Below are 144179 nucleotides of genomic sequence, written 5' to 3' on the forward strand. Positions count from 1 at the left end.
ACAATATTTTTTTGTTTAGTACAGGTATATAATTTTAGTCTCTCCTTTAGTGTACACATTCGAAAAAGTTTGTTACATTTACAATATTTTAGTTGTTATAACCTTGCGCCTCTGATAAATAATAAATTTTATGAGAATTTTTTTTAAGAATTTTGGTAACATTTAAGGTGAGCTTCTAACTTAACTATCTGGAGTTAGTAATTATAACGGCTATTTTCTGTTGTATGTTATTTTATTTCTATACTATATTAAAAATAAAAAAGGTTACTTCCATCTCCTTGCTTTTAGTCGACTTCAATTCTACAACCTAAAGTTACTCTTAAAGCAAATGTTTTAAACATTTTTTATATTTTGGTAATTTTCCTTTTGATTGTAAGATTCTTAAAAATACTTATAAAACTTTATCATAGTTTCTATTGGTTGAGCTAACTGTTTAAAATATCAAACTTGGCTTCTCACATAAACAACTTACAAGCCTATTAATATTACAATCTACAGTTTTTTACTTCAAATTACAATGTTCAAACAACTTGACATTGACCAAAAATCTAATATAATCTAATATATATTGATGCATATTTGTATAGTTTATTGAAAGACCAAAAAAGCGCTCAAAATATTTGATCCTAGGACCTGGTGCACAAAAAAACCCTTTCGGTTATAGAGTCGCACACCACGGATACCTTTTAAAGTTTTGTCCAGGACTATAGCCCTATAAATAACCTAAATTGTTAAACAATCGAATCTTTTATAAATACTCAATTTTCCATAAGTTTTTGATTATCTTGTTGTTAAATATAAACAGCAGTAGTTAAGCTTTGTGATATTATTTGTTTAAAATTAAAATCAAGCAGATACCGGACTTAAACTTTTTTAAGATTGAATTAAAAGTTTGAATATTTAAAAGAAAACTGTTAGTATTATACAAACTGACTAATGTGTTTGTTGTACTATGTCAAAAAAAGTAAAACAAATGAGTAAGCTTTGTTTTTCATTGATTGTAAATTTAAACTTTATCTAAACACATATATAAAAGTTTATATTTGAACAATATGTCTATTGGTGATTATGATAAAAAACTATACTTTTTGATTTCACCAAATATCGCTGAAAAATAAGTAAGTTGACATGAAGAATAACTAATAAATCCAAATGTAATCAATACCCTTAAATCTAACTTTTACTAGAATAAATAAAGTAGAATAAACATATTATTTAAGAACTTTCAATTTGATTTATTTATAGAAATTTTTTTTGGGTTCGCAAGTTAAATATGAAAAGTTTAGTACAGTAACCTCTCGCTTATTTACGCACATTGTGTCCACAGAAAAAGTGCGTAAAGATATGAGAGATCGTAAAGAAACGAGAGGTACCAAATATACTTACTAAAATGGCTGTTTTTTAATATTGCTTCTAGTTAAAAGCAGACTGGGCATTTTCCCACTTTTCACAATTTGTTTACTTTATTTATATTAATGAAAACAACAGATAAAACTATTCATATATTAAAAAAAAGGATTTGAATTTCTATAAAATAATAATACGAGTAGAAATAGTTTTACTATTTTAATAATGAGTAGAAATATTCTATTCTACTTAGCAAACTCAATTTATAACTAAGCATTTCTTTACAATATAAAATGGTGTTTTTTAATATATAATGCAAGACTGCTGTATTATTTCTTTATGTTTTAAACTCTCATTATTTCATTATACTTTCATTATTAAAAACAGTCATGTTTATTTCAGAATTTTGATTTAATCTCTTTTTGTTTACAAAATTTCTGATATACTGAGGTATAACTAAATGTTTATCAATTAGTCAAGGAACATAAATTTACAAAGTCTAAAGATATAGAGAGGTGTGTTAGCATTCAAAAACATATTTTAATTTAAAAATATACTTTAAACCTAATTTGTGCAATATTAAAAAAAATTAAAATTTTTATTTTCTGAATTTTATAGAATTCTGAAATGCGTAACTAAACGAGAGTGCGTAACGTCACGAGTGCGTAAAGATCCGAGAGGTTACTGTACACCAAATATAAGTATTTACAACAAAAAGTTTTTAACTTCTAAGTTAATAACAAAGTTTTTAAACTTTGGATAACAGATGATGTATAAGTTTATTTTTTAATCCTAAATAAATTAATTTCATGAGTTATCAGTAAGAAATTTAGCTGATAAAACATGTTAAAATATTTTCAAATAACAATAAGTCAGGTACACTTTAAGAGCAATATGTTATACTAAAGTGAAAATAACTCATTAATTTTAAGTTAAAACTACTAGATCTAATTGAATTTTTAAGTTAATATTTGGATTAATTTACAAAGAAAAACGTTTAAATTAAAAGTAAAAGTTTATATTTTTGAATATAGGTTATGATAAAAGTTAAAAGTTTAGTAAAGTTAGTTAGAGATTTCGAGGGTAAAAAAATAGTTGATGCTAACAACGTAACTAAAACTATTTGAAAATATGTAGCATTTTTTTGACATATAAAAAACCAAATCGTTATTTTTTGTGAAAATGCGCTAATCTAATATTTTTATTGGGATTTCAAAAGCATGCATCTAATGTTCTGAAATCTTCTAAATTCAACTTTAAGTATTTTTTAGTATTACCTCGAGTAGCCTGTAGAGTTAGAGTCTGTTCTAATCATTTAGTTTGCGGATACCTTTACAAGACACTCGGTCATTGGCGCTGAAATTATACATATAAGATAAAAATGTTTGTTTACTATAGTAACCTGTCCACTGTTTAAGCACAACAAAGATAACATTTGTAGGCATTTTTATTTTAGAACTAACAAGGTACAAAATTATAAAAGAAAACTTATAAGACTAAGTTAAAGTAAATGATAAAATCACAAACTAAAAACCGTAGTTGAAAACTCAAAATAGTTATAAAAAGTGATACAGGATGACAAAAATCATTTACACATTGCTAATAGTTTACACGTTATCAACACTTATACAGCCGTTGCACAAAAACAAATGCTGAATCAGTTCGCGTTGACCTCACTGCACCTCGCTCTCCCTGTTAAACAATTTTGCGGTCTTCTTTTGTAGAACAGAACGCAAGTTTCACCTTCCTCGCTGCAATCAGCTTCGTCGCAGCAACCCTCGTCTCTGATCGTGCGCCAGACGCCTGCGTTGTCGCGACGCATCTTGCATTCGGAGTTGTAACGGCTCCTGCACACCGCGTACAAATCGTACTTGCCGACATTGCGCCCGACTTTTCTATTGCCCCGTGTTAAGTAGCTGTACGTGTCCAGACCTTTATCTGGGTATTCGATTTTATCGTTTGCATCTAGATGACGAACAAAGATGACTAACACCGGCGGTGCTCTTTTGATCTTTCTGCGTTCGTTAAATTTTTCTGCCAACATCCTGTTCAAGCTGTAACGTGGTTCACCGCTTTCCACAAGGCTATAAGATGTTGGCTTAAGATTTATGAAATACCGTAAACTAGCTGCCGTTCTATCACCTTCACATCGAACACAGAAGACTTTCAATCTATAAACTAACTGGAACATTTTATCGATCTCACAAGGACCCGCGTGAAACAAATTGAAACGTATAGTGTAGAGCGCATGCACAAAACACCTTTCGCAATCTCGGTCCCTCTCATTCGCAAACATCTCTTCGGTTCTTGCTACCACTTGTTGAAGCCTCGTTGGTTCCATGTCGGTCTCTCGACCCGACCAAAACCGATCCAACAAATCGGTGAAGCGTTGAGCAAACGTCGAGCCACCCGTGCGAGCGTGACCATTCAAACTTTCTCCATACACATCAGCTATTAAGCAGTCCATCAGCTCGACCGTTTTGAACAGGCACTGCAAAACGCAGCTCGTGAAACTCGCGCTCCGATATTCCGGCCTGGCGGGGTTTCTATTTCCCGGCTGATTCCCCCATTGGCTAAATCTCTTTGGACTCCCCCTTTCAGTGAACCGATCAAGAGCATCTATAAACTCTTGGGTTTCCGTTTGTTGCCGCACTCTACTTTCTACTCCTGCGTCGACATAGTTTCCTAATTCTTCTATACTCCTGCAAGTAGAAAGTGAAAATATAAAGTTCTTTTTAACTTTTACAAAATGACTACTTCAATTAAAACCTGATTAAATAATACGAAGTTTTAATTAAACAACTTGAGCAATAAAAAGAATGTAAAAACCTTTGAAGCTTTCTTGAATAGATGCAATTTTAAATTAAATCAACAAATTATATTTTACTACAGCTTTTTGTAGAGAAAGTTTAAAAATTTAAAATAAATATTTATAGCAGAGAACATTTTGTTACAACAGTTTTAGAGTTCAGATTGAAAAAGTTAATTACCTTTATAATCACGAAAACATTTTGCTTATCATAAAGAAGGAATTCTTTAATTTTTTTTTGTATCAACTAGTGTAATTTAAAATAAGGTTTCTATTTTAACAACTAGGTTACTTAAACAAAAACTGTAAAAAGAATTAAAAACTACTGAATACTATTTAGATAATAGACGTTGTACTTTCATTATAACAAACAACCACCATTATAACCTAAAATAAATCCTCATAACTCAAACTTTTCATTAATAATAAGACAACTACAGAAGAAACTTAGATAACATCTAAAAATTATTGAAATGTTCTAACCTTATATAAAACTCCTGGTTCACGTTTGTATTTTCAGGGTTGGGTACTTCGAAGTAATATCGGATTTCGTCGTTACTCCTTCTTTTTCTGCAATAAGCGCGCATCTTTTCAGGTAGAATATCTTCAGCGAACTGCATCAATTTCTGAGAGAGTGTAGAGAGCGTTAAAAGTTGGTCAATATATTTTTTAGTACAGGGTTTGTATATATTCTAAATGAAACAGTACGAGTAATATACAAATAGAAAACTTTACACACATTCTTCAAAAGTCTATAAATAAATACTAGTTTATTAATTAATTTTATCAAATAAACAAAGCAATAAACAAATAAACGTATTTACCGCCGTGTTCCTAGTCAGAGGCCTTGCCATATTCAATTAGGTGTTTAGACTTTTAAGTAGAAGCTGATGAAACATTTGTAGGAATTCATTATATATATATAATTTATATTAAAAGTATATGAAGTTTTTCTAAGTTTAAGTTTTAACAGATGAAAGGTGAAAAGTTTTGCTTTTTACAACTAATAAATGATGTAAAAAAAGACTATTTCAACCAAATTGTTTATAAAACTTGCTTTTTTAAAATATCATACTAACTAACTAACAGAACAGTAGCTGTTCGAGATATAGTAGTCTAATTTAAATTAAGTTCACTGTAACTACATTAGTTAGCTTGATTATAATAGTTAAAAGACATGTATAAAACAACACTTTAATAAGCTTGTTTAATGTAATAGTAAAGTTCTTATTTGTAAACTACAACTTGTCCTTTAAAAACCCTAACTTAATAACTTGTACTAATTCATAACATATCCTCATTAGTTCTAAAAAGCTAAACAAGAAAAACTTAAATAACACTGTGTTAATATTTTAAAGCCTAACTTTACAAATTAAATATAAAGAATAGTAAAAAGTAGACTTTGTAAAAAATATAATTAACATCAAATACAAAATGCTTGCTTCACAATAATTTTTTTTTTCTCAATTTTTGCCAGGTTTTAAGTCAACAACAGCGTTGAAAAAAAAAAAGTAACCTGTCCACTATACTATAATAAACATTTCCTAAACAAAGATTTTTAAGTACAGGAATAATAAAAAAGTAAACTATACGTTTCTGTTTATGTATACTACAGTGGATTTTTTAGTAGATAGTTTTAATAATTTTTTTATATTAAAAAATTGGTACTACTATTTTACTATAAATGCCAAAAAACTTTTCAATTTTTTCAAGTAAGTTTATTTTACATAGAAACACGAAAACTGATCTAATATCTAAAAGTTTAAACGTCTAAAAAAATTATAGTATATATAAAATTGATAACAAGGTTGTTAATTGATAGTTTTTTGTTATTCAGCGCAAACAGTTAGTATACAGCTGTTTAACACTAACGACTTAATTTTAAAAATTTATTTCTAAAAATGGTTTGACTGTATAAATCTTTTTCAAAACAGTCTTAAATATCTTTTTATTTTTATTTGTAACAAGCTCTGGATTTTCTAAAGCATGGCAGCACTTTATGATAAATTTTAGCAAAAATTATAAATAATGTATTTATAGATAGCAACACCTAATATATAAGCAAATAATGTACACAAGTTTTACATGATTTTTAAAATTTACACCATTTTTTACATTTTTAGTAGAGCTGTTCCCATTTTATGTACAGCAAAACGCCGTTATATAAATAAAGTTCTTGCGTGAAACACTTTACTTTTTGATTTCTTAACAAACTTAAACATTTTAATACCTTATAACGTCATCTCAGACTTATAAAAAAAAGTAGTATTTAGTTTATTTAACTGAACATATTTTAGTATTCTACTTTTTTTTGACAACAACAAAACAAACATTGGTTTTAGTTTTAAACTTCTTTGAAATTATTTTTGTGTCTACTTACTTTAATAGTTTTAATATTTCTTTATAGATTTCATTTATTTTTCTTTAACGACAAGTTTTTTTTTTCTAAAATTATGAAAAAAGTGTACATTTTTTATTCATGATAAAATGTGATCGTTTGATGGTTAAGCTTTTTGTTTTTTTTTTTTTTGTTCAAGTAAAGATATTTTATGTATAACCTAAAACCAGTCTTTTTTAAAACAATACAGATAACTTTATGTGAATAATCCTTACAAATAGTCTTTTAATCTAATATCTATTTTTACTAGTGTCTTATTACTACTTATTTTATTACACTTTTGGTTAAAGTTTTATTCTTATGTTGATTATTACAACTATTATAAAGTAACTACGGCACACGAAAAACAATTTTTTCTATACAGTGCGGCCCGCAACTAGCTTTATTTAGGCAAATGGGATGGCGACTTATAAAAAGTTATTAATACCTTTTTTTTAACTATGTTTTAATTTTCTTTTAGCTTATTTTTTCTTAATGCTAACAATTTGAAAATAAAGTTGCCAGAATTGAGTTATGGTGTAAGTCTATCGGTTGTAAATGCTTTAGTTTCTAAAAATTAAATCTTACAGCTGTTAGTCTGACAAATTTAAGTCAAAAAATAAGTGTTTTAAACCCCTTTTTTTTTGTGTAGTATGGCCAGTGAGCAACTTTTTCTATAAAAATTTGCCCGCGACTTATAAAAATATGCACACAATTAGATTATATTAGAGTTGATTTCAACGAAAACTGATAAAAAGATAATTTCTTTTGATAATTATATGTGAAAAAAAAAGTTACAACTTGAAAAAGTCTGGTTAAAAATAAGTAACAGGATTTCATTACATCGTGTGAGAGTTGATATTATACCGTTATAATTATTACAAATCAAATAGTAAAAAAATATAGGACAATTATTAAACTTCTACAACTATAATTTTAATTCAAAAATTATTAAACTAAAAAATTAGTTTAAACAGTTTGGTTTTTTTTTAATATTTCAATTAAGCTTATAATATTTCGCTAAAAACCATTTGTTTAGAAGTTTTTTAATATTTAATAATTATGTGCGAGTTGTTATAAGCATCTGTAGTAGTTTTAAACTGTCGTTTATGCATATTAACTTTAAATTATAATTTTACTTAATGAAGTAGTTTCAATTTCGTAAAACTTTATTTTGCTCTTGAAGTGTATCTGACTTAATGTTATTTAAAAAATATTTTAACAACATACTTTATTAGCTAAACTTATTGCTTAGAGCTCATAAAATGAATTTTTTAAATTGCTCATTTGTTATCCAAAGTTTTAAATTAAAGTTATAAACTTGGAAATTCACAACTTAAAGTACATTGAGGTTTAGTAAAACCTAGTAATTATTAAAAATACCGAACAAGTTTTTCAATAGATAAAATTAATTCGTTGTTCTTTTACCAAAGCACACTTACCTACTTTAAAATAACTTATTTTGTAGTTTTTTTTTTTAATTGTTACCCATACTAACAAAACAGTAAACTGAATTATGTTATTAAAACATAAACTTTAGTTTTAGGTTAAATAATATTGGTAATAAAAATATACAAAACCGCGGTGTTAAAATCGTTCAACTTTAAGCTTTTTTAATATATTTAGAAATATATAATAAATAGTCTAATTAAGGTTGCCACAACATGTTTTTTTAAATAATGTTGTAAAAACTTTTTATTTAAAAAATGAATAAGCAAAGGCTTCTAGTATAGATTTTTTGGGTAAGAAACTAACTTAGTTTAATCATTTTGAAGTTAGTAAATTGTTTGGTCGTATTTAAAATTCACTATTTCGGTATAAGTTTTATAACTTTTAAAAATTTAGTTTAGTTTATACTAGTAAATATTTTTAATACGAATTATTTGTTTATATAAACGCTTAAAAAGGTAAAGAATTGCTCCTAGTAAATGTTTATAGATAATAAAAACTACATACAACTAATTTGTAATACGATTATAGTGTTTTGTTCTTTTGTATACTCAAAGCTAAATGACAGCTTATAAATTTAATTATTTCATCAAAAAGTTTATTTCAAAATATACTAGTAAACCTTTTTTATCTACAATAGTGTTGATATAAAATATTTAAAAATGTTTAAAATAAAAATAACTATAAAGAAAAATAAATGTAATTACTTATTTTAATATTTTAGATTAAAATTGCTAATAACCTTAAAACAGTTTTATTTTCTGTAAGCAAATTGTTAGATTAGAAGGAAATAATATTTTTTGTTTATTTTCTCTCTAATCTTTTGTTTTGCAAAAGTATATTTTAGAAACAGCTAATAAACTCTGATTTTTTGTATAAAGAAATTTTATTACTCAGTTTTAATATCATATATTGTCATAAACAATTAATTTTGTGTTTATAATTTTTATATTCAACTATCGCACAAAGAAAATTAACAAAGTATTTATAAATTACTTGAACAGAAAGTGCTTAAAATAGCATAACTACTTTACTTTCATTTAGTTAAGTATAAGTAAGTTCGAGAGTATTAGTTACATTCTTAAAGTGGTTATATTAAATTAGTTGTTTTAAACTTTACTTAATTTTTTTTTGCATAATTAAGGGGTCGGCAATGTTCGGCCCGCGAGGTACTTTTCAGTTAAAAGCATAATTTTTAAAAACAATAAAAATAAAATTTAATGTAGAAACTTTAATTCGAATCGTTATTTATTAATTACTGTTTACTAGAATTTTATTAGTGCATATTTTACCATATTTTAATTTTGAAGTAGTAGTTTTGGGTCGATTACTATAAATTTTTTAAAAACTGCGCCCTAAAAAGGATCTTTTTATACATAGTGCGGACCGCGATCAACTTTAACAAAGAAAATTTACCCGCGACTTATAAAAAGCTGCCGACCCCTGGAGTAGGTACTGTATTTACTTAAACTTTTGTTTTACAGTTTGCATACAATAACGCATTTATACCAACCATGCCTGTCGATAAAAACTACATCTTCAAAGACCCTTACGTCATAGTCAACAAGCTCAAAAGTTTCATAAATGCCAAAGAAGAATGCAAAAGCATCAACTCGCAACTGGCAACAACTTTCACCGTCAGAGGGGGTCAGATAGCTGACAAAATCCTCGATCATCGGTCGCCTTTCCAGTACTACAGAGTTGGGTTGCAGTTCACTAACGGCAATGGAGTCTGGATAAACGACAGCCCGTATAACGAAAAAAAGAACGGTAAATTGAAGGCGCTGACCGGTAGATCGGGGTACAAGGATGTTGTAATTTCAAGAAACGATAGTTATTTGTATTTGGCGTCTCCTAAGAAAGATTACGGTTTCATTTGCGAGAAGTTTCCTCGACCGACCTTTTTAAATGGTAATGTAACACAAAGTACTTATTATAATACTGCATTTAAGCCTACTTTTTTTTATAACAAAACAAATGTAGATGAAGTTTATAAGAGCTCTGTCGTCATTTTGACATGGGTTTTAATAGGTCTTATACTGCTTATAGCAGTAGTAATTTGGACAATTTGTGCGGTAAAGATTTACAAAAGTAAAAAAAGAAACCAAGCAAAAGAAATATCTACAATCGACGCAAGTGAAGAATTCAAGGCTTGTTCTGTTTACAATGTTGCGTACGCTTCAATCGACCAAGTCAGAAATGAGCTTCATGACGTCACACAACACACTTACGAGACTGTTTACGACGTAAGAAATTCTAATGCTCGTGATTTAAATGTCAGTCAGGGTGATGCAAGAAACGTAAAAATTCGCAGTCTAAGTGCCAGTGACGCAAGGAGTTCTAATATTTGCAGCATTCGATATTCGAACATTAGCGTACCTGTAGTTGAGGAGGGCAGCCCTACAGAGGATGCTTGGAACAGAAACAGGCACAGCTCGTTCATGAAGCCGAAGAAGAAGAGTGTAAAGAAAAATGTGGAGGAGAAAAAAGCATTAGAAGACATGTATGCAAAAGTCAATAAGCAAAGGAAGTGATGAAAAATAAAACATGTTTAATAATTTTTTGTTACGTTTTTTAATGACAAAATGTTTTAACATTATTACCAGCATAAACAAAACTTTATACAAGTTTTTTAATATTGCCAAACCTTATTGTTTTGTATGATAAAAGATTTGGTTTACTGACACACTTGGGTTATTTTTACGTATTTGAAAGAAATTTATTTTATAGAATAAGCACATAACCTTTTTTTATAAATTTTAATTTTTTACTGCAATGTTTACTTTGTTAGACAAGCAAAAAGTATATCTATATCAAACTTGTCCTATTAAACTTTGTTTCTACGCAAGCTATATACAAAAATTAATAAATATGTCTTTAATTTTTTGATATTTTTAATACCAAATGTTCTTTAAACTTTAACCCAAGAAATATTTTGTGACAACACCAAAACTTAAACTTCATGAGATAGATTTGTGAATTATTGTCATATGTTTTTGTATACACTATACAGTTTGATTTTATTTACATTACGTGTAATACCTTATTAAATGAAGGAGAATATTTTTTTAATTTACAGTCTAACATGAAAAAATATGTATTGAATAAATTTTTTTCTTTATAATTGTCAAATAGCAATGTTTCTTATACATTTTTTACTATGTCTAAAAAAATAAAATAACAATTAGGAATTTTGTTTTTAAAATTTTTACAGTAGCTGTTTTTGATAAATATTAATTTCTCTGGAGTACTTATTTAAATTTAGTAATTAATAAATTAGCTTACAATCGGTTTAATTTTTAATTCGTTTCAAATAACAAAAAATTAAAGTTTTTATGAGCAAAAGATCGTTTTGTATCAAGATAAACATAACTTCTTGACTAACTCATTTAAAAAAAACTTGTACTGCGTTTATTAAGTACGTACTGTTACGACATCATAATGTTATTTTAAATCAACTTAGTTGAAATACAGCAGTGTTAAAGTGTGCATTACACTTTTGTGATAATTTATACCTAAAGTGTGTTGTAAATAAAAATTTTAAAAACTGAAATAAAATTACAAGAAAATTTGTTAATCTTTTTTAGGGGTAGCACAAACTTCAGAAATGGTTTGAAATAATTAGCATTATACTCGCATTTAAGTTAAGTTAGTTATAAATATTTATTATACATTCATTAAAAAAAGAGAAATAAATAAATAAAATTTAATTTATTTTTATCAAATCTAACACATATAATTAAATAAGTATTTTAAACTATGAATAAATTTTAATAAAAACTATTTTTAACAAATAGATGTGTTATATAAACTAATATAAAATTAGTTGTTAGTTTATTGAAAAATTTAAGTTTGGTTTATTGAAATTTTCGAAGGACTTTCTTCAATTTGAATTTGTACTAGGACCATACTAGTATAAGAAGCAATATTTAATGTTATAAAAATAAAATTATTTAAACTTTAAACATAGTTTTAACATATTTTTTACGTTATTTTTTGTATGTATTTTAATCAAAAACAGAGCAAAAATGAAATACAAACTCTCATTAATATATATACATATATCTATTTGAATATATAAAAAACAATAGGTTAATACGACAGTTTCGTTTAGGAGATATATAACCACATATAGTCATTAGTAAAGCTAAAGCTTATTAATAGTGTTTAACAAAAATTTAAAATAAGAAAATTCTATATTTATTATGATGTAGTAATAATGAAGGTTTTTTTGTACAGTAAGTTAAGTTTGAAAAAATACGCTGATCTTGTTAGTTTTAGAATTTATGCATTTTGAAAAGTTTGGAAAGGTTGTGTTAGAGTTTATTTTTAACTTATATATGTATATAATTTACCAGTAGTTTTTATTATAATATAAAACTAACTATGTTACAGAAGGGGATGTTGGAGTTTTTAAATACCATTTTAGAGAGATTTTGTTTGAAAATGACTAATGAAAAATCGAAACGTCAACGTCACAAGTATGTAATAAACTATATTACTATAAATCTACAATGTGTATCTCTCTAAAATGGTATTTGATAACTATATTACACTTATAAGATATCGTTGTTAATGATATAAGTACAAATAAAATAAATTATAGAATCAATATGCCTAAAACCCAGACTAAACTCAATTCTTAATGTTTAAAATTATTAAATAACTTTAAAAAAAGGTCACTTTTAGTTTTAGTATAAGTAACAAATATGTTTATTAATTAATACCTCCAGTTTGCACTTTTTAAATAATGTAAAGTAGAAAACCGATAATTCAACAATAAACTTTGATTTAAGTATTATTAAAGTAAACACCAATTAAATAACATTACAATTAAGGAACAGATTAGGGGTAGGCAAAGCACGACCTACCAAATTTGAAAAACTTTTGTAGAATGCGGTCCGCTAAAAGTAAAACTGCAGCACGCAGGCATGTTAGTCTGACCTGCTTAGTCAAACTTTGACACTTCACTAGGTAATTTGAATTGAAAATGAATAAAAAAACAAATAAAAAAGGTCATAGGTACAACTCTTGGGCATTTAAAAGTTACATTAGATTATACTGTATAAAAATGTTCACATAGAATTAATTTTTTATCGAAATAAATTGAATAATTGGAAAATTTTTATGAAGTAAATGAAATTTGAATGTTTATGCCTGCCTAGCACTATTTTTTAACATCAGACTAAAAGTTTTACCCAGAGGGCAGTGCCTTACCCTAAATTTGTCCGATTTCGAGTTTTCATGTAACCCTGCAGCTGGTAGGTTATTAAATGTTAGCTACACGTATATAATATATTAGGTTTCTTATGCTTCCAAAAGTTTAATGACTTATATACTGTACTTTATTTTGCAGTTAAGAAAATGTTTAGAACTTTTTAGATGATAATAAAAGTAGTTTTATTACTTTTAGATTTCAAAATTAGTCATTATTATCTAGTTTTATTGGCAATTAAGCGTAAAGCAGACCTGATAAAACTTAAAAAGTAGTGTTTGAACATCGAATAGCGTAAGCTTCATTTCATCTCTAACCTTGCATGTGGTCAGCAATTCATATTATTTAAAATTCAAAACAACTAATAGTTTAAATAAAAAGTATTTTACAAAAGTATTGGTATGTTTTATGAAGTTTAACTTGACTTACATTAAACAAATATCTTATTTTAATAATAGATATGCAGATTTTGAACAAATACTTTAAAACTGCGCCCTGATAATGTAGGTGTCCTAATAATGACTTTAAAAACTCTTTGAGTTGAACATTGCAAGATCAAAACCCAGTGGTCGAAGCTATATATCTTTAATTCAAATACTATTTTTTAATAAGAAAGTGCACTTATGGGACAACAGTTCCAGTTAGAAATCAGAACCTTGTTTTTTCATATATATAACCACCATTTTCACAGTTTTAAGAGTTTTAACTAACCTACAAGATGCATTTTACAGAATTTAAAATATCTAAATAATTTCCGAGATATAGCTGGTTGAAGTTGGAGCCAGCAATAGGTTTCTTATGGGAGGAGCAAACTAAAACTGCAAAAAACTAGAAATCATTAAAAATCTATCTCCTTCTATGTCTTTTGAGATAAATACCTAAAACTTTCAGGAAATGTTCCTTAGAATATTTAGAAAATTCTGTTCTTTGAAAATTTAAAAAAATTAAAAAATGAAAATTTTATGACAAAAAAAACAAAAAGAAAACTGTTTTTTTTGTTTATTTTTTTTAAAGAATTTTGATTTTTTATAAATTCTTTTTCTCAATATCAAAAGAAACATTTCATGAAAGTTTGATGCATTTATCTCAAAACATGTAGGAAGAGATAAATTTCTAGTTATTTCTAGTTATTTTAGTTAAATTTTTGTCCCAAAACTACTAATACTTTTATTTTTTTAAGTATCACTAATTTCCCCTGATTACCTTTCTATTTCTACATATATAAAGTGTTTTTGATTGTCACTTTACTATTGTACCTAAACAGCTACTTAGTAGCGAAACCTCTCTAGTACCAATAAAAGTTTGTTCTGAACGTATTATCATTTTATATTACATTACTCAATATTTGTATATATTAGATTTCAAGTAAAACTTTTATTTTTATTAATTATAATATTCAGAATAATTGCTGATAAAAATATTCTTTAGGCTAATGTAACATAGCTTATTTATTAATACTATGCTATAAACATTTATTTAGCCTTGAAGTCAAAAATTTTAAAGTTTATGCAAAACAAAAACTTAGAACTTCAAACTTTTTGTGAAAGTAAGGAATTTAGAACAATTTTTGTATGTAAGATATGAAATTAGTTAGATAAATAAGAAGTGTTATATACAGTAAACTTTAATATTTTATTCAGAGTTTTATTTATTTTTTAAGCTTTCACTGTTTTTATAAATTTAGTTTTAACTACTTTGTAAATAAGGATTTAACGTTACTTCACAATAAAAATTTTCAGCTTTCATTAAAACCAATAAGTCCCCTATCTTTGTGACCTAGTAGTTTAAAATTTAAATATATTTTAAAGTAACTATTTATAAATTTTAAGCATTAGAATATTTAAAAATGGCAGCTCAGAATGTTGATTTGAAAAAGCTGAAAGAAGTTTTTAATAAAGTTAGTTTTAGTTTGTTTAAAAAATTTTAAGTGTAATTTATTGATATGATGTTGTTGTGTATAATATTTATTCTAAATATGACTAAATTTTTCATTGTCCTATTTAGAAATAGCTCCCAAGTTTTTAAAAAACTATGCGCAGTTGATTTAGTCAAAAATATGTTTTAGCACACTTTAAAAAATGTTTTATCTGTTTTAATGTAAATCATGCTTATTTGTGTTAATCTACCATTATAATATATAAGCTCTTTTAAACTTTAAAGATTTATTAATATAATAAATTTGATTAAATTAAACTAAAGTTTTTTTCGAATGTTAACAAACTGTTTTTTTTATTCAAAAATAAGCTTTATCTAACATGGATCTAGCAATTTTTTTTATGGCAGTAATCTTTTTTGTAACTATAACTTCATACCAAATTTTAATACATAAGCTAAATTATGATAAGGGATAAAAACAATATTCACATGGTAAGATCATCTTAAGATTAAGTCAAAATAAAGTTTAGGTTGCATTAAAAATTAATTAGGATTATACCAACTTTTGTTAAGGATACAAATTATAAAAAATCTAACTTTTTATAAGCTTCTAAAAGTTAGGCATTGTAGTAAAAAATGTTTAGTATAACACAAGTTATTAAATTTTCAAAACTGATCTTAAACTTGATATAAAGGTAGGGAAATATTTTTTTGTTTATCCAGCTAACACAGTTAATTTTAATAAAGATGTTTATAAAACTTGTTTTGTACTTGTAACTTATTTTCACTTAGGATTTAAAGTAGAAAACTGTTTTTTTTCCAGCTATCTAGTTTTATTGATACTGACAATATAAAAATAAAAATTTGGTTATGATAAAAGCTTTTAATCTGACATCTTAGATATCATTCACAAATAAAATTAATTTTAAATATTTCTGGTATATGTATTTAGTTTTTTCAAGTTTTTTTTAAATTTATTCCTTTCCGGTTACAACTTCTTAAACTATTTAAAAACACATTATTTTTGAAATTACCTAAAAAATTTTTAAAAGTGTAGTTAAATATAAATTGTACTTAAAATTCTAAACATTTTGAAAACATCTAAGCACTTATTAACTATCATAAATAATAAATTTATGTTATGAAATATTTAACAATCACATTTGATTAATTATTTCTGAACACAGTACAGCTCAGTAAAGAAGGATGGTGTGAACTATATGACACCAGACGGTTTCATAAGGAACTATCTGCTCATGTTCGGCCATGAAAACTACAACAAGGAAACTGTTGATATACTCGGAAATGCCATCAGTCTGTCTGATAATGGGTTTGTTCGTATTTTTCATTTAAAATAAAGTAATAAAACTAGATATTCGTAACTCTTATGCAAATTTCTTATATTTTTAACATAAAGCATTTTAATGTCAGTTATTATCAGTAAATGTGATAAGCATTAAGATAAGTTTAAATTAAGATAAATAAGTTCTACTAAAAACAAAATTTAAAATTATATTGCATATGTTTTGAAAAAAAAACACTTAAAAACACTTAAAACCTTTTATATTTTTGATATTTTTTTTTGTAAAAAGTTTGCAATACAAACGTATGGACCTCAAATTTTTTGGGTCAATTTTCTTGGAAATTTAAAAAATCATTAAAAATCTATCTCCTCATTCATTTTTCAAATCTTCTTCAAATTTTCAGGAAATGTTCCTTATATTAAAAGAAAAAAAATGTTACTTAAGAATTTTAATAATTAAAGAAAATAAAATTTTACAACAAAAATTAAAAAGAAATTTTTTTCTTTTACAAAAAAAAAAGGTATTTTTACCTAAAATTTTTTGAAGTCTAAAGTGACGCTTTTATGATATTGTATAAAGACTAGACTGTTAAAGTTTGAAAAAAATTGGAGAAATATTTTAAATAGAATATTCATTTTTCCCTGTTTTAGTTTTCCCTTCCCATAGGGAACTTATTATGCGGTCTGACTTTGACCAGTTGTATCTTTAAAATAATTTGAATTTTTTAAAACGGTAAAAAGCAACTTGAAGCTTAGTAAAAACTCTATAAAAAAAGATCAACTTGTAAAAAACATGGCTTCATGGCAACCCCCCTATGGCCTTTATTTTAAATTCTGTTTCAAAAGATAAGGTCATGTAAACAAATTTCACAGTTTACTTAAGCTTCTTAAAAATTTTTTAAATTTAACTGTTATTTTCCTGTTGGATGTAAAAAAGATTTTTTAAATTGAAAAAATAAACCACCACTTACACTAGATTTAAATGTTTTCAATGACTTAAATTGGTGAATTGTCATAGTTTATATATTAAGTGGTCAATCTTCAATAAAAATTTCATAAAATTTTAGAAATTTTTTTTTTAATAAAGGTAAAAAAAGGTATAAAACTGGTTAGAGTAAAAAGTTTAAATTTGTTTTTTTCATAAATGCTTTCTGCTTCTGTTACTACCTGTAAAAGTCTAAAAAATGTTGAAATATAAATGCTAAAACTTATGATTAAGTTTTATTTATGATTAATTAAAAAAGATTGGTTAAAAATGTAGTACATATTAGACTTTAAATAGATTTTTTTTAATTTTTACTGTCCATATAGTAGCTTATAAACTCAAAAATTTTAACTTTCAAAAACTACTTTGACATTTGTTAAGCTATCAAAAATATTTTATAGCTTAACAAATGTCAAAATTGGTTTTGAAACATAAGGTATCAAACTTTATGAGCTTATGTACTATATGGAGTAGATTACAATCTATAGAATAAGATTGCTTAAAATATTTTTTTGAAAAAAAGTTTTAATTCATGATTGAACAGTTTATTCTAAAAGAACTTTAGAAAATATCTTTGGTGCACATATTATTTTAGAGATGAATAATAAACAGATTGTTCTAAAATCGTAAAAACTTGCACAGGTTGATATCATTTGATGAGTTTCAGACGTTTGAAACGGTGCTGAAGCTGCCAGATTCGTTGTACCACCTCGCATTCCAACTGTTTGATGTCAGCTGCAATGGACAGATTGAATTTGGTCAGTTTTAATTAAATATTTGCATCTGATTGTTTTTGTCTGTGAACCGTATTTGCTAAAATCATTGTTGTTTACTATGCTAATATTTGCTTGTAGTTTAATACAATAATAAATGTTTTAAGTTGTAAACTAATTTTGATTTACACTACATATAGTAAGATTTTTGAATAAAAATTGAAAATGAAACAGATATTTTATTAGTACTTAAAACATAATCAAAAGCTAATAGAAACCCAATATGTGTTTTTCAGAAAAGTTTTCTTGATTAATATTTTAAAATAAGTTGTTGAAAAAGTGTTTATTATGATAACTAGTTGTTTGCTTTAATATTTAAAAAAACTACTAAATGTTTTAATTAGACTTATATATTTGTAGTAGTTTAGGTTAATAAAAAAGCACTTTTTTTAGTTTTTAAGCTGTTTTTTTAATTTTCAAGAAAAAAGTGCATTAACAGTTTTATACAAAAAAAACATTGACTTTTCAAAAATTTTATTCCTGAGTAAAACAGCATATAGTGTTGATTTTTAATCTTAATACAATGTTGGTAGCGATAGTTTGTAAACTAATAACTTACTAATAACTATCCTTAATTAAAAATACTTGATTAGTTCACATGCAAATTAAAAAATATATATTTAAAAATGGTGCATTTTAGTTAGAAAAAAAACTACAATGTGTTTAAAGGTTTCAATTTTAAATATGTAGAACAATTAAAAACTCACGTACAGTTAATCACTACAGTTTGTCTTACAGTTAAAAATTTAAACAAAGAATATAAGTTTAAATTTACACATATTATTAATCTAAAAGCTTGACTTTCTTTTTCAGAGCAGTAGTTTTCTAGTTAGATACAACAATTTCTAAACTATATAATTTGTAGATCACAATGACCTTTATATTTTGACTTAATTTTTAAAATTACTTTTTGTTGAACTTAACGCTATAAAGTTAAGTTTTATGTCTTTTTGCAAAGTTATAAAAATATAGCAAAACATACAACAAATTTCCTCATGAAACCTAATATCATAACAGTGCACATATATTTTATTGAAACATAGTTTATCAACTTTCACAGAGGAGGTGAGGAAGATATTCAGCAAGACATCGTGCCACAAGCAGATTCCGTTCAACTGGAACTGCGAGTTCATCAGGTTTCATTTCGGCAAGAACTTGAAGAAGACCCTCTCTTATCATGAGTTCGGGCAGTTCCTTGAGGTAAAAATGCTAAAATTAGTTTATTTTATTTTGATACAGATTTTTTGCGTAAATTCAAACTTAATCTGTTTATTTCGAACTTTGTTTACCTGTTGTAATAAAAACATCTCGAAATACTTGCTTTATTGGAACTGACGTTTATTTCTCTGTGTTACCAATTAACATTGTTACACTGAGATCTGAAATACATAAGTAATTCAACGATTAGAATATAAAATAGAAAGATGAATTTGAACTATCTGAATATATATTTTAAGTGTAATTAAGAAGTAATAATTAATAATTTCAGTATATTTTAATTACAGTTACAATATGCAATTATCATAAACAGTATTGTTTCACAGAAGCTAAATAAAAAAGCTTATACAGGTTTTACAACAATTAAGTGATACAACGTAATTATAATTACATAAAATACTTAAAGCTTTTTGACTTTTGGATTAAACATTCACTTATTTTCTTCCTTATCTTCTATATTTCTAACTTGACTAGTTTTAAATAATTAAGTAATATTTAGTTGTAATACATCTCTATAAGCTTTTTTAGTTAACGTTTATAAAGTAATACTGCTTATGATTAAAGCATATTATAATTATAATAAATGTGTATTTTAAGCATCATTAATTGTTATCTTCTTTAGTTTTATTTATGGATTATATTTAAGTAGTGCATCTTCAACTTTGTTTTTTAATCTTTGAATTATTTATGTTTATAAAGATCTCCGTGGAACTGTGTTACTTGATTAAACAGAGAATATATTGAGAAATTACTTTTTAAAATTGTTTCTATTATATTCCAACGAATTTGTTTGGTTCGGATACTTTTTATCGAAATTTTAGCCATCTAATATTTAGAATAGCTTTGCCTATTGTAGTAATTAAGGACTTTATAGTCTTTTACTTTTACATTTAAATGATGATATAAAAATTGTTATATTATGTAAATTTAATTGTTTTCAGCATGTTATTGATAAAAAGGTAGGCTTGTTTTTCAAAGCAATAGTTTTCTACTTAAGTACAACAATTTCTAAGTAATATAGTTTATAGATCACAAGAGTATTTTGACATAATAATAAGCTGATTATATTTTACTACTTAAAAATGTAGAAACACAGTAAATTACAAACATATTAAGATTCAAAGTTTATTAAATTATCAAAAAAAATATTAATAAAAACGATAATTTTCTGACAAAAAAAAATCATTTCTATAGCCGACTTACAATAATAAATTTAAATTTATTGATTGTTTTAAATATGCATTTGATGAAATAGAATCACTAGTAATTCTTTTAAAAATATTAATTAAAAAATTGAATAAAAAAATTTAATTATAAAACAAATTTTATTACATGATTGCATTTTTTTGTAATTTAAAAATCCCATCGCACTTTTTGTCTGGTCTGCTGGAAGATAAGGTTTTACTCATGTATATTTAATTAAAGTGAAAACTTCTTTTAATTCTAAATGCAAATCTTGTTTATATTTCAGCGTCAAGTTCATGTGAAATATTTTAAAACTTGTTAAGCTTTTAGAGTTTTTGTTCAGCAGTTTTATATATATTTAAGTAATTATTAATGTTGTTTTCGTTGTCTGTATTTAATATACTTATTTTATTGGTTTTACATTAATTAAATTTATTGTTTTTAATAAAAAAACTTAACAGTTTAAACTTATAGATTTGCAATATCACAGTTATCGAATGATTGAAAACAGATATTTAAATGTTTATTGAACATTAAAGAACAAGTTTTTAACTAATATATATTTATTCATTTATAACTTATAAACAGTCGTTTTACTAGGTTATACAAATACCTAACACTTATTTTCTTTCATAAAGTTTATCACTTCTAGATATTAGATCTAAAAGCAGTGCAATTTTGGTTAAACTTTGAGTTTTTAAAATTATATTAGTGTATACAATTATGACAAAAGTTAAATTGTTAAAAAGTTTATTACTTAACAATTGTTTCACGCTAGTGCGATGATCACAAGTAAAAGTAAACAAACTAATAAGTTGCAACGGACAAACATTTTATATAGTTTTAAAAGCTCATTGTGAAGCTCTTTAAAAATTTATTGTTAAAACAACTTCAATATATTAGTGTATTACTAAATTCTAATCAGTCAAAATATTTTTTTTATTACTTATGCTACAAATTTAATATATTAAAATATTTTTTCCAAATCATTGTTTTGCCCTGTAGGACTACTAAGTCATAGTTAAACTCTTCAATATTTGTTGAGTTTTCTTTAGCATGTTAAACTTGTATTTATCTCCTTTAATTCTAGTTAACTCTAACTTTTGCTCTCAAAATAAACTATAAAACCATTATTATTTTTAATATAATTTTTAATAATCTACAATAACTAGAGTAAGAGTTGTATGAAGTTTTCTAATCTCAAATAAGAACACCTTACTCTTTACTAAAACTCAACTTTTTGTTTTATTTTTTTTGATGTCTTTAATAGAAGAATTTGTTTTTAAATTTAATATGAGTTAATTAATATACTGCAATAACATTTTAAAAACTATCACACAGATTGAATAAATTACTTATTAATAAACTACAAGGTGCACAACTATAAGGGAAAACTATCAAGGATTGTTCCATTATAAAACTGATTATATTAAGTTTTATGTCTGCTGAAAATATTTAAAATAACAAAAGTTAAATCAATAACAACTTTTTAATACAGTCATCTGCTGTATGTACATTAGACATCGTTTAAAAATATTAATAAAATTAAAATATTAAGCAACTGTTTTTCCAATTATTAAAATAATATACAGGATCTTCAATACGAGCATACTACACAAGCGTTCAACACATTAGATACGAAAGGAAATGGAACGATCCCATTGGTCAGTTTCAAACAGATCATGGAAACAATCAGGCCCCATATGCTCACCGAATTCGTACAAGATAAACTCATCGCTGTTAGTATGAAACATTTATGTTAAAACATTTTGTTTTAATGTAAAAAGTGTAAATTAGTTTTATTTAGACGCGTGATTGCTATTTTTATTGTAAAACGATGATTAAATACATAATTAATTTTCAAAATTAGTATTAAAAATTAAGTTTATTTAAAATTTAATTTTATAGAGTCAAATTAATATAATAACTGCTTTAAAGTTATTTACAGTGTTGGTTTACATGACTCAATTTACAGAACATTTAAAAATAGTTTGTAGTTTTTATAAACAGTTGGTTTGATTGTATAAAACTTACGTATTGTAAGTTCTGTTTTTGTAAACACCTAAACATTATTCAATAATTTTGCTTTTTTTTATTGATTACTAAACTATGGATTTATAGTTTTTATCTATATTGAAACTATTTTTTACTGTTAAAATTTATGAAAATTTTTAAGTAAAAAGTTTAGCATTTTAATTAAATCAAAGCAATTATAAAAATGAAAAAAATACACTTAATTAAAATCAAGTCAACTAAATTGAGAAAGGTACTTTTATCAGTATTTTAGTTTATTTAATTTTTGACAAAAATGGCACACATTATATACAAAAAATTCTTGTGTTTTTCCTAGTTATTAAAAACGTCGTAACATCAAGCGCAGTTTAGTTACATAATGCACCTCTACTACACACAATATTAGCAAGGTTATACGTCTGAAAATATTTGCTCTCAAGTTTACTATAGAGCCGCGTATACTTGAACGCTACAGTGTTTGAATTATAATTTACGCGTTTGCAGGAAGTGTTCACAAAAAAAAACCTTTTAATCTTTAAATTACTATTGTTCACCATTTGTTTTATTTCTTAGTTAATGATTATCACATATAAAAGTAAATTATATTTTCTTTTAATATGAACTGTATTTAATATTATTATAATAAATTGACGTAAAAATTACGTTTTAATCAATGTAGTTTCTGTTTTACTATACATATACTTATATCAACTGTTTAAATATTTATAAATCTAGTAATAAGCAATGAAACCACTGTAAGCAGTTTCGAAATAAAAAGTTTTTTATAAAACATATATAAACAAACTCGAGAAATCTTTACAAAGAAAACCTTAAACTTTTAAAACTAGCATGTTGCATTATCTAGTTTATGTGTTTTTAGCTTGTTACATGGTTTAAAAGAACAATGTTGAAACACTTTACTCTTAATTTTATGTTTTTAAGCTGTCACATTTGTCATTTTGAACCCTTATGTTACTTTTTATTTGTTTGTTTTACTTGAAAAATATCAAACCATGTTTATGAGTTGATTAAAAATTTAATAAGGTCATATTTTGTAAGTTTGTTGATAAGATTTGTATTTTTAGTTTCAAACTGATCAAAAAATAATACCAGCTTTACTTTTTGCTAGTTGAAAAATTTAATCTAACGAAAAACTAATAAACATAAAAAAATATATATTTCATTTTTAAATTTATTTGACGATTTTGAAAAGAAAAAAATACACTAATAAACTTACACGAACTTTAAAAATGTTTAAATTAAATAGTATAGTACTTTATGACTATATTATTAACTGTATATATCATGTAGTTTTTAATTAACAAAATATTAATTATATGCACCAAGTTTATTCTTTGAATTAAAAATCTTGAAACTTTATGTATTTTTAAGTACATTTTAAATGTAAACTTTTTTATATAGTATAAAAATAAAACTTTCATATGCAATAAACAGTAAATATAATACCAGTTTCCTTTATTACTATTCGTTATTTTAAAACTTATATTAGCAATAAACTGAATCTAAGCCAGTTCTAATTACAACTTATCTTGAAACTGATTGGCTAACAACGTGTTCTCGTTGCCAGGTGATGCAGGAAGCTGGCCAATCAGAGGTTAGTTACGCTCACTTCAAAGCGTTCAACCACCTGCTAAAGAACATGGAACTTGTGAAGAAAATTTACATGATGATCACCAAAAATCAACCCAATGCACCCGTTTCTAAAGGTTTTATAGTTTTTAGATACCAAAAATATTTACGTTAATTATTGTCTGCTTACTTTAACAAATCAAAGGTTTAAAAGATTCTTTGAAAAGTTAAAAATCTATGATATTAATTTTTTTTATCTCTTAGCATAAAATAGTCAGGGTGGCCACTAAACCTGGAATTTGAGAAATTTTGAAAAGAAACCTAGAATTTTGAACAAAAATGACTAAAAACTTGGAATTTAAAAAAACTTTTACATGTTAAGTAGTAAAACTTCGATTTTACACCAAAAATCTATCATATCGATAATTTTTATATGTCAATATCAGAATTTTTTATTAAAAAAAACCATTTAAAGTAGGTTTACACTGTTGTTATACTATTTATACACTTTTTACCTCAAACTTAGTTTTAAACTAAAAATAAACCCAAAAACATGAACTTTTAAAAAAAACCTGGAAGAAACTTAGAAAACCAGTGGCCATCCTGAAATAAATATTATAAGTATATAAGCAGAAAACAGTGACCCTTAGCATTTAAAAACAAATTTTCACAATGATACTTCGACACGACTTTGTATACAAAATTAGTATAACAAAAAGTTCGAATTTGTATTATCAACAAAATAATTTATTTTGACCTAGTTACTATCAATTTAAAGCTAAATTAAATTGAATAAAAATTTCTGTTTTAAAAGTTTACACTTTTTTAAGACTTATCCATAAAAGATTGGTTTATCATATCAAGTAAAAGAATAAAACTTTTAATCTTTTAAAAATTTATACATTTTAACTTTTGTTTAAGCTAAATAAAGTTAAGCGTCTAAGATTTCTTTTATTTATATATATATATATATGGAATAACAATGCTGCCTATACAAGATATATCAGTATTATAACAAATATTTGAAAATATATATAACATGGTTTTAGCTTTTATTTAAATAAAACAAACATAAAAAAACTCAACCAACTTGACCATTTATAAAAAAATCCAAGTTTTTTTGTATGTTGCCGGTAAAATAAACAATTGTAAACTTAATTTTCAAAAAAAAAGTACATACAACTATTTAAACCTCAGATAGCTCTAACTTTTTTTAATGTGAGCTTAATTAATACTAATCTAATTAGTTAGTTTATTTATTTTACATTTGAAATTGAGATTACTTTCGTTTAGTTTTACTAAACTGTTTCTTTTTGATCCTTTTCTTTTAAATTTTGATAAGTTTTCTTGTTATATACTATACAAGTATTCGTTAGCCTTTTTGGAAAAAACGACCAACAATAAAACCAGTTTATGTTTTCTTAAGCATCATTATAGCCACTAGATTTAAATTGTTTACATTAAGGTATATAATTGACTAGATTGTTTTATATATTAAAGGTGTTTAAGTACTTTCAAACTTAAATAAACTTAATTTTGAAGTAATACACATGAAACTAAACAGTATTAAATAAAAACATTTAAGTTTATAAGAGGTCATTTTAATTTAAGCTCAGAACTACTTATAATTAACTGTTTTTTCGTTAAAATATTTTTATTTAAACTTATTAAACTGAAACATTAAGTTTATCCAAGTTTGTTCTGTGTATAATCAATGTTTTTATAATCTGTGTTAGTAGACTGAAGATTTAGTCTAGTTTTAACATTATATTTTGTTTCATCGATGTTGTTTTATTTCAAACTTGCTATACAGTGCTTTGTAGTTTATATGCAAAGTATATATTTAATGATTTATTTCTCATAATATATTATATTTAGTTTAATAAATAAAAGACGAATATAATGTTTTCTTTAAATTTAGTTATGTTATTTGCATTAAAGAATATAGCCTAATATAATATTACCCTATAACTTAATATTTTTGATGTAGCAAAATAAAACATTTTAAACCATAAAGTTTAGATTTCGTGTTGTATTTGTTTAATAAATCAAAATACCGAAAATGTAAATGTTTTAATATTAGATATTTTCAGACGAATTTATGTTGGGAGCGCAGCGTGTCTCGCACCTGACCCCACTGGAAGTTGACCTTTTGTTCCGGTTGAATGACTTGCGCGGGGGTAAGGGGCGCATCACCATGACAACGCTGGATCACATGACACCTTGCGACGAGGGGACCATGCCCTACTACATTGCTGCACAACAGAAGGTTTGAAACATTATTTTGATAAAACAGTCAACAAAAATACTGTATAAATACCATTTAAAAGCATGTTGTAACTAAATTTCCAACGAAAGTGTTGAAATAATGCATAACTTAATTAATATTAGAATTTTATTTGTTGCAAAAGTATTTTTAATGTTTAAAAAATCATGGATAAAAATTATGACCATCCTTATTGTTCTAATTAAGAGAAAATGATTACATTTTTGCAAATAGTTTAGTGACCAAAGTTTAGAATAGAAATTAGATTTAAAAACTAATTTATGAATTGTATAAGATATTGTTATTAACTTAGTACTTTTAATAAAACATGCGTGAATACTACTCTAAACATTAAATTCTAAAGTTAAATATGAAAGTTGATTTTGTACAAAACTAGACGTAAGTAAATTAGTTGATAATTACTCCCAAATTACAAATTATGACTAATATTTTAAGCTTCACTTACAACTAAAAAAATATGTTTTCCATGTACGTATAATCTTTGTAATTTTACCATAAATAGTTCACTAGTGTTTCAACTTACTAAAACTTAAAAATGTTATTCTAAGTTAGTTATATTTCCATTTAATTTTAGTTATGCACTTTAGCATGGTTGACTGTTTGCTGAGTAATTACAAAAGTTTGAAAATAGAATCAAGCAAGTTTTACAAAAAAAAAACAAATATTACTTAATTTTGCCGTCAATATTTGTGTTTAGGACATTACCTCACTTTTAAATAGGTTAATATTTACTGTATTACCAAAAAACGACAGACATTATAGCATATAAGTTTTATTCAGTGAAAAATCATCTAAGTTAAAAAAAGATAATTAATATTCTACTTCATACATTAAAACAATTAAATAAGTAATATTTTGATAGCCGGCAGAAGGACGTAGCAAAATGCTGGCAGCAGCAGAGAATGCGTACAGATTCGGACTGGGTGTTGTTGCTGGAGGTTTGTATTTTGTTACATATAAATAAAAATTAAACAACAAAAAGCAATTATTAGTTACATTTATTTTAAGTATGTCATTATCCTGTGCATATTTTAAATGTTTGTATATCACTTTGTTTATATTTTTTACCACAGTTTTTATAAGGTCTGTATATACTTTTAATTTTTTTTAAATCTTGCGATTTATTAGAAGCCTTTTATTACCAATTAATTAATGTTTAATAATTCATAAAAACAGAAATATACAAATTTTCTCTCATGATAAAGTGCTGATGTGCATAATTTTACAGAAACGTTTAAGCTTGAAAAAAACAAATAGTTATATATTTTATATTTATTGCTTTTTATGCAATTTGACAAGAAAATATAGTAAGAAAGCTATACATATATGTGCTAAAAACAAAAAAAAAACTTAGTTTAGTATTATTTAATACAGTTTCTGACCCATTTTTATACAAGTTCAGACTCAAAGGCTGATGACCCGTACTATAAAGTAAATATAAAACACACACCTATTTTACACCTTTCATTATCAGGCGACTTGTTATAAGCTAAAGTAACCCTTCTAATATTTAATAGTTAGATGACAGCTACTGCTAGAGAGCAGTTTTTAAAGAAGTTTTGTAAATACGTATGTACTTCAAATTCTAGTGTTGAACTTGAAGCATTTAAATTTTAAATGTTCGTTCATAAAAAAGTCATTATTAAAACACCTCGTTCGTTTTATTAGAGTGAGCAAATTGGTGATAAAAGTCATACTCTTTTTTTAGAGCATGTATCAAAGTTTAATGTTATTAAAAATAAACGTTTTTTTAATTATAATATACAAAAAAAATTAAAACAAATGATAGTTATATACCCAGCTTAAATTTTTGAAAGCTTCATTTTCAAATAATGAAGTACAACTTTTACACTGTCAATGTTTATAATGTGTATTCTATGAGTGACTGTACTACCCAATGTAGGTAAACAATAGAAAAAATTATTTGACGGCTTTGTGTAAACATTGTTAAATTTGCCTTTTAAGTTTACTCGGTTGATCCAATCATTTTATAAGTATAAAGTTGTCCGTAAGTTAAATATTGTATTACAATATGGCAGATAGTTTTAAACTTTAACTTATTAAATTTTACTGTTGTGGTTTTTATTTTAAGTATTTTTATATTGCTCAACTTTAAACTTATTTGAAAGCTCTTAAATTTTGTGTTTTTATGAAGTTTGTTAAAGTTCAAATTTTTCATAATTATAACAAATTGAAAAACCTTAATAATCATCATTTAAAATAAATAACAAGGTTTTTTGCTCTAATTTAAAAGTAATGAACTCATTTTAAACCTAAGTAATATTTAAGTTTACATTTAAAACTAAATACCTACTGCTATAAACTAACTAGCAATTAAATGTACTTTTTAAACTCATTTACTTTGTATGTTTTCCCTTTTTTTTTTAATAATAATGTTATAGTGCAAGATTAATAATACATAATTTTAACTGGTTAAGGTACATACTGTAAATATTTTTAGTGTTATAAAGTTGTTAAAATAGTTTCATTAAAAAACCTTACTCTTAGATTAAATATCATTATTTAATAATTCAACTTATCAAGACAGTTGTTAGAACTCTTAGCGTTTAAACGAAATATCAAAAGTACTAGTAACTAATATTATCCAGGTGTGGGAGCCACAGCAGTGTACCCGATTGATTTGGTGAAAACCCGTCTTCAGAACCAGAGGAGCACTGGTAGTTACGTTGGTGAACTCATGTACAGAAACTCGTTTGATTGCTTCTTCAAGGTGACTTGTTCAGTTTTGGTAGCAAAATTATTTACATCATTTTTTATAGTTTTTTATAATACAACTAAGTAGATCTGGAACAGAATAATTTGATATTTAATTTAGTTGATTTTTTCAAGAATAGTAAAAACACAGTTTTCATGTATCACTTTCATAGTTTTTTTATATTGAATAAATGCATAAGTTGAAACTAAGTTATATAAACAGTTACAAGTTTATTTTTGTGATTCGTCTACTAGCCTTATATAAAGATTTTTTGTTACAAATAATGAAAATCGAACAGGTCTTGAGGCACGAAGGGTTCACAGGTCTTTACAGAGGTCTTATTCCACAATTAGTAGGAGTTGGTCCGGAAAAAGCCATCAAACTGACGGTTTTAATTTATGTTTCTTTTACATTAAATAAAATAAAATGAAAAATAAACTTTAAGATATAGAAAAACGTATAACGCGCCAAAGTAACCTTAAATAAAGATCTTGTTTTTATCATTTTTTAAGTATTAACTAGTTTACAATCTTTGAAGAATAATCAAGTGTATAGGAACTTATCATGGAAAAATTGAAAGTAAAATTATCCAATATAAATCATAACATGTTTAACACAGATGAATGATTTTGTTCGAGATCAGTTGAGAAGGGACGGTGAAGTTCCGTTGTGGGGAGGAATGTTAGCTGGTGCTGTGGTCAGTTGATAATAAAAATTGTATTTAAACTTTAATAATTTTACAAAGCACATAAACATACATATTAAATGAATTTGTTTGTTTGCTTTGTTTTTTTTTTACTTAAGGTAAAAACTGAAACTTGTTTGTAGTGCTCAGACTCAGCAAAAAAATGTGTATTTAAAACTTATAAAAAAGTAGATTTTTTTTGGAAAATAGAAGCTTTCAATTTTTAATAGTTTTTTTTTTGCAACAGTACCAATAATTTGCACAGGCCGGAGGATCGCAAGTGGTGTTCACGAATCCGCTTGAAATAGTGAAGATCAGATTGCAAGTGGCAGGAGAAATCGCCACCGTGGGAGAAAGGGTTTCCGCCATCACCGTCGTGAAAGAACTCGGGCTCACCGGCCTCTACAAAGTGAGATAAATTCAAGTATATCTTTAAAAAAGTTATCAGGGTTGCCACTTTACCTGGAATTTGACAGTTCAGGCAAAAAAAAAACCTGGAATTTTAACAATTTTCACATGTTTAGTAGTAAAATTTTGATTTTACTCAAAAAAGCTATCGTATAAATAAAAAATTTTGTCATCATCAAAATCTTTTTTAGTAAAAAGCATATTTAAAGTAGCTTTACAGTATCTTTTCATTTTTTTTTTGTATTATTTAACGTAGTTTTTTACCTTAAACTTAACTTTAAACTAAAAATAGACCCAAAAATGTGTACTTTTAAAAACCTGGAAGAAAATTGGAAAACCTAGAAAAAATTTTTGAAAAAACGAGTGGCAACCCTGAGTTATGTTAATGATTTAAAACTTTATTTCATTTAATAGTTTTACTTGTATATAAACCTAAGAAAATGTCTATTATCAGTTTTTAAACTGAGAACAGGATGTTGAAATTTTAATTTTTTTTTAAAGATAAAGTTTAACCTTGTTTAAAATTAAGTGTTTAATAAAAAGTACAAGTCAGTAAACTTTCCATTAGTACTAACTTATGTAGTAGTAATTTCTATAACATAGAAAGATAAATAGTCTTCAAATTGTTTGCAATTATTTCAATGCTTAAAGCATACCTCTAGAACAAATATAAAGTTTATTGGTGATACTATTTAAAGTTCCAAAAATACATATTGTGACGTGTTAATAGTAGTAAACTGTGTTCAATAAAACAAACACTTTACAGGGGGCGCGCGCGTGTCTGCTTAGGGACATTCCCTTCAGCGCCATCTACTTTCCCGGTTACGCGGCGGCCAAGCAGGCGTTGGCGGGTCCGGACGGTCACGTGAGCGCGGGAAGCATTTTGTTGGCGGGAACCATCGCCGGTGCCCCCGCCGCTTCCCTGACAACACCCGCTGACGTAATAAAGACCAGGTTATTGTGATAAAAAACATTATTGTTTAACGTTGTTATATAAAGCTTATGATGATTTTTAAGTTTTTTTTTGTTAATCATTTGTACGAAATTTTAACACCAAGTGGTTGTTTAAATTTTTTAAATAATAATTTTAATTTCTTACAATGTCTAAAACAAAACAATAGAATTTAAAAATGTTGGTGGTCAGATTTTTCAATCATTTTTCTTTACTAGAATGTTAAAAGTTATAAATAAGTTTGTTTTTCCCTTTTTCAATTGTGCTTTCCCAGGTATGATATTTTCAACGCTGTAAGTATTAACCTTTCCACCTAATTTTTATACACTACAATAACAATAATTCTTCAGGTTACAAGTGAAGAGCCAAGCAGGACAGACTGTATACAAGGGAGTTATTGATTGCGCTAGAAAGGTTGGTTTTTATACTTATAGAAATTTGTGTTTTTATTTTCAATCAATTTTTTTAATATCTCTAAAATGATGTAATTTTTATTTGAGATTAAATAAAATTTGTTCAAGGGTGTATTTAAAACGTTACTACACAGTTCATGGTTTAAAAAGTGATTCTGACTAGTATTCCACACCATATAGTTTTTTTAAATCATTATTTTTTACTAATTTTTTTAGTTACAAGCTACAAACATGTTATGATATTTTACACAGTAAGTACATATTTCCCTCACAGGTGTACGCGGAAGAAGGGTTCAGTGCGTTTTGGAAGGGTGCGCCCGCCAGAGTGTGCAGGAGCTCACCCCAATTCGGTGTGACCTTGTTGACTTACGAACTTCTGCAGAGGTTCTTCGATTTCGACTTCGGTGGAAGTAAACCAATCGGTAATTGATAGCATTTGTTTGTTTTGAATTGTTAAAGTATTTTCGTTTTTATATTGAAAAGGAAGCCAATTATGAATTTGATAAAAAAATATTTATTATTACAGCTAGTTGTAACATGAGTATAGATTTCTATAGTAAATTAGAATAACTTAGTACAATTAAAAACGTTAAAACTAACATATATCTTGTACTGTTGTTGAAAATAGCAAATACAGGTGCAACACACAAACCATCGCAAGTTCACCAGTACGACTTACCACCGTCAACACCCGATCACATTGGTGGATACAGGTTGGCTGCTGCCTCGTTCGCCGGTATCGAGAGAAGGTTCGGACTCGCTCTTCCCAGGTGAGCGTGGTTGGACTCGTTTTTTCATGTGGTTATAGATAGATTCATAAATCAATAGACTCATTCATAAATAGAGTAGCAATAGTTTTCTTGATAGTCATTTTTTCGGTAAACCTTTTTAGTTAAAAGTTGGTAACAGTAGTTATTACGGCCATCATCAACAGAGTTGAGATGTTTCGCGCTATCAATAATAACTAATGAACATTACCGCAAAATCAAAAACAACAGCATCCGAGACAACCTACGACCGGTATCGTCCTAATTAAAACTCCTGCCTGATGAGTCCTGATTAGGACGAAATCGGTCGTAGGTTGTCTCGGATGCTGTTCTTGTTGTTGATCTTGCGGTAATGTTCTTTAGTTATTATAGTTAAAAGTTGTTGATGTAAATAGTAAAAAAAGCAGTGTTTTGAAAATTAATTGATTACAAGTTCATTAGTGTACTATTAGTAATTTAAATTTCAATGGTTTAATTACAAACAAAGTCCACTGTGATTACAAAAACTACTTTATCTTTGGTGTTATTGTTTGTTATTGAATGTATTCTTAAAGCATCTTAAAAACCGTCAATAAAAGCTTAAATAAATAAACATGTTGAGAACAATTAGGCATTTTGGAAATAATGTATATGACTGGCAAATGTGCTTAGTTAAAAATGGAATATTTTTTCAACCATTTTTTATTCAGATTCGAACCAGCCAAACCAGCTCCAGCACCGGTAGTAGAAGCCCAACAACAACCCACAGCCTAGATAGTATGACGTCACAATAGCATTTGAACCAAGAGGCCATATAATATTATATAAAGGTGAGAGAATCGACTTTTGAGAGCTTTTTTTATTGAATCGCGTTTTTTAACGGTGCTTGAGTATTCAAATGTTTTATTAAGTCGTAATTTATTGTTACTTGTTTTAACGTCAGTTAACTTTTCTTTACCTTTCTACATATTTTTGAATACACATTAATTGTTATAGCCGTACTAATAATTAAATCAGTGCAGAAAACATTTTAGATACCTATGAAAAATTTTATCCATTTTCAATTTTTTCTATGGGCTTCTTTATTTAAAACAAGCTTTTTTTATGTTATTTCTTTATTACATTTTAGATCACACAATTTTCTGACAAAATTATGATTTTATTTAAAGTGTGTCTTAAGCTCTCCTATTTTGTTTAATTTTTTGTAAATTAGAAAATTATGTGTTTTAAAATATTGTAAGTTGCCTAATAGTTTTATTTTACAAAATTGTAAAATAAGACTAATTGAAATTTAAGAAATATTTGTAAAGTTATTTTACTTCTGTACTTAAAATTAATGAACACTAAAATTAAATTTAAACAAATAACTTTATTTAAAATAACTAAAAACTAGTTTCATTTATTTTGCCTTGATCATCTGGTATTAAATAAACAATTTTAGCATTTAATTTTTAATTATACATGGTTCTTTGTTTTTAGATTATAACGCGTTTAATTAATGTAGTTTAGAATAAATACTAAGGAAATAATTAAAAAAAAAAAGTCATTCATTTAAAAGAAAATGACTGAAAACTGCTCATTTTTTCTAGAAATTTTATTAATTTGGTGTTTAAAGAGAGATTTTCTGAGAGATTATGGTCTTGAATAGTCTTTTCAAAACACTAATTTAAAGCATTCTAAGCTATTTTCCTACTATATTGAAAATCGTCTATGTAATTTACACACTATCAAAGATGTGTTTACTTACATAATAACTCTTAAAAGATTAGTGACTATAATAACTAAAAAATAAATCAAAACTTTAAACTCACGATAAATTTTAAAAGCATTCTTAATCCGTTTTCGGCCATAAAATAAAGATGTAATAATTTTGTGAAGTTGTTTAAAACTGCAATATTTTTGGAAGAAAAAGTGATACAATTGTTAAAAATACTAAAGTGTTACCAAAAAGATAAATTGTACAAATAGCAAGGCTTATTAAAATAATATCTGCCATCAGCTGTTACATTAATTTAGATACTTATTTTTAAACGTGTATAATTTCTGTGAACTCGGAAAGCTTAACTTTTGCGTGAAAATTTAATTGTGACGAAGCTAGTTTTATTTGAATAAAAAAATTATACTCAAAAACGCTATTTATACCATGAATGTTATGTAGTGTGTATCCTATTAGTTTATTATGAAAATGGACACCGATCCATTTAAAAGAGATATATAAAGCTTATACATTTTGTTGTGCATGCCAACAATGTACAGAATTAAGGGAAAGTTTTATAAATTAGATTCCTAAGGTATCCTAATAACCCTAAAAGGGTTGTGGGTTACTTAAATTTACAGAACTGTATGTTTTACACCCATACCAGGGGCGTGGGGAGGGACACTGGCGCATGCGTGCCACCCAAAAAAAGAAAAATTTAAAAAAAAGATTATAATATCTTTATAGTTTATTTTTTCTGCTTAATTTGCCTTTTTTCAACTATGTTTATCTAGTATTCAAAATGTTAAACGAAATTTTGAATACCAATTAGTGACAAGTTAGGAAAGTACATGTTATTACTCAATATACTGATTCGGTGCGTAATTGCAAATGCGCACCGATGTTGATGAAAAACTCCATAAGGAAAAATTTTATAAGTTCATTAACTTCATAAGAATTTAGACTCAAAAAGCACGCAATTAATATAGCGCACCGCTGTAGTATAACCTTATGCCAGTATTTTTCTACAAAAAGTTTACAAAAATACGTCACGCTTAAAGAAAAATTAAACAATTTTACAATTTTCTTTTTATGCTACATCGTTAAGACTACTGCTAGTATTCTGAACTTTACTTTTGTAAACATACAAGATAAGCGTGTCGGGATATGAAAAATTAACTTTGTTTGTGATTTTTATTTTAAACAATTACAATCAAATGAATTAAATTTAAAAAGTATACTTTTAACTATTTTACAAAGTTGTAATAACAGTTATAAAGTTGGTCTATTTTAACTTCTGTGTAACTTAATTAAAATTATGTGCAATGAGGTGTTGTTATCACTGTTGTATTGTATATTAAAGAGATTGATATTTTTTTCGTAAATAAAACAGATACTTTCGTTTTATTGAATATATTAATTTTTAAAGATATAAAGTTTACTATAAATAATAAAAACAATTTTTATTTAGTAAGTTTACATTTTTGCAAGTATAAGTAATTCTAATGAAATTTATATTTTTATTTACTTGTTTAATTTTGTAATATATATATTTTTTTTTAAACAGTTAACGAACTTATTCTACTTAATAAATTTATTTCAATTATATTACTTATAAAAAGTTATTTTGTAGCAAATTACAAAAGTTTTAATTTAGAGGATTTTTTGAGAAAAAAATTTGCGCACCCCCTGACCAAAATACCACGCTACGCCACTGACCCATACTATAACACATTATTAATTTTTAGCTATACTAAATACTTAAAGCCACTAAAAATTCTAATTATAACATTATATTCTTTTAAAAAATACTTAAAATGGAGCCAATACGTTTAAAAGTGAAAAAATCTATAATAGTATATTTTAAGAAATGTAAAAGATGAAATAAGAATAGACTACTTTAGTTTTACGACATATACAAGAAAGTAGCCTTATTTAAAAATATAACTTTACAAAAAACAATGTAGACAATAATTAAGTTCAATTGTGGAACTGCATCTGGAAATCCTAAAACAGGAATTGAGTACAAGTTATAATTTGATGCTTTTAGTTGCATTTTTTTTGGTAAATAGTTCTAATAAAAGTCTTAGTTATGTCCAAAATCACTAAAAGTATAACCATATAATTGACATAAAAAGATAGTTTGTACGAGATTATACTAATTAAATAGTGTTTTTCATAGTTCATTAAAGTCTTAAAACAAATCGATCACTATTAATATACTCATGTAGTTAGACGCTGGCTGGTTTCCAGCAACATTAAAAGAAAATGGTATTTTTTTGGTTTTATAAGTTTTTAACTGACGAGGTAGTTACATTCTGACAACATTTTTTAACATTCTAACTTTTTTTTTTTTTTGATAAATAACGCTGTAATATAAGTTATCTAAATACTAATTAAGAAAATTTAAAAAAATATTTTTTCAGCAACTTACGACAAAAAGTTAAGTATTTTATTCAATAAAACTAAAATATAAATGCTTAAAACTTTTAAATTCATCGATCTGCAAGATTGGTCAAGTTTCAAGAAGCTGTTACTTATGAAGCTAGCAAAAGTTCGTAGACTTAAATATTTATTTTTAAACTTTCAAACTAGATTAGAAAACGTAGCCAAGTTTAATGGATTATTTTTGAACTTGAAACAAATTCTGCTTGATATACAAAGTTTATTTAGGGTCAGGATAAAAATTGTTGTTACATTCTAAAATCATTTGTTGATAGTCCATATGAGACAATGTGTATGACAATTGTCATGTTTAAAGAAAACTAGCTTTTGCATTATATATAAACAATTTGTTTGCTTTTTATGCTAAACTAGTATCACTTTTATTTTAAAGTGCCTGTTTTGTTGAAACAAAAATATAACCTGATACTTTTTAGAAAGTTAAAATAAACATAACATTAATGTTAAACAAAGAAACCTTAAAATCACTTTTTTTGTATAGAAAAGTTAAAAATTATTTTTTATAAATAGATATATTTGAAAAGGAAATTTCAGCATTTAAAAGGGCAGGTTTCGAGAGTGAAAATCAGTTGGCTGTAGTAAAACAAGCAACTCTAGACAGCTGCGTCTTGAAAAAATTACTTCAACAACACACTATCCTAAAACAGTTAATGGCAAAACTGATTAAATTTGTAAATACAATTGATATACACAAAATCATTACTACAGAATGGTTAGAAAAGGAAATAAAGGACTATTGGGTAATTACTGAAAAAAAAACGCTATAAAACATTTTATAGGTGACTATTGTGCAATTAGGATAGTCAATTTGTCAGTGTTTTAAGCCAAAATGGTAAACAGTGAGTGGCTTATCTTTAGATATTGAAGTGAAAAAATGGGAGACAGAGCTTTAAAAGATAATAAAAACTTTTTACTTGGATCTGGTCCCAAATGAGTTAAAAGAGTTAAAAAAACAAAACAAAAGAAAAGTTCTTATTAATCATTGACAGTTTTAAAACCCATTTCAATATTATCTGTTGTATAAAAGTACAACGAAAGGGGGTTAAAGCGAAAATTTTTAAAGCTTGTGAAATCCCAAGAAAAAATTAAGACCTTTGCGTTAAATTTGTCAAACACACAAAATTTGGAAAGAAAAGGCTTAGAATTTGACTGACAAAATGTATATAAATTTGCTGGCATAACAGAGACATATGAGTCAAAAAATGAGACCCATTTTCCATCGAGTAAAAGGGGAAGACGATGGGAGTATAAAACCTCTAGCCAAGACTGTTAAACGAAAGGTTACAAATGTTCACAACAAAGTACAGTTATCAGTTTTAATTTAAGTGTTTATTAAGTTGATAAAAGTTGATATGTTTATTTTGTAAAAGTTTTTTTTGTAGTTTAAGTGTCTTAAAATATTCAAAACATTGATTTCAATTTAGACGCCAAAAAAATTTTTAATATTGTGGTATTTTACTTAAAATGACACGGTCAGCTCTTATTGAAAAATAAGAATAAAAATGATATGAATAAAATCTATTTCTAAAAGCGTGCGGTAATCAGTCTTAATAAAACCTAATTTCGTTATTATATGATATTTAAATAATTAAAATTTTCTCCATCTATTTTTTTATTTCTTTAAATAAGTTAATTTTACTTAACATAAATAACTTCGTAGATTTTCAGAGTAAAGTTTAGATGATTACTTTAGATTTAATGCATTATTAATCTTTATCTATTAAAAGCATTTGTGTTTAAAAATACGGTTTCTATATTTATTTTTTCAAATTAACATTTTAGTTTACTACTGTTGATTAAAATTAAAACGGTTTTCATAATTTTTAGATAATTTCCTGAAGTAGAACTAAATACTTTACATTAAGCCAGTGTTTTAATAATTAAACTAATGTTGTGTATAATGTTCCATAAAGCATCCTGGAATATACTTAGAAAAAAAGTGATAGTAAACATTAGCATAATGATTGAAAACAGTTCTTAAATACCAAAGCTGAATCAGATAATGACCATCAAAAAATGGATATTGCAAAGAAAGCAAAGTTATACATACACGATCAACCTAGTAACAACACAACCAAATACATTTTTGGAAAATTAGGTAGAGAAAATTTAAGGAAAACTAATGAAAGTTTAAAATTTCAGAACTTAAATTAATGTGTTCAACAAGGTAAATGGATGGACTTCTATGTGTGTTGATATTTTCAAGGACGAGAAAGAAGCTCGATTATTAATAGGTATTGGGAAGTATTGTTTTAACTTTTAAGTTTCAAAGTTGTTAAAAGTGTGCTCTCACATTTATATTTTACTTTTTATCGAAACCTTTGAGAGTGAAACGAAACTATAAAAGCTTAAATCATATATAAAGAGTATTAATTAGTTTTACACGGTAATACTATATAGTTTAAAGAAAACTACTAACTTCGTTTTTAGAATTAAAACTAATTGATCACTCACAGTTGTACATAAGTTATAGATTTAATAATATGTTTTGCTTTTTATAGTCTTTCGACAACTTAAAAATTCAATTTTTTTTTTTATCGAAGACTTGACAATAAATTTTGACGCTATGCATTTATGGTTTTTAATAGTATTTTTAATCTTTCTATTGCTGAGAAATCTAAAGCAAAGTTCAACATTTTTTTTTAGAATAGTAAACTATCAATTTTGGTTATTTTATAAAACTTTTGTGAATAATTAGGACACTAATTTCTGTTTATTCAACATCCTTACTCAAAAGCACTTATTTTTTATTCTTCATTTAATTTAAAATAAATCTTTACAAAAGAGAAAACTATTTCAAGGTTAGTTTGACATCTAAAACTACGGAAGAGTGAACCTAACAAACTTGTTATATTTCTCCACGTTTTTGTAGTCTTCTATCAACGCTTACTTCAATAAAAATATTAATATTTTTAGCTTAAACACTTGTTATTCCTGTTTTTAAAATTTTTTTGAAGTTTTGCGTTTTAAATGCAACTGAAAGTTGAATATTGTTTATTTATTTATATTTTAATATTTGAGTAAGTAAGTAATTTTCTAAAGGTAAAAGAAACTTTAAACAAAGAACAAAAAGTAAAACTATTAACAATCCAAAATCTCATTTACTCGTATTAAGAGAAGTTACTTTGGTTAACTTTACAAGTAACTAACTAGTGATGGTAAGCAGTTTAAATAAACGATATTATAAAACTTCTTCCCTTAATCACAACAATTAAGATTTATAGTTTTTGTTTGGAAAACCTAAGTTTGAAACTAAAATTGTTGAATTGTGAACGAACAAAATTGTAATTTTACTAATTTAACACAAGATGTATAAAAAGTAAAGAAAACTTAATTATTTTTGAGTATGTAAAAAAGACCTTGACCAAATTAAAATCTAATACTTTCTAAATTGAACAAAAATTTGTTTTTGAATGCCATAAATCTGTTATAGATATGAAAAAGTAAGATCTCTGAAAAATATTTAACGATGTGTTTAAATTTATCTACAAATTTTATTCGAAAAAGCATGCTTTGATTTAAACTGTAGTTTATAGGTATCCTTGTTTTTTATTAAAAAGTTATGGAGACAAGCGTATTATAGAAAATGAAATATATTTAAACACTCAAAATAATTAGAAGTATCATTTAAAAAAATACGATTCTTTATTATTCATTTGTAATTTTTTTGTCTTTTGAAGTAAATACTGTTTTCGGTTAAATTTATAATAAACTTATTAAAAAGGTGCAGGACTGTCAAAAATTTTAATAGTTCTAACTCCGACAACTTAAGCTCTTTAGTTTTGTAGTCAAATGATTAATCACTTTTAGTAAACAAGTTTGAAAATATTTTTTTATTATTGAAAAAAAAATTTTGATAAATTAGTATATATATATATTTATTTTTTTAATAATTTTTGAGATGTTAATGAAAGCTTTAAAAAATTTTGAAATATGACTATTTTTAATAAATTTAAAATTGCTATTTTTTCCATCATTGATACCTTTGTACTCTTTTTAAATTGACTACAAGAAATTTTTTTTCAAGTTTTAGTAATTTTTGGAGATGTGATCCTTTATAATATTTTAAAATAGAATAAATGGTCAGAATTAGAATGTCGTATTAACCGGTTAATAATGTAAACGCTATAAAAACATTTTAAAACATTAAAAAAAAACTGCCTTGATAGTTTTATTGATTTTATTTTAATACAAAGTATTTTTTTTACAATAAAAATTACATCTTTAAGTTTGTAAAAAAAAGGCACAAGCAAAAATTTTTTTTAAGTACTCAAAAGTATTGGTTGTAAGAACAAAAAACATATTTTTGGAAAAGTAGCTTTTACTAAGTAAAGCGTACTTCGACAACTAGGTTTAGAAAATGTCACAATGATACAATTATTAAATCTAACAAGGAGAACCACAACATTACATAATGTTTTATGACGTCACTATCACAGTTATTAGTCACGACTCGAGGAGCACAAAATTGCGGTGGCTCTGAAGAACCTCTGATTTCGACCACGATGGACACGAGTTTTTAGATCGGTTTCTATTGCTCGTTTGTTACACCCAACAACCTCTTCACTTTTTCTATCCACTCGTTTAACCTCTCCTCTTGCTCCATGATCGCCCGGTTGGTCTTGTCGCGGTCCTCCTACAGGAACGCGATGTCCTTGCCCCTGTTACGGATCATCCTCACTTTGCTGCTCCTTGGGCGACTTTCGCGCACCAAGCACTCTCTAATCATGCGTTTGTATTCCGCAATCTTGCTGAGCTCAGCTGCTCCATTTGCGCTCAGCAGGTTAAAAAGTCTTCAAAGATGCTTCTTATAGTCGTCTTGTAACAGTAATATAGCGAACTAAAAGGGGCGAGTGCCGTTACAAAAACGCCTGAATAGCTGAAAGTGGAGTTTTCGGATTCGTTTTTGAGGTCTCGCATTTCTTTTTGATCAATTTTTCACGTCTTTTTTGTCGCAAGCGTCTACTTTCAACGCACTTAACTGACTCAACCTCACGTCAATTATTTCCAAGACAAAATACGCGCTTTTGATATGGTTGAAGTTTTCATCTTCTGTGATAGCTGAAAAATATTATTTTTGATCGTTTATTAGTAAAAAGTAAATGTGACTGGTTTAAGTAGTTTTTAGTCAACTGTAGATAAGACTTAAACAGACACCATATAAACATTTTGGTTGAAAAATTAACTTTTGATAAACATTGGCTAACATATAAGAACTTACTTTTAAGTGATTATTTTATAGCAACACTAGCACAGTAATTTATGTTATCATAACCGAAAATAAATACATCGTTTAACTATTCCTTTGTAATAAAACTTAATAAACAAAATTATTCATTAGTTTTTAGTAATTTGTTAACAAAATCATACACGCAATAAAATAACGTTTACACTCGGCTAAGCATTTCCTTCGAAGTTCATCTTTTTCTTTCAATTTATCAAAATACTCGTGACTACACACCGCCTCGCAGTCGTTTGCTTTCAAATTGTTATCAAGAAAACTTGTTATCATCTGCTTATCAGCTTCATCTCAACAGAATCGTTTTAAAAGAACTTTTCAGACATTTGTTTGAAGTAACTGTTTTGTCGCTAAGAGCATAAAAAGTGCAAAAGCACTGCCAAAGAAATTAGAAACAAAATTTATGCGTTGCCATACGGAACTTCCTCATAAAGTTTTTTTTTCCTTCTTGTGCTAAAACTCTAAATTTTTTAAATATTTTAGTTTTAAAAACAATTTTTAGAATAAATACGCGTTAAAAAATACCACACTATAAACCAGTTAAGAAATAAACTATAAAATCTAAATAAAAAGAAACAAAAAATAAAAACAACCTTAAAAATATGTAATACTAATAGTATGCTTAAGTTTAACTGTGAAATTTAGTTAACTTTTTCATAGATAAAACTTTCTGAGGTATGGTTTGATTATTAGAAACTAAAAGTAATTACAATAAAGCTTAGCTACACAAAAGTTATCACTTTTTTTATATAAGAAATACACGCGAACTAAGAGTTATAGTAAAATGGTTTAAGACCAGAATTTTTTGAGTTCGCACTTTTGTTAAAAATCCTACCTCAAGTAGTAAGTTTTTTAGTAATATAGTATAAATTTAATGTTTATATAAAAAATTGGCTGTAATTGTTTGAAGTTATTTAGATAATGCAATTATTGACTAAGACAGGATTATTATTATTTCACAAAGAAACTTTGTGTCATTATAAACTAGACAATAAGCACACGTTGAAAAACATTGTATAATAAAAAAATATTAACGAATATTAGACAATGCTTTTTTAATTAGTTTAATATCTTAAAAGTGAGCTTAAACTAAATAAACTTAATTTATTTAGCCCTTTTTAGGTTTTTAAAGCAAAGTTTAAAATATTATAGCAAATTGACTTATTTTATTTTAATAGCAGTAACATTTTGCAGTATATTAACTAAGCTTATTTTAAAACTAAAACTATTTAGAAGCAAATCATCTTATTTCTTTTAAAATATATAACTATTTAAAATATAAATGAAACAAAAACTAACAAAATTGCTTTATTTTCAACTAAAAATACATTTCCAAGTCTGCATTGTGTAGTTGTATTTGTATTTCAAGACTATCATTCTGTTGTTGTCTCAAAAAACAAGTTAAACTATAGAATATACTTTTTGTAAAATTACTAAGAAAAGACATTCAAGTTCATACAGTTCGACAATATTTAGTTTCATTCATCCGTTGAAATTATAACATAACAAATTCAAATATCAACAATATAAACGATATAAGTAATAGAAAACATTATGTAACTGTTTAAAAAACACAAAAAATATGTCTCAAATAGAACTTTAAATAAATTTTTTAGATTAATTAACATTAGCTTATAAATAAGTATTTCAGAAAAAAAATCTAAATTATAAAGATTACAAATAAACATTACTAAAAGAAAATAATTGTGTTTTTAAATCTTAAAATGTAGTTAATATCTTTTTTAAATATTATTTATAAATATAATATAAAATCTTACTTTAAACAATAAATACCACATTTAAGTTTACTCAAACCTTACAAATATGTTTTTGTAATAACATAGTTTATGTTAAAGAAAATTTCATCTTAAGTCTAAGCTGCAAAAAGACTTATTTTCCAGTATCTTTTTGCAGATCTTTGAAAAGAAAAATTGTAACAACATCAATTGTAACTCAAAAAAAAAAGAGCTGCTTTTTTTACTAATAAAATTCTCAAATAAACTTTTCATAAGATATATTTAAAAAACAAAAAAAATAACATTACATTTTTTTTACACGACGGAACTAAGAATTATAAAATAAAACACTCTAACTTACTAGTTTTAAATTAATATTTACTTTGCAAGAACTGAATTTACCCTTTTAAACTACAAAAAGTTACTTAGGCTTAATTATTTCAATAAATATTTATTTTTTTCAGTAAAATAACCAAGAAGCTTTTAATTGATCAAACATTACAATAAGTGACTTATTAATTAATGAATATGATTGGTGTTAAAAATAAACGTCTGAATTTTATTTCCGTGTGAATTTTATTGTAACACAATTGAACTTCACAAGAATTCAAACTATTAGTAAAATAAAAAAACTTTAAAAAGTAGTATATGCTATTTATTAACGGTATCAGAAACAAGTTAAGTTAATCCTTGAAATAATTAGCTGTAGCACTGAAAAGTAGTCAAAAATATAGTTTAGGTTGAATATACAAAACATCAATCGTCATCACTGTAAACTTCATCGCCAACAGAGTTTAAACTCAATTTGCTGAGAGAAACATTTTTGTTTCTAACATTACTTCTTCTGAAATTGTCTCTCATGTAGTTACGTCCTTCACGATTACCAACTGTCTCCAAAGATCTACGCAGATTCCTCTCTAAATACGGTCGTCTGAGCTCCAACAAACGTTCCTCAATACTTTCAACTCGATCATTTTCAACTAAATTTCTAACTCGATCACTTCCAACATGTGTGTTTTCCCTACTGTTTAGTCGAACAGCGGTAAGACGGTCTACAATGGAGTCCAACGACCTTCGACTATTTCTAATTTGCAGAGTCGGTATGTTGGACCAAACGAGTCTTGTCGAACTTGTGTTGTTGATTCGTTGCATTCTTTTTTTATGTTAAAATTTAAATATGGCTGAGTGATATTGGTAAAACGAGTACTTTTTACTAAGTCTATACTTATTATATAAATGCAAAACTGTCTGTTTTAATTTTTTAATAACTAAAATTGATCTCTTTTGATTAGTGGTTAGCTCAATAGTGGCTAGCTCAATTCAAAGATAAAAATTAATGTAATGAAATCTTTTTACTGCTTACCTTTATTAACACTTTGATCCTAAACTTAAAACTATAAAAGATTGTAAAATCATTCTAAAACTGACTAAAAGTATAATCTAGTAAAAAATTTAATAGAAATTCGGCTTTATTGTTACGTCATTATTCAAATGCACTTTTAAATTAAGCAGGATATCAATAGTTAAAATTCAAAAATGATAATTTTTACTTTAAATTAAACAAGTCAATTAACTTGTTAATAGATAAATTTGTCATTGTTCAGTTGTAATTCAACACTTTTAATATTTTTTAACGTTAGCCACTTCAGTACAATTTAAGAAGTAAAAAAAAATACATTTCACAGGTAAAAGTCTACAATATCCAAAAATCAGCAACTTAAAACTTTTAATAACCATACAATTAATGTTTAATTAATGTTATTTATAAATGGTTTTTTGAGTCTATGATTAAACAAACTTTTTTTGATAAAGAAACTGATAAATTACAAACTTATGAGAGTTTCAAGTTTTGTTGTAATTTTTTTATAATTTTTTTTTTTGTTGTTTTTGTAGCCACGTGTAGAAATGTAATTTTAATTGATTCCACTTTTTATTTTTTGCTTTACAAACCAATCAGTTGAAAATATATTCGTTTTACATGTTTAAATAGCTGTTCGTTTTATGTATTGATCGAGCAAAATTGTTCAACTTTTAACTTGCTTTTTATTTTACCAGGTTCGTTATTGAAGTATAGCTTTTAGAAAACCGATTAATACTTTTCATAACAAACGTTTCTGTTTTGATTGTTTATTGCTGTAAATAGGATAACATTAAAAAACGCAGAAAAAAAGTCAATTATAACAAAACAGCAACACTATTTAAAACTTACTTTTTTAGGTTGAGTTTGACAAGTAATTAAAGCTTTAAGCTAGTAAATATATAAATAGTACAATAAATTCATTAGAAAATTAAAATTTTATATTAATAAAGTTCTCAACTATGTATTGTGCATGCATAGAATATTACTTATTTCGTGAAAGAATTCAAAAGTCCGTAAAAAGCTGACTCATTTTTTGATTCTTTTTATTTATTTTTTTGTTTGTTAAAATAATTTAATCGATAGCTTATTTTGCTCGAACTTCGATATTTAAACTACAATACCAGTTTATTTTGTGAAATTTAAAATTTGCAAATTTGCTTAGAACTCACACAATTTTATGTAATTGTGCTGTGCCAAATACTTTAACAAGTTAAAACAAAAACAGCTCTATCTAAAATCTGAGATTATAAAAATTTTAATCGAACAAAAGTTATTGTGTTTTTAAAAGATACATTAATTAATAACTTTACTCTCAATTTGTCCTGTTATAATTGAAGGCTTTGATAAACATTATGTTAACAGTAAACTTAGTTATTTAAAGAATATTTATTGAATAATTTTTATACAATGGTGAGGTAAATTAGTCTTAATTAACGTATAATTCTGTACATATGTCTCAAATATAAATATTTACCTTTGGAACCGTTAAATTGAACATATTGACGTAAATAGTAAAAAAAAATATTGTATAAATTACTCTAATTATATAAAAAATCCACGCTTGAGTTTAAATTTTTCTTTTTGTATAAAGCCAAATTAAAATATATTTGTTTACTTTAAAATTATGATATTGTTCTTAATACTAAAAATGTTGATCTTTCTAGTTTGATTTATTTTGATTGAAAATTCTAATTTTTAATTGAAGCTTTTTCAGCTTTAACGTCTTTAAATTCTAGAGTTGATTTTTTTTTTGTAGACATATACAGAAATAAAAGAATTAATATCTTAATAATTCTCAATTTATAAATAAAAACAAATTATACAGTAATCTTCCTTTATTCTACCAACATATGTTTCTGTGTGTCAACGAATCAACACACTTCAACTGGGTTCTGTAAAAAAATAATTACTGTAATGAGAGAATAGAAGCATAGAATAAAGTAGGTGTATACATGTTTTCATTAAAATAAGATATTTTCTACAGATAATAGTTATTATTAGGTAAATACTTAATATTAAATCCGACTGTTATAAAACTATATAATATTTGTGATTATTAAGTCTAAAATAAGTAAAGTAAGCTAAATTACACAACAAATCATAATATAAACAAACAACTCACGTTAATGGGAAAGATAACTGATTCAAACTTTATTGTTGTTAACTAATGAAAAAACATTCATTGCAACTAATAATTACGTCACGATGTAAATTAGTTTATTTAAACTATTTAATTTGTATTGCAAAGAACATTAATTTAGTTTTTATGTAATCCATTATGAACAAAAATAAAACATCAACCATTAGTTAGTGAATCAATAAAATTTAACAAAACTTAACGACGGTGAAGGCAACAAAGTTTTGTTGCCTTCACCGTCGTTAAGTTTCTCTCATTACAGTAATTATTATTTTTTTACAGAACCCAGTTGAAGTTTGTTGATTCGTTGACACACAGAAACATATGTTGGTAGAATAAAGGAAGATTACTGTATAATTTGTTTTTATTTATATTCCAGTGAAGTTACTTCACTAGGATCTTTTGTTAGCAAACAATTAAATCTATATTTTGAACAGTTAATTCTCAAATTATTCATATAATACCTATAAATCGTGCTCTATTTTTTAAGTTTTAATTTAAGTATTTTATGGTAATACTCTTTTTTTGGTTATCTTTTTTGAATGTTTTATTACTAAAGCTTTAAATATTTAGATAATAAGAAAAATATCTATAATAGGTTGTAAGAAATTATATAAGAATGTGGTGTACGACTCGATAACTGAAAGGTTCCTTTGTACACCAAGTCCTTAGACCAAACTTTTTGAATACTTTTTTGTCGTTCAATGAATAATATAATATATACATCCATAAATAAAAGAAAGGAATACAAAAATTAAGACTTAATTAGGAAATATTGAATAAAACCTTAAAAAGCTTCTGAAAATATGTTCAAAACATATAAATATTTTTCTATATTTTTTAACTTTAAATATTAATCAACAAACGACTGGAAAAGATGATAATTTTGTTGTTTTAGCAAAAAAAAGTATCTGATTAACTTTGTATTTTTTTTTGTTGATACCTAAAATAAAAAAATACAAATATGTACGCACTAAAATTGAAGAAACTGTAGTTAGGTTAGTATAAATAATTTTATGTAACTATTCTTAAAGCGTATTTTTAAATAAATTAAAATTCGTATAAGACTATACTAGCTATTTATAAGTTATTAACATTTGTCAATTGAACTATATACAAAAGGAAAGTTCCAGAAATTTTATAAAACTGTGCACCATAAACCACTAAAAATAAACTTTTGTAGACTAAGTAAGTAAAAATTTTTATAGAGATTATAATTTTTTTTTAACTAGTTTCTTTTATTGAACAAGTTAAGTAAAAAATATTTACCTATCTTTTAAAACAATTTAAATTAACATTTTGTTATGAAACAAGTTTTTAAACTTGTTTACTGTTTTTCCAGACAAAGTTTTTTGTATACATCAAATATTAATTTAGAAAAAGGTCAGCAATGTTTTCTATCTAACTCTCTAAAATCACTGGAAAGTTTTTCGTGGTATAGAATGTTATAAAATGTTTTCGTAAGCCGCCGTAATTTTAAAAATGTATAATAAAACAATATAATGTAAGAATCAGTGTTTGCTTAATGCAAATTAAGAGCATTTTTGTAACGTTATATCTAAAATAAAGCACAATTTCTGCTACTTTGCACAAAATTATTCGAGCTCAAGGACACAGGAAATTTCTGAACCCTGAACATAGTGACTTTAAAATAAGCTCTACAAAAATAAAATACATTTTAAAAATCAACCACAAAAAGCTACTGAGTATTGTGTCTATCTAAAAACTAACATTTGTTACAGAAAACTTTTGTAGTTTTAAATAAACACATTTACTGTATTTACATGAACAACTTTTTGTAGTTTTTAATTTACTTTGTTGCTTAAAAAGTGAAAGTTTGACTTTGCAGTATGTTTTTAAAACACATTGAAAATACATGCTGATGATTTCTTTAGTCTAACAACTTATATTTCACACTTTTTTTGTACGGTGTTTTTTTATTCCTTTAACGCACATCGTGACATCATGGTTAAACTTATATCTATTCATGCCGTTTCGAATATCTTTATAAAGTAAAACATTATCTAAACAAAACATATGTTAAAAAGCTTCATTAATATTTTGATTATTATTTCAGAAACTTTTTTGAATCTAAATATTCTACCAAACAAGCTTTTGAAATGTTTAAAAATTTTAAGCAGTGAAAAGTCGTGTTTTAACTCATGTAGTATACAACTCTAACAAAAAAGTTCAATATTTAATAGTAGTAGTATTTAACAATTAGCTAATAAAATTACTTCTATTAATATTTTTAAAACTTTTTATTTAGTTTTATGCATTTATTACATTATTGCAGATGTATTTCTTAAAGGACAGCTAGTAAGAAAATAAAATTAAGGTATGCAAATATTATGTTCATTATTTTAAAATCTGTAACGTTTTATTTAAACAGATAAATAACAAGTTACTAGACTCGTGTATTAGATATTATTTATTTATTTATTTTCGTTTAATTTATTTATTCTCGTTTTAAAATGTTTATACAATAAAATGTTCAGGTAAAAAGTAAGTGTTAAGTTCCTAATAATTTATTAAGAAATATAGGTACACAATACAAAAAAGTAATTAGTTTTGAAAGCATTCTGTTGCTAATATGATTTTTTTATCAAATATGGTTTGTGGTCAAAAACGTATTGATTGCTTTATTTAAAAAGTTTTCATTGTTTTACAAGCAACTTCAGTTTATCTAATACATAGATTACTTTTTAGTAATAATAGACTAAAAAATCAGTAAATTTAAGTCTAACATAAAAGTACTAGTTTAACTTATTGTTTTGCTTGAAATTTTCTGAAACTATTTTCTACAAAAACATTCGCTCACGTCTATTTCAAGCTTTTTTTTAATGACTAAAATTAAGTACAACAACTTTTAAAAAAAATTTCTAACGCTGTTTCCCAAAAAATGTTTTCGATTTCCAAATTATTTCATTTCAAATCAAAGTTAGCTCAAAGCTACTACGCAGACACAATCTTCAAAAAAAGCTGTACCCTGAGTTTTATATCTGAGGAAAAAGCTGTAAAGGTTCTAAAAGAGAAGTTCAATTTATAAATAAAACTATGCTAAAACAGGAATCGGCAAACTGCAGCCAGCGAGCATGTTAGTGTTGTAATGTTTGATGTTGCCAACGCAAGGTAAGACTGCAGCCCGCAAAAAAAAATTAAAAAGTTACACTATGAACTCTAAAGCAGCGATCCGCAGCCTTTTATAAGTCCTGGGCTAATTTTTGTAGAAATATTTATTCGCCGGCCGCAAATATTCTAGAATAATTGTAATAATTAACATGAACATACTATACTAGATCATAAAAATCATGAAATAAGCAATAAAAGAGCACTAGTATAGATAATATTTAAATTACGAACCTAATTGTAAGCTTTTACCCGAAAAGCTTTTCTTTTTATTTTCTTTTAAAAGTATGTTTTTTGGATAAAAAAAAAACTCTTGGGCCGCAGATTTTGGCTTTGAAGGCCCCATTTGGCCTGCGGACCGAAATTTTCCGATCACTGCACTGGAGGTTGAAATTAAGAGCATAAAAAGAGTTTTGGGTACATTTTACAGGAAATTTGAAACTTACACTAGATAGTTTGGGTACATTATGAATGGTAACAACTAAAACTGCATCTGCAACCTACAAATTTTTTAGCCCACGACCAACAAATACCTGTCGATACATGTGCCAAAACAATAAGTAAAGTATATTACAACACATTTAATATAAAAAATACCTTCACTTACGCTTTTACAACTATAGTATTATAACATTTAAGTTTCTCAAATCGTCCTCCTGGCATGTCAACCGTTATTTTTATTTTATAACAATAGTAATGAGTTTAAACAAAAGTTTTTTCGATACTTTTGAAGTCTTATTTTTAATATTTTTAGCTTTTACAAATTATTTATAGTTTTATTAACTATTTCCAACCCTATGAAATAAAATAAACTACTTGTTTATGATATATAACTTTTCAAGAACTTGATAAAAAAAATAATTAAATTTAACATTAATTAAATTGTAATTTCAACTTTTAAACTTAATTGTGATGATATACTTTTCAGGTAACTTTAAATAAACATTTTGTGTTTCATGAGGCTTATTTCTATATAATTTATAGTTTCATTTAGTAATTACGTAGGATAATTTAACTTACTTAATTTAAGTTTAAATTTTATTTTAAAACTTTTTTTTCATGTACAGTACACTTAAACTTATGAAAATATTTTTTTTAAGAAATGAAAAAAAAAATCAAACTGCTATTTAATTTTTTTTTTTGAGTCATTTAAAAAAAAATGACGTTGGACATACTACCTAATACAATGATTCATCAACTAATATTAATGTAATTTCTTTGTTTTGTTCTTCAAACTTAACCACAAAAACTTACAATGGTTGTTTGACTATTTTTTTAAATGTCACTATTTTCTTAGTATTTTGTTTAATTTTGTTTTTGTATCAGACTAATATATAAGCTGCTCAGCAAAAAGTTAAAAAGTTGAATAAAAATACTTTAAGAAAGGCTGATTAATAAAAAGATTAGTTAAGATTAATGTAGTTTTGTTATGTTCTACACTTTTAAGTTAAATAACTGCAGTTTAAATAAGTTTATAAAATGAACATTAAATACATAAAGTAACGCAACTGATATTTTAAATTCTTAACACCTACATTTCTGTACACCTACATTTGTTTAATAGAGGAAGTCACAGCTACACGTTGAAGTTGTAAAGGCTTAATTTGTAATACTTTAACTCACTTTATAAGGTGGTGTTTGTCTTTTTTCTATGTATTTTAACGAGTATTGTGAAACTTTTAGTTTGTTATCAGTTATAAAAATACTGAGGGTACATTGTAAGTTATAAAGAACTAGGATTGTGTTTAGTTTTATTTAATTTACAATAAAACTTTTCTTATTTGTAAAATCGTTTGAGTTGAGTGTTTTTGTGTTAAATTCTTGTTTTTGGTATAATAAAATTTTATATATTACCATAACAAACTACTATACTACTGAGTTAAATATATAAAGTATATATAATCGACAAACTAAATAATATGATTGTTAGTAAAGTGATTAAAGAAAAATAACAATAGTTAAATTTTTAAAATAAGTATAAACAAGCGCCAAATTATCTACCATAAATAAAATAAGTTAAAAAATAAAAATATTTTTTTAAGTTAAAGCAAATTATGAATAAGTTTGTTTGAAAAAAAAGCTAATAAAAGTGTTTGAGTATAATTTGCAGTTAAATAAGTTGAAATTTAGCAAAAACTTCCTATGTAGTTTCTTATTGACTTCCTTATTGGTTTTACGCATGTTGTATCAGCATTGTATTTTTACAGTATAAAATTGTTTCAACTAAAGTTGCAGTTAAACTAACTCTAATATGTTATTACTTAATAAAGAGATTTATAAAATTAATCTGTATAAAGTAAGAACAAAAAACTCGCTTATTGTGACTTATAATTAGAAAAAAATCAAAAGATAATTTGCAGAAGAAAAATCACAAATAAAAAGTTGGCTGTGTCCTTGACTGATTTAATCATTTGTATATAAATCTTGTCGGTTACTTATAAGAAAGTTTACAAATGTTTTTAATTTACTGAGACATTTAATTTTACTGTTAAATAATTTTTTTACCTGTGCTTGTTTTCTAATGAAAACTTTTTTTTTTTGGTACTTTATCTCAAGATGCAGAAAGTAAGCTAAAAAATTAGTTGTGCTTCAGGTAAATTCAAATAGAAAACTATTTTCTCAAAATACACCTGCTATGTAAGTTCGCACCCGCGTAAGTTTGAATGCTTAAATATGGTACGCAGCATGTTTTATAATATTTTTCATATACTTATAACTAAAAAAATTCGAGCAAAGTCACAAAATAAACTAAGCAGGTAGACTGAGACCAATTTCGTCCTTATTAGGACTCATCAGTAAGCCTCAGGCATACTAATATCCAGGCTTAGGCTCTGTAGACTTTTGCCGATGTTTAAGTTGATTAAAGAAAAACAAGTTGTAAAATGACTGTAAATTGTCATCCCTATATTTTGTACAATCTAAAACAATAAATTCAGATAATATCTTAATTAATAAATTTATATTTTGATTTGTTTTGTTTATCCTAAACAAAATTATTTTATTTTATTTCACAGCTATAAAATTTAGCAGCAAATGGAAATGAGGTTCATAATTTGTTCGTTTCTTTTTTGCTCAGTAAGTTGTTTTGACGTTACTTTAAAACTATTTAATTCTAAAATAAGTGTTAGAAAAAAAAACAGGTTTTATTACTTTTTAACTTCAGCGTGCATTGCTTGCCTATTTTGTAAGTTTGATAAATTAGTAGATTGATAGAAAAATCATGTTAAGTAGTAAAATAAAAAGTATAAACAAAAACGTTTAAAGCAACAAAAAAGAAACAAGTAAAAATTGTTTATCAGTTGAGCTAGATAACTTATAAAATTTTATCTTTTTTTTCTATTTCTTTATTTCAATTTAGAATTTCTTCAAACATTGAAAAAAATTAAAAACTTTCCAAGCCTTGCACAAGACTCGCTTCGTTCAAGTTTACCAGTAAAAAACAAAAAAGTTTTTTTAAGTATATCAATTAAAGGTCTCAACTTATCGACAAGGAGAATAAACAAGTAAATAAAACTCGCACTTAAGACTACCATCGTTTGTTTCCAGCTGATCGCGTCATGCTTGAGCGACGACATTTACGTTTGCGACAAGTACGGCAGCGATCAAGACGGAAGCGGCTCGCTGGAAAGCCCCTTCGGAACGATTCAAAAAGCCATAGTGGACGGGAGGAGGCTCAAGAGGAGGGGCGCGGAGTTTGTGACGATCCACCTCAGAGGGGGAATGTACCACGTGGACAGGAACATCAACCTCTTCAAACAGGTCAGTGAACAGGGGCGTTGGTGAGCATTGGAGCAAATGCTAAACCTAAAAATTATAAAACGTATTAAGGTATTATAAACCTGTAATATTACCATTTTTAAATAACTTTTTTTTCACAAAAGATTTGTTGTTAATGTAATGTTTTTACTCTACTAAATAAGTTTAAAACAAATCAAACTAAAGGGTTTTTAAATACTTCTAAATTTTCCGCACCCCCTAACAAAGTTGTAACGCGTCGCTACTGGTCATTAAATAAAGTAGTTGACGTTTTGGCTGCTAGTTTGTGAACGAATGAAATTCGTATTTATAGCAATGCCGCTGTAAACAGAGATTAAAAATTCAAAAAAAGAACTTTCACAATTCTTTGGACGCGTAATTCATCAATGCTCGTGAATGTTGAAACATAAAAAAAAAGTTAAGTTTTTTGTTAATAAATTATGGCAACTGTAAGGAATAAACATGTTTATTGTATTTAGCATCAAGTATACCAAATTAACAGGATTCGAACACCAATATTACCAACTATGAAAATGAAGAAGTCACAATCACTGGGTCGATTAGGATAACATTTGGAAACTTTCGTTTAAGTAGACAAAATGAATATATTAAAGTGTACAAAACAATTTACGACGGAAAATGCTCACAAAATACATTTTTTGGAAACAAAAGACTTGTGCGGGCCAGGTTTTTTTTTTTTAATTTTAATCACATTGTAACTTAAGTAGTTAACTACATCATTGACTAGACTAATAGGTTTTATGCCTGTGTAAAAGATCTGAGTTTTTTTTAGTTACCATACTTTTAACCTATTTAACAACTACAAAGCAGAACAAACAAAACAAAAAAACACAACTCAATATAAAAAAAATAACTAATAACTCTACTAACACTGCGAACTAAGGTGTTTATTTTTAACATTCCAAATAACCACTCACTGTTTGTAGAGATGCTTTAAGATATTAAGAAATGATACATAAAAAATAAATTGTAATAAATTTTTTTGAATAATAAGTTTTCACGACAGGATAAACTATAACTGTTTGACGATATATGATATTTTGTACAATGACAAATTTTTACAGAAAACCAAACTTGGTCACGTGGACAGGTGAGAACATGAGCGGGGAAGGCCCCTACTTGAAAGTAGACGGGTTGCTCAAACCGACACCAGGGCTGTGCACTTACGAATCAAAAGGAAGATTTCGACAGGTATTTTACATTTTTTCATTATAATCACTGTACGATTAGTGGTAAGCTAAATTATACTTTTTATATAAACTGACGTACGTGAATCTAATTACTTCAAGTATCAATGCTGTTTTTGTATTTTCTCTACTCAATGTTTAAACAGAATTTTTTTTGTGCAAACAAACTATTGAAAGCTTTTACTTTAGGAATGTGATGACGCAAACAAAATGGGTTTCGTCTACAAACAAGGGGACATGAGCGCGGACTGGACGCCGTCCATCAAGTCCGGACAGGGCGTGGACTTGGTTGTGTTCCACGCCTGGACCGCCGAAAGGGTCACCATCGACAGTATCAACCCGGCAAAAAACAAGGTCCTGTTCAAGAAGCCCCTCAGAAAGGCTGTGGGGAGCCACCCTTTCTCGTCTGGGTACAGATACGTCGTTGAAAACGTCGAAAGCGGTGAGTTTTCTTTGTTTTTCAGTTGTTTAAACATGATTTTGACCACTTATGTTGTTGTGTGCAGAGTTGGATGCCCCGGGCGAGTTCTATTGTAAGCCGATCAACGAAAGACAATCGGAATTGTCATTTGCACTGCCGCGCATTGAGTTAAACCTGTTTGAAGACGTTTACGTTGGCAAAAGAGACAAAATTTTTGTCGGTGAGTTTTGAAACCCTTACAGAAACATTTTATTTGTAACATCTCCTTGATTCCAAATCATTGGTTTTAACAAATGTCCCTAAAACAAAAAGTAAACGGTTCATTTTATCATTAATTTATTCAAAAAATTCTCACAAACAGTAAAGAACGCAATCAACGTGGCTTTCAACGGAATTCAGTTCAAGTACACCGACAACCTGGGTTTCCATGGCTACAGCCAGACGAAAGCGCCCCTGCTGTTCGACGGTTGCTCTCACGTGAGCGTCACCAACTGTCGGTTCCACCACATGGGCTACAACGCCATCTACACTCAGCGCACCAAGTTCATAAACGTTCGTTCTCAGTCAATGTTTTGTTTTGACTCGAACTTACCGAACAGAAGTGCTTTTCGCCAGGCGCATCTTTGCTTGATGAAGTATTTTTAATTATCCGTAAAATTTTTATTTAAAACCTAATTAAATTCGATTTTTGAGATGCATTAAAAAAATTTGGTATGACACATTACAAAGTTAAATTGACGTAAGTGATTAAAAGTAACGCAGCTGTAACAACTTACAAAGTTATGATAATTCCCAACTACAGTGCGCCAGTATTTTGTATTTTTTGCACTTAAATGTTTACCAATGTTGAAAATATTTAAGATTTCGAACAACGACTTCAAAGACATCGGTTACATCGGGATAGCAGTGGACTACAACAACCAGCCCGACAGCCAGCTTGCGACCAAAAACGTTTTGGTGAAGGAGAACACAATGAGAGGGTGTGGGGTCATCAACATGTTTCAAGTAAAATAAATAATACAATATAAAAACAAATAAATGTATATAAAAAAAGTAAGTTATTTCACAAAATACTCGGTTAAAAGTTTACAACTTGGATTTTTTATGCATTAACGTTTTTCAGAGAGTATTATAGTGATAAATTGCTGAACACTTATTATTAGTTTTTACAAATTAGTTAATTACCATTTATGTTTAACAGCCCAGCTGTATCCACGTAAGAGGAGCGAAAAACATCACAGTGTCATGGAACAGTGTTCAAAAAGTTTCCTACGCTGGAATTCGGGTTTGTGTGCTTTTGGAAAAAAAATACGCGTTTTACATAAAACATTTTAATGTTAATGTTTGTGATCATGCCAGTTTTTCTTATTAACTTTAGTATAGTTTTAAAATTAACTAAGAATGTATATAAGTTTTTCAAAAGATAGCTTTTACTAACATTATAGTTTATTGCAAAAATTATTTTGTAGATTTATAACTAAAAAAATTAACAAACAAAACCACTGAAAATCTTAAGATAAACAAACAAACAAACAAAATATTTCTAGCTTTTATCTACTAATTTTTTTAGAAGTATAACCACTTGTAAAACAAACATCCTTAATACTTTTAGCTTAATATAAAAACCATTTATAAGTAATAAGATGCGCAAAGGTTTATACTATTGAAACAGGATTTGTTGAAATAAAAAAAAAAGAATAAGTAACTCAACGAGCTGTATAAACTCGAAAAAAATAGCTTAGAAGCGGTTCTGGTGAGCTTTTACATTGCTCAAGTTAAGTGGGCGTTTCACTTGAACTAAGTTCTGCTTACAACTTTGCATAGAGCTGGCTAGTATATCTATAATTTTTGTACTAGTATAAAAGTATAAAGGTTGTATGTTTTATAAAGATTTATATTTCTATCACAACTAGTAGGACACAACTAAAAATTTATACTAGTTTATTTACTTTAAGAACTTCAATACTTTAATCTTTTACAATCTTAAAATTATTAAGCTTTTTTTTAATAAAATATATCATTAATTATCCCTGACCATTGAAAAACTTAAGGATATTTTTTAAAATAATGAAAAAAACTATTAATTAATGTTTTCAATAGAAAGGCTGCGTTTACTAAGCATACGAAAAGAACAATTTACTTTAACATTAAACTTTATACACAAAACTTACTATAGTTGATTTATAAAACTGTGTCAGCCTGTTTACTATTTTCAAGTACTATACTCTTTAACAATTAAAGGTTTTCTGTTTACCTTTAGTCTTTGTCCGTAAAACTAAAGGCCACATATGAATATTACAATTTAATGACAACTTAATGTCCAGAGTAAATAAATTCTGAGTGTGACAGATACTGCAGCATATCTACTAAATCACTGCGCTAAGAGGTAAAACTTTGCATTCTCAAAACTCACGTCAATACGATGTGTATTTTGAAATTTGCTAAATATTTAGTTTTAAAGTACTTTTTTTATTTGTTAAAACACTTAAACAGTATTCAATGTTCTAACCGGTAGGATAGCAAAACTTCGTTCTAAAACTTTTGCACAAAAATTTTTTTACTGACCAACGTAAAAAACACTTTAGTGTGCAATTGTGCACTTTTTTACTAGTAAAAAAAAGTTAAATTTAGACGTGTGGTTGTTAAATCTTGACAAAAAGGTATTGATAAATATTTTTATACGTTAACTAAATATAAATTTATGTTTTTTTTACTGTGCTTGTAGGTTGGGTGGCAGAAGGCGTTTCATACAGATTACGTTGAAAGTGGAGAGCACGTGTTTCATGTGCACCACAACCACGTGTACAACTACGGAATGGAAATATTGAACGATTTTGGCGGAATTTATCTGTCAACCAACATAGCAGATTGCAAGGATAAACAGGTTTGTTTGAAAGTGTTTCGAAAGCTTAAAACACTTTTTGTTTTGTTATCTAATTGTGCTTGTGCATTTAAGCATTTGCTTTTTTAATACTTAAAGGCAAAACTAAAAAGAAAATATTATGTTTTAGGATATAAATACTAAGTTAAGTTAATTTTTAGTTGCAAAAAAACACTAATTATACACGAGTTTAACAAAAGAGTCGACCACAAGCTTCGGTAGACTGAGACCGGTTTCGTCTTTTCTACCAGAACATTTTTTAATCAACCCTTTTGTTAAACTTGAGCTTTGTCTCACGGCATAAGAACTTCCAGGCTTCTGCTCGGCAGACTTTTGCCGATGTTTTTCTCCATTATACACGAAATATAAAGTTTGCCAACCAAAATCTGAAAACAATTGTTTAAATTTGTTTAATTTTTATTCAGGACATGTCAACATGCTCAAAATACTTTATTTTCAACCGTGACCAAATTTTAAAAACACCAGATTTTTTAACATTAAATTCAAAACAAAAAATCAAATATTTAAAGCATATCACTAAAGTAAACATAAAATATCAATTTTTTTTTACAAAAAATGAAAAAAGCATAAGAGCTGTGACAAGAATAACTGAATATAACGATACTTTTTTTTTGTTCAGGACATGTCGATATGCAATTTGCATGCACTGATAAAAAACAACGTGATTAACACGGGAAGACCTTATCTCTACGGCGGATCAGGAGTCTACGGGGACACCGCATCTTCTGCATTGATCGGTATATAGTATTAATATTATAATTATACTTTTTTTTATTTTTTTATATAGTTTAATATTTTATTAAAATCTTTTATTTTTAGATATGTTGCTTAATTAACTTGTTTATTATAGAATAACATATTTTGCAAAAGTTGATGTATAAAAGATTTTTACTCTATTTTGTGTATATAGTAAACATATTTGTATTTAATTTAGTATTATTTTTAATTACCATTTACTGCAACAGAAAGGCTTGAAACGTTTTGCCTTCTATAACTTGTTGGATCTGTTTAAAACATGTAACATAGTTACACTTTTTTTTCTTAGGGAAAACGTTATTTGCAAAACTAAATACAATAAAAGTAAACATCAAAACTATAAAACGTCAAACTCTTCAGTCTTTAAACCTTAAAATACGTTTCATAATAGATCTCAAGTAAAAATTAGTTGCCTTGGCAGAATAAAAGCCTTAAAGTGACCTGCTTAATTTCAAAAGTTTCATATAGCTTCATATAAATCGATCAATAATCTCGCAGTTGAAGAAAACTGGCTGTACAACTTGAGCGACGCGGGAGTGGTGTTCCACTGCGGCCAGAGAAACTTGGCGAAGAGCAACGTTTTCACGGACGTCGGCCCCAAGAGGATCATCGGAACTTGCAACCCCGTTGTCAGCTTGCCCGACGGAACCATGCCTGAGCAGGTAAGTGTGTAACTATGCAGTGTGAATTGCAGATTTTTTTATGTTCTTTGTCTGTAGTTACTTTTAGATTTATTTTTATTTGTTTGTTTTTTTGTTGTATTATAGACGACGGCTTTTAATTTTTAATAAAATTATAAATTTTGACAAGCTTTTAACATAAAATAGCTGTTTTCAGTTTATTGAATTGCTACTCATCGCTTTGTAACTTACAACTTCCGAAACAGTTTTCAACGCAAACCTTTTTTTAATCAATCAATTTCATCAGCAATTCACGGTGGACGGCAACGTCTTCTTCGTCATGTACGCCAAAACCAGGATGTGGAAGCAGTTTGACTCCTGGACGGACCGGGAGCCGATCTTCCGAAACAACCTGTACTACTTCGAGAACGGCTTCGACGAGGAGCAGCGGAGGACGTTCTTCCCGAAAGGCAGGAGCTACGAGGAGTGGTCTTCCAACGGGGAACGGGACGAGGGTTCCGTGTACGGCGTCGACCCGATGTTTGTGGACATCGAGGCGGACAACTGGTGCCTTAGACCCGAGTCGCCGATGTCGCACACGCCCGTGGGTCGCCTCAACCTGAGAGACGTGCAAGAGCTTTAATACTTTTGTTTGTTACAAGAATTTTATTTATTGTTGTTTGAAAGTTTTTTTTGGATTGCTAAAACTTGTGCTGCTATTTTCAGCTATGGTGTAATTATTTAAAAAGTATTAGCATTCCAACTGTATTCAAACTTTCACTTAAATCATTCAAAAACACTTTAAAAAAATGTTATTTAAACTTCTGACATTAATTGTTAAGTTTTATTTGTTATATGCAGCAAAACTATTTTTAAAAGATATTGTCAACTTCTTCAGTATAATATCTTTTTTTGTTAGAAATCGAGTCGATATGTCGCTTTCTTTCTTTTAAAAATATATAAAAAAAATACTTAAAAATATTAAACTTATTTTTGAACAACACGTCTCTTTTAATTTACAGCACATTAAAACTACTAATAAATTAGTACAGAGAAAATTAGTAAAGTTATGTCTACACTAGTTCTTCAAAGTTTGATCATACCAATTTGATCATCAAACCACAAGCCTTCGGTAGACTGAAATCCGGGTTTTGTTCGTATTAGAACTCATCAGTCAGTCACAACCGAAAAGCCTGCAGGCGCCAATCTACAAACAGTTTATCATCTTTTACCACGAATTTTCACTTTTTGAACTTTCGTGGGTGTTTTCTTTGATCGTTTTCAATACGATTTTCAATAACAATATTTTATACGCAAATGTTTAGATTAGACCGAAATTTTTATTGAATATTTTCTTGAAGTGAAATGGTTGACTGAAAGTCTTTCTATTTTTTCTCTTTTTTCCTCGTTGAAATCTTAAAATATTTAGGAATTTTGTATTTAAATGGGTTTAAATGTTGTCATGTTGGAATTTTGTACAAGCAATAAAAACTAAAAGTTTGCAAACATATTTCATATTGAAAAACGTATTCTAAAAGTTGTACAATTACCTGAATCTGGATAAAGATAATAAATACTGAATAACCAAAAATGATAAACTAAATAAGCTAAGTTACTAATGTTAGTGATAACAATTATATTTAGATATTTTTAGTCGGCTTCGAATATACTTAATCAACTGTATGATCCATTTTTGATCCATTAAAATCTAAACTGTTTGAAAGTTTAAAGTCTAAAAATTTATCTGGTAGTTAATAAAAAAACGCAGTAAATCCAATTTGTTATGGCCAAGTAAGAGTACATTCTATGTTATTAATATCTATTTACTTTCATGATCTAGCTATGAGATTTACAATAAAACATCTATAAAACTCATTTAGAAAACTACAATGACAAAGAAACATTGTTTTATACTATTTTGTAATTAATGCTTATAAAACTTATTTTATTGATAAACTCAGTTGGTAAGATTATATTTTTAAGGTATAAAACTTATAAGTAAATGATAAATTAAATAAAAAACTGCTTGTTTATGTAACAAAACAATTTTTAAACTTTTAACTTTTAGCAAGTTCATAAATTTTAAAGTGCAGAAAGAAGTAAAATTTATTCGAAGTCTTTTTTATAAAAACTTAATTATCAAAAATAGTTTAAATATTAAACTAAGCACTTGTTATTTTAACCAGTAAAGGTTAATTTTGAGATTTCAAAAAAATTTTAGAATCATTGTACCAGTAGTAACGTTTTAATTACTTATTTGAAACTCTAATCATATAAAATCTAAAAAATTTAAACCTTTTCTTAAAACATCTCAGGCACTTAAAATAAGGTTAATCTATGTTATCTAGTACTCTTTTTATTATGTTATCATTGTAACAAAATTAACCCTTTTAGTTTTTTAAGTTATAACTGTAATCGAAATTTAGTTGCTATAATTTAAAATCTGGTAAGACTTTAAATATGTTTATCTGTTTATTTACACACTTTATGATAAAATGAATTTATCTAAATGAGCTGTTTCGACGCTATACACCAAAAACTAAAATAAAAACAATTCGTATTTTAAGTTTCATTAAACTTATTTTTAATTACAAAAAACGGAAATTTAAAATTGTAGTTTAATAGATATGAAAAGCTTTATAGCAAACATGTTGGAAGTTATTTACTGGAAGCTTTAAGAACTTTTCCCTAGTTTATCTTTTTGAAGCACACAATTTTTTATTCATCTTTCATTTCTTTTAGAAACATAACAATGCTCCAACTAGAAGCCATCATTCCAATTGAGATATTTTCCAAAAACCTTTAAAAAACAATGTTTTGTAAAACAAATACAAAATATGATATTATAAAGATGCAAACTAAAAATGTATATTTCATTCTAGCACTAGCATTTAATTCTTTAACTCTGTACAATGTATACTTTGAAACCAACGAACAAAGAAATTATTGGGTTTTGAAATTTTCAAGTCAATAAAGTGACTTAAATGTTCCCTTATTTTGGAATGATTGTCGTGCAAAAAAGCTTATAAAAACTTGAAATGTTTATTATTTCTAGTATGTACTTGAATTTTTTAACAAATTTATATTGTGATTTCAAAATTCTGAATAAAACATTTTAAGATTCTATTCTAAAAACAATATTTCACTCAAAAAAGAGATAATCAGTTAACAATGAAATATTAAAAATATACGGAAAACACGGAATGAGACATTACGCTTAACATGGAAAAACAACTTTACTATATCCTGTTTATCAAGAAATTGACTAACCTGAAAAAATAACAGGCCTGCAATAAAACTCATGATTTTCTTTATATCAAAAGTAAAAAGCTGTTAACACATTCACACCAACAACTATAAAGATAACTCTTTCTGTTAATTTCATCGAACACTTTACGTAGTATGCAAAAATAACACTACAGTTGTATAACATTACACCAACCTCCAATAAAGCCCCTTGTTTTCCACGTACCCTGGCCGAAACTTGACGTCAGGTCTCCTGATGCTGCCCAACTCCTGGTGCCACCCGTAAATCTTCCTCAAGTCTTCTCCATTTATTACGTCATTGTGTCTGTTGGCATGGCGCCACAGGAGTAGGCCCATGGTGAACCAGCAAAGGGGAGCTGAAGCCATTTTTTTTTCAAAAAGCCGTCTTCATATTTGAACAACCTGTTTGTTTTAATAAACTATTATTTATAGAATTTAAAAATGTTTAAAATCAAAATAGTTAAAAATGACTTGATTGCGTTTATATAACAACAAAAATACAAAAATAAAATACAAAATTACAAATGTATAAAACTAAACTTAAAAATTAGCTGAAGTGTTTAAGGCGACCTGATTACGCTGTCGTTTGAAGCTGACCTCAAAATGTTTTCCCTTTCAATCTGTTCGCGATTCTGGTTTTCTTTGTTTTGTTGGATGAACGGCCAGATTGTCAAGACATGTGTTGCAGGAATTGCTACTTTTTGTATTTTTCGCACACCGTCTGCGTTTATACTTTCAAAACTTTAATGCAATTGGCAGTTTTTTAAGCAGATTGAAGGCCTTCATTGGGTTAAAATTATGTCTGAAAAAATTAGTTTTTAGCGCATAACAATTAATTAAGTAAACTACATGGAAACCTGAAAAGTTAATTTATTTTTTAGTTTTTTGAACATTCATGAGAAATTTTGAAACTTTAAGTTGTATTTTAAAGAAGTGCTATTGAACAAAATTTACTTTTAAATATATATGTCAAACAGTTTTTTAAACAGTTCTTATTAGCAAAAGCATTTTTGCTACTTTTCGTCACAGGGATATTTTTTTGCAAAAGCAAAAAGAAAACCACCAAACAAAGTGATGCAAACTGAAACGCTCAATACAAACTTGTGAACTTTATTCTTTTCCCTGACATCTCCAGCAAGCAAAATGAGCAAAACTCCTAAAGTAAATGTGTAAACGCTTATTGTTTCCATCATTCCATGTTCCCCAGATTCTGTACAGCAAGACTTAACTTTTTCAAAAAAAGTTCCATACCTAGATTTCTCTGAATTATCATATAGAGACTTGTTTGTGGATTCTGTAGAAAAAGATGAGTTGTCCAATGAAAAAAGTTTCCACAAACTCGAGTCTTTTGTTTCAATTACTTCTTCATCTAGTTCATCGTTTAGGTTTTTGTCATTTGAATAGCAGAAGGGTAATGAAGCTATTGTTGGTTTCAAAGGTGCACAAATTATTTTAATTTATTTCAACCTGACTATATTTCTTGATAGGTTCCTTTTTGCAAACTTTGAAAAAATTAGCAGCATTTTTAACTGATAATAACTGTGAATTTCGGTAGTAAATTTTTTAAAAAATTTATATCTAAAAAATTAAGTCTAATTTAAGTCTACATATTATATACAAAAAAGAATAAAGTTTTAAAATTTATATAAATAAAAAATAATAAATTGAAACATTAAACTGCACTAATTTTTAATTTAAAAAGTGTACTTAAAATTCACTAGAAATATTTTCAAACTGTTGTTTAAAATTTTAGGCTGTAAATACAGATTTTGTGAAGATATAGTAAACTAAAACCGTTTCTTTATGTTTTTAACTTAAACTAACCTTATATTCATTAAAAGTAGTTTAACAATCAATAACTAAACTACATTATACAGTCATAAGAAACATAACTACTACACAAAAATTTGAAAGTTATTTTTAAGTAAGACAATTTGAATTAAAATTCACATGTTAATTAAAAAATTAATGTGCTAGTTTGTTAGCCATTTTTCTAAAAATATTTTATTAATTGTTTTTTGACTACTTTATTAATTTTATTTTTAACATTAAAAGAGAAAAAACATTTAAATTATATTCAAATTTTTTTTCTTTACTCTTTAGTGTAGGCAATAAATTGATCAATTTAATTTAGAACCTTTTTTAAAATACGTTTGTTACTTTTAATTTACAATGCATTAGAAACAACTTAGCTTTGACCTGAACATTAAAAAAAAAGTTGTGTTTAGTATACATCATTTTGTAACTTTTTAGTTGGTTAAGCTTAAACGTTGTATACATGACATATGAGTTTAACTTGATTGATTTTATTTTAATAATAGATATATTTAAACTTTAAAACTATTAAGCAATTGTTAACATTAAAAAATTTCTCTCTCACAAAAAAGTTAAAATAAAACATAAACTGTAGGTGTAGTTTATTGGACATGCTAAAATTTATTAAGATTTTTTATAGTTTTACTACATTTGTTAAACTTGTCAGCATGATATTAAATATGTTTGTCTTTTTAAGTTCTTAAACTTAAAAAATGATAAAACAAAATATTATAGAATAAAATGTTTACACTATTAAAAACAAGCTAATAAAAAGTTTTAAAATGTAACTAGCTTTAAAAAAATTGAACTAACTATCATAAAAATTAGTTTAAAACAAAGTTATAAAAATACTACCTTAATGCTTATGATTTAGTTTAAGTTACATTGACTCTAGTTTAATTTCTTTAACTCAGTATGAATTTTTACAGGAACTTTTAAAAGTTTATTTTTATTTTTAAGAATAACAGCACAGAAATGTCATTCGCTTTTATAAACAACTTATAGGTAAAAAATTAAACAACAATATAAATCATAAGCAAATATTTTTTCTTAGTTCATAATTTTGTTATATTGTGTTTAAAAATATTTTATGTTTTTATTTTAAAATTTATTATTTTCATTTTGAGCTTAAAAGAATTTTTTTTTAGTGAATTTGTGTCTACTAAGTACAACTCAGAAAGGTAAAACTCACACCATCCTTTCATAAAAAACTTACTAATTTTACGCATGGTTAATTTGTACGAATAATGTCATCGAAGGCCGCTGTAATTTTTAAAATATGTGCTAAATTAATAAAACTATTTTAAATAGTTAAATCCGAATAAAATTAATTTAATTTTTTTTTGCAAACAATAAATTAAATGTGTAGTTTGATTTTTTTGTCTGTTTTATGAACAAAACTTAATTATTTTACAAAGTTACTTACGTTTATTACATTACAGGCATTAGGTGGTCGCAAGCAATACTTTGTTAACAAAATATTTGCGTGCAGCAGTTATAATTTTACAGCAATTTTAAAGTAACAAAATTATTTAGTTTAAGTTTCGAATTATTCGTGAAATTTTACCCGAAACCTTCTATTTAGCTTTTAATTTTAATTCCCAAAATGTGTAGTTCAACTTTCAAAGTCTTAAATTGCGGCAAAATTTGCATATAAAATTCGCTCTGCGGCCCGCAGTTTGACGACCCCTGTTCTAGACAATTGATGTTAAAATCATTATTTTTTAATTACAAAGTCTTTCTTATGTATAACCTTTAATAAAATAATTAAATATGTTTGTGTGCAATAAATTATGCTCCCTTAAGCCATTATATAAGCCTAAATACCTTGTTTAATAAAATAAAAGGCTATGTGTCTTTTACACCCAAAGGCGTTTTTAAGTTAGGTAAATGTCCCTGCTATAATTAACTGAAGAATTTTATAAAATAATATTTGTTTTTGTTGACTTGAAGATATTGTTGCTTGGTTAATAATAACAATGCATTAATTTACTTTATCTATCTAATAGGAAAGAAGTTTTTTACTACAATTAAATTTTAGTATCTTTAATTAATTAGTATTTTACAGCCCTAGTTTGAAGAAGCATTATAATGTTATTTGTTTATTTCAATACTTTTTTTTTATGGTTAAAAAACATCAGTCTCAAACTCTACCCCTTGCAACAACAAACGTTTTCTGGGGGTAATACTTTTTAAATAAGCTATTATTCCAGATATTCAAAAATATAACAAAGTTGTGTTTAAGTAAAATAATTCATTAAACTCTCATTTAGTGTGGTTGTTTGTTGAGCTGGTTTAGAGTATCAGTTTAAAGTAAACAAATAGTTCACAGGTTAAAGGAATTTTAACAACTACTGTCTAGTTCTGAATTTTTTAAGCCCCCCACACCCCTAAAATATTTAAATTTGTTCTTGCATCCCTTGCAATACATGCAATGATTTTTTTATGAGGGTTACTTTGGCTCGAATAGCTTTTTTTGTAATTTTTAAAAAATGTCCAAACTAATATATATAAAATCAGCAAGTTTTACATAAATTCATAGCATTTGATCCAGAAATCCCTCTAATTGTATAAATTTATGTAAAACTTGCATAGGTCATAAATAGAATAAAAGTTCAAAAATTTATATTTCTTTAATATAAACCTTAGTTAGAAAACATATTCAAAATAAAAATTATCTGAAAAATATTATATATTTGTAGTAAAGCCATAATAAATTTGAATATTTTTTTTAATTATAAATGGGGATATCCTTAAAAAAAGTCTTAAGGAAAAAAAAAACTTCCATCAAAAAACTAAAAATAACATTTATTTTTTAAAGGGGCCCCACTACTAATTCAAACCCCAATCCAATGGATTTTTTAAATTAAAGGCAAAGAAGAGTTCTTTAGAATTAAAAGATAAAAGTTAGCTTAAGATATAATAAAGATAATTGAATCTAAAGTTTAGACATGTTTAAAAAATTGCAAGAAAAGCTATTTAATCCAAAGTAACTCTCATGATTTTTTAAGGGTAATTTTAAATAGAACGATGAAGACTTGTACCACAATTTTTTTGATAGTGTACTATATTAACAAAAAATAAATATATGAAGACTAAAATAAAACAAAATGTGTTCAAACAAACTTTATTTATTTTTATTTTTTTTAAGGTAGAAAACATCAGAACTCACTCTCCCCTCTGCAACATAAACGTTTTTTAAAGGTCAAGATAGTGAGTTTTGAGCTCATGACTTGTTATTCTACCTGCCCTATCTTTAAAATTTTTTTAATTTAAATTTTGTTTTATCAAACAAAATAAAACAAATCTTTTTTTAAACTATTTTTTCTTTACTAGCGTGAGCGAAAATAAGGTACTAATCCTATATCTTTAATGAAAAAACCCTAATGACACTCGTTTGGCAGACACATCATAAGGTATTTAATAAAATATAAAATTTCTATTTTAGCAATATTATTTTGAAAAGTTAGGAATTCAATTTTAAATCCACTTTATATTTAATGAATCTTTTGTTCCTGTTTATTGCACAAGATTTTTCTCAAAACGTGGCACTTTGTTGCTGATAGCAATTAACATGTCTCCCTTTGTTGAAGCAATTTCTAGATTTTGTTTTGATGACCAAAGAGTACTAAATCTTGTTCGTTAGCAGATACAAACCCAACTTTGGAAGTGTTCCTTGTGATTCAAAGCAGATCCTTTATGCTTTCAATGATTCAACATCATGACCTGGAACATCTGCTCCACCATATTGGTTGTTAAAGTGTTCTCACAACTTAGATGGCGTTTGAAAATTCAATATGAGCATAGCATAAATGCATAGCAGTTTTTGCAGGCTTTCAGTTGTTTTCTTAAACAAAATCAAACTGCATAAAACTATTCTTCCACTTCCTTTTCTTTGACACAATTTAGGATTAAGTACTAGTTAAAACTGTGTTCTAAGAAGTATAAAAAAATTTATTACTAACAAACTTATTTTTTATAAGATTTATTTAAGAAAACAATACTTTGGTCTATGACCTTGTCAGTTTGTTTTTTAAGTTGTAAAAAAATATGAGAAGTAAGGAAAAGGCACGAAAAGAGTAAATTAAATTAGGCTTAAACTTGAAGCAAAAACTTTTTATCCATTTTCATATGAATTAGGCACTAGAAAAATATATAATAAACTGTGCTAAGTAAAGGTAAAGTAATATTTTCAATTATAAACTATACACTCACATTAGTCTAAATCTAAAACTTGTAAAACAACTTTGGTTTTAAAAAGATATAATGGTTATAACAAGCTTTAGATTCAGGTAATGGTAGTAATGTTTTTTGTTTACCATCAGTTAAAATCTAAATAACAACTAAATATTGAGTTTGAATGCTTTGTAAAAATTATGCAATTAAAGTATGACTAGTAATCAAAACTTTTAAATTTTTTTATATTTTAACCAATTAGGTTTACTTTCAAGCTAGTTTAAGCTAGTTTTTCAAATGTTTCTCTATTTCTAAATGATCTTAAATATTAGAATCATAATATTAAACAATAATTATACTTGTTAATCTAAACTTAATCTGATTATATCTAACTTAATTTTATTTATTAAGCTAGGTGTTTGGTAGATACACCATGTGTAGGTTTTTTAACTTGAGAATAAGTTGTGCTACTGAAATATATTTGAATTTTTAAAACAAATGTTTAAAAATGTGTGCTTAAGTTGATTTTTAGTTCACAGTAGGGGTTATAAAAAGATTATTTGTTTACAATTTTTATTTCAAGCTTTTTTTTCATTTTTGAAGTAATTTTTTCAAATGTAGAAGGCTAATAAAAGTTTTTAAAGAATTTGGGCATAAGACTTTTTCTGGTAAATTTAGCCCATCAACTTGAAAAAATGTTATCTACTCTTATTTATGTTAAAGGCATAGAGGAATCCAACATTTTTATACAAAAATTAATATAAGCTCTTATTTGAAAACTTAGAGTATATACTATAAGATATTTTTTGAATAAAAGGTAACAATTAACTTTTGAGATATAACTAATTTTGTAAAAAAAATAATTTTCAAGGCCAAATTTCTCAAATTTTTGAAAAATTCACTAGTTTCTAGTAGTTTTTATTGATTACTACACTTTTTTTAATGCCCGCCGAAGATTTTTTGCTATATTATAGTGCAGCCCATGACCAACTTTTGCTACAAAAAATTGTCTGTTGCTTATAAAAGGCTACTGACCCCAAAATAAAGAACATAATTTTTTTTAATCCAGTACAAAGTAATAAGGTGTTTTTTTTTATTATAGTTTAATATGATACAAAAAATTAATAAATGTAGTTTTTTCTCATCCTGAAAATAAAGTTGTTATTATTATAATTTCACTATGCCTTTTAGTTAAAGTGAAAAAACTATGTTTGAAAATTTAAGCGTATAAGGGATTAGAATATTTGTTTAAAGAAAATAGACACTACCTCTTTTATATACTAAAATACACTTTTTATAGAACGTAAAAATTTTAGTTATATTTTCAAATAAAAAAGTTCAAATATATTAGTCTCTTTTTGGAAAATTAAAAACATTTTGAACTTGAAGGGTCACTTTTGCACAAGTTGTCAATTTAGGAGTATCACTTTTTCTCATTGACTTTTTTTACACAAGTGTCACTTTTACACAAGGTTAGGGTTAAGTTCAGGGTTAGGTTGAATATGTGCAAAGTTACTTCAGTGCAAAAGTGACACCTTGTTTGCTACAGAGGCAAAAGATATTTTTGATGGATTTAAATAAATCAGGATAACATGGGATATTTTTTGACTCAAACAGTGGAAATCCTGTGTTTTGTGTTACAACATGTAAAAATAATTTTAAAGAATAACAGTTTAGTCTTATTAAATCAATAAGACTACTTACTATACAAAAAAGTTGCACTGTCTCAGTTAAATTTAATAAGCTATTATCAATTGCAGTACAAAAAAAGCCATTTACTTTAAATTTTAAATTTAAACTTCCTAAATGTTATTTAAGTAAAAAAAACTTTTAGAATAGTGACTAACATAGTTTTTCAATCATAGATTAATTAATAACAGCACAGTAGTAAGTAATTTTGCTAATATGGCGGATGAGTTTGATCCTTGTGAATGTGTCTTCAGTCCTCAGATGATTATGAGGAGGATCCTCAGCATTTTGAGGCAGACTCAGCAAAACTGCAATGATGTTGAATGCTTTCCTGAGTTGCCAGGTTAGATGTTTGTTGTATATTTTAACTTTATGATTGCTTTGTTATTTGCTTTTTTATTATTAGCCGTAGAAAAAAGTCATGTAACTGTTTAATGTTTTACTTTCCTTGTTAGCTTTACACATAACATTAATAATTTGAAGTCTAAATCTAGCTGATTTTTTTGGAATTTTGTTTTGCTTTTGATTAATAACATGTGTATCAATCTTTAAGTTTTCTGCTTAAGTATAAAATAGTTTTGTTAAGATCATAGCGAAGATTGAAAAAGTGTTTAGCTAATAATTAATTTGGTAATTGAAAAGTATATGTATGTGTTTAAGACTTTGGTAAGCCTTTTGACCTTTGGCTGCAATAATATTTTTAATTGTAAAACTTTAAAAAGGTATAACAACTTAAATTTTATACCTTTTGCTATAAGTTTATTTACAATATTTATTATAAAAGGAGCACCTTAACAGAGTAGCCACTAAATCTGAAATCCTGAAAAAACCTTGAATTTGAAAATTTTTACATGTTTAGTAGTGAAATTTCGGTATGGCTCAAAAAATTTATCAAATAGATAAAAAAATTTGTCATCATCAATTTTATTTTATTAATAAACATAGTTAAAGTACCTTTACAGTGTTTTTTAATGTTCTTATACTAATTTACACTTTTTTTTTTTACTTTAAACTTAATTTTAAACTAAAATCAGACCCAAAAACAAGTTCTTTTAAAATACTGGAAGAGATTTCTTAAAAACATATGGAGACCCTGACAATAGTTATAATGTATCGTTTATATAATTTAAATATATCAAAAAGCACCTTTTATAATTGAAGACAAATTTACTACTAAAAGTTGTCACAAATAAAAGATGTGGTTGCAAAAACCTAGAAGAAATTCTGAAAGCCTGGAAAAAATTTGCCAAAAACCAGTGAACACTCTTACCTGAATTCACAAATACTTTTTGTTTTTTTAATCTCGAATAAAGTAAAATTGTTTAAATATTAACATAAAAAAATTATTATAAAATATTATAGGATGTCTGTGACAATTTTTTTGTTGGAACTATTATGTTCAAAATTCTTATAAAGAAATTGATTTTTGTACTGGTTATATATCTTTAGGTTTGTCTTATCAATATAATGCTAAAGATTAGTTTTGGAGATTTTCTTTATATTGTTCTATTAACCTTTGTCAGTTTCTATTACATGAATAAAATCAAAGTTGTAGACAGAAACGGAACGAACTTAAAATATTTTTAAATAATTCTAATTTGTTATTTTTAATACAATTTTAGAGGATATGTTGATTTAATAACCCAAAGAAATGCATAAAGTACTTAAAAAATTCTTTCTTTTTTATTGCACATTAAGTCAATAAATTTTGCTGCATTTTTTTCAATACAATAACTTATTTTAATTCAGTACTTGTATTTTTTAAATGTAAAAAAAATTTTGATTGCAAGACTTGAGTCCTGCAGGTTGTAACCACCAGAAAATGTTTTCAACCCTATAGCTTATTGTTTGAGTCAATTTAACGTTGTTTTATTTTTAAAGATTTTTATTACAAAAAATGTTTAAAAAAAGTTTTTTTAGCCCTAAAGTGTAGGAGCAATTTTCACTAGTTACATTAAAACTTCTATTATAAACAATACAATGGTATAAACCTTAAACATGTAGTACATATTAAATGACTTTTATAAAAACTTTTAACTTCAAAATTTCAGTTACAGCTTGACACCTTTTGCTCAAAATAAATTCCCCTAAACAGGAACGCAGAATCAGGAGGGAACAGGGGACAATTTCTTCCTGATGATGATGGTCATGTGGGTGTTGTTTGCAGTTGGCATGATGGTCACCCGCCCCAACTCGCTCAGAAACAACCCTGACAGCCAAGGCAAGCCTGGACCATCAAACAACGGTGGAAGTGGTAGTGGACAAGACCCACCCCAGACCGGACCTTCTGTCCAGTAAGTTGTTAGTTTCATAAAAGGGGGCTTTTCAAGTTTATATTTTCTAAATTTCATTTAAAATTACGGAAATGTTTAAATGAATTTTTAAAAGTCATCTTTTTCTTTCTACATTTTTTCTCAAATATGTTATTTTTTTATAATCGACTCATATTGTATAAAATATTTTCTTTTACAACATAAATGTTTATGAGAATTGAAGCAATTTTTTACAACTGTTTTTTTAATACAAACTCTTATCACTTCCTGTTTCGATGAATGCACCTTTCTGTTTTTATTTTGCTTTTACTTGTTAGCATATAAGTACAATTCAAGTTTGTGTTTATGAAGAAGCAAAAAAAAAAACATTGGTTTATAATTATTATCTAAATAAACAAAAATATATATATATAACAAGTGCAATAAGACCAGATTTTTTTAACCGAGTTTTCTATAGCTAAATATTTTTAATGCTAAAATGTTTTATTTCAACTATTAAAAAATAATGGCTAAGTCGTTTTTTTTTAAAGCTTTAAAATATAACCTTACTTCCGTTAAAGTTTATTAGTCAGCATTCATTTTTACATACAGCTTTATTCACAATGGTTTTTTTTGTTTACGTGTCTTTTAAAAGTTCAATTTTCGTCATTAAGGAGCAAGATTTTAAAGTATTAGTTACCTATTATACTTTGTTTAGGCCTTTAAAAAGATTTTTATAGTCTTTATATAATAAAAAATGGTTAACTAAACTGCTATTTTCTTTAGTACATAGATTCATTTTTAATATTATAATATTTGAATAAGTGAATAGTTTTTAGATTTCTTTTTCATTTTCAATAAACGGTGCCTTTCTCACAATAACTTGTATTTTTGTAGTAAAAATTAACTGTATTTGTTATGTAAATAGATACTACTTATTTTTAATGAAGTTTATTAATATAGAAGAACAGTTTTTATCTTAATAAATAAAAATAGTTAACAAATAATTTTACTTGTCTTATTATATTTACCTTTAAAGTATTAAATTATAGCTCGAATTAATTTATTGATACTAGTTGAAAAAAATACTGTTTCTTAATATTAAATATATATACTAGAGATTTAAGACCATTTTCGTGGTTGCACATACTTAAAAGCAGAGCATTTATAGTAACTGTTGTTTTATAACGTTAAACAAACATACTATATTTACTTTTTAAATTATGTTTATTTGTTTCAAAGTTTGTAACAGTTCATCGCATAAAACATTTAACTTGCATTTTTGAATACAAAAAAGTGTGGATTGAAATATATATTTTACATAAAAGTATACAATGCTTACATATACTTAAAAATAATTTAAATATGGATTTCAAATGCGTACTTAACAGAAAATTAAGTGCTATTGTTCAAAGGGTATTAAATATTCCAAAACTACTCAGCTAAGTTTAGAAAATTTTGTTTTAGCTACAATAAATCAATAATGAAATTACTTTGTATAAATTCATTGATAAGATGTTTTAAACTAGTTATCAATTTAAAAAAACGTATATTCAAATGTGAAATTTTGAAACAGAATTTGCATGTTGTAGTTTTTACTGTAAATTCTCTTGAATTGCAGTGTTTTGAGCAATTGTATTTTCAATAAATTCCAACTCACTAATAGCTTTTGTAACTAACAATGCGTGAAAATACTGCCTGAAGCATACTTGTCTGGTTTCATTTAATATTTACAAAATTCTTATTATACAATTAGTATTTGTATGTTTAAATCTATATTATCATTTTTTAACTGTTAGTTTACAAGTTTTAAAAATTTAAATGACTAAAAAACTAGAGTTGATAACTTGTGTTTTTAAGTATTAAAATGTTTATGTAAACCGTGCACTTGAAAATCACTAAGAAAAAATATATTAAAAGTACTTGAGAATATTTTACGTAATAAAGTATTTTGTTCAACTGAAGCAATTTTACTGGTTTTTCAGCTTTGTTGAAGTTGCAAGCGTGAAATAGTGGCTACAGATATTTAATTAAACTTAAGTTAAAAATAATTAATTAGTTAAGATATTTATAAATCTTAAGTGAATTTTATTTTTTTGCTTATCCGACATAGTTTTCTACTAATATTAGAAAAATATAAAACTAGTGCAGATGTATAATAACATTAAAAAATTTTAAAAGTAACAAAACAGATTTATTTATACTCTAACTTCCTTTTAACTGTTTTTTGTCAAGCTTATTGATACGTTTCATTTTCATCAATGAAGCTATTTAACTCTCGTAAGTTTTTATTACTAAATGCGTTTTTGCAAAACTTTTCTTTCGATAGTACTTTGTGCTCATATCAATTCTTATAATGCTTGTTTTTATTCTAAGTCAAAAAACTTTGTTAATTATGTCAGTATAAACACTACCTGTACATTTTAACTTCGTGACTTTATTAATTTATTCTGTCTTCAAAAACTCACGAGTCTACATAATCATGAACTTACCAAGAACAAATCATGTTATAACTTTGATAAATTATTACTTTTATGACATGACTTTAAAAACCCAACTAAATTTTTTTAGTATTGAATCTATTTTTTAGTCTTTTTTAAATTTTCTGTCATAAATAGAAAAGAAAATTTTATATAATTAAAACAAAAAACCTTTCAAAACAACATTTACTTAATAATTATTCACATCTATATATAAACACATAACTTTATTTGGCTTGTCTTAACTGTGTTTGATTATAGATAATTATTCCTAACAATATTTCTGCAGAATTTTATTAGTTACATTTTGTAATCACTGAAATATATTTAAAATGAATACATTTTTGTCATAAAAGTATTCGAGAAAGTAAAATCGTCAATAAGCCAGGAAGACTGCAGCTTTTGTTTTTTTTATTTTTGTTCTTCCTCAAAAGCCGGGTTATCCTGCTCTACCTGACCAGTTTCTCCTATAATACTTGCTTCTTCTGTTTGATTACTTTCTTCTGCACCTGTTTCCTTGCTTGTTTCAACTTCTTGTTCGGGACTTTCCTGTTTTACATCATCTTCACTTTTCGGTTTCACTTGTTCCTCCACAACTTTTATCTTGTTCTCTTTCACCTTCAATTTCTTCACCTTGGTGACGGTCTTCGTCTTTTCCTTTATGACGTCATCATCATCAACCACTGACGTCATGTCGGTTTCGAACGACTGCACCGTGTTTGCGCCGAAACTGACTTTTTTGGCCGTTTTCGTTTTGCACGTGATGAAGCTTCGGAACTTTTCGTCGTTTGCAAGATAGACAATAACGTTGACCAAACTAAATATGTATACTGTTTACACTTTACAGTAATGTTTATTTATAAGTCTTTAAGTTTAACTGTTACTCTATTAACTTATTTAGAGCATGAATGTTATCTATGCATTTTATTATTACTGCTTTATTTTACTTAAAGTATTTTGAAATATGTCTTTAAAGAACTATAAGAAAAAAAAAGCATGTACAACTACACTTTAAATAAACAATAACCAAGTAAACAGTAAAAAAATAGATTTTATACGTTGTTGAGCAGTTACCAAACTTTTAAAATGTATAAAAATAGTTTCTTTAATGCTAAAGTGAAACATTAATTATTTGTTTGTGTTTTATTTTCAAATAAATAGACTAAAATTTTAAATACAACTTGTATAAAAATGTCAACTGCTTTAAAAAATTGTTAGGTGCATTTTTACAATGTTAATCTTTGCGAGAGTTTTTGAAATAATGCGTATAGACAACTTTATAGTGAAACAAGAAACCAGGATTTTAACACATACTCAACTTATAGTTTATAAAAACTGTTGTTTGGCATTTACTAAAACATGTTCAAACCTTCTTGAAAAGAAAATGTAGAATGTAATTGGTAGGGACACTTCGTCAGTGCGACAATTTTGTCGTTTAAACCACGCATCATACGCTACTCTTATGAAGAATGGTACTGTAAAAAGTTGTACTTTGTTACTGATTTTTGTTTAACCTTGTAAAAAAATAACAAGATTTAGACATTTTTTATAGTGTTTATATTAAATATTAGGAACGAAAATATTTCAAAAATAAACAATACAAAAAAAAAGCTCTAGTACATTTTGATTTTTTGTACAAAAAAAAATGTTTTTACAATGCTAGCTTTGAAAGTTTTGTTATCTATCAACTCCGTTCATCAGGTATAACTGACAGAAACATTAAAAAACCTTTATCAAGTTTAATTTTGTTGTTATAAGTATGAAACATCTATTCTTACAAGTTGTGATAGTAAACCCAAGAACTTTCACAGCAATACTGATAGTTGCTTTCTGTTCTTTCTTGTTGATAGTTTCTACTTGCGATGTGAGCTTTCGTGATTTGTTCAGTTGTATTTTCACAAATACCAACAATGCAACACATGACACTAACTGAATATTTTAAAATAATGCATAATTATCTTTAAACTGCTTGAAAATACTAAGAACTTCTACCAAATATTAAAAGTGTATTAGATACTTTAAAACGTTAATAAAACACAATTTAAGTGTAACCGTCTTAGTAAAAAATTAAAGAAACTGTAAATCTCACAGCGTCTTAGATGCTGTTTAACGACGTAAAGCTAACAAGTAAAGTTAATCAATATAACTATTTTTGAAGGTTTTTTTTACTTTTTCATATTACAATACTTACAACATTGAAACTGTTGTAAGTACTTTATACAAAAAAAATGAGTATATACACAAAAAACATAATCACAAATTTTTATAGTTAAACCTACTTTTTTATTTGATAAAAATAATTTTACTTTACTTTGGTTTTGAAAACTGTTTAAAACTTTAACTAATATTCTCACCGAAACAATGTAAGGAATGACTACAATGAACAACGAGAAGAATATTGCTGGATAGTTCATCCCTTCCAACTTTCCAGTGTGACCTCCGGGCTTGTTCTTTATATTTATCCACGTGATAAACAGATCTGGCGTGTAGTTGAACTCAAAATCGTTTGGAAACCAAACTAGAAAATTATAGTTTAGCTTCAATACCGAGTAAGGTCATTTTTTAATTAGCGTTTAGAAGGTATAAACTTAATTTGCCTTTTAATTATTTTCTAAAACATTTTTGAAGTTAAATGAACTAATAAGTTTTAATTTCTCACTTATAAAATAAAGCAAAATATAGTTTAGTTATCATAAAACCTGTGTAGATACTTAATAAAAACTGCAACACAAAGATACAACACATAAGTATTTAAATTTTACTACTAGTGCAAAGAAACATATTTTAATTAATTTAATGAATAAAGATGTTGAGTAAAAACAAATTAGGTTTTTACAAACTAAGATATTAACAAAAAAATTTAAGATGGAAAATATAGATGAGTTTGAAACACAGTTGTAATTTAAAAAAACTTTATTAACAGATAAAAATGTATGGATTAAATTTGAAAAGAATTAACTTTGAAGATTTTTTTTTATTTAACCTCATTATTTACTAAATTAAGCATAGTTAAAACTAAAGTTCACATGTCATATAAAACATTTAAAGTCTATTTATGTAAATTTATATTTAACGACGGTTCAATTTTGAAATTATGCAGCATTGAAAATCAACAAAAGTATAAAAACAATGCATCTTATACATTCAGTCTACCGAAGGCTTGTGGTCTGATGATCGATTTGGTATGATCAACCCTTATGTTAAACTCGAGCATGTCTCACCGCATACGAAAATCCAGGCCTCGGCTCTGTAGACTTTCGCCAGTGTTTTCGTTGATCTTATACATTCACACACAAATTTTTAAGCTATTAAATTATATAATTGTAAATGATTATGTTAATATAAGCCAAGTCTTTAGTTTTAAAGCAAAAACTACAAAACATCAAAACATTTTTCAAACTTGGTATGGTGCTGCTCACGATGGCCAGCAACCAAACGGTGATCAGAATCACGTGGGTTTTCCCCTCCGACAAGCGTTTCCATGGAAACACGATGTCAAGCAACCTGACTACCGCGATGGCTGCCAACTGGTAGAAGTTGGACTGGAATATGATGAGGAAGGTAATCCTCTTAATGGAGTTGGAGAGCGAACCTTTCTCCTTGTTCATAGGGATTGTTGTTTGAAACATTGTGGAGTTCCAGGAGTTCACGACGTTCGGCAGGAAAAACAGGAACACGAAAAGTCCTAAGAAAATAGAAAGTTGAGAAGAGTTTGTTTTTTTATGTTGAAGAAACTAGATACTGTGACTTAATAAATTTCACAAGCTTATAGAGATTATGATAAAGATCCAATTGTCTCTTTCCGTTTATAATATTTTATCTTATTCAAAACATATTTGTTTTTATTTATTATCTTTTTGTTTTATTTATTGCATCACTGTGGTTTTTAATTTATTATTATCTTTTTATTTTTGTTCTCTATGCACAATTACGCATAGCCGATCCCGGCTGATAGCAGGCCTTGTATTTTATTTTTTACTATATCTAAATATATTTTTTTGTTTTAGCTATTTTTTAAGTATTTCTTTTATTTCAGCGAAATTCAAAACAGTAAACCAGACTCTAACAAAAATAAAAATTTTGTTCAACACGTAGAGTTTAAAATAATATACTATACGTGTTTAAAATCTAAAAATTATAATAGTCAACTAAAAAAGAATTAATTTCTAAAAATTCCAATTCAATAAGTAAAAATGTTTTTTATGTATTGAGAAAGAATAAATGTGTTTAAGTTAATTTTTGTTTTGTTTTAAACTATTTAAATTATTTTAATTTACAAACAAATTTAAAAGTTATTTTTTTATTTTTAACAAACCAGTTAGAATATCAGTGAAAGCAAGTGAGGCCTTGCAGGACAAATAAGTTGAAGATTTTTCTTTTTCTTTCCAACAATAGCTTAAAACACACAAATTTCCAATAATTATCAGCGCTCCAAGAATTAGCACACATGACAAAAACATAGAAAATTTCCATTCGCTGTTTTAAAAGTCAGATTTTTCGTATAACTAAAATAAAAACTTAAGGTAAATATGAAAGTTTTTTTTTATATATATTTTAAACATAACATACATGCTTTATCTTAGTTAGGTTATTTTAAGTTTAATTATTTTCAAAATCTTTAGTATTGAATTAAAAAAAAAAAGAAAATAAACGCTTTAAAATTATATAAAATATTTATAAGTACACGGACCTGCACGTCTTGCAATTTTTAATCTTTACACCCCTACAATCCCCCCATGCGGACCATTTGCAGAATGGAAGAGCCCTGCACATTACGTAAGGTACTATCGTACCGTTGTCCCTTTTGCTGAAAAGGTGGAAAATTTTAAAAAAAGTTTGAACTTGAATTAAATTGCTTTGTTGCAAGCTTACAAAAAACTTTTACTTTTATAACATCTAACTTTAATTTTTTTTAATGAAAGCTTTAATGTGCTTAAAAATATTTCATTTCCAGTTTTAATTAATACTTGCAGTACAAAAAATACAGTGCTCATTTTTTAATCATATAAAGCAATACTTCTTTTATAAATAAAATCATCTTAAAAAACTGAATCATATAAATAGTTTAGTTTTTGTGTTATTGAAGGTGAAAATTGACTTTAATTAAGACATTGAAATTTTCTAACACTAACGTTTAAAAAATTAAGTTTACTTTTAAAAACACTGTTTATAAAAAAGATTAAAATTAAAGAAACTAGTTTTTGTACCACGTTTCTTTTAAACTTAAAATTAGAACTTACTATATGTACAAATACGCTGGTAAAACTATATGTGGCTTTTTAGCCGAATTTGTGCTGTTTTTAGGTACAACTGTTGATTTAGTAGTGTTTTTAGATAGTTTTGTCGACACTACGGCAGTTGTTGCGTTCTTCACCTTAGGAACTTTTGTCGTCTTTTCATCTTTTTTCTTCGGCACAGTCGCACTTTTTGTAGTCACTTCCGGCTTCTTGGTTGTGCTCTTTGGGATGACGGGAATGAATCTTCCCTGATCGCTCGCATCCCGCGCTATCATGTCAGACAAGTAGGACTTTTTTGTTTCTTCTAGGTTTTCAGCATCACCTTTAAATATAACTTTCAAATTTACTGCCTGTTTTCCCATTGATGTCGTGCTTTTGAACGTAGTTCTTGGTTTTACAATAGTTGCTTTGTCTGAATTTTCAGCGTTTTTAGCAAGTGATGATGCGAACTTGTTGCGTTTAACATTATGTGACTTGGTTGGGTTATTTGCGACAATAAACGGTTTTGGTGTCGACTTTTTTTCTACTTTTGGAGCTATGTCGTTTGATACTTTTGACTTTGCAGTCGCTACATCTTTTTTACCGGTGTGTTCTGGCTTCTTAGTTGTGCTCATTTCAACCACAGGAACGACTCTTCTCAGATCGCTCACATCCCGCGCCATCATGTCTGATATGTAGCTGAAAATGGCCTTTTTCGTTTTTTCCACATCTTGAGCATCTTCACCTGATAAAACTTTCAATTTTCTCCCCTGCTTTGCTATTGAGATCGTGCTTTTAGAAGTTGGTTTCACAGTAAAGTTTTTACCGATTTTTGTAGGCTTCGTGTTGAATTGAACACTTTCTGGTTTTTTCCTTAAAGTATTACGACAAAATATAAACATTAAAAACTCTTTTTTTTTAGATTTAAATTTGTATTGTAAAGATATATGTTAAATTTTTTGAAATAAAAACTTTTATAATAATTTAAAATTTAATTTAGCCTGTTAAAATATTACTTTTTCTGGTCAATTTAAACTTTATTTTATAATAACATAAATCGAGTTTATAAAGATTTTAAACTTATTGTTGTAATGCCACTCTTGATATAAAAAAATGTGTAAACCTTCCATGATTTATAGTTGATGCATTTGTAGAAGCTTGAGATCTTTTTAACAAACAAAAACTAAAAACACATAAACAAACAAAGTAAGCTAGTTTCATTTAACTTTTTATAAAAAATATGTACAGGCTGTTTTCATAATTTTATAAAAAAGCTTTGATAAACTTTTTGTTTAGACTAAAAAGTATAACATAAACAATTTGAGAGAATATTTCTCTTATTTTTCCGAAAACGCCCACATAAAGATAAGTTTTTTGTTTATACTTTAAATAAACTATTTCATTTACTTATATTAGTACGAAAAAACATTATTTGTGTTAGAGTTTAATCTATAAACAGTATTTACTATGTATAACAAACTCTTAAAACACACTAGAACATTTTAATTATATTAATATACATGCATATTTAGCATGTTTAACCGTTTTTTATTATAAAAAATAATCTGCAGTTTTTATTTTTATATGTAAAAATATTTATACAAAAAGTTTTGTAAACTCTATAATTTTACTAAGTAAAAGTTAAGGTATTTATGAGTTGCTATATATTAAAGGCACTAACATTTAAGTTTTAAAATTATGTATATAATTTTATAATAATAATACATTAACAGACTCATTCATAAATGAAACTATTGATAAGTTGTTGACAAAACTTTAAACTTACCTTGTGCAGAAATGTAAAAACAATTTCATTATTATTCCTATTAAAAACTATTTTTCTAATAAATAGAATTTAGTTAGTTTTTTTTTACTGTTTTAAGTAAAATCATTACTTTAAACTTCGTGAGAACGTAGCTCCTCGCCAAACAAGACATCGGCCCGCGAGATTATTTTTAGCGAAAAATATTTAACGCGGTATAAGTAAGTTATGAATTCTTATAACAAAAATTCACAATTATTTATTTTTTCTTGAGAGTAAGCTGATGTCTTTTTGTAACTTATAATTACTTGGTTGCTTTCGATTTAATTTGTTTTTTTACTAAAGCATTTTTTTCAAAAGTACTGCCTGGGAGGATTTTTTTTCTCTTTATGAAGTCGTAAAGAACTTTTTTTAATAAAAATTGCCAGCTTCTCATCAAAAGTTGTTAACGCCTTACGTCTGTTTTTTCTTTTAGCTTGCAATATAGATAAATAAACTAATTAATTGAGTTTTTAAATTAAAGCTCTTCGGTAGATTTGGAAGTAAAATGTATTTTTACTTGTTGTTTGTGATATGATATTGTTACTATAAAGAAAAAGTTAATGTAGATAAATAGAGTGTTAATAGCAAACAATTATTTGATAATCATTTGACAATAGTTCTGTCTTTTGTTTAAAATAAAAAATAAATTATCCACTCTTTTTTTTTAGTTTCTAAACTTTTGCACTTATTAAAATCCACAGTATTTGTATATATAATTGATTTGTTTGATTAAAAATTTATGGTATAATAGTTAATAAGGTTTGCTGTACTGATCTTTATGTAACTTTTTTTTAATTTATTGTTTAGATTGTTGAGAATTAAGTCACCTCGAAAAATTTTCTCATCCTTTAAATTAAAAAAATCATGTGTATTTATTTTATTGAAACCGAAAAATTAAAACATTTTTATCTTAGCTATACTTCTCACTGGCTAAAAAAATATCTTAAGGACACGCATAATGAAAATTTAGCTATTGATAGATGCGTAAGCTTTTGAAAAAGTAAATTATTTAAATAAAAGTATCCTAAATTAAAATAGTATTTGGATGAAAAATTTATTTCAACTATTTAAAAATGCATAAAATATAACTTTAGTTTTTTATAGATTATAGTTATTGTAAGTAGATAAAGTTAAACATAAGTTTTTTGAGGAATTTTTTCAATGTATGCATAGTTTAATTATAGTACTACATTTTTTTGACACAGTTCTTTAACTAGCGTTTTAATAGATTCTAAATCGTCAGTCAAAAATTAAAAACTTTAGATTTATCTATAAATTTATAAAATTTAGTATAAATTAAAAACTATCAGATAAACATTAAGTACTACTTAATTAAACTTCAAGTCTCCTGTAGTAAGCTTACAAATATCTTAACTTAAATACTTAAAAAAATGACAATTTAAACAAACAAGTCTTTCAAAAGTTACAGGTGAAGCCATACTAATTACTTTGGCAGCATTCAGCTGAGGCCACCAAGCACCTGGGAATATCTCCAGTAATTTTCGTCCAACACTGCTATTTGCCGTCTTCAAACAAGGGTTATCTGGTTGTGCAATTTTCGTTGGTAGCAAACACTCAAAAAGTTTAATGGCCTTAGCAGGGTGTGCCCTTCCAAAACAGGATTTCTCAAACTAATTTTTATAATCACCGCCTTATAGGCAACAATTTTATTAATAATCGCATTCTTTATTTTAAGTATCCATTTATATCATAACTTATTATTAGCTAAACCCACCCCTAATAAGACGATGTTTTCCACTTTTGAAAACCCATTTCTGGATGATGTTTTAAGTGTTAAGCTGAACCAAAAAGAAAACGTCTGAAAAACAATGAAGAAAGTTTTACACTTTTTGCTTTTTTTACTGTCAATTTTTCTGGAAAGCTACAAGCACACAAACACTTTCTCCATAATATTATGAAGTTTTTATGTATCTTATAAGAAAAAACTTTTTTTTCTGCCAAGAATTTCTATTCTAACCTAGCTAAAGTATAAGGTTAGAATAGCGCTTAAATATTTGGTCCTAGGACCTGGTGTACGAAAAAACCTTTCGGTTATCGAGTCATACACCAGGATACAGTTTAATGTCATGTCCAAGACAACACAGTAAACAATAAAGTAGTTTTTTGTAATAGTAAACGTATTAAATTTTATGCCCTAGCATAATATCTATTAGCAGAAGCATAACTTTATACCGTGCATAATTAAGGCTGCGGATATCAATTATCCTAAAGATTTCTATTTGCTAGATGGCCTTGATGATTCAGAATATGTTTTCCGACTGGATGTTTACGATTGAAGTTGTATTTAACTCAAACTGCTCTGTAGTCTATGGCATCCCAAGAGTAAATTTTCTTCAGTCATATAAAGCTAACACTTATAAGTAAAGTCTAATAAATCGATTATTATTGGAGTTTATTGTGCGAAGATGGACTCGGGAATTAGGACCTGAGCCGCCTAAACAATACACACGAAAAAAGAAACAAACAAATTACGTTTAACAAAAATTAAAAAAACTAAACATAACATAGTAAAAAAAATTATAAACAAGTAGTCCTGTATGATCAAATATAACTTCGTATGCACATAAAACAAAACAAATTTTCTTATATAAACCTATGTATTGACTATAAAAGATAAAATTAAATATAACTATTTATAATCTGTGGGGGGAAGGCGTGGGGAAGAAAAGTTATTCTTAGTGATACTAATACTTTAAAATAAGTAAATAAAAATTACTTTAAACCATCAGTGTAATGAATTTTTAATCGATAATCACTGTATTTTACTGGTATTTAAATAAAGAAACTTTAGTATATTTTAGGTAAAAATTAGTGATCGTCTGCATTTACAAATTAGAACCAGAACAGCGTTTTTAATCGAGATACGCATAATTTAAAACTCTAAAACTGTTATTGATAAATTACACTTCAAGCTTTTTTTTTTTTTTTTGTTTTGCTTTTTATGTTGTTTATTCTGAAGTTAAATAAAGATAAATTTACATTTAACGCTTTTTTTCAATCACGTTCTTTTAAACATAGTGTTGGTTTACGGATAAAATCTGGGCCGAATTCATTAGGAAATTATAAAATTTTGTACTAATCAAATGAATTGAAAAGAATGCTAGAACAAACATGTGATCGGAGTAAACTTTCTTGTTACTTTAATGGTTATAACTTTTGTGCTTAGACAATATAAAAACTCATTTTTAAAATAATTTCGAAAAAGTAAATTAGCCTGCGAAAATCAGTGTCTAATAGTTGTGACTAGTTGTGCAGCATCTGGCGAGACGAAGCAGTGATTTAGGTATTAAAGAAATAAGTCACAATTTCACAGGTAAAAAAAATATATTGGTTAAAAAAAGAAGCAATACTACTAGGGATTAATCGATAGGCTTCTACTGATCCGATTTAAAAAATATATGCCGATATATATTGCTATAAAAAAACCACTCAAAAAGTTTAGTCTAAGGACCGGTTGTACGAAAAAACCTTTCGGTTATCTTGTGGTACACCACATGCTTTCAACAGTTTTATACGAGCTAAGAAGTTGAAATTATTTAAAATCTAAACTTTTAAATCTTAAGATATAAAAAATCCAATAAAATTAATAAAAGAAAGAAAAGTTTAACAAAAACTAGCTAACTTATGTATTTAAAAAAGAAATTTTTATTCATAATGTACTAAAAAACTTATAAAAATCTAATAAGATAAAAATTAAAATACTGTCTCAGCCTAGAATTCATAAGAATAAAATAGAAGTAAATGACAGTTCTATATATAAAAGATTTAACCAAAACTTAATTTATAAAAAGAGATAAACAATACTAAAAGCAGACATGAAAATACCTGAAAAGTAAGTCACCGCGTTTTAAATAAGATAAGATTTGTAAAAGTTAATTTACTTTTACGTTGAATTTTATGCTAAAAAAGTTTTAGTTTTCAACTTATACGTTGAAAAGTAAAATCGATAGAAGTTCATATTTGAACAACAAAAAACAATATGAAAGTTTTATTACTTTATAAAGAAGTGAATTTGACCTTTAACTTGATTTAACTTTTATAAATAATACTATAAAAGTAAGTACTGTAACATTTATACACTACGCACTTAATAAAAAAAAATAACAAAAAACAAAAAAAAGCAATAACAATGAATAATAATAACAACAACAAAAAAAACTATTTCGATTTTTATTTTATATAAAGATATATTTCGAAAGTTTTTTTTTATTAACACTTTTAACTTCTACAGCAATTATAAAAAAAAATCATAATGTTTGTAAACTTATAAAAAAAACCTCGGCGAAAGTCTACAGAGCTTAAGCCTGGACCTTTGTATGCTGTGAGCCAAGCTCAAGTTAACACAAATGTTTGGTCAAGCTTTCGGTAGACTGAGATCTGGGTTTCGTTCTTATTGAAATTGGTCAGCCAGCCGAAAAACTTTTCAAACCTTAAAAAACCACTACTTACAAAATTACCTCATACTGTTCGTTTTTTGCTTGAAGATTTGTTTGTATCTTTACAAGGAGCTTTAATTTATAATTTAAATATTTTAATATGGATGGCTTGTTATAAAAAAAAATATGTTTGTTCTACTCTAATAGTTGAGTTCGGCTGGCAGATGTTTTGTGAAAAGTGAATGTTGTGTTTTTCTCATAAAAGTTTTAAAATGAAAATTTGTTATACCTTGATTATTTTTGAATCATTTTACACACTTATATTGTAACAAAGTAATCATAAAATAATCAAGAGATTAATAAAAGACAAAAGCAATTAGTAACAGCTAAAATTTAAAAAAGTCCAATCACGTTATAATTGATCTACAGTAAACTAAACGTAAAAAAAAAACCTTATAAAATTTTACGAAAATAAAGAAAAAGTATAGTCAAAATCTTTTTGCTTACATAAAACAGGTTTCCTTAACAAAATACAAATGGCTTCTAATTTAATCAAATCGAAAACATTACTACAAAACTTAATAATTTTAAATCTATCTATACTATAACTGTTTGCACAAGTTGGATTATTAACTAGATGTTCTGAAATAGATGAACGTTTAGATGTGTTTAAAACCTTTACCGGTATGTCATCTTTCTTATCTGACAGGCAAAAATTCTCTACACATTTTGGTATGTGTTCTTTTATTCTCTTCCTTAGATGTCTGGTTGTTAATCCAATATAACTTGCTGTACAACAGCAACTGTTCTGGTAGATTACCATACTTCTAATTGATTAAATTAGAAGACATTTGTATATTGTTAAGGAAACCTGTTTCAGTAAGCAAAAAGATTTTGACTATACTTTTTCTTTATTTTTGTAACATTTTATAAGGATTGTTTTTATTTACGTTTAGTTTTACTGTATATCAATATAACGTAATTGGACTTTTTTTAATTTTAACTGTTACTAATTGCTTTTGTCTTTTATTCATCTCTTGATTATTTTATGACTACTTGGTTAGTATATAAGTGTGTAAAATGTTGTTATTTGTTAGCATTGTACTCTACTGAAGATAATTGCTTGAAATATATTTAGTGTTTTTGTAATTGTGTGTCTTGTGTAAATTATTGATTAAATTTTAATAACATTGATTTGTCTGAATAGCTTTTTCAAAGCATTCAGTTTTTACATTCACATTTTATATTTATTTTTTTATCATAAAATATTTTAAAATTGTCACTAATTACGGAGGTAAACAATAAAAATTATACAGGGTAATCAAATTTATTAAAAAATATTTAAATAGAAACGAATGTTATTAGATATAAAGTCAATTAGTCTAAAGAAACATTTGAATAAAGCAACATAATACATTAAAAATAGTTTAAACTTTTTTTTTAAATACTGATATATCACATAACATTTAAATCTACTAATTATAAAAGCTCAAGATTTGAACGAAAAGTAAAAATAAAGTTTATAGTTAAGTTATTATTAAACATATTTAAATTTAAAATTTTGCTAGCTACCGAGCTAAAGACCTGCTATTAAATGTGCAACAAACGAAGTTCAATTTACAACAAGCTTTAAAATAACTAGAAACTTTCTAAAAAAAGTTAAACGAGCATATCAAAAACATACTTTTATTAAAACATTTTTAACCTTAAGATAATAAAATTTTCAGAAACAATTTTGAAATTTTAATCAGAATAACTTCTTTTTCTTTTCCTCTTCTTCTCCCGCTTCCTCCTTTTCTCTTCTTCGTACGAATCTTCATCTTCACTCGACGAAGACTCCTCCGAAGATGACTTTCTCCTCTTCCTCTTCTTCCTTCGCCTCTCCTCCTCGCTACTCGAACTATCCGAAGATGAAGATGACTTCCTCCTTCTTCGCTTCTTCCTCTTCTTTTTAATTTCTTCTTCTTCGCTGTCACTGCTAGATGTTGATCTCTTTCTTGTCCTCTTCTTCTTCTTGCCTTTGCTCTTCTTGCTGCTCCCATGTTTCTTCTTTTTCTTCTTGGACCTTATAATGAATTAAGTGTTAATATCTTTTGTGTATTATTTTTTTAAATGTTATTTTTATTTTGTTGTATACATTTGATTTATACGAGTAAAACCAACTTACTTGTTTTTTAACTTTTTAACTAACTATTCTCTAGTTTTTTGTAAAGTTGAAGCTACCAGCAATGAGAATGAGCTTTCAATTTGCAAAAGATGCAGTTTGATCAACTACATGCTTTAGTTTAAAATAAACAAAACATTTATTTGACAAAAAAAGTTTTAAGTCATTTTTCATACTTTTTAAGTCATTTTTTATATTACTTTAAGTTAAGATCTATTATCTAAAACTTTAAGTAAAGTAATTAAGCAAACTGATTTAAGCATTAAAATTTAAAACAATAAACTTGAAATAATTTAAACTATCAACTACAACGAACTATATACAAAACAAACTTTTTCTTAACAACAATTTCTTCACTTTCAGAGTCGCTTTCCTCGCTTGATGTGCTGGAAACGTCCAATACAACATCTCTGCTGCCACCCGACGTTAAGAAGTTTCTGCATTGGTATGTCAGGTGACCGGCTGAAATTTTGAGTATATTTAGAAACAAATAAAATAAACAAGAAAGCTATCGACCCTAATAAATTCCTGCACTGATATGTGAGGTGAACGGCTGGTGAAAAACATCGATTAAAATATCTTTTGTGTAGTATAACAAGTATGGTTCCAGATAAAAAATTCAGCAAAAGATTAGCTCATTAGTGCTTAAAATATATAGTTCAGCATAATTATTACAATATCATCATCTTTAAAATTTTTTTAAACTACTATTTAGAACTTTAAAAAATTAAACAACATTGAGGGTATATTTACATATGTAATAGGTTTATATAGTTTTTAGTGTTATTCTTCTTTTCAACAAAACTAACAGTTGTTTTTTATAGTTGTTAGAAATTTAAAGTAATCTATGAGATATAAAATCAAAAAGGCTATAGTATAGCTCATGAATAACTGTCAAGTGAAATATAAACCAAACTATCTTTTACAAAGCTTTCATCAATTAATTTGACATTTTCAATGCACTAACGGCTGTTAAAAACACATTCTGCCCTTATTAGCCGTTATTGCATTGAGATGTCAAATAAATTGATGAAAGCTTTGTAAAAGATAGTTTGGTTTATTTATGAGTTACATTATAGCCTTTCAGATTTTATATTTAAAACTGTACAACTGTCTGAAATAGTAGTAAATTGGCTTTTGTTCTGACCCCGGATACAACTGGATAGTTTGACAGATTCCTTACAGAACGCAAAAATTATATACTTAATCCTCCTCCTACAGTTTTTTTAAGCAATTGTTCTTTAACTATTTTATTCTAAACTTCATAAGTTAATAAACACCTTCAATAAAATGTTTTTATTGTAACTATTTTTTAATAGACAATAAATTTTTTTTTACTCATTTGAAAAAATAAAATAAAAAGTTTTATATACAAGTTGTTATGAATATTGCAAGGAAAACTTATATTAATTAATTAATTAGTTAATCTACTAAAAATCGTAGGAGGAGACAGACTTATAGTATTTTTTATCCTAGAAAATTAGACATCAAACATTTATGGGCATAGGGTGTCCAACATTTTTTTTACTGAAAATAACATTGGATCTTATATAAAGGCTTAAAGTACAAACTACAAGCCAGTTTTCATAGAACTAAAAAATCTTATTTAACTTTTGAGATATTGTAGTTTTTATAAAAAAATTCCGATACAAAAGTATGGACTGCAAACTTTTCAAGGTCAATTCTCTCAGAAATTAAAAAAAAATCACTAAAAATATTTCTCCTTCATTTTTTGAGCTAGAGACCTCAAACTTTCAGGAAACATTCCTTTTATAGTTTCAAAGACTTTGAATGTTGGAATTTTAAAAATATTAAAAAATAAAGATTTAAGATAAAAAACAAAAAAAAAATAGGTAGTTTTTTTTAATAAAAATTTTATTTTTCAAAATAGAAAAAATTTCTGCATTCTATCTTTTTTAATTTTAATAATACACTTTCTGTGAAAATTTGAATAAGATTGCTTAAAAAATAAAAGAGGAGATAGATTTTTAGTGAAATAGTCTTTTTTGCGTTTTTAGTTTGCACCTTTCATTAGAAACCTATTGCGATCACCGACTTTGATCGCTCATATCTCAAAAACTACTTTTAATTTTTCCAAGCAGCTAAAAATGTCTGATAGCTCAGATAAAACTTTATAAAATAAGATCAACTTGTAAAAATCAAGCCCTTAATACATTTGTATTTGATACTTCTTACAAAAATGACTATTTCTCGGCAGTTAATTCAATTTTTTCTACTTCTAAAAGAAAATTTATAGATTTAAGCTTTCAAACAAGATGTAATTGATTTTTGTAAAATTAAGTACACTCCTTATATGGCCTTAAGAATTCAAAAGGTTTTTATGAATTGTGCAAACTAAAAAGGCAAAAACTATACTTCACTGAAACAAGTATATGTTTTAAAATTGTATTTTTTTCTTAAAATTATAAGGCTGTCACTTTCAGCTTCATAAGTTTACAGTACTTTTGTGTTAATACTATTCAAAACTTAATAATTTTTTCAAGTAAATGGATTACCACTTCTTGAAGCAGAAAATCTAGGCTGAGTAACCAAACTAGATTAGACTAAGTGATCGAAAACTGGCCTGAGTCAGCCAGAGTTTATTAGAAATTAAAATTATGATTGTAACTATGTGATTAGAAACTGTCTACAAAAATTGAAGTAAGCATGTGCACATTTTCAAAAATATACACCAAAACCAAAATAACAACTTACTTTAAAATCTTTTTAAAAAAGTATATAATTTAACATATTGAAAAAATAACATTAATTAGTATAAAACAAGAAGCAATAAGTTTGTAGCACTATCTTTTGTTAAATATACTATTTATAGCTATATTTATTCATTTTAGCACTTATTTAAAATAGAAATATTGCATTAAACAGGGTTTTAATCTTTTCAGCAAAATAAAACTAGCATGAAAGACTAAAAGTTAGCCTTAGCCTGCATGAGTTTTTTGAAAATACTTATTTTACTACTATAATGTTTTTTTTTATTTTTTAGTCTTAAAAGAGTTTTTTTTATCAATAAAAGTTAAAAATACATATTTTCTCATAAATAATTATGAACTTACAATTCAGGGTTACCAAAGATTTTTGAGAAATTTCTTTCAGGGTTTTAAAAGTATAATTTTTTGGGTCTATTTTTAGTTTAAACTTAAGTTTAAATTTTAAAAAACTGCCTTGATTAGTATAATCAAATTGTAAAGAAACTTTAAAGCAACTTTAGATGTGTTTTTTAATAAAAAGTAATAATGAAACAAAAAAAATTATGACAGATTTTTGGTGTGAAATAAAGTTAACATACAAAAACTGTTTAAAATTCCAGGTTTTTAAGGTTTATTAGTGATTTTTGTTTAAAATCCAGTTCTTTTTTCAAAATTTCTCAAATTCCAGATACTTTAAGCCGAAGTTGTCAAATTCCAGGTTTTTTCAGGATTCCAGGTTTTTTAGCAACCCTGACACTCGGAAAAGATCAAAAACCTTACAGATTTGCAATTAAAATATTAAACGCTTTTAAAAAGTATTCAGAAAATCGGAAGTAAGCATGTATATATAAACAGTAATAATCAGTTTTAAAATATCTACATTTTCTTATAGTTTTTAATAGTTTACTTTTTTTAGTTATAGCTTTGTTTTTTGCACTACTCATATAAAAATACATATTCTAGTTACTTAGATAAAGTTTTTAATAGTTTACTTTTTTTAGTTATAGCTTTGTTTTTTGCACTACTCATATAAAAATACATACTCTAGTTACTTAGGTAAAGTTTTTATTTATTTATTTAAACAACTTTTAGAACAAATTTAAAAATATTTATATATAATTTGTTTAAGATTATGAGATCAGCTATGATTCAAATTTTAAATTTTGGAGAATTGAGTTTATTTATATTTATAATACAGTGAGAGTACAAACAAAATTTTATTTATCATCCATAAATTAATGTGATTATTCACTTCTTGTCAGACAGACTACTTTCAAAAACTACTAATTTTTGAAACAAAATCAACCTGAATGTTATACTTTAATCAAAATTTAGAAAACAAAGAGGAATATTAGTTTAATATAAAATAAAACCACTAACGAAATCCACATTTTTTACACCCAATTCTAGTTGATTCTTGTTGATTGGTTAGCCTAGCAAGCAGCTCAGCTGAAAATAATACAAATTTAATAAAAATCAATAAACTTTTAACAAAAAACAAATATTTAATTTGTAGCTTTTGAAACTTCTATAATTTTATTATCTTATATAGAAGAAGCCTATTAATATAAGTAACTAAAGGTAAATGAGTAAATATTATGCAAAAGAAGTTAACTATCGTATTTAATTTAAGGTTAACAAATAAACAAGCAAGTTACTTTTATTGGTATTTTTTTTAATATTTAAACATAAAAAACTATTAAATAATGGTTAGGTAGGTACATTTATACACATATTTAAACTAAATACTCTGTTATAGATAAATATAAGGTACATAGAGCATAAAAATTTAAGTAATTAACAAAAATGACTTACTTAAAATATAAAAATAACAAGTTTTGCAATTACCACTGAAAAACAAATAAAATGTTTGAAACACTCAATTGTTTTTTCAAATTAACATACTACAACCTCCAAACATTGTAGAACTTTTTTTTTCAAAAATTACTCTAGTTTTAAGTTTGGAGGTCGTCACAAATAACAAAGTAAAAAGACTAACTACAAAAATAGCCTGATTCAGTAAAAATTGTGCATTTCTAGTGAAAATATTCCTGTAGACCAGGGTTTCCCAAACTTTTTTTTAATTGCCCCCTTTGAAGAAATTAAAAAGGCTATTGCCCCCTGCAACATGACTACCATTCAAAACACTTAGACTTTTTTTTTCTTTTTTTTTTGCTCTCTTCATTTGCAACTCAAGTAAATCTAGTGTAAGTTCAAAATTACTTATAAAAACACATAAGCCCTTTTTTTTCTTGCTCTTCATCTGCAACTCAAAATATCTAGTAAATTTCAAAATTTTTTTGACCTTTTTTTTCAAAATTTTGTCTGAGATATCTGTTTTTAATACTGAAAACACATTTTTTTAAGTTTGAATTTTCTAGCTCAAAAAAAGTAGGCTTTTAGTGAAACTTTAAATTTCTAAATTAATTATAAAAAAATTCCAGCCCATACGTTTTTATAAGAATCATTTTACAAATTAGACTATATCTCAAAAGTGTGTTAAAATTTTATATTCTATAAAACTTACTTTTACTTCATTGTTTTTACACTGTTAAATTTTTGAGCTTTTTTTTTTCAAGTTAAAAACAAAACAAAATACAAAACCCAACTTTGTACATACATTACTACTAATATATACTTACTATTATTTGCAATTTTAGTTAAAAACTTAGGTGTTGCTTTAAGTGTTAGTAATAGTGTCATTTCATCAATGTGTTATTTATCTTATCATTTTTCTTTTATGGTTTGTAAGTAGAAATGAAACTTAATCAAAATTAAACTGTCATTGAAAGCTGAATTTATACCTAACAAAAGGAAAAATTACTCACCAATATTAGCCATACTTAGTAAATACAAACAGTAAAACTAAAAGAAAACAAAAAGTTTAATTGAATCATTGTTGAAAAAATACTATCATTAAGGGCATAGGGGGGATAAAACACTTCTTTCACAATTTGATCTTATTTTAAATAGTTTTTACTAAGCTAAAGATGCTTTTTACAGATTTTAAAATTCAAAGTCGGAGGCAACAATAGGTTCTTTATGGGAAGTGCAAACTAAAACTGAAAAAAATAGACTATTTCACTAAAAATCTATCTTCACCTACATTTTTTAAATTTTTTTTTTAATTCTTTCCGACAGAAATTTCTATATATATCAAGAAATACTTCCTGAAATTTTGAGGTAGTTATCTCAAATAACGTAGGAGAGGATAGATTTTTAGTGAAATAGTCTATTTTATCCTTTTTAGTTTGTGCCTCCCATAAGTAACCTATTGTTGCCTCCAACTTTGACCGGCTATATCTCAAAAATTATTTTGAATTTTTTAATTCTGTAAAAAGCATCTTGTAGCTTAGAAAAAACTTTACAATATAAAATAAAATTTTGAAAAAAGTGTTTTAACCCCCTATGCCTTTAACATATAAAGAGATTTTTAAGTTTCCAGCTTAAAAGTCATTCAGCAATGTTATATACTATTGTGTAATTTTTGAAAACAAAAAAAAAATGTTGAAAATAAAGTGGAAAATAACTGTTAACTGAATCAAAGTGTATGCACATAAAACTAAGGACAACTTTAATTATTTTTAATATTTCAGAATTTTTTAAGTAGTTTAACTGACAAGTTATAAATTTTTCAAAGGTTTTAGTCAATTAAGGCTATATAAATAAAATTCTTATTGAGAAAGAAACTAACAATCTATAAATTACATATAAAACCAATTTACAAACCTTTTTACAATTTTAAAAATATTGAAGTATTTAGCTGAAATTATGCATAAATTACAAAAAAAAATTAGCCTGATAGGTAGAAACTGTTATTAGATAGCCTGAAAATGTGTAAAAGAAACATTTTAACCTTGAAAAATACTTTTCATATTAAACTAAACTTTTAAACAAAAATTTATTCCATTTAATATTTATTTTGAACTTCATCTTTGGAACTATCTATATTTAAAAAGGAATGCATCATGAAAGGAAGTCTTTCTAGCAACATCATGTAAATTTTTTTATATTAAATAATTTAACTTTTAACTAACCTTCTTTCTGTGATGCCATAAGTTCAAGTTAATATCTCTTGATATGAGTGAAGTTTAAGTTTGTGTATAATCTTTTGAATTTGTAACTAGCCCATAAATTTTAGTTCTACATGAATAAACTATATGAAAAGATTCAACGTTCAAAAAAAACATTTTAAGTGAAGCAGAGAACTTAAGTTTTTAACAAAAATATCTTCTGTTAACTTGTAAGCAACAAAACATACTTTTTTTTTACTTAATAAAAACAGATAACTAAATTCTAATTTAAATTTTAAAATTGGATTTTTTTTCAACTATTTAGACACTTGTATATTTTGTACAATTGTAACATATTTGTTTTTATTCAACTTTTTTTTACCAAGTTAAAACTACTTTCATAAGAAGTTATATTTTAAAACAGACCAAACTTTAGTTTTTTATATTATAACTTATAGACCCTTTAGTAGTTTCATAGTTTGCGTAATATTTTTTTTTGTTTAACAAGTATTCTTTACCCTTAGTTATTTAGAAAAAATTACTGACCACTAAAGTTAGTTTACTGATATAAAATTTTTATTAAAGTTAGAAGAAGTCTGTAAATGTAATATTCGAGAAATGTTACACAAAATAAAAAATATACAAAATTTCTTACTTTTTCTATGGGCTCAGGCACTGACCAAATAAATCTGAACTAAAATAATCACACGATTCGTTTTAGCTGTATCATTTAGCTATTAAATTCTGTAACAAATATATTGTAATAACAATAAACAAAAAGCTGTTTAGTATTTATATTTCGAATCAACAAAAATATCTCAAGATTACCCTTATTTTAGAATTAGTTAAATTTTTTGTTATTTAAGTGTAAATGTATTTGATTTTTAAATTGTTTTGCAATAAAAAAGTTATTAAATTATCTTTTTATTTGTTAATGAAGTATATACATTTAATAATTTAAATACACTTGGATTTTGCAAATTTGTTAGCTGTTAGATGATAAAAATATACAAACAAGAAATTTCAAAAAAATGTTGAAATGTTATCGAGCAGATTTATTGAGCAAAAATTTTAGGTAAAATATTTTGTTTCAACCTTTAACTGTAAGTGTACATTAACAGTAAAAATTTCTCTTCTGTTATTATAACTATTACTGTTTATTCAAAACTACTTTTTTTACCAAAAGATTTAGTTTTTTTTTCTGATTTATTTTTTTAATATCAATTTTTGATAGGTTTTTTAACCTCTTGTTAATTAATTTTAATAAGTGCTAAAACCACAAACGTGTTTAAATCTTCTTTCTATTCATTTAATATCTCAAAACTTAGTGTCTTAAAAACTATTACTACTTCTTTAATTTTAAACGAAAAAAATGAGCTAGAAAACATTTAAAGTTATTTAAATTTGCAATTTAAATTTACAATAATTTTTGTCAACTAAACTTTAACTACTGAGTTTAAATTTAACTTTGTTCTAAATTATATATATATATAAATAACCATTCTAAAGATACAAAGTTTGAAATTTTTGTTAAATTACTTGTTCACTTCATAATATTTATTAATATTAAAAATATTAAATTTTTTTTTACTTTGTGATGAATTAAATTTATGCGCAGTTTTATTTTTATAATTGTATAAAAGATGCAAAAAACATTAAAGCTTGGTAATTAAATATCTAAATGCATTTGGTGTTTTTAAAGTATTTTTGAATAAAAATATTCGTAAGAACTATATAATATTTTCACTTTGAAATACCCTAAGCGTAAAAAGTAAACATTTTAGCTAATCATTTGAAAAATAGTTTAAGCAGCATCAGAAAATGGAGAATATATTTTAAAAAACTATAAAACCTTAATATTTGAAATCAGCTTACTATAAAACGTTTGCAACTTATATTTCTAGTTAGAGCTGACAAAAAAGATAAAAATTAACTAAAAATGTATTATATTCTTGGAGTGAAAACCCTTATGCTTGTAGTGAAAACAGTATTTACAAAATAAAAAGCAAAACAAAGTTTGTTATCTTACCTTCATGATCGATATGGTAGTTTAGTTTTCAATTATAAAGAAAAATTACTATAAGTTTCTGACAAAAATACTTGTAAACAATAAAAAAAAGTCATACTAATGTACTTGCAAACTGTCAGGATTTGTATAAATCGATTATTAGAACAATTATTAGCGTGAGGACTCATCAGGCATATTTTGATAATTTTTAAAAATGTTCCGTGAATGATGAAAACAAATTTTAGTTATTTATTAAAAACTTTCTAGAAAGCCAGTAAGTTCTAGCAAAAAATGTATTGCTCATAGGTTTAAACGTTTTTATTACAGTAATTTACACGGAAAAAGACACTTTACGGCCTGTAAGTAGTTTAGTTGAGAGCTGTAGCAGTTGTTTTAGAAAATATTTAAGCCAAAAGTATGTAAAATTAAGACTTTGATAAATAATAAAAAAAAATCTGACAATTGAAAAAATTAAACTTTTAGTCATATACAACTCAAATAAACTAATTATCTTTGTTGACGATTGTGATATATTGATGTTTTTGAAAAAAAAAGTCTGGGGAATTATCCACTTTAGTTGGTTTTAATGTCACGTAAGAAGAATTTGTTTTTTACAAAAATTACCTTACTTTTTTATTTTTAGTAGAAAAAAAGTTGTTGTTTTGTAGAACTCATACACTTTAAAAACATTAGTGTATGTACAACTCACTAATTAAATATTTCAGCGATAGTTGTCTCTTTTTTTCTAACTAATAATGTTTGTAGCTGTTAACAGAAAAATTTTATAAGGCTGTTTTATTTGAAAAATACAATATAGTTTTCCACTAGAATTTGAACTTTTAATTTAAAATTTTTATGCTATATAACTTAACTTTTATTAGTTTAGATAGATAAAGTAGTACGCTACTATGTAGTAAAAAAAAATCAAAACAGACTATATAATACAGCATAGGCTTATTTTTTATAACTTAATACTTTCAAATGCAGTATTCTAGGATTTTAGCTTTTTAAAGTATGTGAAGAGGTCATTTAATAATGAAATAAGTTTTTTTCAACATTTCAATCAAATTCAAACAAACCAATAACTTAAATCAGTCCTAACATCTAGAACTTTTTTGAACAAATCTGCCCAGTCAGTGAGCTCCGTACGACTGCTCTGGTTTATCTTCATAGACCTGCCGACTTTAAATATTTTAAACAAGAAAACTGTTTTCGCGGTAGAAAAATAATGCTAAGCCTGCGCTGGGGCTGTGGTTTGTCGATTCCGGTTCTTAAGTCTCTAAAAAAATCAGGCGTCAGAAGTCTGCACTTTGCAAAGTTCTGCAGCCTGCGATGTACTTTTCAGCTAAAAAACCTAACTCTTTGAAATAAAATAAAAGTTCATGTTGAAACTTACAATCAAGCCCGTATTTAAATAATTGGTAATAACCAATACATTATCAAATTTTTCGTTTAAATTGGTGTTTTTACTTATTACTACAGCTATTTTAAATAACTGAAAGCTGCGATGGTCTTTCTTCAGGAAAATAGGATGACTTATAAAAGGCTGCTAACCCTTCGTCTGACTAAATCCTTGTAAAAAAACTAACTTATAAAAAAAATACATTATTTCTCTAATTTTAGTGCAAAACTCAATTTTCATATTTTTATTCAAAATAAAAAGTTCGAAACTTACGCACGTCATAATTTAGAAATCTTTAGAAAAGTTTTTTTACTATTTTTTTTAATATTAATTCCAAACCTGGTTAGTTATAGTTTTACTTTAACAAGCATATAAAGTAGAGAAATGTACTCAGTCAATTCAGTTGAATTTGCATCTGGATACCAGATTCTTATCAATGTGAGTTTTAAATTTTTATAAATTATTGATTGTTAAGTAAATTGAAACTGAAAAAATAATCTTTTAACGCAAGATATTGCATGATTTTAATTTTTTTAGAAACTATGTTTAATAAAGTTTAATTTATTAAATAAGTAATCAAGTCATTTTTCTAACAGAAGTATAAGCGAGTTTGGTTAAAATGCTTAAAACTTTTGCATAAAAAGTAACTGTAGCTTTAGTTTTATGAGTAAATTGATTAGGTATCCGAGTATATGAAGATGATTGAAAAAATAGAGGGTTTGGAAAACGACAAGGCGATTTTGAAGGAGAAGGTAGCTGCCTTGACAGACAGCAACAAAGAAAAGGATGAAAAAATTGATGAAGGTAGCCGTCTGTTGGGGCAGCTTGTTGGGACATTGGTTGAAAAGAATGGTTTGAACAAAAAATTAAAAGCGGAAACTGTCAAAAGCAATGACCTTAAAGTTGAAAACAACAAAATTAAAAAGGAACTTGAAAACGCTAGGTTTAGTACTTTTATTAGTGGATAATATAGTCAAAAGTTTATGTTATAAGTTTTTAAACAAAGTTTAGAAAACTACAGCTGATTCAAAATGTATGTATTACAAACTTATAGAAGTATAAACATTAATCTATAATTATTTTACCAGAGAGAAGTTTCAAGAAAAAGAGAAGAATTTAAATGAGCAGCTTCAAAATGCACAGATGGCATTGGAAGAAAAAGAAAATCTTCTACAGGACAAAGAAGTAGATTTAAAGATGTAAGTTTTATTTTAAATAAACTATATTTTTTATAAATTAATCTTATTTAAATTTAAAAAGAACGTAAAAATATAAACAGACGAAACAATATTAATTGTTTTAATGAAACTAACTTAAACAATGTAATAAATTTAGTAAATATAGATGTTGTGCTATAAGCGAACGTAATAAAAATTTAGTTCGAAAAAAGAAGCTAGCATGTTTTCAAAAGAATTGGAAGAAAAGGAATCTCTTCTACAGGATAAAGAAAGAGATATAAACGTGTGAGTTATTTTTTAAATTTTTGTTTAAAATAATTTATATACTTAATATTTATACTTAACTCTATACTTAATGTGAAATATATAAACAGTCGAGACAATACCATTTTTTTGATGAAAAACTCAAACATTGAAATAATTTTAGCGAACAAGTTAAATATATTGTATTTTTACTTAAACAAATAAAATTTCAGTTTCAAAGAAGAAGGTAGAATTTTCTTGAAAGAATTGGGGAGGAAAAAACCTCTTCTAAAGGCTAATGGAGGAAATAAAATGGACTTGTGAGTAAAACTACTGTTGTTTGTTTGAAATTTTAGTAAATGTAAAAAATAAAAATAAACAAGATGATTTTTCTTTTATTGTTTATGAAAACAACTTAAAAACTGTGATGAATCTAAAAGATAAGTTGCAAACACTGTATTGATAGATATAATAATAAAAATAGGTTGAAAGCCGTACTAAAAGATTATGATCAGTTGTCCAGGGAATTGTGCAAAACACAAACTAGAAATAAAGATTTGTTCAATGAAAACATTAGTTTTGGGTTTGAGCTAGTAAGTTTACAACAAAACTATTTAAACTTTCTAAAAAGCAACTAAAGCTTTATATCTGTAAAAAAATAATCAGTTTTATCTAAGTTTGAAAGAGTAAAACCGTTTCTTTTGTTAATAAATTTATTATTTTTTCTGGAAGTTATAAAAAAAAATATTTAATTTCTCAGTTATTTACGTTTAAGTATGTATAGGATTAATTTTTAAAAGCAAAACTTAACTAATTGTAGGATATTTGATATGCGATCTGAGCTACTTCTTAAATAAAGAAAATTATATTTATTTTCCTAGGTGTAAAATTTTTGAAAGTTATAAATTTATTAAAATAAAAAAAACTTAAATTATAATTTAAGTAAATGTATTATAAAAGTAAATATTGGTCTATGACATAAAAAACTTGAAATTGTTTGCATTCGACTTAGAACTAAAAAGATGTGGTATAATTAATCTAAACTGTTAATCAAAAAATATTTTAACTAGAGGCGAGTTTATGTTTTTAGTTACTTCTTGTTTTTCTAAATACATATTTTTTTTTCAGAAGCGAATGAAAAAAGCAGGATGTTGGAGTGAGTTTACTTATTGATAATTATAACGTTTGTAGTTACTGCATTTAAGAATTAAAAATATTTTTAATAAAATTATAGTAAGCTTATTTACGTTATTACACTACAAACTATTTGGAAGCTTTTAACTCTATTCTAATAAACTTTTATGCCAGTTTAATATAGGTCTAAAAATAATGAGTTTATTCTACAGAACGCCTGTTCAAAAAGTGGTAAAGCCCAAAAAAAAACTGCATGTTTTGTGTTAGATGTTGTCATTCTTGGTATATTTTCAATGATAACAAGGAAATATGTCATACCTTTCATATGTTACGTCTGTCTTGTTGAATATGCGATCAAATACAATCTAAAAAATTTACCAACAAAAAGAGCACAGTTAGTTTGTTTTTAATCAAGTTAAGAAATTAAAAAGCTTGATAACTTTTATACCTTTATAAAGTGTATGTATCTTATAACTTATTATTACTTAAGTCAAGTTAGCACTGTTTAGTTTATTTTACCAAAAAATGTGTAAATTTATATAATTCTTTGTAGCTAAACAAAGACCTTGTTTAAAAAAAAGAATTATTTGTAAAAAGTCTTTAGTCAAGTATTAAACAAAGTTATTCAACAGGTAAACAAGCCAATGTTTACAGGGGGTGGTAAGTATTGGTTTTGTTGAAAACTGCTGAAGATAAGAACAATTAAATATGATTAAAGGTGTCAAAATTAAGTCGTGCTGCAGACTTTTATTATTTCACAATGAAACAAACCATCATGAGAGAATAATAACAAGGAAGTATGTGATACCTATTACATGTCATGTTTGTCTTGTTAAGTGTGTGACAAAAATACAATCTACAAAAAGAAAATCAAATCAACCAACAAAAAATGCCAAGTTAGTTTGTTTAAATTTAAGTAAAAAGCTTGCGTTATTCTTGATGTTTATTTAAATTTGATATTTTGCTAAAAATATGTATATAATAACTTATACCAAGTTATCATTGTTTAATTTATCTAAAAATAAGCAACTAGATTTTTTTAAAAGTGTAAACTTTATTCACTGTAAGTATCTAAAATGCTTGTCTAAAAACAATGTAGTTTTTTTTCTAATATCTTATGTTGAGTGTTTAACAGAGTTGTTAAACAGGTAAACAAGCCAATATTTAGATGGGGGTGATGAATATTGGTTTTGTTGAAAATTGCAGAACAAGTTATTTGAAATCCTGGTAAAGATTGAGTCGTGCTGCCGACTTTTATCATTTTACATCAAAACCAATCAACATATTAGAACCATGAGAAAATTACTATACACTGAACTGAGAAAATTTTAAAATAAAGAAAATCAAACTAAAATATGCAAATTTTATAAACAACTAATAAAACACTCAACAAAGCTAATTTGCGTGTTTGTTTTTTATAATCAACATTAGCTTCACATAAACCCGATTATGATTTAAAAAAATGTTTGTTAATGGTACTTTAACACTTATGGATTAACATAGCTGTCTAAGGCAAAATCATTAAGAAACCACATAAAATAAAAAACATGTTCTTAACCTTGAGTGAAAGTTTTTGCTGGTTTACTATCATTTATAACCTGATAATTTCTAACCTGATCGCTTCTAACCCGATTACTTCTAACTAAACCAGTTCAACAACTGTCTTGATGAAACTCAAGCTTTTTTGACAATAAGATCGCTAATTCTTTACTTACCTACCAAAATGACACATTAAACTAGTTTAACTTTAAGCACTGTACTATGAGAATTTTAGCTTTGTTTTCTCTTAGCTTTATTTAAAACTAAAATTACGTCAAGCAAAAGGTAAATAGTATATAATCAATAATTTTCTAACAAAGCAAAACTGAAAAATAACTGACCTGTTTAACAAAACTCACTTACAACTACTGGGTATTTTCCAGTAAAGATAACTTTCTTAATTAACTTTTTAATTTAATGACCAAGTATAAACCTTATAAACAGTTTTATATCACAAGCTATTGTCTAGCATTTTTGTGTCTACAAACAAAATATTATGTCAACAAATTACATGTTTTATATTAAGCTAAATAATACAATTCTTAAGTATGTGGAGTATGGAATTTTATAGGTATCAAACATAACGTTTTAGCTCATTTTAAACTTAACTTAAATTGATTGAACATACGTTTTATAGATTTAAATATCTTTACTAAATAGAAATAAATGTTTTATAAGTTTTTTTGTTTCCTTTTTTTTAGTAAAAAAAATTATTCAAAACCATATCTAATTGATATAATAAGATAATTTTCATTTTACAACAAATCTGTTGAGCATTTTTTAGACTTTTATTATTAAATTAATATATCAAAACCATTTATTGTTGTTCAATAATTAAAACATTGTTAAAACTCAAATAAAATTTGAAATTGTAATATTATGTGGACTAAAATGTATCATTTATAACTACAAAAACTTGTATTTAAAGTTTGCTTTGTATTATAAAAACTTAAAATATCCAGAAATCTTTTAAAATGTACAAAAAAAAAACTGTCGTTTACATAATTAAAAAAAAAACTATAATGAAATTACAAAGACAAAAAAGGACATTCTATTTGGTTTATTCACAATCAATAAAGCCTACATTAAATATATACAATTATCTAATAAAAAGTGGAATATTTTCGAAATAATGAACTTTTCTATTCTTCTTCCATTTCAACATCGTTCTCATGATCTTTCTTTTCAACTGTTTCAATTTTTTATAAATATAAAAATATTCAAATTTAAAAAAAAACTAATATATAATTAATTCAATAACCGTTTTTAAAATGAAACAAAAAGTTTTCCTTCAATTGTTTTCCTTTTAGATTTACAAAAACAAAACTTTACAACAATGAGAGGTATACAGTTATCATAAAACATTAAGGAAAAGTAAAATTTTAATAGTTTTAACATATCTATTGACACAAAATGTTATATGTTCTTGTAATTATTTTTAAGTTAAAAACACTTGAAAAAGTTGACACCGTATTTTAATTCATTATTGTGCTTACTTAAACATTTAAGGCCATAGGGGGGGGGGGAGGGGTCCGACTTTTTTTTTTACAAAAAATAACTTTGGCTTTTATATGAAAGCTTTAAATACAAACTACAAGCCTGTTTTTATAGAATTCAAAAATATAATTTAACTTTTGAGATATTTTATTTTTTGTAAAAAGTCTCCGATATAAACGTATGGACCGCAAATTTTTCGGGGTCAATTTTCTCGGAAATTTAAAAATTCACTAAAAACCTATCGCTTCCTTCATTTTTTGACTTAGAGACTTCAAATTTTCAGGAAATGTGCCTTTTAATATTTTGAAGAATCTGAATGTTGGACTTTTTGAAATTTTGAAAAATAAAAATTTTATCCACAAAAAACTAAAAAAAGGGTAGTTTTTTGACAATAATTTTTTTTTTACTCAAAATTAAAAAAAATCCTACAATAGATCTCTTTAAAGTTTAATGATACACATTCTGTAAAAATTTGAGAAAGATTACTCAAAAAATGAAGGAGGAGATAGATTTTTAGTGAAATAGTCTTTTTTCGCATTTTTAGTTTTCGCCTTCCATAAGGAACCTATTGAACGCCCTTTCTTTGATCGCTTATATCTCAAAAGTTACTTTGAGTTTTTTTAAGCGGTTAAAAGTGTCTGATAGCTCAGATTAAATTCTACAAAATAAGATCAAGTTGTAAAAAACAAAGTGGACCACCCCTATGGCCTTAACAACAAACCTGCGGGTTTTTGCTCTTGTCCTGGTATCTGCCCACTTTGCAGCATCTGGCTCAATCTTTCAACTTCCTCCAATGTTTTCGCCTCCATGATTGCTTTCTGTTGATTGTAAACAAATATTACATTTAAAAATTATATCAGGAATAAATATTAAAAAAAAGATAAACATAACAGATAATAAACATTATAAGAATTATCTCCTGTTTAGGAGTAGCCTCAATTTTTTTTACTCTTATTATTTTAATACTTGAATTAATTTTCTATTGTAACAAAGTTGATTATATATTAAACAAAAATATTACTAAAAATTATATAAATTGCATAATTTATTACTGAAAATTTTGCTCAAACCTTGATTGCTTCCCTGTCAGCAGTTGACCTTCCGTCTGGTCCAAATTCAGAATCGATTGGAGCTCCTGGTACGAACCTGTTGTATTAAACTGGTAATATTTTCGAAAACTAAAATTGTGTAAGACATATTTCAAAAGAAATACATTGTTTGCTTAATGTCTTGTAGCTCCAAACCAGATTTTCTATTTTAGTATACATTGAACATAAATCCTTGAATAAACGAGTAAATTATGCTTAAAATATTGTGGCAACTAAGTTTTTGCTAGTATACATAATCCTGTCCACAGTAGCCATAATTTGAGATTTAGTAAACCTAGCTGAACTAAATGATTTGCCTTTTTCCACTTTGATCGCCATGCGATTAGCCTTGTCGAGCTAGCCAAGTGCAAAAAGCATAAATTTCATAATCTCTAGTTGTAGACAAATTGCTTGAAAGAAAACATTTGGTTCTGAAATTGTGGTGTAATGACACATCTGCTCCTGTGTGGTGTGTAAAATAAGCTAAATATTTTCTATATTTTTTTAGCAGCTGTTCCACTTTATTACTTTATCAGTTTTTGACTTTGTTGGATACCTAACAATACACAGTGGGCTGGCAAGTGGCCATTGACTATTTTCGCGATAAGACAGTTAAAGCAAGATTTTTATTTAATTGTTTAGAGCGGGGTTTCGTCTTTTAAAAACTGGGTTTGTTTCTGTTCTGCTTAAAGTATACTAAAAGTTATGTAAGCCTAAATGTAGCCAAAGTTTGCTTTTTTCAAGTTTAAAAAAGCCTCGAAATATGCTTAAATTTTTGTCAAAATTAAGGTCTACATCTACTGTTAAAAAACGCCTTATAAGCTTTTATACAAAATTTTTTTTTTAAGTTTTTTCATTTCTTTGGTTTAATTTTAATTGAAAAAAGTCAAAATTCTTTGAATATTTAAATGTATAAGTATATTATTTCTCATTTAAAAAATCTTCTATTCTCGCCGAAAATTCATTGATGATTTTCTGGCAACTTAGGGTATTCTTCAGGGTTAATTTTCTCAATTCGCCACCGTAGAACCAACATAATTTTTTTTATAAATAATTTAGTAAAAATGACAAGTAATCTATATACAAATTTACAGACAAACCTATCATGTGGAATATAACTATCTTTTTAGGTTTTGACAAGCGATATTTCTGTTAAAAAAATTGATATAATATCCTATCCCTGGTTTTTCACTGTGACAAAAAAGACCATTTTGTATGTTCTAAAAGGTTCTTAATGTGTATAGATTCACTTACTTTTGTTTACAGATCATTTAAGCTCCAACAATGATGAGAACAGTTAGTATTGGTCAAAACATGGTAGCTTAGTATATGTTTTAATTATTAAAATAGTTTTTTTTTTACTATTTTAGCAAATTAAAAGTTCTCTTGAAAAACCGTATCCCACAGGCCATGGTGGAACTTCTACAACAGGTAACGTAGTCAAAACTTTGCTAAACACCAATAATAGGACTCTACTGACGAAGCATATTTCTGATGTTATTTTAAAAGAAAACATTAACAAAATTATTATGTATGTTTCCATTATTTTATGGCCTATAAATTCTAACAGAAAGATTAATGTAGAGAAATACTCAGTTTTATTTCAAAAAACAATGATGCTGGTCATGTCGGTTAAATGGATTCGCTTTACTCCAACTGTGCATACTGTTCTTGCACATAGTGCTGAACTAATTGAGCAAAACAACGGTAGAGGTTTGCTAAATTACACCGAAAGTGGATTGGAAGCTAACAACAAGTTTCTAAGACAGTACAGAATGCTTTTCAAGGAAAACTTCTCAGTATGAAAATTTAACAGACTGTTTAAATCGATTATGGGACAAGAGTGACTACGATGTTAACAACACTTTAGACAGACTAAATTGCACTTATTGTAAAGAAGTCGGACATACTGCGCGAAGTTGTTTGCAGCTAAATGAAAAAATTTCATCATGCAATTCAGAATGAGAAACGTTGTTACATATGCTTTGTGTTACTGAATAGAGTGTTTTATTTATTTGAGAAACTTAATTTCAAAGAAGTTTTAAGAACTTACTGTTTGACTTATATTTTCTAGTAAATTTAGCTCTTTTTTAATCACAGGCTAGATTATTTTGTTTTTTGCACTGTTTTGCAACGAATAAATGTTTTTATTGTTCAAAATGTTTACGGTTTTTTTCTTTTGATAAACTAGTACAAATGTAACGTTATTAATAATACAAACTTTGATATACAAAGATCAGCCTTAAATTAAAAATAAACTGTATTTAGAGTTTAGTTTCACTCGGCTTGATATTGAAAATTCATTCATATTTAAACTAAAATGGAAGTAAATGTGACTCTCTTGAGGTAGCCAATTATAATTTTCTTTTTTCTAAGTTTCTTTCTTTAAAGTTTCATTAAAAAATAAAATTTTAACTATTTTTTAAATAAAAACAAATATTATTCTTATTGTAACACTAAGTGTAACTTTAAATAGTATTATAGTGCTTCTTATGAAAGTTTTATGTCAATGGCCGCTTGATCCCCGTTTTCAGCCCACTGTGAATAGGTCTTACCTGCATTGTTGATAACAATTTAAGTCTCAGAATTGGCAGCAAGGGAGCATAATTGATATTTGACAACAGTTTTACTACCAAGTTTTAAAGTGGGTTGCTATAACTGAAATTACTTTGAATCAAGCAGTTTTAGTTATAATAGTTTTGCTGTCTCGTTACAAATATTTTATTAAGGGGGGTAATAGGATTTATATTTTATTTACATAAACTAAACAACACAAAGATACAATTACATCACTCTATACGAGAACTAAAGTTAAACACACAAGAAAGTATTAGTTCTTAAATCTAACGTGTTTAAAATGCATTTTAACTTAAAGCACACTTGCCGAATGCTCTGCCGAAACTGCTACTGCACTGGAAGAATGCAAGTAAAATTCCGTTTTATAAGCACTGAAACAAATGTAACTCCTTTAAGTAAACAATATTGTTTATTGTTTTAGAAAATTGTTTTAAGAGTTATAAAATTTGTTTTGGAAAAGCTTGTTTTGAGAATAATGAAAATTGTTTTTATTATTACAAAAAATTCCATATTTATTCACGAGCTTTAAAATACTAAAATGAAATGTTAGTTTCATTACATTGCAATTAAATTTTCATGGATTAAGACCTAATTTATATATTAATAGTATTCACAAATGTTTTATTAAGTAAAACTTTGTTTTAGGCGATGATGCTAAGGATTCTAAAAATGTACCAGAATTGTTTTTCCAAAATTTAAATACTTAACTATGGCAGAGCTTGGTATCGAAATTTAGAGTTCGTTAACAATACCAAGAAAAATATTACAGAACACCTGTTTGCTACTAGAGCGCTGACAAAACTAAATTTGTATTAGTGATCAGAACTCTGGAACATCCAATTAAGTTAAATTGGTTAGATTTTGAAAAGATTGAGCTCTAAACATTAAACTCAGTCTAGTTGACTTTTCACTCCAGAAACTCTTTTCAAAAAAAAAGTCACGTTCACAGCTCAGCGAACAATTGTATAAAAAATGTTTTGTTAAATATTTAGAAACTTTTAATAATTACAGTTTCTTTCTTCCTTTCCAAGTTATTTCAATGCTACTTACCCTTGTACGTTAACAGTAAGAATATTTTAGTTTTAAGTGTCTCAAATCTTCCCTTGGTTGTGTGTTGTTCTTCGTGCTTTTTTTGTCTTTATCAAAATCGTTTCAAATAAAAAAGTTATCTTTTATTTAACAAAAAAATCTACAAATTTATTAGTTAAGAAAATAAGTATTTTCCTTTTATTAAATCCATGATTGAGTTGTGTGATGTTAAATAACTTCCCTGACTAAAGACCACTGTTAAATCTAAAAAACACTTTTAGTATATATATAAGTCTAACGCAGTTCTCTGCTAATACCCTCTAGAAGTACAGTATAAAGAATAAGAGAATGGAAGAAGGAATTACCTCGTTTGACTTTAAAAATTCTTTAATAAAAAAAGTCTTGCATAGTTATAAGTTAGCAAAAAGCTCACTACAACAATTAAAAGTCTACTTACAATAACAATTCAGAACACCTCAAAATATAAAACACTTTTGCTAAAATATCTAGATAACAGGTAACACCTACATGTTATAACTGTAGTAGTCTTTTTTAACTTCAAGTTTAAGGACAAATTTAATCATATTCATCATAACCAGCTGACTTTATTAAGATCTACGTGGTGATCTAAAAAGCAGTACTGTAATAAAGGTCAAACTAAAACTCTCGATTTCTACATTACACAACATTTTTTTATACTCTAGAAGAAGCTGTGTCTGCGCTATTGAGCTAAAACAACTAGAAATGATTTCATCTGCATAAATTGCAAAATGTTAATTCTAAGAGACTAAACTGTTCCAAGACATTTATTAACCTTGAGATATTTTACAATAAGAATGTCCTGTTCCATTTTGATACCGCTGGCATTTAGTTGTAAGGTGAAAGAAAGTTTTTTTTATTTAAAATTAAAAATTAGAACTATGTTTTCCATAGATAAAAAAGAAATCTAACAAATATTCCCAATCAAAAAAATACCAATTTAATAATAAAATTTAAAAATATTTTAATTGTAAAAAGCTAACAAGCAGCAGTCAACATCTCACATAGCGGCATTACACTTTATAGCATAGTATCTGTTCTAACAAAGTTTGAACCGCTATCGAGAGAGACAAACCACTCATACATTTTATATGAAGTGAACTCACGTTTTGGCCTGCCTGTTGGTCACCTGCTGAATGACTTTCATTCCCATTTGCGATCCGAAAAATTCCTTGGCACGTATGCGCTCCTATCATACTTAAACTTGTTAATATGTTCACAAAATAATTGTACACGTGTAATAACTTGAAAGGGGGTTTAAATTATAGGTTTGAAATTTAAGCTTAATTAAGCTTACAGGGTTAATTTTTTTGTTAGTTTGTACAGTAATGATGTATATAACTTTTAGATTTACATTTTAAATAAATAATAAAAACTTAATTTGTTCAAAAAACCCCATATTTTTGTAATATAACAATTATTAGAAAAAAAATCAAAATGTTCACAACAGCATACTTATATTTTGAGTTTTAGTTTATAAAAAGTTATTAAAACCTAGCCTAAAAAACATAATTTTAGAAAACTTTAGCTTTCTAAATGTCACTATCCCAGATAGAAAAATATAGTTCAAGTATGCTCAAATAATAAAATTTCAAAAAACAGTAATGACAGTGATTGTATTTTATTTAACCTTATATCACTCCCACTTGATCAAACTTTTACTGTAAACATTTTATATTTTATACAAAGCTAAAAATAAAACCAACCTTCTGTTTGATGCGTTGGAAATCAAGAACTCTGACCTGGGGCAGCTTGTGAATCACGTACAACCTGAAAACAATAAATAAGTCATTTTTGATGGTTTTTTCTAATTAATCTTATTTCATTAAACAATGGCAAGTTACTGTATTTGTAAAGTGAATAGTACAATGTTTATATAAAGTTGTAATTAGTATATTTTTCAAATTTAATATTAATTATTAGTTTTTAACCTATTTCGTAAAATAGATATGTTTAATTTTAAAATAAAATAACACTGACTAATACTATCTAACTAATTCCAAAAAAAAACTTTATATCAGTTATTAGTATAACAAAAATTATGGTAAAGTTGTAATTAGTATATTTTTCAAATTTAATATTAATTATTAGTTTTTAACCTATTTCGTAAAATAGATATGTTTAATTTTAAAATAAAATAACACTGACTAATACTATCTAACTAATTCCAAAAAAAAAACTTTATATCAGTTATTAGTATAACAAAAATTATGGTATCTAATCAAACACAGAACATTAAAAAAAAAAATATTACACTCAATTAAATAATTTTTTTAAAACACCAACCTGTAATTGGGCTTGTTGGCGATGGGGTTCCTCATGAAGCTGAGGTACTCCAACTTTTTCATCCGGGTCAGCACCTCGATGTCGGCGAGCTCTCTGACGTCACAATTGGTCAGGTACAAGCTCTTCAGGTTGGCGATGTTCGTTGCTATGCTGTTGTCCAACCGGCTGTTGTTAAAAAATAATGTTTTCAACTACAACGTTTGTGTTAAGACTCACAATTCCTCGAACCCACAATGTTGCTCGAATACAAAGCATAATATTTTTAATACTACTAATAATGGACTGAAACGTAAGTAATGTTTTTAATAATAATTTTTTAAATAAGAATTTCAGCATAAATCTTAAAATAAAGTTTAGTGCCATGACAAAACTTTTCAAATACAATAACATTTTTTAGTATTGACACAAACATTATTAAATTATTAAACAATAACAATATAAAAATCCAAGTAATCTAAAAATTTAGTGTTTTATTTAGTATATCGAAAAACATTAACTTAAATTATTCTCGTATTTTGATAAAATTTGTAAAAAAAATAAGTTTTTAAGTGAGCCGTATGTTGACCAAACCTACTATAAAACAATTTTTTAAAATACTAGATTCAATGAAAAATCTGGGGTTGTTAATTGTTCAAAAGACTGTGCGTGCACCGCGTATGGAAAAAACTAAAAGCTTCTTCTCAGTAGGTAATTAGTTTTAACTTGTTTAAACATTTATTATGTCGAATGATATAACTTGGCTAACATATACTCTATCAGAAAACACTATAAAAATTTGGTTCAGCATATTATCTTTTATTTGTAAGCAAAAAAAAAAACTGAAAGATAACTTAATTCAAAAAACAACAAAAACTATGTCCGCTAACTAAATTCTTATGCGTAATTTTTTAAACATAATACAATAAAAAAAAATACTATAAAAAGTAGTACACTAGTCTTTTCACTAGGCGAAATTTAAAAAAATATGTAATACGGAAAGTTTAAAAAGATGCTTGAGAAAAACTTTCTTATAAAAACTATTAATTATTTGATTATCATATATGGATCATCATTAAACGAAGCATGTATAACTTCTATAATTTAAATGTAACAAGTAAAAAAGTTAAATATTAAAGTGCAAACATGGTTAGAATAAGATTCTTAAGTTATACCGTAATCAAATACATAATATATATAATTTTGGTAAATGATGTATTTCAAAATAACTACTTTCTAAACAATCAATTAAGTGTAAGTTTTTTTTAAGTTTTATATCTACAATATGAGTCCAAACTATAAAACAGTATAGCATAATAATACAGTATTTTAAATAAAAACTCTATTTAGCAAAAAGTCCAATTATTTTAAATTGAAAAAACATATTAACCACAAATTAAAACAAGTACAAACAATCAAAAACTTTAATAGAAATTATTTGATAGGTTTACATCTAAATTTGGGTGCACGACAATTCAAATTCGGACAATTCAAATTTTTTAAAATAAATTAAAACAGCCATAAATAAAAAAGTAGTGTATATTTGATAAATATAAAAAATACATATGTAGGGTATATTAATATATACAAGCCATTTTTTTTCTTTATGCAAGACACTAAATGTTTTTTAAAATATGGTTAAAAAAAAGTAAAAAGTATAGTTACTTTCAGTAATTTTAAAATATCTTGAAAAGTATTTTAGATTTAATAAAAAAGAAAAAATGTCTTAAAGATATTAATAGGATCTAAATATGTATTTTTTTTTAAGTTTAAATTGCTTATTGAGATATAGTCTTTTTTATAATTTTTTAAGAATTTGAATTGTCGGAATTTGAGTTGTCCGAATTTGAATTGTCATGTAACCCTTAATTAACATACTTATAAAAACTTCAATCACAAATATAAATCTACCAAATCTTGTTGTTGTTTAAGTACAGTGTGGACAGCCTGGGCAGCATGGGAAAGCCGTCCAATTTCCTGATGTGATTGTCACTGAGATCGATGGCATCGTACATGTCAAACGTAGCTCCCAAGTTCTCAATCATCGGTATTTGGTAGCCTGTTATTACATAACTAAAATGGTTCACTTGATCACTACAATACATTAATACATAGAGATTTATCTATGTACTAATTTTAGCTTTAGGTTGTAATACAAATATAATTTATTTTATCAGGTTCGAATTTTTTGTAAATTAAGTTTTTTTTATCATTCATTATTTTTAAATCAAACTAAACTACAAATTTATTTGAAACACAGGGTTGCCACTGACTTTTGGCAAGTTTTCTCCAGGTTTTTAAAATTTCTTCCGAGTTTTTAGAGTATTCACTTGTTTTTGGGTCTACTTTTATTATAACTTAATTTAAGGAAAAAAAAACTGTGTTAATTAGTATGAAAACAATGAAAAGATACTGTAGAGCTACTTTAAATATGTTTTTAAATATTTTTTAATGGTATATTTTTTGTGTCAAATCAAAATTTTTCTATTTAACATGTAAAAATTATTTAAAGTTTCAGGTTTTTCCAGGTAAAGTGGCAACCCTGCTAACACCTTAGGAAAAAAGTTTTGAATTTTTTTTCAATATTTTATTCTAACCAGTGAATAAAAAGAGCGTAACTTTTACTATTTAGTATTTAAGGCCATTGTAAAAGGTTATTCACCTTTTTTGAATCATTCTTATCTTTTCATTAATAACTAAGCTACCAATCATTTTTGGCAATTTTTTAACTTTCAAGTCACCAAAAACTTAGGGGTTTCATAAATTTCTTAGGCAAAAAAAAACTACTATTTTGATAAAATCTACCACCTTCTATAAATTTTGAAGTATAAGACTTGTTAAGCTCTCTCAGTCTTCTTTTGAAAAAATATTAACAACTTGTAGAACAACTCTTTTAGTAAAAACTGTTCTAAGTGACCATAAACTTTAAGTTTTTCTGTAGTGACCAAAAGAGTTTTTTTTAACAAGACTAGAGTATCTACCAAGGAAAATGAAGTTAATAAACTACAGAAAATAAATAGTAGTCTAGCGATTGGTCAACATTTGATTAATAATTTGAAATACTTTGTAAATTATGATGTGGTTAACTCAAAAACACTATCAAGGGCTCATAATGATTTTTATCTTAAAAATTTAGAAGAAATTTACATCTTAAGTCTATCCCACTAAATTGTTTACATTGTTGAACTTTAATTGGTTAATTTTATGCTCTATTCATTAAATTAGTGTAGTTTTGTTACATTTGTGTATTGCTTATTCAATGTTTTCTTTATGATTATTTCAATAAAATCTAGCTCCTATAATTTAAAAAAAACTTGTTTAAGCTCTCTCAGACTTCATTTATGAATAACTTGTAGGAAACAGATTGTTTAATATTTTTTTTCTAAAAACAAACAAATTTTTTATTGTTTATTAAACTAAAACAGTATTTTATCAACTATTTGTCTCTTACAAGTTGTTAGTAATTTTAAAAAGAACATTTCCTAAAACTTGAACTAAATTAATTAAATTGGAATAGACTTGAGTATTTTTTATAATTCCAAAAAAAATTGCAATAAAAAACTGTGGTTCATAAGTTTGTATGAAAAACTTTTAACAGAAATAACTTTAACTTCATGTTAAGTGAAAATTTTTAATCATATAAAAACTGACTGATCATATATCAAGATTTTATTTAAGAACATAATTCCAGCATTTTTTATAAATTAACATTGGCTGTGACTTCAAAGTTTGATAATATATGTACTATAAGATACTTTTTATAAAACAAAAAAAAAACGATTAACTTTTGAGATGTAATTAGTTTGGTAAAAAAAACAACAAAATGTATAAGATGAAAAAAATACATTGCTAGTTTTCTTGGTATTTTAAAAACTTAAAGAAATTTATCTCCTTAAATTTTAAACCAACTTACATTTAATCTTTATAAAATTTTTTTTTCAATATTACGAACAACTTGTAGGAGATGGATTAAAACAAAAAAATATATTTTACCAAAATTAAAAAAATAAAGGTTATATCTTTTTAATAAAACAAATAATAAAAATTTAAATCCTTATCTATAAATTGTTCAAATTTTATTAATAACTAGAATGAGAAATTTTTAGAACAATTGCTCAAAAAATGTAGAAGATAGATTTTTAGTGAAATAGTCTTTTTTGCGTTTTATTTTAAGCCTTATATATAGAACCTATTGACTTCTTTTTTTTTCCCTTATAACTAAAAGACTACTTTGAATTTTTTAAAAGGTATGGTAGCTTAGTTTTTGTCACAAAAATTAAGAATAACTTTAAAAAGTGATTACCTTTTACATTCTTAAAACTCTAAAGTTAATTTTACTAAAAAAAATGTTGGACTTCACCCCTATGACCATAATAATTCATGGAAGTAGAACTTTTGGCAGTTAAAGTAACAATAATTATATATGAGTTATCATTTTTAAATATTAGCTGTCTGTGATCAACAGTATACAACTATAAACATCCATGTATAATATTATTGTTTAAACTATTGAATAGTTAACTAAAATAAACTTTTTGCTGCATTTTGAACACTATAGCATAAATACTTTTTGATCAATTGTGCTTAAACTTTAGAACAAAGTAAGGGGAAACTTATATTTTAAACAATAACTTAATTGAGTTTTATTTCATTCAATGTAATTTACAAAAAGTTAAAACTTAACAATAATATACTTCTGATATGCTTTAATTTAAGTATTTTTTTAATAAAACAGTTTGTTAACATTCTAAAACAAAATTATTTCCAGTATAAAAAGTTTTTACTTAAAAAAAAGAAACAAAATTTAAATTATACTGTTCGATTTGAACACACCAAAATTATGAAAAGACTTGTAGGTTTGATGTCTTAACAACTAGTTCGAATTTGAAAGTTTTGTAAAAACTTCCAGAAAGCATTAAAATAAAACTTTAAAGAAAAATATAAAAGTAGACAAAATATTAAAAAACTATGATTTATATCGTATACAAAAATACGTCATAAGTAATATATTTGCAAAAGCATTTTGAAAAAAAAGTGCAAAATTGTAGCAAAAGTACATAAATACTAATTATTTGAATCTATTAATTGAACTTAATTTAAATTTTTACTAAAAGATATTGATGATAATACAAATTCCAGAATAAAATGTAATGCATTAACTTGCAAAAGTAATAACATTAAGTATTAACTAATTTATGACTTTTTGTATACTTTATTAAAATTTTAGAACCTTCTAGTTTTTTTCTTCTGTAGAAAAATAAACAATTTGTAAAATAATTTTCAATAACTCTTTTGTTTTAACCTTATAAACATATAAATAGTTGAGATATAAAAACATATATGTTTCAATTTTAACTATTTGAATTAAGTATTCAGATAAAATATGCTATACTCAACAGTATATATTACCTAAAAGAGGTTTATACATAATCTTTAAACTTACTGATGTACAAACAAACTGCTTAAAATCTGACTTATAATTTATTAATGCCATTATTTATAATTTACAAAATATAACATTGGTTTTTAAGCGGTTAATTACTGCATAAACTACAACTCAATTTTAGTAGAATAAAAAAGTATTAATTAAGGGCATAAGGGGAAGCAAAATCACTTTTTTTTTTGGAAATTCTATTTTTTTTAAATAATTAATCAATCTACTAGTTACTTTTTTACTGTTTATTAAAATTTGAAGTAACTTTTGAGACTAAGCAATCAAAGTTAGAGAGTTCATAAAGTTCTTAATGGGAGGTATAAATATAAAAATCAAAATAATTATTTTAATTAGAATCTATATCCTCCTTCATTTTTAAGCAATTGTTTTGAAACTTTCTCAGAGTAATCTTAAACAAATTTTGGACAACTTGTCGGAAACAGATTTTTTTTATAGATTTTAATTTTGAAGAAAGCAAAAAAATGTTTTTCTTCAACTATGAAGGATAAAAAATTTTTGCTTTATTCCAATAATTTTTTTAATCAAAATTGATCAAAACATTTTTTATAACTTTTTCAATAATTCACTTTTTACAAGTTGTTTGTATTATTTAAAAGAATATTTATAAAAAACTTTAAGTAATTGCTTTAAAAAAGAAGGAAGAGATAGATTTTTAGTGAATTTTTTAAAATTTAAAGAAAATTGTCCTTCAAATATTTTTGATTTCATAAGATTATATCAATTTTTTTTACATAACTGGTTATATCTTAAAATTAATTGATTTAGTTTTTTTTTCTAATGTATCTTATAGTATATACTCAGCTTTTAAATAAGTGCCAATGTTAATTTTTTTTTTTTTTAAAGTTTTGATGTTACTGGACTAATATTTTAACAAATATTTATACCTCTGAGCAGCAGTTCTCTTTCCCTAACTGTATTGAGATGGTTGATGGAATTGTTGATGAGATCCGCTGTCAACTTTACCATGATTTTACTTTAACTAAAACTGTTTAAACATAAAATTTGCTGTTGCAATAATTTTACAATAATTTAAAAATCAATAAAATGTATATATATGTAACTTTATTTTACATTTTTTAGTTTTTTTTTATTTTTTAGTTTAAATTCTTCTTCTGTAACACTTGCTTTGCACAGCAAGCTTTGAAATTTTTCGCATGTTGCCTTTAATTCTTTGTAATGCTCACCAGCACCAGTTACAGCTTTGGAAGAACACAACTGTGCATTGAAACTGATGGTCTTCATTAACATTGGTTTAAAACCTTCGAATTCAAATTCTTCTTCTTGCTCTGAAAAATATTCTTCACCAGTTTCAAGATGATCCTTTGAAATTCTAGTCATGTTTGTGGAATCAACTTCACTGTTTGCTGCTTCAACTTCCTTTAAAATACTTTCAGAGAATTCTTCAAAGGCATCTAGCGTACTAGGATTATCTTTGTCTACTTCTCCTTCTTCATCAAGTGTTTTTTGCATTAACCCTTTCCTTTTTCTAAACTTATTGTACCAGCACCATGATGCTTTAAAATCAGTATATAAATGTTGGTCAGCTAAAGCTTTTGCTTTTGAAATGACTAATGAAGAAGATATAGGAATTTTTGCAAACCTTTGTGTTTCAATCCAACTGTATAATTTATCCTCTAGGTCTGCATACGGTGGTTTTACTGTCCTTGAAACGCTATTTATCATGGTATCCGACATCTGAAAGGCACTGTCTTTTATGATCTTTCTTTTGCTCCAAATATATCTTATTGATCCCTCAGTTACATCATACCTTCTTGCTAGGCTTCTTTTACTTGGAGGTTTAGGCTTTAATAACTCTTCAATTATTTCAAGTTTTGACTTGATTGACAACCTGGAAGTTCTTTTTTCAGACATTTTATTTAAAAAAACAGTTATAAATCATAAATCTGCAATATTAAACACGTGGAATAACTTAGATATTTTTTATCATATTTTCATTTTCTTAAATACAAAGACAAGTTAAATTATTAAAATTATTAAACAAAATACAAAAATGAATTAAACTATTTATTTTTTCTTATTTTAAAATTCTTACAAAAGAGTTTCCTAAATAATATTAGGAACAATTTAAAAAAATTTAAAGTGAATATTTGAAAACCACAACGGATGATTTTTAATGAAATTAATATTTTTGCATGTTTAGTTTGTGCCTTCCATAAGGAGCCTATTGTACTCAATGGCTTAAACTTTATAGCTTAGGTCTTTTAACACCCCTCCTTTTATACCTTTTAATAAATAAAAGTTTTCAATTCCTCAAATTCTTATGGCATGAAATTTCATTTCTACTCAAAAATCCATTAATATATCTTCAAAACAATGCAAGACAAGTTTATCCTTATGTGGGCAAAGGTCAAATTAAAAAAAGTTGTAGTAACATAACCAATTTTTATTTTTTATTAAACATTTTCTTATATTTTATATGTTTTTGTTCAAAAGAAGAAATTCATTACAGCACCAAATGCATATTTTTGTAAAAGGTTATAGAAACAAATTTCAATATAGACACCACACCATTTCTTAATTGTAAACAAATGTTTAATTATAAATTGAATTTGCTAGTAGAATAGAATATAAATGTTAAATATCAAATAAGTCACATAAAAATAAAGATAAAATCTACTTGTTATTAGAATTAGTAATTTTTTTTTACAAGTATTATTATTTTATATAATTTTAATTTTTTTTTAATATATGTATAGTTTTATCTTTTGTTTTCATATTTATAAATAAAGTAAACAAATTGTTAAAAGTGGAAAAGTCCCCAGTCTGCTTTTAACTAGAAGCAATATTAAAAAAACAGCCATTATAGTAAGTATATTTTGTACCTCTTGTATCTTTACAATTTCTTGTATCTTTACGCATTTTCTGTGGACACAATGTGCATAATTAAACAAGAGGTTGCTGAATTCTAAAATTTGATTGAGAAAAACAAATTATAATGTTATTATAATGTTATATATATATTATAATGTTATATAATTATAACAATTAGTAACAATTAATTATAACAATTATAATAATTATAACAATTAATTATAAAATAATTATAACAATTAATAACAATATTATAATGTTATGTGATTATAACAGTGTACAATTTATTTAAAATACAAATTAAGTAATTTACTTATCATTAAACATATTTTGGGCATAGAGGGTTATGACTTTTTTTTACAATTTGATCTTTTTTCAAGTTTTAATTAAGCTATAAATTGCTTTTTACATATTTAAAAACTTAAAAATAAAATTGAGAGATAGCAGGTTAAGTTGGAGGCAACAATAGGTTCCTTATGGAAGGCACTAACTAAAACAGCAAAAAAAAGACTATTTCACTAAAAGTCTATCTTCTACTACATCTTTTGAGATAAGTACCTCAAACTATTAGGAAATGTTTCTTGCAATATTTAGAAAATTTTGTTCAAAAGAATTCAAAAAATTTAAATTTTATAAAAAAATTTAAACCTTTTTTTTTGTATTTTGTCATAATTTTTTTTTTTTAAATCTTTTATTAGTTTTGTTTTGACAGAATTTTATAAATGTTGGAAGGAAAACTTTCTAAAAGTTTGAGGTAGTTATTTTAAAAAAACGTAGGAGATAGATTTTTAGTGACTTCTATTTATTTGCCATTTTAGTTTGAACCTCCCATAAGGAAACTATTATAGTCTTTTACTTTGACCAGCTATATCTCAAAATTTACTTATAGTTTAAAATATCTGTAAAAATCAACTTTAAGCTTATTAAAACTCTATAAAATAAAAACAAATTGTGATACCCCCTATGCCCTTAATGATTTATCAATTCAATTTTATATACTACAACTTTAACAACTAACAAAAAACTATAAAGAAGCTGTAAAGAATACTAAATATATTTTAAGTTTAGTTTGAGGCTTATCAAAACTGTTTTTGATTCATAATTGACTAGATATAATTAAATACCATAAAATATTATAAAGCTAATCTACTGAAGATAATCTACTTAACATGCATGGTCAAAAATTAAAATTCAGAAAAACATATATAAGTAATTCAAAATATTTACATTTAGAATGAGATTCTGAAAAGCTTTAGCAAAACTATCTTTAAGCGTGTATTGGGCACTTTAATGTGAACACAATATACTTCATTGTGCACAGAAAGTACTTGAGGTATAAAATCATGGTTTTAGAATGATTTATTACAGGTTGTCTGACTTTCTTTCTTCTGTCCTGCTTTAATAATAAATAAAACTCAAAGTAAAAAAAAATTGATAGTATAATGAAATCAACATTTCATTTTATAATTTTAAAGCATGTGAATAAATATGGGATTTTTGTAAAAATAAATACTGTTAAATTGTCACTTTAAAGTATTATAAACAAATATTATGAAAATAAGTAAAGTGGTTTTATTACAAGTAGTAAAATTTTTTGAAATTCAATCAACAAAAACATAGGTAAAAGTCAGCAGAGCAGAAGCCTGGACTTTTGTATGCAATGAAAAACAAGCTCAAGTTTAACATAAAGGTTTTTTGGTTCTGACTAATAAGTCTTAATCAGGATGAAACCAGTCTAAGTGTACCAAAAGTTTGTGGTCTGATGATGGAATTGGTATGATCAACTCTTATGTTTTTTGAAATGCTAACAATAGAACATATTACTTAACTTTCTAAGTCTCGCGGTAATTGGTGAAGGCGATCTGCTTTAGTATGTTGTATCACAAACATGTCAAGTTTAAAATGTTTCTTTGACTTAAGCTTAGTTTAGACTGTTTAAAGTTTAGGTTTTATAAAGTAAAAAGCCACCTTGATATATGCATAACCAGTCTTGTCCTATTTTTCTTAAAAAAATAGCAAGTTTTAAAACGTCATTCAACCACATGAAATTTTTCTTTAACTATCTACTGTGCATACAATTTTTATCAGTGGCTGACATGGTTTTCATAGTAAACATTAGTAGCATTGCTACACTTCTTTTCAGAAAATAGTTCTGTTTGAAAACAAGAACCTTATTTTTACCATAAGTTACTTCATTTATAATCATGAAAACTTGTAATTGTATATGAAATATTGAAGACTACTTAGTTATTTATATTAATTTAAAGTTGATCCATTTAGTAGTAATGATGTCACAACAAAAATGAAATATACAACCTGACAAATTTAATGCATTTTTATGGATTGACTTGTTACTTTTTTTAATAATGTAAAATAAATGTATAAAAAATTTTATATCAACAAGCGATGAACAGTAACTTTGAAAATACTTCAATAAAAATTAATTTACTTTGTTAAATATATTAAATAAATTACCATAAATTTTTGAAGGTAACATAATGATGCTATTTGAAATTATACATTTAAATTTATGTACAGATAGTATGTGTACAAACTTACAATCATACATGCAGTAGCTTTGCCAAAAATCAGGTTCAAAACTGTATTTGTATTGTGTTCCAAAAATAAAGGGGTGGCAACGATTAGTTGTACACCATATGTTTACCTTTTAATATTATTAAATAACTAAAACCAGTTAATATTTATGTGTGGAGTTTAAAGTTATGTATTCTTTTACTATTGCTATTTTATAAGAAACAAACATGAATTAATAATAAATAATAGAATATTACATTTAAAAAGTGTATCTGAATAAGATTTAAGTTAGTTTTTTATTGTAAGTAAGGTGGAATTTAAACTGTTTATCTGATTTAAAAAGTAAGCTCAGTTTTAGGAACTTCATTATGGCAAGTACCAAAGTAACAATTGTCATATTCAAATTTAATTAAATAAATACATTAACTAACTCAATTTTACCAATTAATATTATTATTTTATAATACACTACAAACATATATGATAAAGAAAAATAACTTTTAGCTTATACAACCAAATTTCCAAATTGTCCTGGGCATGACATTAAATTGTTCTGGTGTATGACTTGATAACGAAAGGTTTTTTGTACACCAGGTCCTTGGACCAAACCTTATGAGCTTTTGTCGTTCAATAAACAATATATAAAAATCAAACAAAGTTACAAAAGCATATGGTTATCAATTAGAATATACAATTCTTCTGAAAAAAAAAACATTGATGTCTGTTTTTTTTCTAATTATAAAACAAACCTTTGCAATTTCTTTCTTACAGCTTTACATTTTATTACTTTACACTATTTATTAGTTCAACTGTATGAAATAGTAATATTTAAGAGCTAGTGTTCAAATTAGTGTAACAAATATTCAAAATTCCATATTTTCAAACTCTAACCCTGTTTTTACAACTTTGCCCAATAAAATTTGTATAATGTTTTTTTTTTGATATTGTTAGACCATTTAAAAAGGTAAATTAACTACAAATAAAAAGTATTTTTATCAAATAAGATTAAATACTTTTATCTAACAATAAAGATAAGAAATAAGGTTAAAAAATAAATTACAAATAAGTTTAATTAGGATTTAAAACTAGCAAAAACTAAGTGAAAAACAAAACGAAATATCTAAAAAAATAACAATTAACTTATAATACTTAACTACTAAAAAAATAATATCTCGTTTAAAATAATGTATTCTAAAAGTGTAACAAAGTTTTTTTTTTTTATTATTCCTGCATACTTTCTAGCAGGGTTGCAAAAAAGTTTAAAATTATTTACAAAAGCTACTCTAGCATGACAATTTAACTTACAATTAACAAATGTAACCAAGTATTCAGTACTGAGTAGCTTAAGTACTTTAGTGCTTCAGCTTTGTAGTGTTGTGGCCAGATTTTTATAAGAAAATCCATACACGTTTCTCAAGCATTATATTTTGAGTTGAAACAAACAAATGTTTTTCAATGCTCAGAACTCTTCATTCTATCGGAAATCTGGTAACTCTGCTTTGTTGTAGACGTTATACTTAGGTTAAGCACACACACCGTACATGTTTACACAGGATTAATAAGTAAATAAAATAACTATCATAAATAACCTACTTTTGTTGTTGACTGGCCAGGTATACCAACAAATGTTTTGCGGACTTGACTTGCAAAAAATGCAACGAATGAAACATATTATAAGCATTTAGCTCAAAACTTTATTGTTCTTGTACTCTGTGTGCAATGCGTACTTAAAAACAAACGAAGAACACGTGTTAAATTTTCTAATGAAAAAGCCAAAAAAAAATTTGCACAAGATTAATTAAGCTAAAATGTTACGCGGCAGAATGATTTATGTTCAAGATCTGGCCCGTGAGTTGCCTACAGTGTAGGCCCTACACCAAAAGTTTATAATAAAAACTAAGAAAAAGTTTATTTACAAGTAAAATTATGTGACATATTTTAACAAAAATTACTTTGTAACCACCAACTTTGATATCAGTGGCATTTAGTATTTAAAAGTTTATATGAGTATTAATTGATTTAATCAGGGAACTTAGATTTTTGCAAATTGCAACTAAACGTAGTACAAAAACTTTTAGCTTATTTAATTAAATAAATATTAAACGTTAGTTTTCGTGTTAAATATTCAGCAATATGTTCAATATTTTAAATTTAACATATCGGACTTTTAAAACATTTTAATATTGTTTATACAAAGTAAAATGTTTCAAACCTTTAGTTTAAAGTAAAACTCAACGATTGTTCAAACATCTTGTTTAAAATTTTTACTGATTAAAACTTCGTTTTACTTATAGCAGTCAACGAATACCAGCCGTATACGGATATTTAAATATTGTTTACCAATTGTTATGATAACAAAAATTTTTATTGGATCTGCAATACTTTCTTTATTAAGTTTAAATTTGAACAAAACTCCTTAAAAACTTAAGAAACATGAAACTATTAAAAGTAAGCTTAAAAAATGTTTTGCTACATTAAGACTGATCAAGTATTGGTGCACCTGTCTATTTGAATTATATTAGGTTTGTAAATTAAATCGAAGTTGTAGATTTAAACAGAAAAAAAAGTCATTTTAAAACTTTTTTGTTAACATTACGTTTTATATAAAATATTCAGTTCAATTTAGTTTAATCGATCTTTAGTTATTATTGGTTTAAATTTATAAAGTAAGATTTTTTTGACTACAATCGCTTCAGGATTTAAATTTTTTCAATACCTGGTTTTAAATTCCATGGCACGGATTTACATGTTCGAAAATCAATAATATTTTTGAAGTCTTAAACTTTTAGTCGCTAATGAAGTTTAAAATAGACACTTAAAATGTTTGGTCCAACGACCTGGTGCAAAAAGAACCTTTCGGTTATCGAATCGCACACCACGGATACCTTTTAACGTCTTAACCAGTATGATTCTGTTCATCGTACTACTTTTTTTAGATTTTTAGGAAATTTCTTAACTTCAAAAGGACAATAGCTCTTTTTTTTAGTCTTTAAGTTTGATATATTATGTTTTCCAATTATTATTTTTAATGGGTTAGTACGAGTCATTTTGAAGCCAATAGAAAAAGTGGTACGTTTTGGCTGGGATTTTTAGTAGTAATAACGAATCTGACAAAAATAAAACAATTAGTTTTCACTTATAACTTTGTATAAACTTAAAATAATATTCTCCATATTCCTTTTTGTCGTCTGCAGTGTTATGGTTTAGAGTTTTTCCATTCATAATATTATGCTAGTGAGGAAAAGTAATATGACAGAAAAATATTAATATTATCTTAACCTTTAAACCACCTTATCTAAACATGTATACAATTAGTTGAAAAATAGTTTGATTAATTATAAAATAAAAATAGCTAAGATTTTAGCCAATCAGAAGCGCCTTGAATTCGCAGCTGACAGTATTCCTACAATTTAGTTTTTTATTTAAATAACTTTTTTAAGTTTTATAAAAACATTGATTTACCATTTTTAGTTTGTTACAGTATTTCTCAATAAATATTTTAAATTCAAATTATTTTACATGTATAACTAAATAATCTGCACTTTGCCAATCCAAAGGCTTATTAAAAACAAACTATTTTTTCAAAAATACTATTTTGAATTAAAAAACACTTAAGTTTTAAGGTACTTCGTCAATAAAAAACAAATGACTTTTTATTTTAAATACATTCTTAGTAAAAGAACCTAAAACTAATTTGTTTTATATCTAAATATTATAAACTTGATTCTATGAAATATTATAAACTTAATTATAAACTCTAATTAAATAAGATTTATTATTAACCAATGATCTGTTTTTGAGTGATGCATTGTTTTGTAAAATAAAATCTTAAAAATTTCGGGGCTATATCTAACTAATATATTAGCTTAAGATTTCACAATAAAAAATATAAAAAAGTATAATTAATACGAGTAAAATAATTTTTCTGAAGTTACTACTTAGTTTTTTAAATGTTTTTAACATAAAACAGAAATTTTAAAAGCTACTCGTAGTAACTATATAATGTTTTAACTTTTAACTAAATAATAATTATTGGTAATAAAACTTTTACTACAAAGTATAGATTACATTTATACTAAGTTATCTTTTGAAGTTATTTTGAAAAATGCAAAAACTTCAAAGCTTCGTGTTTATACATCGGGAAACACTTGATGCTTTATAAAAAAGTTCAACAAAGTATGTATTAAAAAAAAAAAGCAACAGTTCAAACTATTTATTAATAAAAATACTAATAAATGAACTTTGCCACACTACCATCTACAACAGAACCCGAGACAACCTACGACCGGTTTCTTCCTTAACAGGACTCATCATGCAGGCATAGTCGCGAGAAACTCCTGTTGAAATCTAACCAAGCGGGCTTAAGTGCATTTGCACCGTTTGTTTGCAAAATCTGAAACATTTGACACAGCCAAAATGACAACGTATAAGACGTTGTTAGGTTGTTGTGATATTTTAGTTTACGCTTGTTTGAATAAATTAAATTAGTTACATCTTTTATTTTTCTAATTTGTAAAAAATTTCAAGTTGCTTTAATTTAATTTGGTAATTACTAAATAACTTTAAATAAAAATTTGAGACAACAATTCATTTTGCAGTTTATTTTATTTTTTGTGAACTTAAAATTTTTCAATCTACCCTTTTCAAAAGTTCTTGTAGATAACTAAATAGATTTTTGTAAAATAGTAAACTTAAAAAAATTGTTAGATTATGCGTCATAATAGGTAAATAAAATTATATGTACTATGCCAGTGCTTCTAAACCTTTTTTTAGTGGCGGAACCCTTTTCCAAAGTTCAACTTTTCCGCGGAACCCCTAACTTTAATTTTACATAAAATGTTTAAGTTTTTAATGAATTTTTTTAAATTTCTAGAGGCTTCGCGGAACCCCATTTCAGAGCACTGTACTATGCGATGCTATTACAAAGTTGTTTAACAAAATTTAAAGTACAAAGCTTAAGTACTAGAAATTGAAAGCAGTAATAGCAATTTTAATAAGAGGAAACAGACTTATTTAAACTTTTTTTAAAATAAAATTAAACAACAAAAACAAAACTTAGTAGCGAATTTACAATAACTTAAACAAATTAGAATTATAAACAAATTTTTGTTTGCATAAACTTGGCTTATTAGTTTTTATAAATATAGATTCTAAAACACTTAAATGATAAATGTTACGTCCTTTACAAACAATTGAAAACATATTATCGTTATAGTTTTTTGCGCTTCTATGTTATTTAAAAAATATTCACCTATTGCTGATTGACTTTTAATTGGCTTGTTTTTCCCATAGATCATCCAGTTTCTTATGGCATTGGTCACATGTTGGTCCCTTCTTATGTGGAATCATTGCGAAGTTCTCCCAATATACTCACTATCACAGTGGCATTTGTACTTCTAGATTATGTTGCATTTTTCTGGATCAGGAGTGAGATCTTTAACAATCTCGTTAAGGGGTTTTCTGGTGGAATGAGGTATTCTTAAATTTACTGCCCCAAAAGTGTTATTTACGGTTTCTAAAACTTGGTTTTCAAAAAGCTTAGCTTCCTTTGCTAAGTATGGAAGTCTTAAATATACTGCACATTTATTTGGGCCGTGTTTTGTAGGGCTTACAAGTTTCGCTGTAGTCCTATTAATTGTTTTTTCAATAACTTCTAAAGGGTAACCTAAGGAGCCAAAACTACATTTAATATTATTGATTTCTTCATTTAGTTTCACCTTAGAACATATTTTATGTGCTCGAAAAACTAAGCTTTTTGTGAGGTGGGACAAAAAGACTGCCTAGGAATATACGGGCCTACGAAAGTTGGTTTTCTATTAATGGATGTGTTTAAAGAGGTTGGTGTTCGTTGAACTAAGACATCAAGAAAAGATAAAGAGCCATCAGCTTCATGCTCACGAGTGAACTTAAGTGAAGGATGCAAGTTGGAGATTTGGTCAAATAAATCATCCACATTGTAGTCTGTCTTGTAAAAAAAAAATATCATGATTAAACATGTGTTAGCAAATGTATTTGTTGGTTATTTTGAGTTCATTTTATTTACGAATATAGAAAAACCTCTAAACTACTTTAGGTATGTTGACGATATTTTTATTTCTTACAAGACAGACTACAATGTGGATGATTTATTTGACCAAATCTCCAACTTGCATCCTTCACTTAAGTTCACTCGTGAGCATGAAGCTGATGGCTCTTTATCTTTTCTTGATGTCTTAGTTCAACGAACACCAACCTCTTTAAACACATCCATTTATAGAAAACCAACTTTCGTAGGCCAGTCTATTCCTTGGCAGTCTTTTTGTCCCACCTCACAAAAAACCAACTTAATATCATGCTTAGTTTTACGAGCACATAAAATATGTTCCAAGGTGAAACTAAATGAAGAAATCAATAATATTAAAAGTATTTTTGGCTCCTTAGGTTACCCTTTAGAAGTTATTGAAAAAACAATTAATATGACTACAGAGAAACTTGTAAGCCCTACAAAACACGGCCTAAATAAATGTGCAGTATATTTAAGACTTCCATATTTAGGAAAGGAAGCTAAGCTTTTTGAAAACCAAGTTTTAGAAACCATAGATAACACTTTTGGGGCAGTAAATTTAAGAATAACTCATTCCACCAGAAAACCCCTTAACGGGATTGTTAAAGATCTCACTCCTGATCCAGAAAAATGCAACATAATCTATAAGTACAAATGCCACTGTGATAGATACCATCTGGTTAAATTAATAAAATATTTTTTGTTATTGCTTAAACTTGACAAAGTCTGTAAATTTATTAGAAAGTTATTATAATCTAAAGTTTTAAATCATTAAAACTAGTTGACAAAAAGCACAATATGAACACAAATAAAGTTTTAGCTGTTCTTTATTCGTTAAACAAAAAGAAAAAGGAAACCTTTAAATAAACTGTTTTCGACGATCATTAAAATTAGCAAAAATGTAACTTACTTGCAATATGTAACACAGATTTTTAATACAGTTGCTTGATAATAAGACAAATCTATTTAAAAAGAGAAAAAAAGCTAAAAAAACTCAACAGTCTAACTTTTGTATTAATTTTAATGTATTCGTTTTTCAAATTCGTTTAGTTTTCTTTATTTATAATTATAGGTTCTGGTTATAATTAAAAAAAAATGAAAAAAATTTCCAGACTAAAAATAAATGTTAATAAAATAAGAATATGCTTAACTTAATTTTTTTTTTAAATATTGTTTAGGTTCAAGTTTTCTTTTTTCACTAACATGAAAAGTTTGTTTCTAATAAATTTAAAATCTTTTAAAATCTTGTATAAGAAAGCTAAGCATTTGTTTATTTTATTACTGCACACTTGATTATTTTTTTCTTTTCATCTAGATAACTTAAGTAGTAGCTTTTTATAAAATATTTAACATGTGCTACTCTAGAAATAAATAAAAGTTTTTTTGTGTGCTTTACAACTAACCTGTTACCTGAAGAATATAGATCAATTTATAAGATTTCATTTCAGTAAGTAGTTATTTAAGTCAAAACTATTACCTTTTATTTAATTATTCACAATTTTCTTAAATCTAAAAGTTTTTTTTGACATTGTTGAATCCTAGAGTGTACTTATTGTGTAATTAGGCTTAAAAACAGCTTATTAGAATAAATTATCCTGTATAACGGTTCAACACCATAAAAAATTTAGGTAACTAATAAAGTTTGCAGTGCGTTAAACAAAACATAAAAACTTAAAAGCTTGTATTGAAAAAAATATTTCCAGCATTTTAGACATAAGTTAAACATAAAACACATAAAAACCTTATTTTATAGCGTAAAACTCGTGAACGTTTTTAAGACTTGAAGTTAAAGCCAATATATGTTTTTAATCGTTTTCATGTTTGTTTAGCAAGCTTTTTTTCTACTTATCACGATCTCATGTATAATAGTATTTTTATTAACACTAAAATAAATATTGAAAAGCTAAAAAAGTGTTAGTACTATTCTTGTGGTTGCATAAAAACCTTTTTTTTACAGTACTTGTTTTTGATGTTATATGGCAGTTTGGAAATTAGTAAAATAAATATTTTTGCCGTCTTTTTATCAGTCTACATATATTGATTAATAAAACTACGGTAAGAATATATTATACTATGTGTTATCCTTTTTGTCCTTTCAATATTTTTATACAATTTTTAATTATTTAAAACTATTTGACTGCGTCATAATTTTTAAAATTTTGAACGAAAACTAAATCTAAAATTTATTAAAAAAAAACAAAGACAGCACTTTGTAAGAGAAAGAAAAAAAAGACTATGAAGCCTACAACTATTGTTAGTAAGCTTAGTGTACGCAAGGCCTACAGCGAACAACTAAGGAAAAAGCTAAAAGAAAACAAAAACAAGAATCTCATCAAAGTATATGGTAACACGACAAAAAGAGATTTAAATAAATACACTAAAAAAGAAAGTAAGACTGATTTAAAAAGTTTTAAATCACTTAATGAAAACAAGTGTCGACTCGAGGTACTTTTTGAAGAACCTAGCACACAAAGTGTTCAAAGAGGCAAGAAAAATTCTACGAAAAAAATAGGTGCTGAAAAAGATGAAAAAACAAGATGCATTAAGTCTCCAAAAATTTACACAAATATTAAATCTCTTCGGAGAGAAAATAAATCAACTACTATCAAGCCAACCAGTATTAGAGATAAAAAATGCATCGAAGATACCTTGAAGTATCAATACGAAGTATATGGACTCAAGAAAAAGCTAGAGGAGTAAGTTTTTTTAAATATCAGTTATATACTTTCTTTTAACTAAAACTATAAAAGAATAAAACCTAAACTATACGCTATAAGTTATATGTATCTTATGTATTTGCAAAAACTAAAAATGTAAGTGTTAATGTAAAGGTTTTTTGTAGAGTTCAGCAGGACAATGCCATTCAACAAAAAATAAAAAACGCCAGACTAAAAACTATGGAAGACCAAGTTAAGTGTTTAGTACAAGAACTTGAGAAAGCTAGATGCAATAAAAAAGGTAAGAATATAAATTTGACTTTTTTATTTATCTAAAACTTTAAACAAAAAATATTTACAGGAAAAAGTTTCTTTGGAAAGAAAATCAGCTCAAAACAAATTGTTTGGAAAGTATGTTAATTTTGACAAGCATATCATTTTAGTAAAAAAATTAGTAGAAGTAAAAAAATAAGTCAAACCTTTTATTAAAACATAGTAACCTTTAATATTTAATAAACTCTAAACAATATCTTTTTGAAATTTATTGTATAATATTGATAACAATTAAATACCGTTTTGAAAATACATTTTTATCAAATATAGCTTTTAACTTTAATAGTAATGAAATAATTAATTTTAGATAAATATTTTATATTTCTTTTATAATGATAATTCAGTAAAATAGTTTTATTTTACATTATTTGAATTCAAACATAATCAGTCTAAATAGTACTTTTTATTTGCTTCAACCTTGCAAAAACTAATTTATATTACTTTTAGTTTGCCAAAGGATTTATGCTCGGAGCCGGTTTCATATTGACCTTAAGTCAACTGCCAGCAATAGAGAATCTTTTCATGTAGCTGCATATAAAAAGTTGTGTGTTTTGTGAGTGTGTTTGAATCATTTCGGTTTAAATAAGTAGGTTGCCTTTCAAAACTTTGAAAGTTTTTATCTATTTTGCTTTTGAATTAAGCAAAATTTTTACTGAAACATATATTACTTACTAACCAAAAAATCAGCACCAAGGTAAAAATTTATTCTTGGTAACAGTTTGAAATCTAAAACTTGACTTTAAGTTAATACTTAACCAATTTTATACTAAAGTGTATTTTGTAAAATTTCTGTTTACTAAAGTTTGTACAAAGCATACTAGTTATGAGTTTAAACTATTTAAACAAATATTAATATTTTTTTGCACGGGTACAATACCAAAGCTAGGAGAAAAAGTTTGAATTAGGGCTAATGTTAAGGGATAAGGGTAGGAATCAAGGCTTTGGGTTAAAGTTAGGAGTTAAGGTTTAGGGATAAAGATTAGGGTTATGAGGGAGTTATTACTAGCAGTTATTACTAGGAGTTAGGAGGTAGCACTAAGGTTTACCGGGCAAAAGTTACATGTAGTGTAATTCTGTCAACTACCAATGCACAAAGTTTAAACTTCATCAGATCAAGCTTGAGATGAAAAACTTTAAAAAAGTTTAAACTTATTAAGAAGTCAGTTCAAGATTTAAAAAAAAAGTATACATAAAATAATTAAGAGCTCTAGTGTACGTTCTCAAAAAGCTATTCTGTTAGTGCAAACGTTTTTTACATGCTAAATTTTATTTTTTTGAATATCAACGATTATTGTACATTAAAACTTGTGTTAAAAGCTCATATTATATATTTATTTTGTAACAGCTTCAATATACAAATGTCAGTACCTTAGTAAAAACTGCTTATTTTCAAACAATTACTTGAATTTTTTAATGTATAGTTTAATTAGATTTCAAGTTTTATTCAAGCCAAAGACAACCAAAACCGTACTTAATATTTACATAATCTGAACTAAAGCTCGATTTTATATAAATATGTCTTATGGTTTCTAAGGCTTAAAACAAAATGTCACTTTTTTAATTTATAAATGAGCTTTAACAAGTTACTACAGACAGCTACATTTTCAAATATTTCAAATGCATACATTATGCAAAACTAAGGTACACCATGTTTGTATAGAACAAAAAACTAAATATAAAAAGAAATAAAAGTATTCAATAATTTACATAATCATTCTTTCGTTTGGAAAACGACAGAAAAATAAAATCTTAGCATGTAAATTATTTTTGGTCAAGGCACTGATATTACTTTATATTCAAAGGACTTTGAATTTCATAACATGTACACAATTTCTATTTTGTTTTACTTATTAAATCTATTTAAGATAAAACTATTTAAGAACTATTTAGGATCAAACTTATAATAGAATCTAAATTATTCTCAGTAAAAGCTGCAACTGTTTTTAAAATAAAACGTTAAATAGTTATTTAAATGCTACTGTACAAACTTTGATTAAGTAGACTGAAGTTAAAACAAAATTTTAGCTTTATTTACTGAACAAGTTTTATAGTTTGCATAACTGAATGCCATAAAACAATTTTTATTTAAGGTGTATTTAATATATAACTGATCTTTTAAACTAAAGTATGTAAAATTGTGCTGACTTCAAATTTTTAAGCAAAACACTTCAGTGCTTTCAGTACAAAACCAGAAAACTAAGGTTTAAAAATTTAGTTCCCTAAAAATATATTTCATAACCGAAATGATTATTGAGTAAAAGTGAAAGATAAAGAAGAAAAAAAAAGTTGAATTGTAATTGAAAGAAATAATAATAAAAATAAAATATGATAAATAATAAACCGGTGTAAATAAAATATTTGTTGTTTTTTTATACCTTATTAAATTTAGTTCTAACTTGTATTGTATCATAATAAACGATTGTACTAGGTTGGTTACAATTCATTAAAAGTAATATACAACATTTACTTTGTTGATAAAATCAAGTTCATTTAATAAAAAACTTTAATTCTTTGTTTTACATTCAAATAGCCATATTAATCACATTTAGTTTGTCAATTTTGCGTTAGTCAAAGAATATTAGAATCTAATATTATTAAAGTTTTACTATAGTTAACTAAAGTTTATGCTTTATAACTTTAACTTAGTTACTTAAAATAAAATTTTCAACTACTTGGGTAGAAAGTTTTTGATTATAATAATAACTTAGACACAAAAATATTTCTGCATGTCTTATATTTGTTAAATAATTAAGCAATACACCACGTAAAATAGTTAGCTTTAACTTTTTGTCAAATTTAGTTCAAATAGTTTAGTAAATAAAACACCATTATCAACATTATAAGCTATAGGTTGACTATGAGCGGCAAAAAGGTCACAATGGGTAAAGGACATATTAAGGGGACGATTTTGGTAAGGTTGAATATTATGATGTTATTACTGCACTACTGAGTACTGAGAAAGAAAACATTTATGTTTCACTACTTTATCGGATTTGTACAAGTTTAGTTACTGCTAAATTTATAAGCTCAGTTACGAAATGTACATAAATTTTTTTTTTTTTAAATATAATACTAAATAGGTTGTTAATTATTAGAAACGCGAAAACTAACAAAGTTAGTTTTCTATCTTAATAAGAAACACAAAACTTAATTTAAAAATATAACATTAAAGACTACTAAATAAACACAAGTAATTAGACTACTTTATACAACACAACTACACAAAACGAACTAAAACTTTATACAAATAAACAAATATAGACAAAAAATGATTCAATAGTTTATTCAGGTTCTGGTGTAGGGGAGTTTTCGAGGTTTTTCACTCGGGATGTAGCAAGGACAGAAATAGGTAGGCTGATAAAACTTGTAAACGCGAAAAATCATGTGAATTGCTGATGATACTCAAAAAACCGCTTAAGCCGGTGATAAATTAAAAAACTTAGGTAACTAACCAAAAAACCACATTTGGGAAAATTAACTCTTTATTTGCGGTAATGTTTTCGAGAGAATTGGCTTTTCTCTCGGCAATTAATTTCAATTTTCGCAGAAACTTCCTGCAATTTAAAAAAGTGAAATGAAAAAACTTCACAAGGCGGAAAAGTTTGTCGTGTTTTTTAAAAAGGCAGCAAAAATTGCAGACTTTTAAAAGTGAATGTTTTTCTTTAAGAAAAGGACGACCGCACGTCTCCGTCCTTACAACGTAATTGAGGTTTTTGAATAATTAGTTTATAATTGAAAAACACTCCAATTTATTTCAATGGAGTAAGCTGAAGTTTCGCAGATATTCAAAATCAGATATTCGCATTTTTGAACACTTATTCGCTATAAACAAGTATTCGTAAAAATTAATGGAGCTTACAATTCTAATTAAACTTAGACAGAAAACATCTTAAACGATTCGTCTTGCTTTGTAGATATCTTATTTTTGGTTTAGATTGAAAAAAAACAACAATTTTTTTCGACCTCAAAGCTTAAATTTTTTTTTTTTTTGTTAATTATATATAAAACAACCAAGTTTCGTAAAAAATTAATGAAGCTTACTTACGTTTTTTTTAATTGAAGCTTTTCTTATTAAACTTCGACAAAAGACATTTTAAACGATTTTCTTGCTTTGTAGATATTACATTTTTGGTTCTTATTTTATATTTTTTGCTACCATGTTCTTCACTCAACAATAAGGTACACAAATCTTCAAAAATTTCATCTTTTGGTTTTATATCATCTGCATTTAGCATCCTTGCAAAAGAATAGCAGCACAATTCCCTAATGCAATGTGCCGCGCATAAGTGAATGACTGTGTTTTTGTTTTCTAGGCTTTTGTTTGTAGATATTTGGTACTTTCTAAATAGTTTTTAAATAATATCTTAAACTAAAATTGCTTATTTATGAATAAAAACATAAAAAAAACTATTTGTATTTTAGTATTCTTACCTGATTAAGTAGTCATTAAGGATTTCTTTATTTACTGCAAGCAAAAGTAAACGGATTAGTACCAAACTAAAATCCATTTAAATTTTCAAAACGTTTTTTGTTGATTATTTTCTAAACTCTAGAAAAAATTCTAAAAGCCATGGACACACATGTTTTATAGCATGACAACAAAATATGAACTGGGTTAGTGGCAAGGGAGGGTGACCTTTTCCGTTTCCTTTATATTAAACATATAAGTTGTTAAGTTGTAAAATTGTTTAGCTTTTTTTTTAAATAAAAGTTAACCTTTCACAGATAAACAATAATAAAAAGGTTTCTTTCCGATATTCGGTATTTTCCTAATTATAGACCGAGTCGCATCAATGTGAAGACTTAGGAACTTTTCGTTTTTAAGCAATTGAACTAGCAACCTAAAGCTTTCTTCGAAATAAAAACTACACTTAAAAACACCAAAGTCAAGTTGTTGCAAATACCTGTATTTTTTAAAGCCATAAACATACGCTTTTACAAAACAAAAAAATAATAACTTTGCCCAATTGAATATTTAACTAGGCTACTGTACAACATTTCAACTCTTAACTTGTGTTTTTAAAGTAATTAAAAACAATTATAAACTGGTAAATAACGTTTATATATAAATCTAACCCTTTGGTTTTTGTGTTTCTTGACTGAAGAGTGTCAAATGCCTTTTCAGTTTTAATAATATCGTCAACCTATTTTCCTTTCTGCTTATTTTATTGTTTGGAAAGCATTTTAGAAACAACCGCTTCACTTATGTAGCCGCTGTTATTCCCCGCATTTATTTGCTCTAATAGAGTTTTCCTATACAAAACAGATAAAAATAAGTATAAACTTTATGTTTTTTTACATAATAAAAAATAAGTTTTTTGATGTTTTTATTCAATTTAAATCAAAAATGTAATATCTACAAAGCAAGACAAATCGTTTAAGATGTTTTTTTGTTTAAGTTTTTTAAGAATTGTAAGCTCCATTAATATTTTACGAAACTTGGTTGTTTTATTTGGAATAAACAAAAAAAAAATTAGGTGAATTTTGAGGTCAAAAAAAAGGAATTTTTTTGATGTTTTTATTAAATCTAAACCAAAAATGTAATATATACAAAGCAAGACGAAATGTTTAATTTTTTTTTGTCTAAATTGAATAACAATTGTAAGTTCCATAATTTTTTTATGAAACTTAGTTGTTTTATATAGAATAAAAAAAGAAAAAAATTATTTGAACTTTGAGGTTTAAAAAAAAAATTCTTTTTAATTTTTTGATTCAATATAAACCAAAAATATGATATCTAAAAAGCAAGACGAATCGTTAAAAATGTTTTTTGTCTAAATCGAACAAGAATTGTAAGCTCCATTAATTTTTTACGAAAACTTGTTTATAGCGAATAAGTGTTCAAAATTACGAATAACTGATTTTGTACATATGCGAAACTTCAGCCTCTTCAATGACTGTGGGAGCTGTTTTAAATTTTGAGATATATGATTAGAAATAAATTTACTTAACTTAAACCCGGACTAAAACAACTAAAAAATTATTGCTACTATGTACAGCTTTTTACAACTATAATTTTATTAACTTTTACTAATATGAATTTAGTTACCAAATGCTCAATCATTTGAAGTAATATTTCAACCCTTACAAAAAAATTACTGTTCTCGGTTTTTAGTAGAACTATAGTTTATGTTGTTACGTCATGAATCTAAAATAGTTAATTAAAAATATAAAGTGTTTTAAAACTGTTTGCTATTTACCTAATCATGTTTTATTACAGGGTTCGGCAGTCTTTTACTAGAAAAAGTCTTTCGCCGACCACCGTATTTTCAAAATTACACTAAAAAATTAGAAGCATAACTTGTGTGAAATTATTCTAAAATAAGCCCTGCTATTGACTCACTGTTAAAATTAGAGCAATTCTGAAAGTATTTGTCATAATAAATTTATTTTTTTTGTTTTGTAGATTTTGTTTTCAAGTTAAAAAAATACAAAGGTGGCCATATACTTCTGTTTCCATATTTGGCCTGCAAGCCGTAATTTATTGACCCATTTAAAAACACGAAATGCAAAAATTATTTATATGATTATAAAGTGAAGAAAAACATAAGTTTAGTTTACAAATGCTATTACAATTTTTTAAAGAACTCAAACCAACTTCAAGACTTTTCCTAATTTTTAAGTTTATCACACAAGCTTATAATGGAAAAATTAAAAAGAAATAATAATAATAAAAGAAAAATAGTCAAAGACAATTATGGCTAAAGTTTATAAAACTGTTAATTTCTCTTAAATAAGTAGAAACATTGTACAGAATAGACCTTTTTCTACAATATGCAGGACAGATTTTTATTCTAGAGTTATATGTTTTATTAAAATTCAGTAAAAGTAAAAAACAGCTGTTTTTGTATGCAATACTGCTCATAAGACATAAACAGCTCTACGGAGTTTGTAAAAGACTTAAGTGAAAATGTAATGAAACTAACATTTCATTTTAATATTTTAAAGCTCGTGAATAAATATGGAATTTTTTGTAACAATAAAAACATTTTTCATTATTCTCAAAACAAGCTTTTGCAAATTTATTTAAAAGCGGATGTTGTAAACTGTTTTACGCAGATTTCGTGACGTGCCTCCAGTATTGAAAAAACATATATTTTTTATTGTTAGGAGTTACATTTGTTTCAGTGCTTATAAAACGGTATTTTACTTGCATTTACTTGCAGTAGCAGTTTCGGTAGTAGCAGTATCATTGGTGTTTGGTAAAGCTCGAAATGTTGTATTATAAAATGTTTAAGTTTAAGTCTGAAATACTTCGTTTTCTTTAGTTTAAGATACTTCTTGTTACTTGTGTTCAACTGTAGTTTTAGTTAGTGTGTCGTGTGACTATTTTATATTTGTAAATAAACTTTTGTTGACTTTTAAGTATCTTAAATGTATTTATCTTATCTAACCATATCTATCCCCATTTAATTACCCCTAGCAATTTAGATTGGTTATATTAGACATCACGTCGGCATCTCTTATCGAGACAAAAATACTAATTGCTTGCAAAATTAAGTAATTATTTACCTGATTGTGTGTTTTAAATAACTTAAACAAGTTTTTATCTTAAAATTTTACTATGGTCCTTGATAAAACCTTGAATTTAAATAGTTTAACTTGGTTTTACCCTTTTTTACGTTCAAATATATGTTTATCGTAAATATATCAAACACATATGTGCACAATTTTGCTTGCTTTTTACTTGCACGTTCCGTAAATCTGTCTTATGAAAAGTGAAATGCCGTAATTAAAAAAGTATTTGTGCACAAAAACATTAGTTCTAATTTTCTATTGTGCTCAGATTGAATTGGTCTCTTGAATTTAATGCCTTAATAGGTTATAAACAATGAACCTCACCGCACGATCTACAACAATAGCATCCGAGACAATCCTACGACCGGTTTCGTCCTTATTAGGACTTATCAGGCAGGAATAGTCGCGAGAAACCGCTGTTGTGATCTAACCAAGCGGGCTTAAGTACGAAGTACTGAAGCGACCCTTTGTGGGTAAAGACCGAAAAATTGACGTAGGCAAATTCTCACAGCCCAACGTCTTAGACATTGTCAGCTTAACCTTATTAGGTTAAAAAGTACAACAATTTTCTTTAACCTTAGAAGTCTCTTTTCAAGTCTTAATGGTTGTAACTTTGTTTTTGAAATTTTATAAAAAAATTAAAGTGACAAGAATAGTCTTTAACAAGTTAAGAAAAGTTCGCGGTGGTTAAGCTGATTAAATTTGTTTTTGTTGTAACTTATATATCAGCTAGAAAGGTTGATCTGAAAACAAACAAGTACTTCACTATAATTTAAAAAACGTCAATCTTTAGCATCATGTAGTAATTACATATTTATTTTGTTTAAAAACATACAGTTGCTCTAATTGCGTTATTCATTGTCTATCCACAAAACTGTATCGAATAACTTGTATATGTTTGTTTTTCTTTAATACAATACTAGCAAAAAAGTTTTCACATTCTTAAGTTAAGCACATAATTAAAGGCATATACAAACTTTATTTTACTGTCTTGCTTAAACAATTTTATTTGTTTATTTAAATATGTTGTCTGCTAAAGTTAGTTTTGATTTTCACATGTAAAGCGTTTTACAAAATTTTATTTCCCTACCATCTAAAAGATGAGTTAATAACGTTTAAAGTATTTTTCTTAGAAATCAAGTAAAATTATTACTAAAAGTTACAACAGAACAGCAAGAAATTTAACAACGTTATAAATGATTAACCCTTTGAAGTGTCCAGTTTACCTTAAACTTTGTTGTTTCTGAAAGACATGCTAAGGTTTGTTTCTTCCAGCGAAAAGTAGTAATATAATCTACAAGTTAATTTGTCATTGAAGTTGCGATTGCGTGGTGAAACTAAAGAAAAATTACTTTTGTTTGATCAGCCAATTATCGATAGCCATGAGTGCATCAGCAACTTTGAAGAGTTTTTCATACTAATGCAAGCTAAAAGGTCTTTGCAACTACATATTCTGGAAGCGTTATTTGTAAAATCGTTAAATCCCAGTTTATGTGAACAGTAAAAGGTAACTAAAGTAGACTTTTTGTTAAATTGTTGAAACAAGTTGTTTTTATAATTATTGTTTTTCTACCTAGTTTAAAAGGTTTAATATTCTTATTTTCACGTTGTTTACAGTATCATTAATTTGGTCCAGTGAAAGTTTAGAACTTCATAACTTAAAAGTTAAATAATAATTAATTTCTTTAGTTAAAAATAATAACTTAATTTTTACAAACAAAACTTACCAGTTTGTTAAAAGCTTAAATTTACAACATTTGATTTCGATTATAACTTAAATTAACATTAGTTACCACATTAATAGTGCTTTACTGTTGAGAACGGGTCGAAATTAATTTGTTACTGGTTTTAGTAGTTATAGACAAAAATATTTCAAATGTTTCACTTGTATTAAAAGTTCCTTTTTTGTTAAATATTACCTTTTTAGTTTGAAGGTTATTTTCAATTTACCTATTTTTGTAACAAGGTATTGACATTATTTTATAAATTTATCAAACAGGGTGTTAAATGAGTCCATGCACTTTAAAAAGGTTCAAAGTAAAACTTTTAATTAATTATTATTTTGATAATGAAATTCTCACTTAAATACATTAAATACCCTAAACAAAATGAAAATCAACATAGTTTAAAATACATTTTATATTTTTCCGGTGAAAAATCAAGACAAGAATACACTTGTTACATATTATTTTACTTCAATATTTGTTAAATTTATTAAAGTAACAAAAGCAAATATATTTTGATATGTAAACCGTTGCAACTATTTATTTTTTCAACTTTGAAAAGAAAATTCTACTTTTTAAAAAACAAAAAAGCTAGTCTGAAATATAATTTCAAGCGTACATATAGATACTTTTCTTACCTAATAGTATTAGATAATAATAGAAACGGACTTGAATGATTTATTGTTTTTGTTTAACTCAAAAAACAATGTACTTAATTAAAATAAAATCATTATTATGACCAGCTTACAGTTAATAAAATAATAATATTGCTGAGTGATATTCAACAATTTTCAATTTTTATCCAATAAAAAGAACTCTAGAGTTCATAAAAACTTTTTGTTATGAACAAAGTCGTCATTTTTCAAAAACTTAAATAAAACTAATAAAAGATATTTTGAAAAATAATATGAAAACGTAGCAATATATATGATCAAAATCTTAAATAGATTAAACTTTTTAAACTTAAAGGTAAATCAACGTTAATTTATGCTGTGTTTTTCAAGTCGTGTATTACAAACAAATACTGTTCTTATTCAAATTTTAATATCTAAGGTAACCGCTACAAAAAACTTGGTTTATAAAATACATGAAAAAACTTAAATGTAACAAAAATAAGCTATTAACTTTAAAATGTTGCAAGTTAAATTTCAATTAGTGTTGTGTAAGTCGAAAGTTTAGGTATACGATAAATATGTATTAACATTTTTAAGTCACGGTGTTTCATTTTTGAAATATTGCACAGTACGAATGTTGAAGAATATGATAAAAATGATGCACAACAAAATTAAATGTTGGTATCAGAAAAAAAAAAAATTCTAATAATAAAGCAGTTACTACTCAAGTTAAATTTCAGAACTTTTAAAACAATAACTGCTAGAATAGCAATAACATTTGGTAATGTTTAAAACATTAAAGTTTATATGAAAATAAAAGCTTAAATTTTACTGTCTGATGCAAAACGTTAAAAAAAATGCAAATGCTTAAGTATATACAACAGTGTTTTATATATAAGTACAGAGATAAAAGTTCAGAATAATGTGAATTCGTTAAACGTATGAGAATAAATATTTTATGTTGACAAAAAATGGAAACTGAGAAAATATCAAATTATTTATAAAAAGGCAGGAATGGCGAGTTAGGCAAAACAGAACCATCTAACTTTAAAAAGTGGTTAATTATCATACTTCACTTATATATATCATTTACTTCTTTACTTCTGAACAAACTTCAAATATAAAATTCTCTTAATAACATGACAAGTTAACTGCTAAAATTATTGTAAAACTTGGTTAACAAAAAAAATTCTGTTTCAAAGATAACAACCACTACAGATTACATCTAATATTGGCAGAGTATGAGGCTTCTCGCAAAAAATATTAGATAAAAAATCAAATTAAATTGAAGAATAAGAGAACAAGTGCTTTCAGCCTTTATAAAACAAACTAAATTTAAAATATTAGTAAGATACGTAAGTATAAAAATATAAATAACAATATATAAATACAAATAATAAAAAATATTGGATAAATTGAATTAAGTAGTTTTGACTAACAGTAATAAAATAAAACAATGTCTTCATTTACTAGGTGTACTATATTTTAAAAATACAGTGAGTTTTTTTATTGAAATAAGTATTTAGAATCTAAAAGTTATTACAATCTAAGAAATATGTTATGAATACAAAATACTACTTGCTTGCGTCATTCAGTATCATTACGTGACAATCACGTTTTCCACTTCCACTGTTGTCTTTTGTCGCTAGGGTCGCAGGTTGCCATGGCGAGGGTACGTTTGGGGTTGGCGTCACCCACCAGGCATTTTCCCGTCGCCGCGTTTTTCATCTGGTTGTACTGAAAATATTTCATAAAACGTTTGTAACTGTTGTTTTTTTTTATAAATGATCATTATACACATCTTAAAATGTTCTTTTAACATACAAACTTATAAAAAAACTTTAAACAAACACATTAGCTGTTAATGTTATCTATTCAAAAAAATGTCATTTTTATACAAATGTAAATATAAATTTGAACAGAGTAAAGCAAACTATCTATCTGAGATTTAAACAAAATATTTTATTTACTTGGAAAATGTTAATCTAAAAACACCATTTATTGACTTTGAAAAAATATTGAATATAACAAACAATATACGCCAACCTGATTGTGTATCCACTGGTGCATGTTAGAAGGTGATTCGTCATCGCTCACGCAATAGACCATTCTGAGCTTGTCGTCATATGACGTCATCATGCACACCTCCTTCTTCCAGGTCACTTTCAGCTCGTTACGGGACGAGTATTCGAAGAACTGACGAAAATTTTTAAGTAAAACAACTGGAAGGCTGAGTTGATCAAACAGCTTTAGATGGTTAAAACTGAAAACAATTGGACCGTTACAATAGATTATGGCGAAGACAGCATGAGATTAATGAGGCTTAAACTAGTCCGTTAGGATATTTAAAAAATGCTAACCATAAATTATGGTTTTAAATTTCTGCGTATATTACTAATAGTATTGTTTCTAAACTATTTTATCCATACCAGTTTAAGATTAGACTTGAAATTATTAATTAAATTTTTTTGACTGCTTCGTTAATAAATTGTTTTTCTTTTTCTTTTGAGTAAATAAGCTAATGTTTTTATTTAGGTATGAAAAAAACACAGTTGCAGAAATTAAAATTCTTAGTAGATACTAAATTAGGTAAATAAAATATATCAAAATAGGTTAACTTAAACAAAAAACAATAATTAATTATCGTTTAATAAAAACTTAATTTTACATAAAACTTAAATGCATCAATTAATCTAGCTATGCTAGCTTTGTGTCTCAACAC

At 26.1% G+C, this 144179-nt stretch overlaps 6 protein-coding genes across 6 annotated transcripts; 3 read left to right on the forward strand and 3 right to left on the reverse strand.

Moving 5' to 3' along the window:
* Positions 1 to 15028: 15028 nt before the first annotated feature.
* LOC145838341 (electrogenic aspartate/glutamate antiporter SLC25A13, mitochondrial-like) lies at positions 15029 to 33587 on the forward strand. The gene is made up of 17 exons (XM_082945915.1): positions 15029 to 15094; positions 16260 to 16402; positions 18003 to 18118; positions 19194 to 19333; positions 22129 to 22275; positions 24138 to 24276; positions 26233 to 26408; positions 27289 to 27364; positions 29036 to 29157; positions 29441 to 29530; positions 29762 to 29839; positions 30093 to 30236; positions 31002 to 31189; positions 31538 to 31601; positions 31875 to 32022; positions 32238 to 32370; positions 33057 to 33587. The coding sequence occupies exons 1-17, from the start codon at positions 15044 to 15046 to the stop codon at positions 33118 to 33120; spliced, it is 2019 nt and encodes a 672-aa protein (XP_082802041.1). The 5' UTR covers positions 15029 to 15043; the 3' UTR covers positions 33121 to 33587.
* A 19536-nt stretch (positions 33588 to 53123) lies between these two features.
* Positions 53124 to 60412, forward strand: LOC145839010 (uncharacterized). Its single transcript, XM_082946623.1, has 13 exons — positions 53124 to 53181; positions 53653 to 53865; positions 54365 to 54549; positions 54948 to 55074; positions 55260 to 55512; positions 55577 to 55711; positions 55853 to 56043; positions 56353 to 56496; positions 56693 to 56776; positions 58217 to 58375; positions 59013 to 59130; positions 59648 to 59811; positions 60077 to 60412. The coding sequence occupies exons 1-13, from the start codon at positions 53140 to 53142 to the stop codon at positions 60410 to 60412; spliced, it is 2151 nt and encodes a 716-aa protein (XP_082802749.1). The 5' UTR covers positions 53124 to 53139.
* Positions 60413 to 70896: 10484 nt separating this feature from the next.
* LOC145838347 (small integral membrane protein 14-like) lies at positions 70897 to 73815 on the forward strand. The gene is made up of 2 exons (XM_082945920.1): positions 70897 to 71059; positions 72812 to 73815. The coding sequence occupies exons 1-2, from the start codon at positions 70933 to 70935 to the stop codon at positions 73012 to 73014; spliced, it is 330 nt and encodes a 109-aa protein (XP_082802046.1). The 5' UTR covers positions 70897 to 70932; the 3' UTR covers positions 73015 to 73815.
* A 1910-nt stretch (positions 73816 to 75725) lies between these two features.
* On the reverse strand, positions 75726 to 81794 carry LOC145839011 (uncharacterized). The gene is made up of 9 exons (XM_082946624.1): positions 81788 to 81794; positions 80689 to 81526; positions 80139 to 80255; positions 79764 to 79924; positions 78849 to 79133; positions 77803 to 77966; positions 77227 to 77377; positions 76818 to 76923; positions 75726 to 76265 (listed from the first exon to the last, which is right to left on the reverse strand). The coding sequence occupies exons 1-9, from the start codon at positions 81792 to 81794 to the stop codon at positions 75860 to 75862; spliced, it is 2235 nt and encodes a 744-aa protein (XP_082802750.1). The 3' UTR covers positions 75726 to 75859.
* A 6641-nt stretch (positions 81795 to 88435) lies between these two features.
* On the reverse strand, positions 88436 to 95851 carry LOC145838612 (uncharacterized). Its single transcript, XM_082946232.1, has 4 exons — positions 95775 to 95851; positions 93118 to 93186; positions 89362 to 89491; positions 88436 to 88930 (listed from the first exon to the last, which is right to left on the reverse strand). Exons 1-4 carry the CDS (start codon positions 95791 to 95793, stop codon positions 88609 to 88611), a joined length of 540 nt encoding a protein of 179 aa, XP_082802358.1. The 5' UTR covers positions 95794 to 95851; the 3' UTR covers positions 88436 to 88608.
* Positions 95852 to 104299: 8448 nt separating this feature from the next.
* LOC145837800 (U2 small nuclear ribonucleoprotein A'-like) lies at positions 104300 to 118208 on the reverse strand. Its single transcript, XM_082945250.1, has 8 exons — positions 118086 to 118208; positions 113658 to 113805; positions 111771 to 111935; positions 111191 to 111254; positions 110591 to 110673; positions 105822 to 105897; positions 105473 to 105569; positions 104300 to 104443 (listed from the first exon to the last, which is right to left on the reverse strand). Exons 1-8 carry the CDS (start codon positions 118165 to 118167, stop codon positions 104397 to 104399), a joined length of 762 nt encoding a protein of 253 aa, XP_082801376.1. The 5' UTR covers positions 118168 to 118208; the 3' UTR covers positions 104300 to 104396.
* Between the last annotated feature and the right edge of the window lie 25971 nt (positions 118209 to 144179).

This window comes from Thalia democratica, chromosome 6 (genome assembly GCF_965202585.1).
Source record: "Thalia democratica chromosome 6, ktThaDemo2.hap1.1, whole genome shotgun sequence".
Taxonomy (NCBI): domain Eukaryota; kingdom Metazoa; phylum Chordata; class Thaliacea; order Salpida; family Salpidae; genus Thalia; species Thalia democratica.

What these genes read in the sequence shown, in the direction of transcription:
- LOC145838347 (XM_082945920.1), top strand. Translation starts at nt 70,933, where the DNA reads ATGGCGGATGAGTTTGATCCTTGTGAATGTGTCTTCAGTCCTCAGATG. An exon ending in ATGCTTTCCTGAGTTGCCAG is followed by an intron (nt 71,060 to 72,811) that starts GTTAGATGTTTG and finishes TCCCCTAAACAG; the next exon opens with GAACGCAGAATCAGGAGGGA.
- LOC145838341 (XM_082945915.1), top strand. Translation starts at nt 15,044, where the DNA reads ATGGCAGCTCAGAATGTTGATTTGAAAAAGCTGAAAGAAGTTTTTAAT. An exon ending in GGCTCACCGGCCTCTACAAA is followed by an intron (nt 30,237 to 31,001) that starts GTGAGATAAATT and finishes AACACTTTACAG; the next exon opens with GGGGCGCGCGCGTGTCTGCT. An exon ending in TTCGGACTCGCTCTTCCCAG is followed by an intron (nt 32,371 to 33,056) that starts GTGAGCGTGGTT and finishes TTTTTTATTCAG; the next exon opens with ATTCGAACCAGCCAAACCAG.
- LOC145839011 (XM_082946624.1), bottom strand. An exon ending in AAAAATTGCAAGACGTGCAG is followed by an intron (nt 79,925 to 80,138) that starts GTCCGTGTACTT and finishes CTTTTAAAACAG; the next exon opens with CGAATGGAAATTTTCTATGT. An exon ending in TACATTTTCTTTTCAAGAAG is followed by an intron (nt 76,266 to 76,817) that starts GTTTGAACATGT and finishes ATACATATTTAG; the next exon opens with TTTGGTCAACGTTATTGTCT.
- LOC145837800 (XM_082945250.1), bottom strand. Translation starts at nt 118,167, where the DNA reads ATGGTAAAGTTGACAGCGGATCTCATCAACAATTCCATCAACCATCTC. An exon ending in CTGACAGGGAAGCAATCAAG is followed by an intron (nt 105,570 to 105,821) that starts GTTTGAGCAAAA and finishes TACAATCAACAG; the next exon opens with AAAGCAATCATGGAGGCGAA. An exon ending in ACAAGAGCAAAAACCCGCAG is followed by an intron (nt 104,444 to 105,472) that starts GTTTGTTGTTAA and finishes AAATTGAAACAG; the next exon opens with TTGAAAAGAAAGATCATGAG.
- LOC145839010 (XM_082946623.1), top strand. Translation starts at nt 53,140, where the DNA reads ATGGAAATGAGGTTCATAATTTGTTCGTTTCTTTTTTGCTCA. An exon ending in AAAAGACTTGTGCGGGCCAG is followed by an intron (nt 54,550 to 54,947) that starts GTTTTTTTTTTT and finishes AAATTTTTACAG; the next exon opens with AAAACCAAACTTGGTCACGT. An exon ending in CAAAAGGAAGATTTCGACAG is followed by an intron (nt 55,075 to 55,259) that starts GTATTTTACATT and finishes CTTTTACTTTAG; the next exon opens with GAATGTGATGACGCAAACAA.
- LOC145838612 (XM_082946232.1), bottom strand. An exon ending in GTGTAAAAAATGTGGATTTC is followed by an intron (nt 89,492 to 93,117) that starts GTTAGTGGTTTT and finishes TCAAAATTTCAG; the next exon opens with CCGGTCACCTGACATACCAA. An exon ending in GAAATTGTTGTTAAGAAAAA is followed by an intron (nt 88,931 to 89,361) that starts GTTTGTTTTGTA and finishes ATTCATTATAAG; the next exon opens with GTCCAAGAAGAAAAAGAAGA.